The sequence below is a fragment of the Mus caroli genome, unplaced genomic scaffold (genome assembly GCF_978045245.1).
Source record: "Mus caroli unplaced genomic scaffold, Mus_caroli_1 scaffold_11, whole genome shotgun sequence".
In the NCBI taxonomy this organism is placed as follows: Eukaryota; Metazoa; Chordata; class Mammalia; order Rodentia; family Muridae; genus Mus; species Mus caroli.
Genome location: NW_028227266.1, coordinates 28959372 through 29103550, shown reverse-complemented (window position 1 = coordinate 29103550; position 144179 = coordinate 28959372). Strand labels below are relative to the sequence as shown.

The 144179-nt window shown below is 43.0% G+C and overlaps 1 protein-coding gene and 1 pseudogene across 1 annotated transcript; one reads left to right on the top strand and one right to left on the bottom strand.

Moving 5' to 3' along the window:
• Positions 1-3974: 3974 nt before the first annotated feature.
• Positions 3975-4606, bottom strand: LOC110302493 (triosephosphate isomerase-like; annotated as a pseudogene).
• Positions 4607-33412: 28806 nt separating this feature from the next.
• On the top strand, positions 33413-100348 carry Barx2 (BARX homeobox 2). Its single transcript, XM_021173165.2, has 4 exons — positions 33413-33996; positions 86755-87067; positions 91726-91810; positions 99646-100348. Exons 1-4 carry the CDS (start codon positions 33810-33812, stop codon positions 99910-99912), a joined length of 852 nt encoding a protein of 283 aa, XP_021028824.1. The 5' UTR covers positions 33413-33809; the 3' UTR covers positions 99913-100348.
• The last annotated feature ends 43831 nt before the right edge of the window (positions 100349-144179 follow it).

The window sequence follows — 144179 nt, the reverse complement described above, 5'->3', positions numbered from 1 at the left end:
CATATTGTCCAGTTGTGGATCTCTGAGTTACTTCCCATCTAATGTGAGAGAAACTTCTCTGGTGATGGCTGAGCCAGGCACTGATCTATGGGTATAGCGGTATGTGATTAGGAGTCATTTATTGGTGTGTTCCATTATTAATTATTGGTGTTAGTCCAGTTCAGAAAGTCCTTTCCTTTGCCACTGAGATCTTCAAGGCTATTCCCCACTTTTTCTTCTATCAGATTGAGTGTACCTAGTCTTATGTTGAGGTACTTAATCCACTCGGAGTTAAATTTTGAGCAGGATAATAGATATGATCAATCTTCATTCTCTTACATGCAGCCATTCAGTTTGACCACCCCCCTTTGGTGTCTTTTCTCCATTGTGTGTATTTTTGGCTTATTTGTCAAACATCTGGTTTCTGTGGTATGCTAAATTATGTCTGGGACTTCAATTCCTCTGTTCAGTGTGTCTGTACAGTGATATTTTTCTTATAGTTTGGCAGTACAACTTAAATCTGAGGTGGAGATACCTCCAGCAGTTATTCTATTATTCAGAATTGATTTATCAACTCTGGCGGTTTGTGTTTCTATATAAAACTTGAGGGGTTTTTTTTTTTTCAGTTTCTGTGAAGAACTATATGGGATTTTGTTGGAGATTGCATCTATAAATTGATTTGGCAGGATAGTATCTTCACAATATTAAGTCTACTGATCCTCCTGATCCATGAACACACACAAACACACACACACACACACACACACACACACACACACACACACACACGTATTGTTTGAGGCTATTGTGAAAGGTACTGTTTTCCTAGTTTCTCCCTGGGGGGAAAAGCTACTAAATTTTTCCCTTTTTTGGAGACAAGGTTTCTTCTGGCTGTCCTGAAACTCACTCTGTAGAACAGGCTAGCCTTTGAACTCAGAGATCTGCCTGTCTCTGCCTCCTGAGTGCTGAGATTAAAAGTGTGCTCCACCACCACTCTGTAGTACCTCCAGTAGCAAAAGCTACTGACGTTTAAGGGTTAACTACGTGTCTTTTTACTTTGCTGAGAGTGTTTATCAGCCATAGAAGTTTCTAGGAGGTGTTTTTAGGGCCACTTTGTATAGTGGAGATTAATAAAGATACTTTGATTTTTTTCTCTTCTATTTGTATCTACATGATTTCCTTTGATTATCTTATTGCTCTGGCTAAAACTTCAAGTACTAAATTAGATAGATATGGAGGAAGTGGACATTCTAGTGGAAATGCTTTGAGATTCTTCTATTTAGGTTGATGTTGGCTATGATCTTATTGTAAATTGTGTCTTTATAAGAGTGTGCCCTTGTATCCCTAATCTCTCCAGGAGTTTTATTATGAAGTCTGCTGGATTTTGTCAAAGGCCTTTTCTGAATCTAATGAGATAATCATGTGATTATTTTCTCTCTGCTTATGTGGTGATTCATGTATACACACACACACACACACACACACATATATATATATATATATATATATATATATATATTGAACAATTCTTTCTTCTTTGGGATAAAGTTAATTTGATGATGGCAGATAATTTTTTTGATGTGTTTTTGGATTTTATTTTCAAGTATTTTATTGGGAATATTTATATCTATACTTATTATTATATATTGTATCTATGATTATATATAGAACAATAAGGGATATTGTTCTATAATTTCCTTTTTGGGAGAAGCTCTTTGTGTGATTTTGGTGTCAGGATAATAGTGGTCTCATAAAAAGACTAGGAAATGGTCTTTTGTGGAATAATTTGAAGAATATTAATGTTAATTTGAAGGTCTAATAGAATTCTGCACTAACTACATCTGGCCCTGGGCATTTTTTTTCTTTTGGTTGAAAGAGTTTTAATTACTGTTTCTATTTCACTGATGGCTATAGGTCTGTTTAAATTTCTTATTTCATTTTAATCCAACTTTAGTGGTTTAATATATGTATACATATATATGTATGTATATACATGTGTGTATATATATATGAAATTCATCCATTTTTCTAATTTGGTAAAATCCAGAATTTTAAGTATGTTTTCCTGATCCTTTGAATATCTCAGCATTGATTGTAATGTCCCTCTTTTCATTTCTGATATATTAATTTAGATCATCTCTCTCTGCTTCTCATTTCAGAAAATGAGACTTAGTTTTCAGTGTGCTTCTGTAAGAATCCAGGGCATTGAAGCTACCTATCAGCCTTTCAGAACTCCATTAAAGAACCACGGGTGGTTGGAATGAGAAATGTCCCTGTCTTAGGCTTTTATTGCTGTGAAGAGACACCATGACCAAGGCAACTCTTATAAAAGACAAACGTTTCATTGGAGCTGGCTTACACCTTCAGAGGTTTAGTCCATTATCAACATGATGGAAAGCACAGCAGCGTGCTGCAGAGCTCTGCATCTATCCCAAGACCAGCAGGAGGAGACTGGCTTTTCTGGCAGCCAGGAGGAAGCTCTCTCTTTTGCACTGGGAGGAGCTTGAGCACTAGGAACTCTCAAAGCCCACCTCCTCAGTGACGAACTTCATCCAACAAGGCCACGCCTCCTCATAGTGCCACTCCCCATGGGCCAAGCATATTCAAACTACCACAGTCCCCCATAGGTTCACAGGTTCAAATATTGAGTGTGTGGAGCACTGTTTGGGGAGAATGTGGAACCTTTCGGGGGTATAACCTGACTAGGGGTGAGTTTTAGAGTTCATACACATTCCATGTTCCGTTCATTCTCTCTGCTTCCTTTACATAGATGGAAATGTGCTTTCTCAGTGCTGGCTCTTACAGTCACATCTGATCTTAGCTCTTTGCTTCTGTACTCCCCTACACAACGGACTCATCTTTCTCAACTACAAGCCAAAATATACCTTTTCTTTCATAAATAACTTTAGATTGTGCTATTTTATCACAGCAACTAAAGTAACTACAACAATAGTCTAGATAAGTTGATTCATAAAACTAGCCATCAGCGGTTGTCTGAAGTCAATGTGCTACCCCTGTACATCTATTTAAATCAATAAAATATAACAAACATTAAAAAGACATATGTTCCCTTAATATGATACATTTCTCCTTCACACAACCAAAATTCACTAAAAATCAAAATCTTCACAACGTGTTTACTCCTCTTAATATCCTTGAACACAGATACTGTCACCTTAAGTCATTTATCACTTATACATCTTGCATTATATTGTGGGAGAAGGTACATGGGAACAAAATGAAAGTAGCCAGGAAAGGAGATTTTTTCGCTTTGCAACAGGTGCACAGCAACCCAAACTGGACAAGAAGGCTAAGTGGGGCAGGAAGTTCACTTGGCTTTTAATCCTAATACAGCGATTTTATTTGCTTTGCATCCTGATTGCAGCCCTCTTCTCCTTCCAGTCTCCCCCCCCCCACCCCCTTTTAATGCCCAGGTGTTTATTTCCCTTACCTGTAGGATGGTTCACAAACACAATACATGGGCTTCGGCACTGTGGGGGAGGGGACCATCCCAGGCCTCTTAGAGTAAGAGGGTCTCAGACTTCATGTATACTGAATTCAGACCCAGAGGCTCTGAATTTCTGCATCAGACATCCAGTAGGGCTTGAGAGTGAAGCTAGAGAGCCAAGGCTATGTAAGTGACAGGCCAAAGTGACACGAAGCCCACTTCCTGTGCTCCAACCATGAGTTTCCATCCCAAACCAACAGATGGCGATTTCACTTGTTAAGGTCCAAAGTACAGTCAGTTCTACTCCTTCCCCTCCTCAGGAAGTCACTTTGTGACATACTTGAGTCTACCCATTGTAAGTGGTAAAGGAATTGGCCTGGTTTCAACCGTTATGAGGAGTGTAAATGGCTCAGGAGGCTACAGTGTGGATTAAGCCACAAGACGGGACAGATGATGTCATCAGAAGCATGTGACTGGTGGGAGCAGTTACTAAACTTCTGGGCAACCTAGTCCATGCTATGCAGGCAGGGAGAGGGTTGGACAGTGCTCATCGTTTGGCATTGATGATGTCCACAAAAAGGCTTGAGAGACGCGAGGAAGTCATCCACGTCAGGCTGGCTTGCTCCAGTCACAGATCCTCCATAAACGATCCGGGTGCACTGAGCCACCCCATCATCCCCGGAGCCTGTACTTCCTGGGCCTGTTGAGGGGTTGCAGTCCCAATGGCCCACACAGGTTCATAGGCAGGGCCACCTTGCTCCAGTTCTTCACGTTATCTGCGATGACCTTGGTTGGCTCGAAAGCAACCTTCTCAGTGATGTCAGTTTCCCTTTCGTCTAGCTTCTCCCGATGCAGGCCATCACCGCGAGTCCCCAGAGACGAGACTTCTTTCGGAGTGCCCCAGCACGACCCAGGTGGCTCCTAACTCTTTGATAATGCCAGGGCTGATTTCCCCAGTGAAGGCCCCATTGGTCACTTTGTAGCAGTTTTGTGCAGCCACAGTGCTTTTGGGGACCCAACTTCTGACTGGCGAAGTCGCTGTAAGTGGTTGGCCGTGCACAACTTCCGTGTCTGCCAGCAGGTTGGCTGCGTCCAGGGTGCAAACGATTCTCCCAGGCACTGCTTCCTCCTGTTCGTTTTCCAGTTGCCCCCAACGAAGAACTTCCTGGAAGACGCCATTGTACTAATCTCAAGTCTCTGAAGGTCAGTACCTCCAGTCCCACCCTTACAAATCTCTCCCCCATTACCCTCTCCCTTTCCCTCAAAGAAGAGGCCCACTTTGGGTGCCACTGCCCTGGGGCATCCAGACCCAGAAGGACTTAAGAACACCCTCTCCCACTGGGGCCCAACCAGGGGAAGGGATCCAACGGCAGGCAACAGAGTCAGAGACAGCCCCTCACTCTCCACTCCAGTTGTTAGGGGACCAACATGAAGACCAAGCTGCACATCTGCTCCAATGTGTAGGGGGCCCAGATCCAGCCTCTGTGTTCTCTTTGGTTGGTAGGTCAGTCTCTGTGAGCCCATGTGGGTTCAGGTTAGTTGATTCTGTAACCGTGTCAAGACAGTATGATTGATAAAATAAAATTTTTATCAAATGCTACTTGGACACCCGGTGTCCACAGGAAGGAGGACCCTCTCCTCATACCATGTGGGAACATTTAAGAGATAAAAAGATAAGACTCTTTTTTTTATTTGGTTTTTCGAGACAGGGTTTCTCTGTATAGCCCTGGCTGTCCTGGAACTCACTTTGTAGACCAGGCTGGCCTCGAACTCAGAAATCCGCCTGCCTCTGCCTCCCAAGTGTTGGGATTAAAGGCGTGAGCCACCACGCCCGGCTAAGATAAGACTCTTAAGACATTTTAGGAGTTAGTCCTTCTGATTTTGTGTTTGGCAAAGCCTTGCTAAACTCCACAGTAAAGGCATAATTCACAAAAGAAAACGAAAAGAATAAAAAGACAGCAACAAGATGTAAACATCTGGGCTTCAAAGAACTTTTAACAAGTGTAAAAACAAAAAACAAAAAAACCAAAACCCAAACAACATAACCCACAAAATGTGAGAAAATATTTATAAAAGGTGTCCAGTAAGAAGTTGGGGTTGGGCTTGGAATGGTGGATCGCTGGTTAAGCGCGCACTTGCTGCTTTTCCAGAGAACCTGGGTTCCTCTCTAGCACCAATAAGGCAGTTCACAAGCTTCTGTAATTCCAGTCCCAGGGGCTCCAACACCAGGGAATCCAACACCCTTTTCTGCCCTCTGCGTGGGCCCTGCACGCATGTGGTGCAGACACTTGCACCTGCACACACAAACTAGTAAAGTAAGTTTTAAAAAGAGAAGAAAAAGAAACTGTGGTTGGACGTACTCTGGGAAGTGACATGGGATGACAGCTGACCTGTTAACTCATGGACCTGCCCATGACAGCATAGCCCGGGCAAGCCGAGAACACGGGACTGGGGAACTGTGATGAGACGGTGGATTCTTCACACATGAACTGGTTTAATCCGAAACTTGGGGGAACTCCAGAAGTGGACGCCAAGAAACACAATGGAAGGCGAGTATTTCAAGCTCTAAACGTGACCAACAGAGGGGCGTGGAACATCAGAACCCGATTTAGAAACCCAACACCTGCGCAGCAATAACTGGTGGCGAAGCAACAGTTCCTGCCGAGGGCTTGGGAAGAACAAGGGCAGACTGACACCTACTGGTGACCGAGCAGAAGAAGCTCAACTCAAAAGACACGAACTTCACTGGGACTCAGCGAACCGCACACCAATAAGTGTTTTTTACAGGTTTGATCTGGAGCTATAAACAGCACTTTCTGTTTCTGCATAATTTGCGATCACAAGGAAGAAAACAATTCAAAATCCACTGCACAAAGGAAGCAACTAAAAGACCAGTATCTTAAAAGTCTATTTATTATTACTGTGACATAAGTTTATCTGTGTGTATGTGTGAGTGTGTTTGTGTCTCTGTGTGTCTGTATATGTGTGTATGTGAGTAAGTGTCTGTGTGTTTGTGTGTATGTATGTGTGTGGGTGTGTGTCTGTAGGTTTGTGTGTGGGTGAGTGTGTCTGTGTGTGTCTCTGTGTGTGGGTGTGAGTGTGTGTTTGTGTCTGTGTGCATATGTGCAGCTTTGGGGAATCTGTTCTCTCTTCCCACTTTTATGTGGGTTCCAGGCTTAGCGAGCTCTTTTACCCAATTAGCCATCATACCTACCCATTATATTTTTCAAAATCTGTATTACTTTATTTAAAAATTATATTCCTCTTCATGGTTCTGCATTGGTCTTTATGTTGTTCATTAAGGCTTATGCTTATTCTGTGTGTTTCCTTACCTGTTCTATCACCTACTCTCCCCGCACAGCAGCTGTGCACTTTTCCCTTAGCATCACCTAATTTTAATTTTCTCTGTCTTTGCCATCCCTCCCCTTTTTTGCTCTTTAACTTTGTGTGGCTTAAATTACATTTTTTTGTTTTGTTTGTTTTTGTTGCTGTTGTTTTGGGACAGGGGTTTCTCTGTGTATCTCTGGCTGTCCTGGAACTCACTATGTAGACCAGGTTGGCCTCTATACCTCAGAGGCCTGCCTGCCTCTGCCTCCGGAGTGCTGGGATTAAAGGCAGGAGCCACCACTGCCTGGCTGGCTTTAATCATCTTTAAATTTGAGTGTCTTAACTCGATCCCAGTTTCCTATCTCCATCTACTCTTCCTCGTGGATTTTTTTTTTCTCCTCAGTTGGTCTAATAGTAACTCCTGACCTGGATGTGTATGTCTGTAATTCTAGCACTTAGGAGGCAGGGAAAAGGGGGAATCCTAAGTTCAAGATGAGGTATCAAATATGTTTGAAGAGAGTCTGGGCTGAGATACTGGGGCAGGTGTGGGGGCGGGGGCAGGGGAGGGTACTGGGGGACTGTGCTCAGTCTACCTCCCTGCCTTTCCTAGCCTTGGACACTAATGTCCTCAGCACATGCAGTGCTGTCCTTGTCATTTTATTCAGAGTCACGACTGTGGTTGCATTTGCAGCTGACACTGGAATCTCAGAGAGGACCTGGGGTTCTCACATGCCAGAGGGCTTAACAGCAGAACACATTCTCCTTCCCTCAGGGTGACAGAACACCTCAACCTAGTTTCATCTGAGCTTCATAAGTACTTCAATTGGATCAGGCTATATTGTCTAAAAACATTATTTTGAACCAAAACAGCAAAACGAAAATACTGAATGAACACAGCTGAAATACATAAGACCCAGCTACTGAGGCTACACAAGATGAACAAGTCCCCATGTAGAAATACAAGAAACACAAGAAAAACCAAGGCAGCATGGTCCCTCTGAATAGTGCTAATTCCTTGATACGAGATTCTAAAGAGAGTGATTAAATCCCAAAGAATTCAAAAGAATAATTCTAAGAATGTTTAATGGAATCAAAGGGGATTCAAAAAGTTCCTAAACAAATTAAAAAAGAATGCAAATAATGAGCTGCATGAAGTTAGGGAGTCAATACAGGATATAAAACATAAATTTAATAAAGAGAAAGAAATAAAGTGTCCATTAACTCAATAAGAAATTAGTATAAGGTTCCAGCAATAGACTAGATCAAAGGCAGAATATCAGTGGTGGAAGACAAGATGGGTAAATTATTGCATTCCGACACTAGCAAGAATATTCGGATAGAGAATGAACAGAGCATATGTCTTAGTTAGGATTACCATTGCTGTGATGGGACACCATGACCAACACAACATGCCTAGGAAAGAGCTTTAGGACTACGGTTCCTCATCACTGTTTGTCAGTCAAGGAAGTCAGGGCATGAACTCAAACAACACAGGGCCCTGGAGGCGAGAGGCGATGCAGAAGCTGTGGAGGGTGCTGCTTACTGACTTGCTCCCCGTGGTTTGCCCGCCCCCCCCCCCCCCCCCCGCTTTCCTATGGAAGAACCCAGGACCACCAGCCCAGGGATGACCCAATGGGCTGGGTCCTCCCCCATCAATCACTAATTAAGAAAATGCCCTCCAGGCTTGCCTAAAGATAAATCTTATAAAGGCATTTACTTTATTGAGGTTCCCTCTTCCCAGATGACATTGTCTTGTGTCAAGCTGACATCGAACTAGCCATCTCAGCATATGAGCTTTACAGGACACCATTAAAGAAAAAAATTTATGAATCATGGGGCTAGAAAATGAACTTTCAGATAAAGGCATTTTATATCATAATAGCAGCAGCAACAGCAGCAGCTGCAACAACAACAACAACAATAGCAAAAACAACACCACCCTCTCAAATCTAGATACAGAAATGCCTTACCAACTCAGGGAGCATTTAGAACACTAAGAAGACAGGACACAGAAAGAGCCTTTCCTATATCATGTAGTAACCGTGCTAAGTATAAAGAACAAAAGAAAAATCCTGAGAGCTGTAAGAATGACTCATCCAGTTGCGTATAAAGGTAAATCTATCAGAATTCCAGCAGAATTCTCATCTAAAAGCTTGGAAAGAATGGGACAATTTAAGCCAAGTTCTGAGAGTCAATTACTGCCAACCCAGATTACTGTATCCTGAATAATTATTTGTCATAGTTTATGGAGGAACAAAAATTGTCCAGAGTAAACATAAGCTAGATAAAACAAAGAAATGCATGGCCACCAACACTGCAGAAGATACTTGAAGGGATTTTTTTGCCCTTCAGAGAAAGAGGAACACATCTATAAGGACAGAGGAAAGATAAAGCTGGTAAGATGGCAGTTAGTAAACGACGGTTAGGAAAACAGCAAACACTATGAAATATAAATATGGCCGAAATTAATAAATATTTTTCAGTAACAATTAAATGCTAGAGGTTTCAATTCCTCAACCGTAAGACAGACTATCGGGTTGAACAAACAAACAAACAAACAAACAAACAAATAAAAACAAGATCTAGCTATTCCTGTAAATCTAAGTACTTAAGAGGCAGGAGGATGCTGTCTTTATTACTTTTCTATTGCTGTGATAAAACACCATGACCAAGGCAACGTATAAAAGAATGTGTTTAATTAGTCTTACAGTCTCAGAGGCATACAGTCCATGATGGCCCAGCAAAGGTATTGTGTCAAGAGCAGCTGAAAGCTCATATCTTGATCCCTAAGCAGCCCCTCATGCACACCTCTTCCAAGAAGTCCACTCCTTCTAATCCTCCCCAAACTGTTCTTCTAACAGGGCTCTGACTATTAAAGCACATGAGCATATGGGGGCCACTCTCACTCAGACCACCGTAGACGCCTGAGTTTCAGACAAGCCTGTGTTATAGAGTAAGACTGTTTCTCAAAACAAAGCACAGTAAAACTGCAACATGAACAACCAGCACCACATAACATCACTTATTTGCTGTCTATGAGAAACACACCTCATTGTTAAAGACAAGCAAGCTTGGAGCAAGAAGATAGAAAAGGACATTCCAAACAAATAAACTAAAGAGCATCCAGGCACCGCCATTATAATATCTGATAAAATATGACAAAATGACTTCAAACCAAAGGTGGCCAAAGGAGATATTTTTTTAAAAAGGTAATTTACTACTGATTAAAGGAAGAATTCATCAAGATGATGTAACATTTCCAAACATAAACATTGAACATTGGCACACCCAATTTCATAAAACAAACACTATTGAATGTCAAGATACAGATTTACCCCAACACAATAATAGTGGGTAACTTCAATAACCCACTTGCATTCAGAGACGGGTCATCACAACGCGTAACAAAACAGAAAAATCGGAAACAGAGAAACACAGCAAACAACAAAACAGAGGTGAAAGCAAAACAAAAGGGCAGAGATGACATTATAGGTTAAGTGTGTATAATATACATTTACAGATAATTCCATTCAAATAGTATGGAACATACATTATCCTAAGCAGTCATGTAGTGTATGTAAAAAATAGATCTTACAATAGGACACAAGGAAAACCTTAACAAATATAGAAAAGTGGAAATAATTTCTTGTATTCTATCTTGTCACAGTGGATTAAAACTGGAAGAGAAATGACAGAAACTACATAAATGTGAATATGACACTATTGAGTGATAAGTGGGTCGTAAATGATATCAAGAAGAAAATTGAAAAGGTTATAGGATTTAATGAAAAGAAAAACATAATATACCCAAGACATAATGATAGCAGTACTAAGAAAGACATTCATAGTTACAAATGCTTACATTAAAAAGTAGAAGAGAGGGCTGGTGAGATGGCTCAGCGGGTAAGAGCAATGACTTCTTCCTGAGTTCAATTCCCAACAACCACATGGTGGCTCACAATCATCTGTAATGGGATAGTATGCACTCTTCTAGTGTGTGTTTGAAGGCAGCTGCAGTATACTCATATAAATAAAAGTAGAAGAAAGCCAGAGGTGATGGCTCATGTCTTTAGTCCCAGCACTCAAGGCCAGTCTAGTCTACAGAGAGAGTTCCAGGATAGCCAGGGCTACACAGAGAAACCCTGTCTCAAAAACAAAAATCCAAAAACCAAAACAGAAAACCCAAAGACATCATCATCATCATCATCATCATCATCATCAACAACAACAACAACAACAAAAATCATCCAAACAGACAAACAGAAACCACAAACAAACCAAAGAAGGAAAGAAAACAGGCTGGAGAGATGACTCAGTGATTAAGAACACTGGCTGATCTTCCAGAGATGCTGAGTTTAATTCACAGTATCCACACACGGTGGCTCACAACCATCTATAAAGGGATCTGATGCCCTCTTCTGGCATGCAGGTGTACATGAAGACAGAGTACTCTCATACATTTAAAATAAAACAAGCGGCCTGGCGGTGGTGGCTCATGCCTTTAATCCCAGCACTTGGGAGGCAGAGGCAGGCAGATTACTGAGTTCGAGGCCAGCCTGGTCTACAGAGTGAGTTCCAGGACAGCCAGGGCTACACAGAGAAACCCTGTCTCCTGACCAAAAAAAAGAAACTTTTCAAATAAAATAAAATAAAATAAAATAAAATAAAATAAAATAAAATAAAACAAGCAACAACGAATACACCCATTTAAAAAATAGTTGAGATCTCAAATAAATTATGAGTTTTAGAGGCTCGGCAAACCATAACCAAACACCAAATCATAACATTGAATGAAATAAGGAGACCAGGGAGAAATTCACACAATGGAGACAAACTAATACTACACAGTATCAATGAAACAACTATTCTCATATTTGGAAAAACAAACAGGATTGACAAACCTTTAGCTAAACTAAGCAAAGAAGGAGAGTAGACTCAAGTTAATAAAACAGGAATGAAAAAGGAGGCACTAAAACGGATACCAGCGAAATTCACAACGAAGTTTAGGAAATGGTCATAGCATACATTCAAAACTTACAGTCTAATAAATTGGAAAATCTATTACAAATGGGAAAATTTCTAGGCACATATGACCCACTGAAACTTAACAAAGGTAAAGTAAGTAATTAAAACAATGTATAAAGAGCACTAGGATGCTGGGCAGTGGTGGCACAAGGCTGAAGTCCCAGCACTGAAAGCAAAGGTCAGTGGATCTCTGGGAGTTTGAAACCAGCCTGGTCTACAGGGCAAGTACCAGGACAGCCAGGGTGACACAGAAAAACACTGTCTTGAAAAATAGGCAAACAGGTAAAAAAATTCCCCCAAATCTCAAGACTGAAGCAGTAATGACAATTTTTCCCCCACTAATGGTGTCCAGGCCCAGAGGCATTCACTGATGAATTCTACTGAATTTTAAAGAACTAATACCTAGGACATTCAAAGTACTGGAAGCAACAGAAAGGGAAAGAATACTACCAAACGCCTTTCACAAAGCCAGTATTACTTTGATTCTAAAACTAGAAAAAGACATACATTATGTATGTATGTATGTATGTATGTATGTATGTATGCATGCATGCATGCATGCATGCATATATGTATGTATGTATCCTGATGAACACAGATACAATTATTCTCAGAAAAGAACTAGCAAGCAGATTGAAGAATATATCAGAAAGATCATCACCACGATCAAGTTGACTTCACTCCAGGAAATCAGAGATGGTTTAGTATACTGAAATTATTAAATATAATAAACCACATAAATGGACTAAAGGCTTATAATCATATGATATTCTGAATAAATCTAAAAATTATTTTTAGTAAAATCCAAAATTGCTCCCAGTAAGAGTAAGAAACTTAAAAATAAATGGAACGTATAAAAGGAGGCAGAGGCAGGTGGATTTCTGAGTTCGAGGCCAGCCTGGTCTACAAAGTGAGTGCCAGGACAGCCAGGGCTACACAGAGAAACCCTGTCTCGAAAAACAAAACAAAAACAAAAACAAAAAAAAAGAAAGACTATTCATTATCAATATAAAGCCAACGTTGTACTTAATGGGGAAAAGCATTTCCACTAAGATAAAAAACAAGATAAGGATGTCCACTTTCTTCACTATAGTAGTCCAAGTCTTAGCTAGAGCAGTAAGACAAGAAATAGGAGGAACAACAATATGAACTAACCAGTACCCCCAGAGCTTTTGTCTCTAGTTGAATATGCAGCAGAGTATGGCCTAGTCGGCCATCAATGGGAAGAGAGGCTCTTGGTCTCGTGAAGATTATATGCCCAGTACTGGGGAATGCCAGGGTCAGGAAGTGGGAATGGGTGGGTTGGGGAGCAGGGCAGGGGGAGGGCATAGGGGACTTTCGGAGAGGAAACTAGGAAAGGGGATAGCATTTGAAATGTAAATGAAAAAGATCTAATAAAAGAATAGAATAGAAAAAAAAAAGGAAAGGAAGAAGTAAACTGCCTCGGTAAATTTAACTAATTGCTTTGCTCCTGGTGGGCCGTGTGCACTCTCTGCACCTGCCCAAGAGGTATCTGGATTCGTGAATACATGCACACGCACACACACACACACACACACACACACGCCAGTTAATTTTAAATATGCTTGGACTAGCTCAAAGACCGAGCAGTTCTATTTCTCCCCATGGCTAGCACACGTTTCCTCCAGTACTCCTGGCTTAACACCCTCTAATTCTATATTGTCTTTGTTGTCCTGGCTCCTTCTGGGTGGCTCCCTAGTCTTCGCTGCATAAGATGCTCTGGGCAGCTCTTCTGGAGTTCACACTCTTTCTCACCTACATTTCGGATGATTGTCCTTCTGTAGCTCCAAATCTGATCTGTCTGCCTCCGAATCATAGCGATTCTTTCTCCCAGTTCCTAGCCCACACAAATTTAAAGGTCCCGCCTCAGTCTATCTGCTCAGCCACTGGCCGTTGGTTCTTTATTGCTTGATCAAAAACCAATTGGGGACAAGGACCTTCAGTGCTCACACAGATTCCCAATTTTGAGGGCTGGATTAATTCAAAGCATTAAAACCAATCCTCAACACAAACTACTCTTATTAATACATGATATGATCTATATTTAAGGATAGTCTTCAGAAGAACACCCAGAGTATCGGGGGAAGCATGCTTAGAACTCTGAGTGGCAGCCCAAGCATAGATAGAAAGAGGAAGAGAAAAGGTTACGTCCTTGAGTTGGAGCTCAGAAAACTTGACAGTTTTGGGAGTGACGGTCTGTAAGCATTACCATGGAAGTGGCTCCTGGCATGCATCATATCTCATTAAGGCAATAACTATCCTAAAGAAGTTTAAGAGACATTTATTTTTATTTGCTTGACATAATAGGGCTGTTATATACAAGAATTCATAGCAGTTGTAACTGAACACATGTAGCCAGTACAAAATTAAGCCAGCAAAACTCCCAGCATAGATGAGGGAGGGGCTCATGAATTCCCACACCTAGCCAAGAAACTATTAGCAGCTCATGGCTGCTTGGGAAGAAAGAATAAGTTTCCCGGAGGGGTGTGGCCTCTGATCAGCTCCCATGCTATAGCAGATATTCCTGCATCTCTGTACATGCAGGCAACACTAAGTGAAGCCAGTGAGTTTTTTTTTTTAAAAGGAAAAAACAGTCCCTAAAGCTGCGAAGGAGAGTGGTGGGGAAACAGTGGAGGAACTGGAAGGTAGGGGTCAGGGAGTGGCTTTAATCAAAGCATTATATGAAAATGAATGAACATTCTCAGTTTAAAAAGGCCAAAGGACAGAACACTCCTACAGACAAAAAGGCACGGAGAACCTTATCCACGGGAAGGGGTAAAGTAGACTTCAAACAAGATTTCCCCTTGTGTCCAAGAAACATCGATTAAGCCTGGGCTGGTCAGTGTTTTGTTAACTTGACACAAACTACTGTCTCTAGGAAGAGGGAACTTCAGCTGAAGAATTGCCTCCACAAACCGGCCTGTGTGTCTGAGGGAAGTCCTTGATTAATGACTGATGTGGGAGGGCCCAGCCCACTGTGGGTGGAGCCATCTCTTGGCAGGTGGACTTGGGCTATATAAGAAAAGTAACTGGGCAGGTCAGAGAAAGCAAGTCAGCAAGAAGCATTCCTGTTAGTGGCTTTTAAATATAAGTGTGTTTACAGTTTTCCTCTTAACTCAGATAACTCCGGAATTATTGAGACTGGACCGCCTCATTTATTTAACATGCTTTAAAGACACAACAACTGATCAGTATTACTCTATTTTAATCCTCTATGCTAATCTGTCTGCCTTCCAGGAAAAAATCCCCAAGATACTTGCATTTTATGGCTTTCTCTGTTCCAGGTGGTTTTCTAACGGTGTCTTCTGGACTCTGTCCCTGTGGCTAATTCCCATTTCCTCTCTCTCTGTCCCACTCCCCTGGCTGGGACAGAGTCCCACTCCCTTTTCTGTCCTGTTCAGTCATTAGCTGAATTGCTAGCTTTATTGACCAGTTAGGGAATATTGGGGAGCTATGTTTACACAATATCGAGGCAGGAGATTATTTTTGTTGTTGTTGTTGTTTGGTTTTTCTCTGTAGCCCTGGAACTCACTCTGTACACCAGGCTGGCTTCGAACTCAGAAATCTGCCTGTGTCTGCCACCCAAGTGCTGGGATTAAAGGCATAAGCCACCACTGCCCGACTGAGGCAGGAGCTTCTTAGAATAAAGATTGCAATTAGATATGGGGGGCACAGAAATCAGCATTTGAATAATACAAGGATAATCTTTACATAGTGCACAATAACATTATTTTTAGACCTCCCCTTGTGGTTTTTTTTTTTTCCTGCTTCCGGGTTCCCTGGATGATGGACCATAACCTGTAAGGCAAAAGAAACTGCTCAGAAAATTGCTTTTGATCATGGTATTTATCACAGCAACAGAAAGCAAATTAGGACAGGCCTAAGTAAAGGAGATTGAGCAGAGAGCTGGTAATTTAGTTACTTTGTTGGTTGCTGTGGTAAAATACCTAACAAAAGCAACTTCAGGGGGAAAGGATTTATTTTGCTACATGATTCAAAGGCACAGTCTATCACGTGGGTGGGGAAGCTGTGGTAGCAGAAGCTTGGGGTAGCTGGTCACACCACATCTGCAGGTAGGATTCAGAGACCAATGAATACTTGTGTTCGGTGAGATTTCTTCTTTTTAGATAGCCGTGTTTTGGTGCTCCCATCTTTATTGTGGGGGGGGGTGTCTTCCCCCTGGAATTAACCTAACCAAGATAATCCACCACAGGTTTGCACAGAGGCATACAATCTAATCCCTCACAGGGATGCCTTGGAACCACGTCTTCAAGGTGATTCTAGATCCTGTGAAACTGACAAATCAATATTAACATCAGATGCACACACGGGAACATGTTACCTCCTCTCTGCCCCACAATGTCTGGACCCTCACGAACTCTGCAAGCCTCAGAGGAGACTCTTCTGCTAAGAAGCTGCCTGTTAGCTTCAATGTCCCTCAGTCCTCACCTACGCAGGGTGGACTTTTCAGTAATGTGGATACCTTTGAATTGTTCCTGTCCCTGTGTACCTGTAAGTAATTCTAATAAACTCATTGGCTCAACAAGATACACTTGAATAGAATAATTTCTTTTATCTGTGGTTGGTACACTAACTAGAGTTAATAGAAATTTGTTCACATTTCTCCAGGAAAGCCTTATTAACTGTGATTCTATTTTTTTGTCCCTATGAATTTACTATTCCAGTATTTGGTATAAAATTATTTTTTTCTCCCTTCCTCCTCCTCCTCCTCCTTCTTCCTTCTTCTCTCTCTCTCCCTTTTCCTTTTCTTTCTTTGAAACTGAGTCACAATATTAGTTCAGGCTGGCCTCAAATTCATGTACTCTCAATCAGCTTCCAAAGTGCTAGGATTATAGGCACGTGCCTCTCTGGCCGAGAGGGCTATACATTTGGTTAAATAGTACTTACATACTTCTGACTGACTTATTTCAATTAGTGTAATACTTAGAAGACTCATTCACATGTAGAATATATCACAAGTTTATGCCTTTGTATAGCCAAGTAACATTTCACTGTGTGTCTGTAACATTTGTTGCTTATCTAATTTCCTATTGATATATTTGTGTTCTTTCTATTTTCTTTTTAGCCACAATAGATAATGTAGTGAGCATCTGAATATACTTTTGTGTTTCCTCTTTAGGATCATTTTGAGTACATTTTTAGGGCTATATATCTGGGTGATGTGTGTGCGCTAGTTTGAATGAGAAAGCCCTCCCCCTCCAGCCCCCGTATGTTTGAATATTTAGTTCTCAGTTGGTGGACCTGGGAACGATTAGGATGAGGACTTGTTGGGAGAGGTGTGTTACTAGGGGTGGGCTCGGGAAGTTTCAAAAACCCATAATATTCCCAGTTAGCTCTTTCTGCCTTGTGCTTATAGATCAGGATGTAAGTTCTTAGCTACTTTTCTAACACCATGTCTGCAACATGCTCTGTTACAATGGCCACGGACACACTTTCTGAAACTGTAAGGCCAATAAGCTCTCTCCTCTTTTAAGTTGCCATGGTCATGGTGTCTCAGCCTAGCAAATAGAAATAACGAAGACAGTGTGGTGATTTTATGTTTAGATTTCTGAGGAACTGCTAAGCTACTTTTATAACAGTTGTGCTGTTTAACTTTCCCACCAACCACATCAAGGCAAGGGCTCTAATTTCTCTACATTCTTACCAACACTGTTTTTTATGGTAACATGTGTGAAGGATTATATACTTAAGGTTTTGATTTATTCATTCTATTTTCTCAATGATGAATAATACTGAACATCTTTTCTGGTCTGGGTTTGGCATTTCTATAATAGCTTTGGAGAAAAATTTATTTAAGCCTTTTTTTTTTCCAGACAGGTTAATTTGGACTGAATTTACTGTCTATTATAGGCTAGGCTCAAATTTCTGGCCTTCTTCCTGATTTAGCATCCCAAGTCTTGGGATTATAGGTATGAATCACTATACCTGGATATTAAATTGTATCATTTTTCTTTGTTTCTTTCTTTCTTTGTTTGTTTTTTGAGGCAGAGTCTCTTTGTGTAGCCTTGGCTGGCCTGGAAGTCCCTGGGTTGTACACTCTGCTGGTTTCCAACTCAGAGAGATCTGCCTGGCTCTGACGTGCTAGGATTAAAGTCATGTACCATCACGCCCTGATCTTATTTTTTTTAAGGCAATACCTTTCTATCTAGTGGTCTAGGCTTGCTTGAAGTCGCTTTGTAGTCTAAGCTAGACTTAAACTCATGCTCTTCCTGCCCCAGGCCCCCGATGGCTGGGATTATAGGAATGAACACCATGCATGGTTAAACGCAGGCATTCCTGCCGTTGACTTGTTTGCTTTTCTCACATCAGAATCACCCTCAAGGGGGATGGAGAGATGGCTCAGTGGTTAAGAGCACTGACTGCTCTTCCAAAGGTTCTAAGTTCAGATCCCAGCAAGCACATGGTGGCTCACAACCATCTGTAATAAGATCTGACACCCTCTTCTGGTGTGTCTGATGACAGCTACAGTCTTACCTATAATAATAAATAAATCTTTGGTAAGGAGTGAGCAGAGGTTCTGAGTTCAATTCCCAGCAACCACATGATGGCTCACAACCATCTGTATAGCTACAGTGTACTCACATACATAATGTAATAAAAAAAGAATCATCCTCAAGTCTTGCAGATTCAAATTTCTGAAAACTACTCCGATCTCTCCTGTCACTTCATCTCCATTCCTTTAGAAAGTAGCCATCACTCACTGGCCTTGCTGTGGGTGCTCCTTAACTGGTCCCCTATCCCTCTCTGCTCCTCTCACATGTACACTTGTGCGAGTGCTTACGTCACTCCCTCTCTGGGGAGTTTTCAGGGTAAGGGTAAATTGATGCTAGTGTAGAGGGTGCTTTATGCTATGGTCCTGCTGGCCGGTCTTCTCTCCTCGCCTTCTCCTGGCCTTGCCATCAATAACTACGCTCTCTCTAGAACTACACATGTCACCTGCAGACCACCCAACAGTTTGCTTCACTTGCCTCTAGACTTGGGATGTTTCTCTTGCTACCCCCCCCCCCCTTGAACAATGTTCACATTTCATTCACTTCATGCTAACTCACTTCAGCGTGAGACCAAATCCAAGCTGCATGTATGGACCTCAACAGACACTGAAAGCCCACTGACCTGAAGTAATTAGCCTTAGAAACTCCATTAGTACCCTCGGCAGACCTCTAATATGACCTACACTGTGACCTTACAGTGTATTTTAGTGTACACGTGCCTACTACAGGCCTCATTTTAACACATCTAGCCTTTCAGGCCTTAGCTCGGATGCAAACGTGTGGGTTTTTTCATCCCTGTTTCTTCGATTCTTCCATGATCTTCTCTAAGACTGAGCTATAACTGGACTAGTTTCGAACATACCACCTTGGGTATAGGTAGCAGCTTGCTGATTCAGTTGCCTGCTATTCTGAGGAAGGAGTGTCCATTTTTTACCCATGTTTATCCATACCTCCAACCCCACCATTCCTGAGACAGGAATGATTCTCAAAAAATAATTAAGTAAATTACCTCTTTATTAGAGTTTTGTCCATTTTCTCTAGCACAGCCATGCTTGTGAGAAGGCAGTGTAAAAGGAAAATGCTGTATTGAACAATGTGCTATTAAATATCAAGAAACAACAATGTCCTGTTCCCAAACCCGGTTATCTGATTGGCTAAGTGGCCACTAGGAATGCAGGACCCAAGCCAGCTTCTTAATGATTATCCACAGTGCTTTGTAGTTTGCGCTGGTTTCAGCCAGCCACATGAACTGGAGCTCAGCTCTGAAATGTTCGGCAGGGCTGGATGGTTGTAGTGACATACAAACTTGCTTTTCATGCCTGGCCAGACTGGTTAGCTTGGTATGTCCTATTGCAGGGCAGGGGAGAATAAGGAAATAGGCATTTCATGTGAAAAAGTCTTGTCCCTGCTGCCAAGTCAACAGTGTCTTAGTCATTTCTAAGGCCAGGGCTTTTTTCTTCAGGTTAGAAAAGCTGAGATCTTTTTAGTCTGCCTTGTTCTATGGACATCCTATTATTAATATATTTTTGACCTTACGTTTTCCAATTTCAGCCACACTCTCCGTTCCTTTTCTCAGAAGGTTTACTGCCGTAGTTAAACGAGAGCAGATGTATTTGTAAGTCTAGGGTAATATGAAATGCATCCAAACTACAGAAGCTAGATGTGTTAAAATATGGCCTGTAGTAGGCACGTGTACACTAAAATACACTGTAAGGTCACAGTGTAGGTCATATTAGAGGTCTGCCGAGGGTACTAATGGAGTCTCTAAGGCTAATTACCTCAGGTCAGTGGGCTTTCAGTGTCGGTTGAGGTCCATACATGCAGCTTGGATTTGGTCTCGCGCTGTAGCATCAGGGCACAGCCAGGGTTGTCGAGTAGGGGACTGTAAACATTCTTCCTGTATCATGGTCTGCTCCCATATCGTTTGTCAAATACACGTTACAAAGTAGCGTTAAGTCACTTATATGATTTTAGATGACTATTCAAGTCCTTGATGAATTTAAGATCAGCAAACAGCATTCCCGACCACATCTAAAGCTGGTTCCGGATATGGGAAGTGCAGTGGTTAGTGACGCTACTGACACGGTGCTATAAAGTCTGCTCCACCACAAGCCTCAAGGGTCGCTGGAGAACAGAACAACAGAAGTTAGCGCTGACGTCAGCGCTTCAGTGGCTGTCTTTCGGGCGCATTCCCGTGTCCTGCCAATAGAGGGAGCCATGATTCCACCGCAAGGCGCGAACGTCCTTGTCCTTTGCCAGAGGGCAGTAACTGCTGCTCTGAGGTCTTGCTGCTGCCTCAGGCTCCCGTGGGTTCCAAGCAGAGTCAACAGCTAAATTTGCTTGCTGATTAATCTTTGTCAGGGTCATGCTCAGGGCTGGACGGCTGGCCCGAGAGCGCTTAGAGGAGTTCACAGCAATCCAATTGGCAACCCTTACTCCACATACACGTCAGCTACCTTTCCTTGCTCATGAAATTTCTGTTGATTTTAAAAGGCAATGGGGACTATTCATATTTACACTACTTCATAACCGAAGCTCGCTGGCCCATGAGATGATTATGATCTATCTCTATCTATCTATCTATCTATCTATCTATCTATCTATCTATCTACCTACCTACCTACCTATCTATCTACCTATCTATCTATGTATTCCTGTCAGTCTTCTTAATAGTCAAGTAAATCTCAATGTTATCAGTGGCTTAGTGTAAAAAAGACAACAAAACTACTGGGCAGACAAGTGAACAGTAGAAATTAGATTTCTTTTTTAAAAACGTAACTGGCACTGATCAGAAAATACTGTCCAATGGAGGGATAGAGGGCATTCTGAACTTGGACAAAAACAAAAACAACAACCAACCAAACAAACAACAACAACAAACCCCCAACAACTAGATTTGGGGCTCCACTCTAAAAATTGAGCTGTCTGTAGACAGCCTAAGGGAAGCAGGTGAGTTCATTTTCCTCAATGTAAAACAGGAGTAGTACACACATTGGTTTAAATCCATAGGACTGCTCCAGGCTCCCAGGGAGCAAAGCATGCAAAACACTTCTGTAAATGTGTTATGCAAATATATAAGATAGTATTAAAGCACACTTCATATTAAGTATACAACTTTTGCTTCCTCCTCCTCCTCCTCCTCCTCCTGCTCTTCTTCTTCTTCTTCTTCTTCTTCTTCTTCTTCTTCTTCTTCTTCTTCTTCTTCTTCTTCTTCTTCTTCTTCTTCTTCTTCTTCTTCTTCTTCTTCTTCAGACAAAGCCTCATTGTGGCCTAGAACTGCTGTGTGGACTACGGTGGCCTCAATTTTACATTGATCTGCTAACCTCTGACTCCAGAGTGCTGGGATTAAAGGTGTGTGCCACTATGTCCAGCTGTTAAGTATACAGTTAAAAAATATTTATTTATTTATTATATGTATGTATACTTTAGCTGTCTTCAGACACTTTTTCTTTTCTCTCCAGCCCTGCTCACTCTGGTCCAAAGATTTATTTATTTATTATATATAAGTACACTGTGGCTGTCTTCAGACACACCAGAAGAGAGCGTTAGATCTCATTACGGATGGTTGTGAGCCACCATGTGGCTCTTAATCACTGATCCATCTCTCCAGCCCATTATACAATTTTTAACTTAAATACTTTAAACATTTTAATATTAAAACGTTCAGTAGTCTAAATATTTTAGATATTTTAAAATTTAAATAGTTTTGGGGGAAATTACACTTTTAATACATATAGTACATATTGTATATATATATTTACTTTAAATACACAATATAAAATAAAATAGTAGAAATATTGTTTAAAACTTTAGAAAGGCTAGACAAATCTTGTAAAATTTTCCTAGTAAAAATTACTAATTGATATTTGAATATGTTTTGGGACCAGTCTTCATGGACATGCATGTCCATGAACACTATTTCAAAAACTGAATTGTGTATTTTAGACTACATTATTTAAATAGACTTTTTCATTCAGTATTAATAATTGACAGTTGTTTATCTTTATGTTGGGCATTGTTTAAATGTTTAAATCCCACAAGGGATTTAAAAGATACACATTTAAACAATGGATTTTACCTGTGTGTAAACATGAGAAAACTGAGGCTCAGAAGTGTGAAATAAGTGTTGATTTTCCGCAATTTAAATGAGTCTCATAATTAACATATGCCTTTCTGCTCATGGCCTTCCCATTTTTATTGTGTTGTTTAAAAATGCCAATTCTTACCTGGCAAGGCAGTGCTTGCACTTAATGCCAGGACCTGGAGGCAGAAGCAGGCAGATCTCAGGAAGTTCAAGGCCAGGCTGATCTACAAAGTGACTTCTAGGACAGCCAAGGCTACCTAGAGAGACCCTGTCTCAAACAACAAACAAAAGAAAAAGGAAACAACCCAAATAACAAGCCAACCCCCACAAACAAACAAACAAACAAACAAACAACAAAACGAACCAAACAAAACACCTCAAAAACCAAAGAAAGGTCAACTCTCACACCCTAGGTGTTGACAGTTTTCAGGCAAGTTCTCCTAGACCAGTGGTTCTCAACTTCTTAATGCTGTGACTCTTTAATATAGCTCCTCATGTTGTGGTGACCCCCAACCATAAGTGTAATTGTTTTACTGTGACGTAAACGTCTGGTATGCAGGACATCTGATATGCAAGATATCTGGTATGCATATTTGATCCCCAAAGGGGTCGGGACCCACAGGTTGAGAACCATGGTCCTAGAGCCTTGTGCTTGGCATTATCACACTTGAGAACCACAGCTTTGGCTTCAGTTGGTAGACTGAGATTGCCGCATCGTTCTTTGACTTTGACATGATGCCAAGCTGCCCTCCAGAACTGTCATACCAGACCACATGCCCACACACAGAGTGTGATTCACTTAGGCTCTTTTATGTGTGCCTCTGTGCTCCAGAATGCGACCTTGTAAATGGCTTCTCTCTCAGTTTGTCATTAGGACAGTAGCTCATTTATAGGCTGCTGGCCTCCATGTGTCTGCAGGCAGGTAGGCTATGCTCAAGTTTGGACTGGAGGCCTGGCATTTTCTTTTCTTTTCTTTTCTTTTCTTTTCTTTTCTTTTCTTTTCTTTTCTTTTCTTTTCTTTTCTTTTCTTTCCTTTCCTTTCCTTTCCTTTCCTTTCCTTTCCTTTCCTTTCCTTTCCTTTTCCTTTCCTTTCCTTTCCTTTTTTTTTTTGACTTTTTTTTTTTTTTTTGAGACAGGGCTTCTCTGTATAGCCCTGGCTGACCTGGAACTCACTCTATAGACCAGGCTGGCCTCGAACTCAGAAATCTGCCTGCCTCTGCCTCCCGAGTGCTGGGATTAAAGGCGTATGCCACCACACCTGACTGAGGCCTGGCATTTTCATTTTGCTTGTCAGTAATTCTGAGCTTTTTAGGAGATGGTTTTTGTAGCCTGTTCAAGAATAGATTCTCAGGCTAGGCATGGTAGTGTATGCCTTTAATCCCAGCAACTGGGAGGCAGATACAGGCAGATCTCTGTGACTTTGAACCCAGCCTGGTCTACAAAGTGAGTACCAGGACACAGCACAGCCAGAACTATACAGAGAAAATATTATACATAAAAATATATATACATATCATCACACACACACAGACACACACACAGACACACACACACAGACACACACACACACACACACACACACACATTACAGATGGTTGTGAGCCATCATGTGGGTGCTGGGAATCGAACCCAGGTCCTCTGGAGGAGCAGCCAGTAGTATTGATACCCGAGCCATCTTTCCAGCCCTTATTTATTTTTAAAATGGAGCAAGAGTCTATCACACTGAGACTCTAAATAAAGTATCTCCCCATCTCCTGAAAAAAAAAAAAACCCAAAAAACAAAAAACCCCTTCCTTCTACTAAGAAAATTGGTTTCTTTGAATTTCATTGTCCCTGGAGCAAAGAACTATTTTTCCTCCTTAGGAGATAGAAATCCATTAGACAAAACAAAACAGAAAACTAGTTCATTAACAATTAACTCTGAACAATTAAGCTACAGATGTCCAGCGAGTTCTACACAGACATCAGCGTGAGTGATTGTGTGCTCTAGAATATTCATTCAGTAGGAAAGACAGTCACCTCTGACCTCCATACAAAGTTTATGTTGAACGGTATATCAATACTCGTTTCTAATCATCTCTGGCTTTTCCTTTTAGCTTAAAACTATATGCAGATAAGAAAGCTATAAAAATCAGATACAGCCAGGTAATCTGTCCTTAACGTTACAAATCAATATGAAAATGCTTTCTTTTTCTACTGTGTATTTTCAAGGGAGACTCTGTATGCTCTTGCAGATTTCTCACACAGATCTTCAATAGAGTGCTACAAATCACAGGGCATTTCTTCCTCAAGTAACTTACAGAAAGGGCAAATCAAGACAGTGTCCTCAGAATGGCAGGGTCTCGGGACTCTCTCTCTCTCCTTCTCCTTCTCTGGGGGCTGTAGCCACATGATTTATAAAGATAGTGATTTGAAATTCCAGGTATCTGTTGAAGATGTCATATGAGAGGGCTGAAGAAATCAAAATTCTCTGTTGGTCCCAGATTATACCAGATCCTATAGAGAAGCATTCTGTGCTCGAAGGTTCCAGTGAAGAGCCCTGGATAGATATGCTTTAGTTGATGAAAATCAAGTTCGGGATTTTGTTACACCGTGGGCACTGTTCTGTGATTGCTGGCACAGCTACTTTTATTTTATTTTATTTCAGCATTCAGGGAATATCAAACAGCATCAGTCCATTGGCTTGGTTCCAACTTCCAGAACACAGAATTCAAATGAGCACAGAATTGTCTCACAGACATGAATAAGACAGCTTCACACCCATTACATTTTGGACCGAAGATCTGTCAGAAAACTTTGCAAGCATTAACTGATAAAAATTGCAGCCTCTTTCAGGAATTATGGGCTGTATTCTGGCTTCCGAAGAGAAAACCAAAACCTATGGAGCTATATCCACTTACTGTCTACTGGAAGAAAACAACCCCTTGTTCTGCCTATACAAATGAGTAACCAGGCTAATTCCCATTCCCCCCACCCCCTGCGACTTGGCACAATTTCTTTTTGACCTGATTGAAACCACCAGATGTTTTGGCAGCTTCTGGAGACATATCTAAGTAACTCAATAATTGATTTAAGCAAACGTATCAGAATGTGGACTGGCAGTGGAATCAGAGGTTCTCTGTTCTGTAATAACTTTGAATTCCATTTAAAAAAAGGCAGTCAGCTTCCATAATTGAAATGAATAGAGAGATTGGCACCATATTGTTCATTTACTCTGGTAATTTGCAGCCTGTTTAGGTCTTCACATTCCTATAAATGTTGAAAGAAATGAAGGAAAATCCATAACATCAGAGAAATGGAAAAATTGTCCTGAGGCTGTCTGTTGGAAGTTAAGTAAAATGTTTGTCTGCAGAAACATTGCTTGATTAGAAAAGGAGGAGGAGGAGAAGGAGGAGGAAGAGGAGAGGGAGAGGAGGAGGAGGAAGGGAAGAAGGAGAAGGGGAAGAAGAAGAGGAAGAAGAGGAAGAAGAAGAGGAAGAAGAGGAAGAAGAGGAAGAAGAAGAAGAAGAAGAAGAAGAAGAAGAAGAAGAAGAAGAAGAAGAAGAAGAAGAAGAAGAAGAAGAAGAAGAAGAAGAAGGGGAAGGGGAAGGGGAAGGGGAAGGGGAAGGGGAAGGGAAGGGGAAGAAGGGGAGGAAGGGGAAGAAGGGGAAGAAGGGGAAGAAGGGGGAGAAGGGGGAGAAGGGGGAGAAGGGGGAGAAGGGGGAGAAGGAAGGGGAAGAAGAGGAGGAGGAGGAGGAGGAGAAAACAATATAACAATCCCGGGATTCTCTGACTGATTTTCTAGGGTAGGATACTTTAGCATTTCTGGTTTTGGATTATTTCACATGATGCTGTTTCATGCCAGAAAAATCATACTTTTTCCTTCTTGTTTTTTTTCTCTGGGCATATTTGCTACATGATCATCTCTACAGATGATAAAGAATGTTACTTATGAATAGATCTTAGAAATGGAAGCGGTTTACATTGATTTACAGTCAGCAGAGACTGGTTGAGAATCCCACAGAATGATGCTTCAAATGTGAAACTTCTAGTTACTGAGCATGCTCAGCTTTTTTGTTTGCTTGCTTTTGCTTTCCATTTCCTCTAATATACAGGCGAGTTCTCTTGAATTTGCTTGACAATCTTGAAATGTTTAATAAATACAATTTAAAATGTCCTTCCCCCCACCCCCCCGGTCTCCCTCTCTTCATGAAAAACCAAACCAAACCATAAGAATGATGAGAGGGGGGGAGAGAGATAGAGATAGAGAGATGGAGAGAGGGAGGGGAGAGAGGGGATAGACAGACAACAATCTAATGAAACAAGACCATATGTGGACATCCAGAAAGAAACACTCACACACAGCCTCCCTCCCTCTCTCACACACCCTCTGCACTTAGACCTAAGGAGGTGATTAGCACCTGTGCCCAGGACTCTGTACAAACTTCCTCTTTCTTAAGGGCCTGGAGTGCAGAGACCATTACAGTCTTTGATTGGCATATTGCAGTCAGTGTTCTTGGTAAATACTGTTCTGTATTAGCACACTAATAATCCTGCCAGCAGATTTCCTTAATCACCCAATGCTCTCTGTGAGTGTTGTTTTTCTTCATGCGCTCAGAAGGCAGACTGGCTCCACCAGTCTTTCCCTGTGCTGGCTGACACAGGAGCTTTCTGTATTTGATAACAACCAATGCTAATGGTCCACTAGCTCTCTTTGAAACCCATCTTTCTTGGTTGGCTACTTGCCCCGGATTGAGGAAGCTTACAGAGAATACACACAAGATCTAATTCAAAACTACTTGGAAGCAAGAAGAGAAAAACATATTTTATGAAATGATTTGGATGAAATGTTTCCTAGTGTCAGCATGATGGAACATAAGAATCCTAAGTGGCGAGGTCTTGTGTAAAGTGTTGGGTAAACTGGTTAATACTGGCAGGTGTGCTGAGTCTGTTGTTGTAGGGCCAGATGGTTTTATAGGGGCTCTAGGCAGCCAAGGCTATTTCTTTACTTTAATTCTGTCCTCTATTCCTCGTTTCTATTTCATTAAAAAAGAAAGAGAAAGCCTGGCAGTGGTGGCACACCCCTTTCATCCTAGCACTTGGGAGGCAGAGGCAGGTGGATTTCTACGTTGGAGGCCAGCATGGTCTACAGAGTGAGTTCCAGGATAGCCAGGGCTGTGCAGAGAAAACCCTGTCTCAAGAACAAGAAAGAAAGAAAAAGAAAGAAAGAAAGGAAGGAAGGAAGGAAGGAAGGAAGGAAGAAAGAAAGAAAGAAAGAAAGAAAGAAAGGAAGGAAGGAAGGAAGGAAGGAAGGAGGGAAGGAAGGAAGGAAGGGAGAAAAAGAAAAAAATTGAAATAGGGTTATGTATTCCAAGCTGACTGTAAACTTGCTTTGTAACCAAGGATAAACTTGAACCCCTGACCCTCCTGTCTCTATCACCCCAGAGCTGGCATTGCAGGCATGTGGTATCAGATCTGGTTTAATGTGGCACTGAGAATTGAACCCAGGCAAGTGTTCTACAAGTGGTGCCACATTCCCTTTCTGTCCCCCTCTCTCAATGTCTTGGTTGGTTCTAGGCTTAGAACATTGAGACAATATAAGGCTAGCCCCATGAATAGGACAGGCAGCCTTTATGCCTTTTAAGTTTTGTTTGGTGAAACTCGTATTTTTATTAAAAAGGCGAAGGTGGCAGAGGGACTAGCGATTCTTGAGTAAGTGTTGGGTACAAGGAGTCCCACAGATCATCCCTGACACCTGCACTGGCTCTCCTTATACACAGGGGGTTGAAGACCAGAGGTCAGAGAATTACTTAGTGTCTGAGCTAGGGATGGAACCTACGTTGGCCTGATATAAGGGTTTAAGTCTTCTTACCACTGGGTGTCTGAAACTGCTGCTGCCGCCTTCTTGAGGGTCTGTCCTTGGTGAAGGGACAGCAGGTGGAAAAGGGGCATCCTTAGTGAGTCTCCAGGCTTCTAGGGTGTTGGTGTAGTATTCTGATAAACTTCATAAAGCCAATTTCTTGTTTCCTGGCTACACCAGTTGGGATAAGTGAGACTCATAAGCCATGTCCAGAAACATGTCTAAATATCTGCACAGTACACTTAAAAAGGAGAAACTCAGCCAGGTATTTCTATAATCTTAGCATTTGGGAGCTGGATGTATGAGGATCTGGAGTTCAAGGCCAGCCTTGGCAACATAGTAATTACAAGAGAATCCTAGATACATGAAACATCATCACACACATACACACACACACACACATACACACACACACACACACACAATGTAAAATCTTTTAATTTTAATCGATATACTTAACTCCTCCAATTTGGAACTACCTGGATGATTGACTAACTTTCTTTCCTTCCTTCCTTCCTTCCTTCCTTCCTTCCTTCCTTCCTTCCTTCCTTCCTTCCTTTCTTTCTTTCTTTCTTTCTTTCTTTCTTTCTTTCTTTCTTTCTTTCTTTCTTTCTTTCTTTCTTTCTTTCTTTCTTTCTTTCTTCCTTTCTTCCTTTCTTCCTTTCTTCCTTTCTTCCTTTCTTCCTTTCTTCCTTTCTTCCTTCCTTCCTTTCTCTCTCTCTCTCCCTTCCTTCCTTCCTTTCCTTCCTTTCCTTCCTCCTTTCTTTTAAAAAAGATTGATTTATTTATATATGAGTGGTCCATTTGCATGTATGCCTGCATGACAGAAGAGGGCATCAGATCCCATTACAGATGGTTGTGAGCCACCATGTGGTTGCTGGGAATTGAACTCAGGACCTCTGGGAGAGCAGCCAGTGCTCTTAACTGCTGAGCAGTATCTCCAGTCCTCTTTCTTAAAAAAAATAAAATAAAATAAAAAATCACTGCTGTTTTATACTCTGACCACAGTCTCCCCTCTCTCCTTTCCTCTCAGTTCTCCCTACATCCCTGCTTCCCCATCCACTCTTTCTCTAACTTACTGAACTTTTTCATCTTGGCATTAATGCTTAGTGCTTTATAGATACAGCTATTGCCTTTTTTTTTTTCCAGTTTGAACTTGGCTTTTAGGAATTGCATGATGGCTCTACTCCATTCTTTGTAAGCTCATTGGTCAAGTGGATTGCATTTGTGGCCTCTCTTTAAAAGGTGCCTTGCAGTGTATGAGCACAATTTTGTAAATTAATATCATCATTAGAAAATAAGCTGACCTCCTTGTATACTCCCTTTAGCTTGTTATTCGAGGCTGCCTGGTCGGGCTGCACAGACAGCAAGAGGTTTTGGCATGAATCTGGGGCCCAGGGGAGTATTAACTTACAAGGCTTTCCCTATTTTGCTTTTACATATCTGAAAGTATTTCAGAACTTATTGGCTGAAATACAAGTTATTAAATACACGTGGCCAGACTATAAGAAATTCTTTTCTGCCCTCTAGGTCCCCTATGAAGAAATGGTAGCTGAGAAATGAACTGGTGTCTTTGTCATAATTACACCTGAATGCAGTATAATCAAGATTATAAAAGGATCATTAGCTAAGAGTCAAGGTGGGTCCTAAACGGAATTTAAGTGTCATATTTGGGGTTAGAAAAATCCTTTCATGAAACTTCAAGAGTTCTTGGTGAATGGAAGATAAAAATCAGAAGGAAACCTTTGGTTTTCAGGTCACCCAGCCCAGTTTTTATTCCAATCCCCTTCTCTTGTGCTGAGCTGTCTTAGGAATCAGAGGCCAAATTGGGGAGTGGGTGTGTGATCCTCGGAAACCAGTCCTTCAGAGTGTGAATTTTTCTCACCTTGTATGCTCACTGCTCAGTGTAAACAGTCTGTCTCTCTCCATGTGTGTTCCTCTGCGGTCGGTCGGGGTCGGTCGCAAGGGCAGACACTGACCTGGTATGATGCCTGGACACTGAAGAGTGTCTGCCAGTCTCCAGCAGCTGGAGAAGGTTTGAGCCCCTCTGGCAGATGTTTCATGTTCCAGCCACTTCATTAACTTTGGAAACAAAACCCCCAACTCTTCCGACCAAGGTTCCACTTTGTGATTGACAGCTGGGGTGTGCTTCCTCCCGGTAGGGATGCTTTGCAGTCTAAGAGTGGCACAGAGAGGGTGAAAAAAGGGAAGCTTGAAGGGGGAAAAAAAGAAAATAAAAGAAATTGGGCTACATGCCATTGCTCAAAGCTCAAAATTAACAAGGAAAGGGGAGAGACTCATTTAAAGAGAAAGACAAATTTAGTACAACTAATTAAGAGTTGATGTTCCATCAAACACATTATAGAATTTTGTTTCCAGAGCTTCCATACAATCATGTGTTGTTCATGGCACATTTACTGAGAAGTGACCATGTGCCAGGCACTATATGATGGTAGGGGGTGAATAATGTTCAATAAGGCATCGGCCACCAGGAATTCACTGTCCATCGGGTGAAATAAACAAAGAGCATGCTGACAGAACTGCTGGGATAGGGGCAGGAACAGTAAAGGACAAGCTTAGGGAAGAGAGGCTGCTCGAGAGGAGGTTGTATTTGGATGTGTCTCTAGTTTTTCTGGGCAAAGAAGAGAGGGGAGGGGTGGCAGAGCATTCCAATTAAAGGCAAGGCTTGTAAAAGGCCAACCCTGTGAAGTAGAAATTAGGATTACCGTTTGGAAATGAAAAGCCAAGGTCAGTTTAGGGAACGAATACCAGACAGCCAAAGACTCTAGGCTCCAAGATTCAGGGCTGCTTATTCCTTCCTTCAGCGCTAATTTGTTCTTCCAGTCCCCTTCCTTACTAGTAGAAAGTGGGGGGCGGGGTGTAAAAAAGAGAGAGAAAGTTTGTAAGGCACCGATGGGGGATGCTCTACTTCTTTGGCTATCAAAATTCACTAGCTTTCAAGCCAAATCGACAGGAGAGTTTAAGTGAATTTTGTGCCTGAGGCTCTATGGGAAGAAGGGAACAGTAAGACGACAGAAAGAGGCCCCTCTTGGAAAGACTTGTCACGGGGCCAGTCCATTCCTGCAGGCTGGGCTAGGAGTTCAAGCACTGGGTCTGTCTACGAGCTTCCCTGGGTACAGGTTCACAAATGCCACTCTCTTTGGAGAGAGAAAAGGTGAAGAGGGAGAAAAGAAAGGAAAGAAGAAAAAGAAACAAGCACGCGTTATGGGGTGGGGGTCGGGGGGGAAGAACGGAACGAAGGGCAGAAGTAAGGAAAGAGAAAAAGGAGTGCAAACTTAGAAGCCCCAAAGGCGAGTATCAACGAGGGAAAGGGAGAAATGAGAGGGGTAAAAAAGAGGGAAGAGCCAAGAGAAAGAAAGAAAAAAGGTTGAAGGACAGGAGTGCAGGACAGAGACAGGGTTCCCGACAGTGAGACCCAGAGCGCAAGCCTTCCGCGCGACCACTGCGGAACCTGCTAGCCTAAGCCAGCGGCACTCTCAAGCTCCGGCCCTGAGGCCATTCGGATGCCGGGCTCCGAGCGCTTCAAGCCGGTCTCCCTGTCGCCTCGGTCAGACTCAATTCCCGCCAAGCACTTAGTTTCTTCGTGGCTGCCTACGGTGCGGCATGGCACTGTACGGGTGGCTCAAGAGAGCAGCGCCTCAGGATTGCCTCGACAGCGAGTGTTGCGCTGGGTCCCTGGCTCGTCGCGCAGCGGGTCAAGGCGACCGGTGGCAGCGCCCCGACAGGTCCTAGGCCCTCCGTCCTCCACAGCAGATAGTCCACAGAGTCCAGGGATAAAGGCAAGGAACACAGCCTCTGGGGTACCTAGTTGCAGTGCTGGTCACCTATGTCTGGTACAGCAGAAATAAAAGCAATCTCAAGAGTTAAGAAGGAAAGAGAAATCAGGCAGAGGCAGACACACGAGAAATAACGATCATTAACACGAGCTGATGCCCACAGCAAACGCTCGACTATGATTCAGTCTATTAATGCCTATTTTCTTTAAGTGTTTAATCATTAGTTCAGCAAGTTTGTTCCTTAGCGAGTTTAACCACCGGCCCAGGTGCGCGTCCCGACTTGCTTCCGTGGCTAACCATGCTCGGAGCGCGTAGCCACGCACAACACTCCCGAGACCCAGGATCAGCCGCACTGTGCGAGCATCAGGCAAACACCATCGGCTGTTTTGTCCCAGATTCTGTGAACCTGGTGTCCGTTTCTTTTCCAGCTTGCGCACACAACTTCAGGGGCACAGTCTTGGGGGCTGGGAGTGCACCCGGAGGTCGTTTCCCACGGCCGGCCGGCCGTAAGAGTCACTGACAGCAGGAGCTGTCCTAGGCGCTTAGGCGCGGGCCGGACGCTCTACGCAAGGATTGTGGTTAGGAACAAAGTTCGTACAGACGTTGGTAGGAACAGATTCTGAGATTAGGACGCTAGGAAGAAAGAGGCAAACCCAATACCAGAAGTGTGTTATGCCCCGGAATGGAAACCGGGATTGGGCGCTAGGAAAAGCCAGAATTTGGTCTAACTTTGGAAGGGCCACGGGCACGTCGCGATCCCGCTGTTTTGGCCCTTTCTGGCAAAGAAAACCGTTGTATGAACAGAATTTAAACACACACTCACACACACCACATTACTACCCTAGTTTATAATTGGGGTAACGGAGTGTGCTAAATTCATTTGTAGTTTGGGGTTGCAATCAAGTTTGCAACCTTGGAGCAAATGCCCCACCTCGGGAGCGCACGGTTGCAGCGCGGGCTTGGGAGCTGTGGGCTGGGTTGAGAGAGGACACTGTGGTTTAGGGAAATGGTCCAGCGGGGACAAGTGAGGCTCGGTGGTCGTCGGGAAGCGCGGGCTCTGGAGCCCGGAGCTTCGCGATTCTGGATGAAGATGCCCTGCTTTGTGGCAAGAGGTGTGGACATAGCTGCCTATAGGGTTGCAGGGGCGGAGGGGCGGGAGCGGTGCCCCCTTTAGCAGGACTGGCGCTAAGGGAGGACAGAGGGGCGACGCGACTCGAAAAGTGGCGGCTAGACTCCTGAGTCCCTGGAGAAGGAGGCGCGCGCCGGCAGTCCTGCGCGTGCACACACACACGGGCGCGCGCACACACCCGTACACACACCTGGAGCTGGGGGAGGGGGAGAGGAGAACCGGAGCGAGTGTCTTAAAATAGAGCCAGCCTGGGGAGCGCTCGACTCTCGGATCGGCGGGAGGCAGCGGGCAAGAGCGGTCGGACCCGGGGTGCGCAGGTCAGCACCCCAGCCGCACGGGCGCGCAGGGGCGGGGTAGCGGCCGACGCCCCTCGGCTCGCGCTCCGCACCTGGCCCTGCAGGAAGTGCGCGCTGATTGACAGCTGCGGTGTCCCAAAAAGGCAGTAGTCAAAGATGCTGCTCTGCGGGTGGGTGTAGACGCAGCAGGCGCGCCCGTGCCCTCTCTGCTTTGCGCGCCTCCCCGGGCCCCGCCGCCCCTCTGGCTGCCGAGGAGCGGGGCTCAGGCCCCAGCCTGCGAGCCACCTCCTGCGGTCCCGGACGGCCAGGCGCTCGCCGCGCTCAGGTCGCCAGGCTCTGGTCCCGGCTCACCATGCACTGCCACGCGGAACTGAGGCTGAGCTCACCCGGCCAGCTCAAAGCAGCCAGGCGGCGCTACAAGACTTTCATGATCGATGAGATCCTCTCCAAGGAGACCTGCGACTACTTTGAGAAACTTTCCCTCTACTCTGTGTGCCCATCGCTGGTGGTGCGACCCAAGCCCCTGCACTCTTGTACCGGTAAGACAACCGCTGGGCGATATAGTGGGCTGCTGTACCGTGTGCGGTCTCCTCTGCTTTCCAACCTGAGAGCCAGAGGGATCAAGGGATTCTTTTCCTGCTTCCTTGCGAGAACAGACTCGCCCGCCAGTGGTGGACATTCAAAAGCGTTTGCAACCGGGCCTGGGCAGGTACTGCTCCCTGGATGGGAGATGAGTTAAGACCAAGTGGTCCTTGGAGTGAGGCGCCAATGTAGCATAACTGTCCTGGCTTCTTGGAGAAAGCTTCTCTCTCCCTGGCACTACCGGGGGTTTTAGTGAGAAACTTCAAACACTCGAACAGATTCCGTGCCTAGGTGGTTTCACGCAGTGAGCTTGTCAGTTTCAACTTTAATTTGGTGGTCTTATCTTTCACCTAGAGTTAGATTGCCCGCCCGGCCTCTTTTGTAATTTTACAGGTAAATCGGTTTCATGGGATTCAAAATAAACTTGTGACTACATCAAACTTTACTTAAATGATTGCCCTCAGGAAAGTAGTTTTGGGCTGTGCTGAGTTTTGACACAAGCAGAGAGGGTAAACCCCTTGTTTATTTTAAGTGACTAAAACCAACACTAGTAACAGTAAAAAAAAAAAAAAAATCCCTCAAACCTGGTTTCCTCTGTCCACAAAAACTAGACCAATAGGAAGGAAACAGAGAATTTAGTAATTACATTGAAAAAGTAGATACATAGAAAATCAACCCAAAGACATTTAAAACAGGGTGTGTGTACATTTAGAGAAGCTCTGGGTTTCAAAGTTCCCTGGCAGATGGGGATCAGGCTACAGAAAAGTTAGGTGTAGCTTAATATTTTCAAGGGAGTTCTTGACTGTGCTTTCCGCTGAGAGCAAACAAGTGCTTTGGGCCTTTGGTTCTGTGCTTGCTGCATGACTGCCATGAAACAAGCTCACGAAATTATACTTTGAAAAATGGAAGTGTGTGCTCACTGCAGTGGTTCTCAAAGACTTCTTTTCTGAACTTCGGGGATAAAAAGCTGCTAAATGTCATACTTGGAATCCCACGGTCCAGCCAAGCTAGTCACTAAATCTAAATAATAAATATGGGAGAGGTTTTTCCTCCTACATATGGCCAAACTCCTACATTTGGCCATAAAATGAATATTACACTTCTTTCAGCAAGGTAGTTTTAGACTTGATATCCCACAACAAGCCTTGTAATACTGAATTTTATGAACAAGAAAATAATCAAGATATACATTAAAGAGATTTGAAAAACAAGATAGATGCTCACCCTGCTGGCATTCTGTCTGCTCTATATGTAGAGTCTCCAATGAGTCATCTGTGAATGTTTGGGGCTGGAGAAGTAGGCTAAATCTTCTCTTTGAGAACATTTATTTGCCACAACAATACAAATCCCAATGGGGACATTTCCCCCCTGTGACAATTCTCATCGTTGAGTCGCTACCCAGAAGAAAGGTTCAGTTCCTGAGGGACCCAGGGTCCTGTGTGGTACCTGCTGACTTTCAGGGGCTTTGTTGTAATTCTAAGGCCACTTTCCATGGCTTGTGGCAGTCACAGAGTTGGGTCATGCAAGAAAACACGCTGGAAAAAGAGAGGGAGAAAAAGGCCCAGAAAGTTTTCACATAGTCAGTCCAGGCTAGTTCCGTGATTTATGGAACCTTGGGTGGGAAATCAAACAGGCACACTGCAATGATTCAAAGGCAGTTTTGTGAGTAATAAAGGTGAGTTGACATGGTCGCAGGCTTGTCCTGTGTTCCTAGAAGTTCTTGGTTTGTGGCAGGAGAGGTTATTTGCGGTGGTTTTCTTGCCTTCTTTTTCCATTCTTCCCCTGGATCGTTTCTTTCAAAATGTGCTTGATTTGCTGTAGTTGAGACTTAAAATATAGAAAGTAGGATTTGCTAGTGGAATTAAACTCATAAAAACTGGCTACAATAGTTGATACTTCCAGATCGTAAGCCTTCAGTGGGTTTACGGTTACAGAGAAAGCCTTGCGTGTATGAGCTCATAGGAAGCCCATTAGAGACTTCTCTGGGGTTTTAGGCTTTCAAAGCTGTCTTGTACTTTTTAACTGTCCAAAGCAGGGTCAAAAAAAAAAAAAAAACCAAACCCTTAGCTAAGATAGCTACAATCTTTTAAAAATTAATTAAAAAATATTAAAACTGGAGTTGCTGATATCTAAAGCAAAACAGTAATGCATTTTTCTGGATAGGGACAGATGTGCAGCCTAGGTGGCCGAAACACTGTCGGAGAAATTCAAAACAAGTGGAAACTTACACTGGAATTAAAGTGACCAATTTTCTCATTTTTAAAGTTTGCACACCTCACCAACTTAAGTAACTGTGACAGAAGTGAACTTGGTCAGGCAGAATGCTGAAAACGGAGACTAAAAATTTCTCCACAGTCTGCTCTACTGTTGACCAGTGTGTTCAATAAGCACGAAGGATAGGGTGGAACAAAAGCCACATTTAGAAGACTTCCACCTAATTAAGCAGTCCGTGCTGCTAGATTTAGTAATCCAAGTGGCAATGCATGATATCAAATCTCCCCAGGCAGTAGAGTGTGTATTTAAGTAAACAGAGGAATGGAAATCTTTCTCATTAGTCAGATAATCACCTGGCAGTAATTCATTACTAAACATTCTCCCCTTGGTGGAACACTCATCATTAGAAAAGTAGTGTTCATCTTAACAGGCCTTTATTGAAAACACAGCAGTTTTACTCTTACAGAGTGACTTCTAAATGTTTTTTTTTCCCCAGTAGTTTCTCCTAAATCAGAGAAAGAGAATTGATACTGAGAAAGAGAATCCTTTTTAAGTCAAACTAAAGGAAAGTTTATCATTAAATTAAAAAAAAATATACCCAACAAACTAAAGTAAGCCTCCATTTAAACAAAGTTTACCACTCACGTCCTCAGTGAGGTATAAATATTTTTTTTAACTTAGATGAGTATGTGACTCGTACGTCTTATCTTTAAATCTGATAACAGTAATCCCCAGACAAAATGAAAACAGATTGCCAGTTGGAAGTCAGAAATCGTGTCTTGAATATTAGAATGGTGTCAGCGACTCAAAGTTTACCCAAACGATGTACACGTTACTATTTTATAAACACAGCACGGCTTTTGGGGTATGCTGATGTTGTCTGTTTTGGGTCATCAGTAACCCCAAAGTCATTGAGTAAACCTGGCTCCTCCCACTGGGCTAGATTGCAAAGCCACGGGCACTTCAGTTTTTGGAAGCTTTGACTTCTGTTTAAATCTTTCAGAAGTAGTTAGAATTTCTACATTCGAGGAGTGTTCAGAGGAAGCAGGTAACTTGTTTCACAAACACAAGCATGCAACAGTTTACCCCAAGGGTTTTCCTGTGAGATTATTGATAAACAAACCTACACTATTATAATTAATTTTTGTTCTTAGAGTGATCTTATAGTTCTTCATGCTTGTCTGTGGGAAGAGAATACAGATATTTGGACACTTTTACAACATGCAACTTTTCATTATTCCAGTAGAATCTGTATAGTCTGGCTCTTTTTTCCCTCTTGGGCAGGATGGTCTACTGAATCTGTCTGTGATTTTTTTTAGTGTCAATCCTTTAGGTCTGCCCACAGTGTTGGAGCTGGCAGGGGCCGGGAGGTTAATCTTCCAATCTTCCCAAGTGGAAAATCTATCTATCTATCTATCTATCTATCTATCTATCTATCTATCTATCTGTTGCAAAGTCACAGCGCCACATTACTGTTTTGACATAGTTCAATTTACTTTTTATATCACTGTTCTTGTCAGGATTCTCAGAAATCAGGAAGACTGTTGTATCTTGGTTACACACCCTGGATAAACTCCCTGGGTGCAGTCACACCCAGGGGACAGTCAACCAATTAAAAGGGGCATTTTGGACAGGATGATTATCTTAGGAGGTGGCATTGAGAACATTTTATCCTCTGGTGGGTCTATGAGAAACGAGTTCTTTGGGGTGGTGTCCTTGGGCACATTTATCAAAAAGACTGGATGTCATAGCAGTGAAAAGCTAAAGAAGGCCCAGACATGTGTTGTAGATCGCAAGTGCTTCATGAAGCAGCCTGTACCGATTCCCCCAAATTTCAGCTCTTTTATTTGGAGACCAAATCCTGTAGCATATTGGGAACTTGAGAATCAGGCCCTGGAATGTTAATGGAGAACCATAAATCAGGGTCTGGGAAAACGGTGGTCATTATCAATGCTGCCAGAGGCAAGCAGGCTTTTCTTAGCGGTTACTTCCACGGCTCTCTCCTGCTCCCATTTGAAGGGTGAACACACTGAGGGACACCCAGCTCCACAAGGAACTTGCTCACAGTCAGAGTGTATCCCAAGAGGAGCTGGTGACTTACCACCTCTTAAGTTTTACAATTCTCTTTTTACATTGTGGTGTGAGGGGTTCCTCGGGAATTGGCTTTAAGAGCTTATGAATCATTTACGAGCCCAGTCTCTGCTGCTGCCGATTTTCCTAATCACAGATGGAAAAAGGATTAGAAATTTTGCTCAGAGTTAAAATTCCTCCACCAATGTCTGCAGTCCTTGACATCATTGAATTTGATAATTTAATTAAACAAATATTTATATTTGCTTGGAATATATATGCTCATTTATAAGGCCAACGCCTTACAAGTATGCAAGCTATTTATTTCTTTGGGCTGGTAGACTGAATTAGTAATTAAAGCATAGACAGTGTAAAGTTAATTTTAGCATATTGCAGGTTTCCCAGCTGTCTATATGAGAAGCAGTGAGAACTTAAAATAGTTGTTTAAAGCAAGATTAGAAAGAAAAGAGGAGAAAGTAAGAGAAAAGAGAAAGAGTGGATTTCTGTTAAGTCTTGAGGTTATTCAGCCTCAGCCCTGTACCACAGGGTATCTTAGAGCATGTTGTTGTACAGAAATAAACAGACAATAAACAGCTAACATCAATTCTACCCAGATTCATGCTAGGCACCTTAAATCCCCTGGAGCCTGGTACTGCCCATCCTTAACATTCATGGCAGAGTAAGGGGTTGAGGGAATGTCATAGCCAAGGCATTTTGAGTGTCTATCTCATTCAATGCTCAGACACCTGCAGGAGCAAGAACAGATGAAAATTTAGGCAGCTCAGACAGCCCAAGCTTCGCTCATCTCTACTCGGCCTGCGGCCTTAGGAGGGAGTGGTGGAGCCAGCTCTCCCACTATTGCCCTTTGTCCTGTCCTGGAGTAAAATTTTGTAGTTTCATGGGTGAGCCAGTTTACCAACTCTTGCCTGGAATATGGTTGAAGGGCTGCAAGGATTTGGATGATAGGAGATGCATGCATCTTAGGAAGTACGTGCTTGCCACTTCACTTGGGTGGAGCAGCTGTTTCTAGAGTGTCTCTTGAGATGAGCTCACAGCTGGATTAGCCAGCATCCTTCTCTCTATCCATGAAGTTGCTAAAACCACAGGTGTTTTACTGAACTCTCACAAGGCATCCTGCTACAAGCGCACGTCTCCTGGAAGCAACAGGACAGGAGAAAAAGGGGACTAAGGGCTGAAGGAATTTCCAGGCGACTGACCCATCAGCGCCTAGTGTTTTAGCTGTTGGAGACCTGCAAATGGTGTCTCTTCACAGTAAGTGTGGCAGATTCAGAATCAGCATTCGGATTCAGTAGGACTCTGACGAGGACCTTGCACCAACTTAATGGCATTGCAAAATAAATACTCTCCAGGAGAGTGTTCGTTTATTATTATAATTATAATTATTATTATTTTTCAAAACAGAATGTCTTTGTAAACTCTCGGGATTTAATTTATTTTTATTGCAATTTAATAATAGTTAGAAAGAAACCTCTTGTTAAAATAAGTGCTCTAAATAAAAACACAGTTACTTTTCCATTACAGTGTCTACTTACTCATCCTTGCCAGAGCATTTTATATGGCCGTTTAAGTTCTTGAACGTGGAAACTTGGCACTGGTGCGAGGAGGAAAGTCTTGCACCTAGATGGTCTCAGAAGGCTGTCTAATTATATTTGGGCTGCAGCTGAGTCTCAAGTCAACCCTGGAGAGGAGAGTGTAGTTACTGAGGAGTTTCTGGTGTCCGAGTCCGGTTGAAACTGATGACCTGGAATAGTAATCACCAGCCGTAGCTGATATGAAAGCACATCTGAGAAGGTCCCTGCCAGTCCCCAGAAGGTGCTGAAGTCAGGATGACTCGATAGGTCTGGCAAGCGGCTCTGAACGTTTCCTAACTCCACCAGCTCAGGGCGCAAAGGCAAGCACGGCCATCCACCTAGGAAAGATCAGATGCAAGTGGTGAAAATCTGGAGGGAATTGATCATAGCACATTAAATATGTACGAGTCTAGACAGATCATACATCTTTGGTTTTTTTTTTTTTTTTTAGGACTAGGCCTCACTATGAATTCTATATTAGATTGGATCTATAGATGTGTACTTCGAGCCCACATCAAATTTGAAATGCTATTATCTCAGCTCTCTGTGTTGGGGGAAGGTAGATGTGCCCCATAATGTCTGCTCAATGTACTTTGTTTCTTTGAGACAGGGTTTTGCTGTGTAACCCTGGTTCAATTGAAACTCTGTTTGTAGACCAGTCTGACCTTACACTCACAGGGACCTGCCTGCCTCTGCCTGCAGAGTATTGGGATTAAATGTGTGTGCCACCACTCCCAGATTCAATATTCCTTTGATTACTACTTTTTATAACACAGGACTTAGTCCTTTGATAAATGCTATGACTGCCTTTCCATTTGCATATTCAAGATCGTATAGCCCTTCAGAGAAATGGAATCATCTCGGGACTAGGGAAACTTACGAAGGCCTGGCTGGATGTCCATTCCAGGAAATACTTGAGCACACACGTCCCTGTCAGCCTCCACCACCCTGTTCTTCAGGGTTTCCTTCATTCTGTGACGTAACAATCACTGGGATACAAGGTAATGATCCTGTCACAAGCAAGGTGGCAGTCCCCTGTGGACTGAGGTTTAGTTACGTAATACCTTGGATTGCTGACTGCACTTTTCCTGAATGGATACCAGAAACAGTATGGCTTCTTATCTTGGGGCACTAGCTTGATTACGCAAGAGGGGTTGCAAAGAGTCCTTTCTCTGAGTCTTGCAGTCATCATCCAGAGAAGCCTATAAACTTGGGAGAAATGACAGAACCACTTTATGTCCCACCTCCTTATTCACAGACATAAACACAATGATGCTAGTATGTGCCAGTTCTCCCCTCCCACTGTATGGATCCAAGTGATGAAACTTGTCAGGTTTGGTGGCAAGCATCTTTACTTACTAAGTCATCCAGCTGGCCCAGTAATAGTTAGTACATGTGTGTGTGATTGATGTTATAGCACTGGAATAATGGCTCTTAAAAATCGGCTCTAGACCATCTTCAAGAGGGGCTGCTATTGTCTCCATTTGCTAGTGTGGAACTTGAGAACTTAAGTCACATTACCAGCGGTGCAGTCAGACCATGCACGGAAGGGAAGGATTTGGTGGCCAGTGAAATGCAGGGATTCTCAGCCTCACCGTGGTGTCTCACAGTCACTGGGTAGGCAAAGCAGAGGATCTGGCCATCTCAGTTGAGAATGGAGTTGTAGAGAAATAGACCTTCTCAAACTCCAGGTGCCAATCGTTAGGGAGTTGTTTAGTCTGATGACTTTGGGAGGATTTTCAGATTTTATTTTATTTTTTTTTTTTGATGTTGGGATCAAACCTGGGGCTTTGTGCAGGCTGAGCTGGGACTCCTGTTTGGGTTAGATCACCGTGGAGAAGAGCTGGCAAAGCCTGGCAGTGCTGCGGATGTGTGCAGTCTGCAATGCAGTGCCTCGGGAAGCCGTGCCTTGAGGAGCCAGAGGAGGTGTGCAACGGGACACAGATAAGAATGTTGCTCATTTCTGTGTCTTTTAGATTAGGGAAAATTAAAAGCAAACAAACAACCTAACCTGTCATTCAGGGAATAAAATAACACATGCTGTAATTGTGCAATAAACTGTATGTAGTAATTAAAAATAAATAAACTAAATGTGCTTGTGTCAACACGGATCATTTTCAGAAATAAAAAGGCCGGGGATGAACAAACTGTAGACTGATGTGTACAGTCTGATGCTATTTACAGAGGGAACGAAAGCACTCAGGCTGGTACAGGATGCTAGCAGGCAGGAGGACGGAAGTGGGGAGAGTTACCGCTATAGTTTTATTTTCCTATGTCATTATTTATCATTCAAAAGGGCCTATGGCGACTCAGTCTAAGCATTACGAATCTGTCACTTGCTTGTGGGCTCACAGATGTTCATAGTATTACTCTTTGCACTCGTCTGTCTAGTTGAAACTTTTCATAACGTAAACATTGAAAAACGATCGGATAAGGGACTGCACATGTCCATGAAACTCTTAATCTCGTGGAACTTTTGATGGCGTTCTCAATAGCTTTTCCATCCTGAGACAAAAGCTTGTCGGCAGTTTTGCAGTGGGGACACAAGGTCACTTAACAGCCACTGTGGCTTCTGAAGTTGGGTTTGGGGTCCTCCCCACCTCCCCAGCCTGGCTGACAGCATTACTTCTCTCTACAGTAACTGCCCTACCCCTATCAAGGCTTTGGCATTCAATTAAAGAAACTCTGAGCTCCCAAAGGAATTATTACAATTCTTACTCTTAATTGTTGTTTCTTGCTAATATGTATCAATAATTATATAAGACTGAATTATTAGAATTTCTTATTCCTAACAATGCTTAAAGTCATAACAAACTGCCTTTGTTTTGCATCTTAATTTTATAAAATTTGCTGATAAATTTGCTTGGCTTTTGGGCAGTGGCTCATTGGTATTGATAGTTTACTTTTCAAAAGTTGTCCAGGATAGTTGAGATTAAATATCAAACAATGTAGTGTTAAATTGTAGTTTCTTCACCAAGGGGGATAATACTATTGGCCCATTGTATAAGTTTTCTTTATATTTTGTAACCATTTAAATTTTTAATTTAAAAATCTGTTCAGTGCGTGGTGTCAGGGAATGTTGGAAAGGATGAAGGTAACCATGGTGATCTCTAGAGAGATGTTTGTTACTAGTAATAAGCGGACATCGTGTTGTTTAGAGGTGCTAATCTCAACGACATTATTCTGTAATGACAAGTGTCCTGGCAGCTGCTTTACTCTGCTATCTTAGCAGTCCAGACATTTTAATTACCATTGCATGCTAGATCTAATTTAGAAATACTGCTTTTAGACATTTTGGCAAAAATAAAGCCCTTTGTGAGCTCTGCCCTCCTTTTAGTGAAGTAGTTGGTAATTGGCCAAAGCATACGCCACCCTCCATTCCCCGGATTACTCCTTTATGCCCAAGCAAATATATGAGCAAAGATTCATCTAATACTTCACAACACTGCAAGAAGGGTGAGAAGAGTTCAATAAGATGTTGGCAGGGGGCATTGCTCTTGTATAAATATAATATGTTGTTACAATTGTTCTATTTATTATTATTAGTCACCTACTGTAGTTAATTAATAAATTAAGCTCTGTGATAAATATGCACGAATGGAAAGAAGCCAGTGTGGCATACAGGGATTGGTTCTAGAACACTTTCATCTATCCTTGGCAGATGCCAAGGATACAAAGGATCCAAAGACACATCTTTGGATAAGGGTAAGGAGGATGACTGAGTTCCAAAGAGCTTCCAGGCAGCCATGTACATGTCTATGAGAGAAGGGTATAGGACATCATTCTGCAGGTTGTCAAGGTCTGCACACTGGCATCACATCGCATAGATCTGCTTTTGAATCTTCATGTTGAAACTGCCTGGGACAGGGGCCGGGGGCGGGGGGTATGCCTCTGTGGTTAAGAGGACTCATTCTTTCATAGGACCAGAATTCAGTTCAATACTCACACCCAGCTCCAGAGGATCTGACGCCCTCTTCCTTCCCCCTTAGGCCCCCTACACCCCACAGATATACATTGTAAATGGGAAAGAAAAACAAATCTTTAAACTACTAAGCTGGGTGTGGTGGTGAATTCCCTCAACCTCAGCATAGGCACATATATTTTTGTGAATTTCAGGCCAGACTGGTCTACACAGCAAAACTTAGTCAAGACTGCCTTGTCTCAAAAACCAAATCACCAAACAAACAAAAAAGTTAAGATGTAGAATATTCAGGATTTCACTGAGCAGGAGAAAAGGAATTTTATCTAAGTTACTTCCTTTCCATGATTAAAATATTTTATTGAAAAACTTGGTATGTCACCTCTGAGGTGATTTTATTTGGAGTGTTGTTAATTTTGTTTCTCCTGGATATCATGGTAACTCATGAACACTCTTAGCTCATTAGGCAGCCGGGGCTACTACAAGTTCATTTTCCAAGTTGTCTGTTCAGATCATAGCATGACCCTGTTAGAGGACTAGCTATGCTTTTTTCTTTTCTTTTAAACTGGAATATTCTGCCTTTGATGCTTGGAACAATTAGCCTAAACAGAATGCGTTTTGCTGTTTAGGCTGTTGGAAAAATAAAAGGCAGCTGTGTGCCAGGCTCGGGCTAAGAACTTGTAGGACATAAAGGTAATTAAACTAAATGGAGACTCTGTATGAAGTAGTTCCCATTGCCACTGTTTAAGGAAAATTACAGGTAAGTGCCAGAGTTGAGATTGGACCATTCGTCTGTCTCTTTCAATGTAAAGTTACATTCATGTGATTATTAGGCATGTAAACTAGAATTCAAATCTGTCCCCTTTCATGCAGGCTTCATAATATACATATTTTGTGTGTGTGTGTGTGTGTGTGTGTGTGTGTGTAACACATACAGCAAAGTCCAGTTTTTATTGTGATTGATGTTTTCAATGATTCCAGAAAACTTTAGTGAGGCACTGGGATTTGAGGTGGGAAGTGGCATATCTCCACATCAGAGGTTTCAGATCTGTTGTCATCTGCTTCTGTGACTCACTTGTTGCTGGGTGACAGTGGCTGAGTCTCTCCTAGGCATCACTGAGCTGTGATTCACTGAGTAAAGCTGTTCACGGAATATTCAAGGGTGGAATCTACATTCCCTCATTGCTATGGATTGGATAGAAAATGCTTACCATGGGTCCAGTCTCCACTTATCCCCATTTTAATTGACACACGCTTGTGGGGTATGGTGTGATATGTCACGGTACCATGCAGTGTCTGATGATCCAAAGCTGTAGTTACCATTTCCATGTCTTTGCACATGTCTCACTTGTCTGTGCTTTGAGCTCCAGCTACCTGCCTACAGCATATGTCATGTATTGTTGTGAACAGCAGCTCCCCACTGCGCTATAGGGTAAAAGTGCTTAACCTTCCATCTAACCAGGTTTTTTTTTGATACCTATTGTTCATTCCTATTTATTTATTTATTTATTTTCAATCATCTCACATGATTTGTCTTTCTTTGCCTGGCTTATTTTTACTTCATATACTGGTCTTTGGCCCCATTCATTTTGCTATAAATGACAAGATTTGATTAGAGAATGGTCATAATCTCTGTTTTTAATTAATTAATTAACTCATTAATTAGTTAATTAATTAATCAATTCACTTTCTATCCCAATATTGGCACCCCTTCTCCTTCCAATACCCCCTCACATAGATTCTCTCCCCCCCCCGTTTTTAAACTTTATGTTATGTTATGTTATGTTATGTTATGTTATGTTATGAGAGTGTAGTGTTTTAGTACGAGGGTATCAGATTCTCTGGAACTGGAATTACAGATGGTTGAAAGCTGCCATGTGGGTACTGGGAATTGAACTCAGGTCCTCTGGAGGAGCAGCAAGTGCTCTTAACCACTATGCCATCTCTCCATCCTAACAATCTTTGTTTTTAAAAGACTTCTTGGACACCAAAGCATAGGAATCACTGGATTGGGGCTATCGGCTTAAAGATAAGATAGGTGTAACTTGGGTCTCATGCTTACAGGTACGTGAAATCATTTAGTGGAGGCACTCTGTGTACATGTTTTAAGTTAGACAGTCCTGGGTTTGTCTGTATTTTATTGTCTGTGTGACCTTAGGCAAACCACTTTAACCTCTCTGACACTCAATTTTCTCATCTATAAAATGGAGATAATAATGGCTGCACAATAAGGTGAGCCGTTTAGGTTAAATAAGACAGTGTTTATAAAGCTATTAAGCCTAGTTCCTGGAAACACAGCAACTAGTAATTGATAGCTCCTGTTAAAAATAATTATCTTATAAAATGAATGTCGTTTCAGTCGATTGAGACACAGCCCTTTAGGGAAAGATTACAATTATTTGTGAATTAAACTCAAGCAAAAGTCTCTCTCTCTCTCTCTCTCTCTCTCTCTCTCTCTCTCTCTAAAACACCCCACTTTCCTCTAGGCATTCTCTGGGTCACATCACGGTGCTGGATGCCCTTTAAGGCAATGTGGGTGGTCTGGGAGTTGTCTGAGTTCAGGTCCTCTGTCTGGGTCTGCTTCACTCCTCCCACCATTGTGTTCTACAATGGGAACTGGAGCTTTATACATTTAAATGAGTGGTACAAGCAGGTCAACTCCACAGCCTCACAAAATGATCTTTGTTGCTTTCTTTTCCATAGGAGTTTTGTGGGATTAACTATCCATAGGGAACTTTCTTCACACACGTGTTAGGAACTCCAGAACTGAATTAGAAAAATACAAGGACATCTCAAGGGGTTTCGTTTCTTTTCTCCCATCAAAGTAGGGTTTAGTCACCGACTTTTAGAGGAGGGTAAGAGTGTGTGTTCTTTTATTTCAGAGTACCAAGGAGGGACTAAATGGACAGAGACCTATTTTTGGTAACTAGATAACGTGGAAGATAGTAGCAGTTTGAGGGTGAATTGCTTTCCTGATTTACTTCCGAGTCTGTTATTTGGGGTGCAATCTATATGAAGCCCCATGTTATAACTTTGAATTGTTGGAGAATGCTTTGGGAGGACTGCCTAAATAAGAGTTGTGCCTGGGTCTCTCTTGAATTGTAACACAGAGGGTTGCTAGTATCTTGAAATGTCTTTCACATCTGCTGGTGGTACTTTATTTCGTGATTCCCTGTGGTGTGAGAAGAGTCCCCCAACAATCGGTTCTAACTCCCATGGCACAAAGGGAAAGCTGTGCACAGGGCATCGCATCTGTCCAGCTGCTCAAATGTTGAGTCCTATGAGCTGCCTTCTTCCACATTCATGGTGGCAGGGGCCGAGCAGGAGGAAGCAAGAGGATAGTGTGACATGGTGTGCCATCATGGCAAGTTTGGATGGAGTCTGTGAGGAGAGAGAGGAGAGGAGAGTCTCTGAAGGTTTTTTTAGGCACAGTCTGTGTTTTGACTAGCGGAGACGACAAGATTCAGTTGAACTTGTGGATCCTCAGCAGCCGATTGTCCTCGGGAGGAAAACAAATGTTAAAAAGAAGACTGCCATCCTGTGTGTTTGGAGACAGCCCTGTGAATACGTGCTCCTTTCAGAGGCGTTCCTGCTACCTACCTCACAGCAGCCACTGATTTATGATGGGGCAATAGCCTGCCCAGCCACACAGGTAGCCTAATTACTGCACACATTAATGATGCGTGAAAAAGTATCATCATCCTGGATCCTTATGCCTGGATTCTAAGATGGCCGTGGTGTTCCTGCAGTGCCACACAGGAAACTCTGTACCTGACAGAGACAGGGTGCAAGCAAAGATCTAGGTGGAAATCCTGCTCAAACCACCTTTCTTCGTGGGTTGGGGACAAAGCTAAGTGACAGACTGCATGCCTAGCATTTGTGAAGCCCTGGGTTTGTCTGTAGCACTGCATACAAACCAAAACAAAATATTCTCTCTGCCCCATGCCCCGGGCCTGTTTTCTCTGAACCTTCCCTGACTATATTGTTTGAACACTTTACATTCTATTATTGATAGATAAGCCCTACCTTCCCATTGTGTTAGGAAGGAATGATTGATTAAGGAATATTAGCTCTGAAAGGATAAAAACATAATAAGCATATGGGAAGCTAGAAGCTCCTTGGGATGCTATTCATTGCTGTGTTCTGTAGGCAAGTGGGTGTAAGGGTTGGACAAATCTGGTCCACCGCTGATTTTTTGATGCTGTGAGCTAAGAATAGTTTTTACATTTATAAATAGTCATAGAGATAGCAATAGAATATTTCACGGCCTGTGAAAATTATATGAAATTCAACTAGTGCCCAAGCATAAAAAAGTCACTGGAGCTTAACCGTGCACCGTGCACTCTGCTTTCCATCTCGTGTGTGACATATCTCATGATAATCAGCAGAGGCAGATAGATATAATAAAGATAGTGTGTCTCACAAAAGCCATACATATTTATTTTTCAGAAAGTTTTGCCAACCCTTGACACAGGCTATTAGAAGAGGAGTTCCTAGTTGTGAAATAAGGTTGTTACTGATACAAACATCTGATGTCATTCCAAGCCACACAAATACCTCTTGTGATCCATCACGGGCCCTGGTCCTGCTGTCATACATTAACACGTGAGGGTCTGAAGGTAACAGTTTACGGGGATCTTTGCAAGGACTCTTAAAATAGAGATCAGGCTTGGACTCTTAGAAGGACTTCCCTAAATATTCTAGAACAGTTTGAGAGAGAGAGAGAGAGAGAGAGAGAGAGAGAGAGAGAGAGAGAGAGAGAGAGAGAGAGAGAGAGAGAGAATACAAGCCGGGCAAAGGTGGTGCACACCTTTAATCCCAGTACTCAGGAGGCAGAGGCAGGGGGATCTCTGTGAGTTTGAGGGCAGCCTGGTTTTCAGAGCTAGTTCCAGGACAGCCAGGGCTACACAGAAAAACTCCAGTCTTGAATTCTCCACCCCCCAATACTTACAATAAAGTGGTTGAGTGTCAACCACAATAAAGTAGTTGGAATTCAATAAATTATTTTTAGGCCTCTCCCTTTGCTGTTTCAACTCCGCACTATTTTTCCTAGAGGAATCTGAGGGTGACAAGTGAGGACAGGCTGGAGTATCAAGGTGACTGATGGCTTCAGTGAGATTTGGTGATGGTTCATATACTTCTTAATTGCTTTTAACTTGTCATCTATCCCTAGAAATAATATTAAATACAAACAAACATTATGTAGCCATTTACCACAGCCCTGGCTGGAGAGAGAATTCAGAACAGAGGCAGCTGACTGTGGCCGTCCAACTTGCTGTGGAATGGATGTCTCTGTCTCTCTCTGCCTGTGGGATCCCAAATGCCTGGAACAGGAGCCCCTAATTTTTTTCAGGAAGGACACAGTGTGATCCTGTAGCTCTTCTGGGTCTTCCTTGCTTCTCCTCAGAATGCTTGCTCATGCTGAGGCAGCCTTTGAGCAAAGCCCTTTAGAGAACAGGATGTGTGAATGTAAGCTGGTTTTCTATATGTGCCGTTGCCTTACAGGGCTAACCTAGTTGCTGTATTTACTCCTTACCACTAAGCAGGAGTTGGGGAGTCATAAGGCCAATTAATTTCCCAGGACTAAATTATAGATTTTGATGGGTAAAATTCTCTTAAGTACAGTTTTCTTAGTACTTCCAAGTTGAAGTTTATAAAATAATAATACTGACAAGCATACATCACAACAGACACTTGTATATGCTCACCTGAATGTTTTATATGAGCTTATGCACTTCTTCCAGTCTGAAAGGAATAGGGTGGAAGAGAAGGCGAGGTAACCCTCTAGGCTGGACAGGGATACCTGCATTGTGGGCAGTCTCAGGTTTCCGCCACGCTAAGGCAGGAAAGCAAACGAGACCCTGAACAGTATAGGTAAAGAGACAGAAGACAGATTCAAACCTTAACACAAAGAGGGGTTACTCTTGCCCAATTTAGATCTTGGTCATCTGAAAAATTTATTTTTAAGAGTATAATGCTGTGTAAAAAATAGTGGATCCCCAGCAATACATATATTTTGACATTTTTCTGTGTTTGAAAGGCATATTTTATTTATTTGTGCATGTGTGAGTGTGAATGTAAGTGTGAGTGTATGGGTGTGTGCACAAGTGTGTGCTCTCCTGAGTGCTATAGTGAAGGTGTGGAGGTCAGAGAATAGCTTGTTCTCTCTTTCTATTGTGTAGGTACTGGGGACTGAGTTCAGGCCACCGGGCACCTTTCCCTGCTGAGATATCTTGGAGGCCCTTCTGCTCTTAATTAAATTGTTACTGATTTGATTTGTATTAGCTGGTTTTAAGATTCTAGGACATACCAAACTATCCCTAAAAAGATTTCCTCTGGTTCTCCTTCTCGAGCCATCCAGATCTCATACAGCTCAAGTCCAAGGAAAGTATTTTATGCCAAAATTGCAAAGCAAGTTAGTGACAGGATGCTGTTCCATTTTATCTGTCACGCTTTGCTAGTTAGGTACTGTTCTAGGATGCAGATGACTAAATATATTTCAAATCACTGCTGCTTTGCTTTAAGGTTGGGTTGGGGGTGGGGTTCAGTGGTAGAGTGTGTGCCTACCATATAAAGGCCTTGGGTTCAATCCCAAGTGTGAGCACACAAACACACCAAAGCAGGTAAAATTACCGATAAAATACAGGTAGAAGGTCAAGAATGAGAACACTCAGATGAGCAGCAATATGCCTGTCAAATGTCTTTGGAACAGAGCATTCCTGCCCGATGCTTGTCCCCGTTAGAGGTTACCTGTGTCTTAGCGCTCTGTCACGGCTGCTTTTCTTCGTAGTTTGTCATGTTTGTGCCAGTGTCCTGTATGGTCTCGCTTTGTTCACTTTGGGTGTCATACGAGGTCATTGGACATGTTTTATGGGACTCACCTTTTACGCAGTGTTGCACTCCTAAGCTTCCTCCTTGCTGTTGTGTGCGACAGAAGCTCACACATTTCCATTACCGTGTACAGGGCATGAATACACCACACCATACTTTATTTCCTCATCTCATTGAGGACCTTTGAAGTGTTCCCTGTTCTTATTTTTGTAGATATTGTTTCTTGAAACTTCTTGTTAAAAATTCCCCCCATCACATGGTCTTGAAGAGTCACTTAAATAGTTTTTTCCTAAAGTTCATAATTGCTACTGTCAATTCTATTTTGTTGCTTATACATAAAGACGTGGTTTTAATTTGGAGCACAGATTACTTATTAACCAAGTTTATTTTTAGTTGGTTTATGGATTAATTTTTCCAGACTTGAATAATGATTTGTTTCATTTTCTAAAGTAAATCAAAGCACTTATGATTAAAAAAGAAACACCAGGAGGTGTGTATCCAATGGTTAAGGTGTTTATATTTCATAAGATGAATAAACTTAAAATATTAAGTCATGGTAGAATGCAATGTACTCTCTTCTGAAATCTAAACATTTAGTAAGCTTTTTTTTCCATATAGGCAACAGACAACAATATTGCTGTCTTTTGAGAAGATGAATCTCTGCCCTACTCATTTACACTGGAAAAAATTTTTTTTTCCACATTTTGTTTCAGTTTTTATAAGTGGACCCTAAAGCCATTCTGGAATAATCTACAGAGTTATGCAGACGTGCTGAGTTGGGGCAGACATCCTATCCACCTGTTGGTCTGCTTTTATAGGAGAAGAGAGCACTGCCCAGGGGAATGGAGTCACTTAAGAGCCCAGGAGTCCTGCTGGATGTCTTTTAAACGAGGCACCTCTAAAACAGTTCTGTGAATCTGTCATTTTTAATTTTCGAAGCCACAAGCTTCTTCATATACATGTATTTACCTCTCTGCAACTCCATTTAAATACTTAACATTATTTCAGAACATCAAAAATCTACTGCAATCTCTGACAGCTGGCGGTATGTATTAGACCAAATCTTCTCAGTACTGCTGAGCCTGCAGGGGTCTCGCCTGTCTCTGCTTCCTGGTGGTGACAATATTTCCATTGTCTTACAACTTGCCTGCCACCAATGGTATTCCAGGCTAGCGCTGAGCATGAAGGAGCCTGTTGTGTCAACAAAGGCACAGGCCTCTTTAGGCAGTTTGTCCACCCGCTGCGCAGGTGCTTTCCCACTTAAGGAAGCGGCAGCTTTGCAAGCGAGACCTTCAGGAGGCCATTTGGATTAGCCTGGGTTAGTGGGAAGTGAGGGCCTCCATTTAGGGCTGGGTGTGAAGCTTTTCATGCTCTTGACATCCCCTGGCCCTCCCTGTCACACCCAGGGGGCCACCTCCCACCCTCTGCCTGTGCCCCCCATCCTGAAATAGCTATGGTTCAGCATGGAAGAAATGTACTCCGTTAATCCCCCTGGAGCTGGTGCAGTCTACATTTGCTGGGGGTGGGCTTGGCTTTCCTTCTCCTTGAGAAATCTCCACTTGCTTCAAATCTGTTTAATGACAACATCAGAGGAATGCCACTGGGCTTGGACTAGGCTCCCTGGACTCAGCTTCCATCTCTGCCTCTCACTGGGTACACTTAGCCACGATGCTTGATGTTCTGAGATTAGCAGCATTTTTATTCTTCAGCATCGCTTCTGGCCTCCATGGGCACCAAGCATGCCTAGGCTGCACAGCCATATGTGCGGGCAAGACACTTTTGCACGTTAAAAAAAAAAAAAAAGATGCAACACCACCTTTCCTTTCTACAGGCATTGAATGAGTGAATACCCCAAATCTGCTGAGAACAAAACATTTCACCTCTGAAATAACTTTTTAAAAAGTCAGCATGTACTTCCTTAGATTTCCCACACGAGAATGCCAGAGAACGGAATGGGCAAGAGACGAGGGGTCCTACTGGCAAGGGATCCTACTGATGAGGGGTCCTACTGACTGCCAGACCCACCCCCTCCCCACACACACAGCTTGAGCTCGGGTGGCCCCAGCTTCTTCAGTTCACTATGTCGTGTGGCTTTCATGGGCTCCTCTCTGCTAGGAAAGCTAAACTTTCTTTGGGCAAAGGCCTGTCTTCTTCATTCCTTGTCTCTAGTGAGGCAGTTCTCAACCTTCCTAATGCTGCGACTCTTTAATATAAATCCTCATGTTGTGATGGTCCCCCAACCATAAAATTATTTCCTTTGCTACTTCATAACTGTGATTTTTGCTGCCTTTATGAATCAGAATGTAAATATCTGACACACAGGCTGATAGCAACTCTCAGGGGGTCGCGACCCACAGGTTGAGAACTGCTGTTGTAGGGCGTTGGCTGTACTTTGGCACCTAGACATGAAAATCTCTGTTTTCCTTGAAGCTATTTGTTTTGTAGTACTGGGGATCAAAGGAAGAGCTGGCGGTGCCTAGGCAAACGCTCTCTCTCAGGCCTCTTGAGCCTTGATAAATTTGCCTGATGGTCTGCAGGCTTCTCTTTGTTACTATGAACAAGGTCCATGGCCTTCTCGTTCTTACTATGAACAATTTGTAATTTCTCTCCCTACCTTCCTCTGCTTCTTTTGTCCCTGTGAAATGTTCCCAGGCCTGTACTCCTCTGACCCTACGTGTGCAGTTTTCATACGCTGCTCCCATCTTTTAAAATTTCCTTTTGGACCAAATACTGATAATATGCAGCTGGAGTCATTGCCTGGAATGTTTTGCATCAACTTCAGGATCCGTAATATTTAAGGCCTTATTTATAGACATTAAAGTGTCTGCTGGCTGTGTGTGTGTGTATTTAAATTCTCTAAGTTCATTTTGATTGTATTTCATCCTGAGGGATAATAGTTCATTTCAAGTTAATCTACAAGACTAAAGTGTAACCTATTTGGGTGTGTGGTGGGGAACAGGAACGAAGCGGCAGCTGTTAAGTGGCTCATAGCCACTCTTCACAATAGCTTAAACATGAAAAAGAAATCGGAGTAATAGAATATGCTGGAATTTGATGAGGGCACCAAGAGCTGCAGGATGTGGGATTTGAACTTACATACTATGTCTCAGATGAGAACTCTTGAACCTTTACCCCAGGGTGCCCTAGAGCAAGGCGGGTAGAGGTGTCAGCAAGGGTAGTTACTCATGGAACTTTATATACCGTCTCTATACCTAGTCTATTCCTGTCTTCTTAATTTAAACTTCCATGGGAAGAGTAGCATAGCTGGTATCACCTTAATGCCCATTAAAGAATGACAGAGCCCTCTAAAGCCTTTAGAGACAAGATACTTCAAGAAACAGAGAAAAAGAAAACCCTCCTCGTCTAATGTGCGTAACTTCAATTAAGCATGGTTTTGTGAGAGAGTCTGGCCTTTGCTGGCAGATAGTGGAAAATTCCCTGGGAAACTCATGGCATTATTTAAGAGTGCTAACCCACTTGGAAATAAAATTAGTAGTGAGCTCATCTGCCTCTTTTAACTCATAGGCAATTGTCTGAGTGTTGCAGGGTTTTAGAAAACATTTATTTGCCGGGCATGGTGGCACACACCTTTAATCCCAGCACTTGGGAGGCAGAGGCAGGCGGATTTCTGAGTTCGAGGCCAGAATGGTCTACAAAGTGAGTTCCAGGACAGCCAGAGCTATAAAGAGAAACCCTGTCTCGAAAAACCAAAAAAAAAAAACAAAAAAACAAAAAACAAAAAACAAAAAAAACAAAAAAACCTTTGTTCAAAAATCAAAATTCAAATAAGTTAATAAAGAACTTATGGTGCAGGCTTCTCTACCCAGAAAACCTCAAGTCCAAAAGGCACAAAACCTCAAAGTTTTAAGAAGTGACGTGACACCCAAGTGCTTGAAGACTGTGGAATAGCTTATGGGGCTGGAGAAATAGCGCTGAGGTCACGAGCATTTGTTTTTCTGGAAGACCTGAGTTTAGTTCCAAACACTCACATCAGGTGCCTTTAGCTGATAGCAATGCCAGCTGTACCAGCTCCATGCCCCCCTCTAGCCTCCAAGGCATCCACACTTACATAATACGCAGGCAGATAGACCACAAATATATACATAAGTAATAAGTACAACAATAATAATGGGTGTTAGGGTACTTTAGATTTTGGATTTGGGGGGTAGGGATGCTCAACTGGTAAATTCTATGAAAATATTAAATTTTCATTTAGTACCTCTGGTACCAATCATTCTGGATACGGGACACTTAACCCAGGGCTACATTAAAAGACCTTAGTGAACTGAATCTACCTCCAAACATGATGGAGCAGCCAGACTCCTAATTAAAACAATAAAAAGCTAATGACCTTTATTATTTCCACTAAAACTTAAAACAACAACAACCAAGGACTTACCCCCAGGCGTAATGTACGAGGAGTAGAGATGGAACATTAGCATCAAAGTCCTGCCACTACTCTCATGGGAGATGCAGGCAAATGGGTCTGAGGAGACCATGTCAGTGCTACCCGACAGATCCTGTGTTGGGAGGTGGGTGTGCTGAGGGCACTGGGACTCAGAGCAGTTAGAGATGCAGCCTTGAAGCTGAGCCTGTGGGATGGATAGGATGGTTAAAAGAAGTGCTCCAGGAGAGGCACGAGTTTTCTAAACCCAGACTCTCTTTTTCTGAATGAGATAACTAATATAAAGGAACATTTGCCACGGTTGAAGATCTTGATGCCTTTAGGGTAGTACATTTTTATTTTTTACCACTAGTCTTTATACAGTGCCATAAATGTCACATATTAAAAAAACATGAGTAGACTTTTAGTGATAACACAGTTGCAAATGTGTATTTCCAAAATATGTTTGTGAACTGTGTTAGTACTTGTGGGACAATGTGACCCAGTGGGTTAGTCATGTGTATACTTGAATCCTTACTTACTGCTGCTTTATGAATTCAAATACTTTTTCCCTTTTTGACATGGATACCTTGGAGGGCCATGATATTATCTATATATTTTGATGAAACTACAGCTTTGTAGTTTACCAAGAGCAGAGAGGCTCACTGGATATATATATATATATATATATATATATATATATATATATATATATATATGTATGTATTCAAAGCCACCCAAGTCTATAAAGTGAGTTCCAGAACAGCCAGGACTACACAGAGAAACCCTATTTCAAGCAAAGCAAAGCAAAGCAAAGCAAAGCAAAGCAAAGCAAAGCAAAGCAAAGCAAAGCAAAGCAAAGCAAAGCAAAATCCTAGTTGCGGTTGATGAATAAAAAATTCTGTATCATTGCTATTTCCATTGGAATTTGAGTAGTTTTGATATTGAGTCACATATCATTTGAATATGTGTAGAGTGCAGTTTAGAGCCATTGGTAAAAGCTGAGTGTGGGTTCCATTCCCATAGGACTGACTCTATATACTGCTGAGTTTCCTAGCTGTATTGTAGCTGTCTTTGTAGGAAACTACCTGAGTGTGATAAGAGCAGGGGGTCTGTTTATCTGCAAACTTGTTTTTTAATAATACAGTGGCTCGGAGAAAACTGTGTGTGCTACTTCATCTCCCTAAGCTATCATATAGGATTGTAATTCAATTCCAGAGATCCTGTCAAAGAGAGACACATGGCCAGATGAATTACTCTGTAGTTTTAAAGAATATCACCATAGGTGGCTATATGATGACCTTGTCCATCAACCCATGCTCATCCACATTAACCCCACAGTGTTGTATTGTACCTTTCCCATTAGCCCATGCCTGTCCACATTAGCCCAGCAGTGTAACATTGTTTCTTTCCCATCAACCCATGTACATTAGCCCAGCAGTATAACATTGTATCTTTCCCATCAGCCCATGCACATTAGTCCAGCATTGTTACATTATATCTTTCCCATCAGTCCATGCCTATCCTTGTTAGCCCAGTTGTGTTACATTGTATCTTTCCCCAGCTCTGTAGACTCTCTAGAGATGTAGCTCATGACTTGTTATTATTTGGCCCAGAGTGCGCAAAAGGGAGGAGGAAAAGGCTTTAGAATGTTTTCTGGATGAGAAAACCAGAGCTGAATAACAAAGAATGAGTAAGAATTAGCCAAGGGAATGGGATTATGAGGCAGAGCAGGAAGCATTTTGAGAAAAGAAAATGTCACTAAAGGTGAAGGGACTTGAAGCAGCACATGAATTTGGGACTCTGGACAAGTCCATGGAACTCAAAGTATAAGGAGAAAATGTTGAGGGGCGTGATTGGAGTGGAGGGACCCAGCCATTTCCTTGTGTAGACTCTGGAGAATCATGAAACATAAAATATATGACTGGATCTGTATTTAAGAAAATCTTTTTTGGAAGATGACTTTGACAAGGACAAATGTGAAGATGGGAGACCCTCTTTTGGAGGCATTTGCAGGCTCTTCCCAACATTCTGACAAGAAATGAGGAGTCACAGTGGCAGCCAAACTCTAGCTCTTAACAAGAAGGAGAGATTGGGAGCCCAGGCAAAGCCAGCTAGAGAGATAAAAAAGTCAGTAAAGTGTCAGGGTCCAGCTGCTAAAGGCAGATGTTACCACTCACCCTGTAGTTCAGGATTCAGCAGCACCAGTGGCTTAGAAAGATCGCAAACCCATGCTCCATACTTGAAGATGTTACTTGAACCTAGAAATGGTTGCTGATGACCCTGACATACCATTTCATTGGAATGGTTGGGAACGAAGGCAGTGTTACTGAAAATTTAGGGAAAACTTGGGATAAGAAAGTAGAGATAATATAGTCTTAAGAAACCTGGTTAGCACAGGAAAAAGAGACATTTGTTAGGAACGGATATCAGTTAAGGAAACACATTTTAGCATGACAGTTGAGCACCCTGCTTTTAGTTGATAGGAAAACAGAGAATCTGAGGCTTTTGAAGAACGTGGATGCTGGCTGTCACAGGGATCGAGATGAAGATGATAGTAAAAGTGACTTCACTTATATTAAAAGTATTCCAGCCTTCAATAGTTTGATCTTGGCCCTTCTGTAGTTCAGAAGTAGTCTTATTGACTATAGACTGCATACTGCAGGTAGAGACAAAACAAGAAACAGCAACTAACTCTAACCAGAAGTTTATAAATAGTAGCTAATGCAAGCTTGATGTATTTAACCCAAACTGTCCAGGACACCTTTTATGTAAAGGTCTGTAATTATAATAATCACTTAAGGAGATAATAGATAATTTCTAGCACGTGGGATTGGCAGGATTTTTGTTTATTGATTAAAACAGCAAACATGCAGAAGGGCCATGCCTTCACATAGAAGTGTGTGAACAAGTATGAATCATTGCTGTGTGGGATGATATGAAGCAAGTGCTGCTGTACAGGGCTGAGGCTTGGCTTTGAGGCCTGCTTCTGGGTTGTGTCACATCAGGAGACATCAGCGTACAGTAATAACAGCTTGTAGTTCTAGAGGGACAGGCCTCGTTTGGCCCTCAATGTGATAAAGTGGGCAAATGCCTTAGACACTCTGAGCATTTGTCTCTTCATATCTAAAAAAAGGCATTAATACCCACCCCACGGGATTGCCATGGTGATCAAATGAGCAAGTGTGCATGCAGACTGTCAGGTGTGCCACATTAGTACCCACAAACACGATGCCCGGCAGCTGCTTGAGTGGTGTGTGAGTGAATGCAAAAATTGCAGGAAGAAGAGGCAGCCACTTACACTGGAATGTCACAACCTCCCCAGCTCCACAAAAGGGGCTCATGGTAGCATTCTTTAATCGATCCACTTTATAATGAAGAAAATGAGCTATGTATTAAAAGCACTTTTATGAAATAAAATGTTTTGGAAGCTGAAGGAATACATGCACTAATTTTGTAGACACCAAGATGTTGGTGGTGGGAGGGGCATCTGGATGCGTAACTCCTTTTCTCAGGTTCCTATATGACTTGTCTCTAGAGTGCGTTCTCTATAAGACTTGTAGGACAACAGCTTGCTAATTCAATGCCTGTCATATACAAGTCACCATAGTTCGCGAGGAAGAACCGAAATAAACAGCAAATACAGGAAGCCATGCTTCAAGTCCTTGTCCTCAAGGAGGGGAAGGTTTGCCAAAATGGATCCTAGGAAGGAGGATTGGGCTAAAGGGGAGCCAAACAGTATTGTGAGGGAGCTTCCCAGTGAAGAAGGCACGGCTGCAAGGCACCCTCTGAGCACAGGCATCTGTGGAGAAACCGATTTGCGGGAAAAAAAAAATCCATGGAAGGAGGTGAAGCATGCCAGTCTGGCGTTGAACCTTCCTGCTGATCGGCTGCCATGCAGAGCTCGTGGTACAAATGGTTTGCTCAACCCCCCTAGCTGCCTAGTTGCAGTTACTGTCAGTTATTTACTGAGAAGTCTCTTGTACTTCTTCCCTGTGTACTAAGTGGTGGGTGGGAATGCCAGCAGGTGCAGGAGGGGGGCAGTGTGGCAAGCTTTCTTCTTATTGTGGAAACTGGGGGTTCCCGAGCTGATGCGTGGGCCACATTGAAAGGTTCATGTGGATCTGCCTTGGATGTCACCAAAAGCTTTCTCACAAGGAAGCTCTGTTTTCTCAGCCTTTGCTCTTGGACCATCTCAATATGTCCTACCATCTTTGGCCACAGTCCCTACTAAGCACTCTGGGAGAATTTCCCTGCTGTGTTTGGATTGTGCCAGGTGTGCCAGGCTCTGCTTCCACATTGCATGGCGTTTTATGGTGACCATGTCACCAGCAGGCATTTCTTGCTGTGGATTGCAGGTGGACTTCTTGGAACCTAGTTAAGAAAGCAGTAACCTAGTGGTCACCCTGCTTCTTTGTTGATACAGACCTTGGTCACTTCCATGACAATGGGGTTTGTGTCAAATGGCAACTTGTCCTTTCCTACATGGAAATTTCCCAAGGGAGAAGAACTACTAAGACCCAAAATCATGCCTGCCGCTATTCAGGCGTTTTTGTTATGGTGTTGATTGCTTTGACGATTACAACAACTCCAAGCAAACTCTGGGCAGCTGGGAGAGGACTGTCGGGATGTCGTAGGGAGGTGAGATGAACAATGTACCATTCATTCATAGCGCACAAGGGCATGCTTGTCTCCAGAGCCAACCAAAATGGTGATGGATATAAATGTCACCCTACAGTCTTGCTTTAGGTGATTATAGCCAATTAAGAGGGTGACATAGGAGAGAGAGAGAGAGAGAGAGAGAGAGAGAGAGAGAGAGAGAGAGAGAGAGAGAGAGGAAAAACACAGAAGGTGCCAGAGTTTTCCTTTTGGCCCAAGAGAGAAAGCAAGTGTTTGCCACCTTCACAAGTCCACCTACAAATAAATGCCTGGATAACCTTTAGTTTGGCAATTGACCTTTGCACACCCCCCTTCTTTTAAAACCCCACCCCTTTTGCTTCACAAGGCACTGTGGTGCTATGTGCTCTGAGATAGTAATGTGGCCTCAATAAACCCGGTGTGAAATGCTTTTTCTTTTGAGAGTTCTGCTGTTATTCCATGGCTTACTCCCAGGAGAAGCAGAAACATGTCCATCTGGTGTGAGCAGTGAGAGGAAGGTCCCAACAGGTGCCGCCACAAGCTTTCTGCTGGGGAGCCAGGCCAGGGCCGCTGCCTTGTTTTGATCTTTGCTTAGATGGAAGGCTGGAGTGGAACTCTCTCCCAGGCTGGTTGGGGCCTCTTTGATCTGCCTGTGCCTAATAGGCAGATCTCTATTCTCTGTTTCCTCTAAGGACGAAAATAAACAGACAAGCTGAGTTTGGGGACAGCTGCATAAACAGTGCAGTTTGGAAGTATGCAAAGAGTGTGGGGGTTGTATATACATTTGCGCATAGATGCTCTCGATCTGTCTTCTACATCCTTGGGATCATCGCTTGATCAGAGGGAGATTTCTGTCTAATGCAGGGAAATCCAGGCTCTTTTATGATCTGAGCGGTTCAAGGTCTCAGAACACTGGGGTAGCAGTGCTCCACCTGGACATGGGTCATTTCCCCCTCTCTCTCTCTCCCTCCCTCCCTCCCTCCCTCTCTCCCTCCCTCCCTCTTTCCCTCCCTCCCTCCCTCCTTCTCTCCCTCAAGGAGATCTTTCTTTTGACTTAATGGGATTACCATTTTCTTCCTTATACAGACAACAAGTCCTAGCCTAGAGAAGGCACCCTCTTCTATCTTACCTTCTTTCTCTCCCCAGTCTCCATAAACTCTGCTCTCTCTCTCTCTCTCTCTCTCTCTCTCTCTCTCTCTCTCTCTCTCTCGCTCTCGCTCTTGCTCTCGCTCTGCTTCTTCTCTAATAGTTTTAGACCAGGCCATTATCACCAGGTCTGGCACTCTAATGGATAATCTGTCCTCACACTGATTGATGATAGACAGAATTGAATTTGGGGATAACACATGTGATAGAAGAGAAAGCTCAGGCATGCCTTTTAGGGCCTCAGGAGATTATAGAAGCAGCTCTCCTATTTTGAAAACTTAGAGATAAGATATGTATCTTGACACAACTCTTCACTTATCTTTCATGACTTTCCCTCCCTAATCTATTATGGATTTTTTTCTTTTTTCTTTTCTTTCCTTTTAGTGTCCACTGTGAGGTCCCTCTGCCTGGACTACTTTCATGCCTTGTCTGCTGGTCCAAATCTTTGTAGAGTCCAGCTCATTTGCCATCTTCTACCCAGACACTCCGGGCACATGGTTTCACTGCTTCTGCTGACTATCTAGAGCATTTACCACTCCTGATTCAGCTTGCTTGACTGTCACTTAATCCCAGAATGCAGGAGCCTCATCATGACTTTAAGGCCAGCCTGTGCTACATAGTTCCAGTCAATCCTGGGCTACAGAGTGACTCACTGTCTCAGACAACCAAACAACAACAACAAAAAACTGAAATGGATGGTTTTAACTTATGATAACCACATATTCATCTAATATTATTTGTGACCATAATGCTAAGCAAAGATGTAAACACAGCCTTATTAAGGAGAGTCATATAAATGCCATTTATTCCTCACGATAATCCTACGTCATAGTTCTGTTTTGTTACTTTCCCCTCTCATTTCATTTTAGAAGAACAAGTCTCAAAGACATCAGTTCCTTCAGAGCTATCTAACTTGTTTGTGTTCGAGTCTGAACTCAAATTCAGATCTGTCTAACTCCAAACAAAGTTTGGATTGGTGAACAGTACTTTCTTCAGGTGAGCCATCTAGAGACACAGGAGGTAAAGCATTTAAGCTGATGGAGATGGACCTGCAAATTGCACTGTAGTGACAGCCTCTGTAAGAGAGGCATCTGCTGGGGATAAGGACAATGTGAGGCACTTCATCAGTGAGCTGAGTAGGGACCGTGTAGGATGGACACATAGCCCTTCTCTGTGCTGTGCTTGCCGTCTGTCATCAACACTAATCCACCTGGAACCATCCCTCTTTATGGTCTTTGCAGAGTGGAACCCCGTGCGTTTCATGTCACCTGCGACAATGACCTTCAGTTTTGTCATTCATATAAAATAGGGGGTGTTAGTGATGACAGAGATGAACTGATGATGGTCTGAGAGGCCATAGGAAAGACTAAGGAAGTATGTCTATAAATTTTGTAAGTTAAAAAAAATAGGTCAAGGGGCTGGAGAGATGGTTAAGTGCATTTGTTGATTTTGCAAAAGGCCTGGGTTTGGTTCTCATCTCAACATGGAGACTCACAAATGTCTGTAATTTCAGTTCCAGGGGTTCTGACACCCAACACAGGTTCTGTAGGCACTGGGCACACATGTAGTGTCCACATGCACATGCAGGCAACACACGGGTATCAGGTATTAATTGCCAAAGAACAAATCGAATATAATCTGTTGAAGATTGGGTTGACAAATGTAACCATGAGTTTTCCCCGCCATTAGAGAAGCCTCAGCTTTTTGTGGCTCTCTTGAACTATAGTCAAAGCCTACCCCCCACTCATCTCCACTCCACTGGCAGCTGTTAAGGGATTTTCCATGTTATGTTTATTATAAAAAGCACTGAAGGAAACCAAAGAAGCACTGAGAGGGCATTGGAAGAGGAAGCTGACAGTGTCTACAGGAAGCGTGCTCTGGGATTTGCTCTGCAGACCTGTGTTCTTTCACATGTCCTCAGTGGAGAACTCTGGGTTCTAGAGCCTGTAGCATGGGCCCCCGAGAAGTCACTTGGTTTAATGTTCCGTATACTGGAGGATCATGCCGGATCATGCCTCTGCTTGTGTGCAGCTGGCGTGGAGACTGTTCTAGCTTATCTCCCTGTTTAGCTCCCCAAGCCCCTTCACAGAACACATTTGATAAAGCTAATCTGCATCTGTTTTGTGGCTTTCTTGAACTCTAATCATCCCAAATCTTACCTTTCACCCATTCCAACTTCACAGGCAGCTGCTAAGGCATTTTCCCAATTGCATTTATTTATTAGGTATACTTATCCAGTAAGCCAAGGGCATCTGTGAACTATTAAGCTTTCTACTATGCACTGTTATTCTAAATTATATCCCTGAACTAATGTATGCTTTTAGATTCAAGTTGAGGCCAATAGGAGAGACAAACAGAAATTATCAAAATATCACGTTGAATGCGACCATGAAAATGCATGCAAGATGCTCTCTGAGTGCAAAGGAAACCCCTTGCTTCCCACTTGCACTGGCCAGGGAAACATTTCTCAGTCTGGCGTCTTGGTTAGAACTCGGAACACAAAAGCCTCCACTAGTTCCCCATTTCCTCAAGATTCCATTACATCTCAATAGTGCCACAAGCTGGTTCCCAGGCCTCCAACGCACGGACAGGCAGCATGGTTACAAAGGAAACGGAATGTTTAGATGGTGCCCGGCGCTGCCGCTGAGATTTTCCCGCATGCACTTTTTGCTTTACTTATCTTAGTGTATTTGATATCTACAAGCTTTAAATTTGTATTATTCAGATGCAGTCTGGCTACATAGTATAGGCTGGTCCTGAACTCATGATCCTCCTTCCTCCTTCTCCTGAGTGCTGGGATTACAAGCATGGCCACGCATGCCCAGTTTATTTCTCAACTCTATTGTCTAACTCATTGTTGTTTGTTGGAAATCATATTTAAATGCCATTCATCCGCCCATCATCTATCTGTCTGTCTGTCTGTCTATCTATCATGTATGTGGAGACATGCTTATGCCATGGCACATATGAAGAAGCCAGAGGTTAACCGGTGGGACCTGGTTCTCTCCTTTTGTTGTCCCAGTTTGGAGCGTGAACTCGGGGAGTTAGGCTTGGCAGCAAGTGCTTTTCCCTGCTGAGGCATCTCTCTGCCTCCCCCCACCCCACCCCCGCCTGTGTTCTAAAAGTTTGTTCTTGTCTTCTAATAGTTCCTTCTATAAATAAAATTGCATCCTATTTCATGAATATGAAAATTTTCTCATTTCTCTGAGGATGTTAATGAGTTGTCTTTTAACTTTTTTCTTTTACTTCCCTGAATTGTCTTTAATTGCACCAATTTCCCTTTTTCTCCCTATTTTATTTTTGACTTTCAGTTTTCAAGGCTTTCGTCAAATGTTTAATGACTTGGGCTGTGTCTTTATATACCAGAATGGAACTCTAAACCACTGAGTGGGAAGAGTGCGTGTACAAGACTGGCTGTGTGCACACCCCCTCAACAGGTGTGCTTCTCTGTGGGGTGTCCAGGCAGGGAGGAGGCAGTCCAACTGGGGGACACTCAGAATTATCAGTGAGGATAGATCTTTGACCAAGGCTACTTTTTTCCTCACTGGAGGAGGGTCCCTGTAATTTCTGTTAGAAGATGGTCTGACATGCGTCTAACTTTTAGGGTTAGAAGAGCTGAGCCCCAGAAGGGCTCATTAGTAAGGCTCTGCACACAGATCCCAGCAAACCTGTCTGCTTTCACTTCACCTTCCTCTGTGGAGTCCAGAGCCCTTATGGATCCTGGAATGTTGAGAGCATGTTCTCTTCACAGTCTAAGCAGTGGGGCTGCATTATAGATGTGTCCAAACCATATCCAAGTACATTCTCGGACAGGCTTGAGGTCAGTTTGTGCTATACTGATCCTATAGTCTCAGTGCATGCCATATCAAGAGGGGTATCAAAGACACGTACAGGGGGTGTAACTGAGGGTAATATGGACGTGAAGTGGTGGCCAGCATTCGGCACTGAAGCCTTTGGGGAGTGTGCTTGCGTAACAAGTCTGTAATTGAGTTGTGGGTTCGTGTGTTCGATGGAACAAGGGAGAAAGCAGAGGGGGTGAGATGAAGTCCATTCAAGGGTATGTTTACAAGAGGCAGGAAGGACAGGTTTCACTGCCATCCGCAAGCTTGCCACCAGTTTCTCAACAAGAAAGGTATGATTTGTGCTTGATGATACATTACTGCTCAGCTCCGGTTACACAATAAAATCAGCAGGACCCACCACGGGCCAGTTCATCAGAACGCCTGGGTGTGAGGCCTGGGCATTACTATTTGTTAAAAGTTCTTAAGGTCATTTTGACTTGGAAATAGAATGAAACTCATAAGAGTCTAATGAAAAAAAAACAAATCAGATTAGGAGATAGACACTGCTTTTAAGGAGATCTGTTGGAACTCGTAACTTAAATCAGAATCTATGTTACAGTATGAGATCTCTATTAATCACACTAAGTAGCTTGTGAAATGTAGTATGGGAGTTCTCAAGGTGGCCCAGCTGGTAAAGGCTCTTGCTCATAAAACCTGATGACCTGAGTTCAATCCCTGGAAGCCATGTGGTGGCAGGGGAGAACTAACTTCAGCAGGTTATCATCTGGCCTCCATACACACACTGTGCCAATACTTCATACTCACAAATCAATAAATGTTATGAAAAATATCCATGTGGATGAGCTTAAAAGAGGGAGCAGTTTTTATTTTAATTTTTTTGTATTTTTTATTGGATATTTTATTTATTTACATTTCAAATGTTATCCCCTTTCCTGGTTTCCCCTCCAAAAACCTCCTTCCCACTCCCCCCACCCGTGCTCACCAACCCACGCACTCCTGCCTCCTTGCCCTGGCATTCCCCTATACTGGGGCATCGAGCCTTCACAGGAACTAGGGCCTCTTCTCCCATTGATGTCTGACTAGGCCATCCTCTCCTCATCCTCATGCAACTGGAGCCATGAGTCCCACCATGTGTACTCTTTGGCTGGTGGTTTAGTCCCTGGGAGCTCTGGGGTTACTGGTTGGTTCATATTGTTCCTCCTGTGGTACTGCAAGCCCATTCAACTCCTTGGGTCCTTTCTCTAGCTCCTTCATTGGGGACCCTGTGCTCAGTCCCATAGATAGCATCTACTTCGGTATTTGTCAGGCACTGGCAGAGCCTCTCAGGAGACAGCTTTATCAGGCTCCTGCCAGCAAGCGTTGGCATCCACAATAATGTCTGGGTTTGGTGATTGTTTATGGGATGGATCCTCAGGTGGGACAGTCTCTGGATGGCCCTTCCTTCAGTCTCTGCTCCACACTTTGTCTCTGTAACTCCTTCCATGAGTGTTTTGTTCCCACTTCTAAGAAGGATCAAAGTATCCATACTTTGGTCTTCCTTCTTCTTGAGTTTTGTGTGGTTTGTGAATTGTATCTTGGGTATTCTGAGCTTCTGGGCTAATACCCACTTATCAGTGAGTGCATATCATGTGTATTCTTCTGTGATTGGGTTACCTCACTCAGGATGATATCCTCCAGATCCATCCATTTGCCTAAGAATTTCATGAAGTCATTGTTTTTAAAAGCTGCGTAGTAGGGAGCAGATTTTATAGTTGGGATGGTTGGACAGTGCCTCTTAACTGAGGGCTTGTTTTGTGTCTGGTCTGAAATATGTTCTGAAGTGGATACAACAGTCCATATTCTGAAGAAATTATTATTTCAGATTGAGGACAGTAAGAATGACAAGCTTTTCGACAAGACAATGACAAGATATTTGATGCCAACTTAAGTTGGAAAATTTAAGTGCAATAAGAATTTGAAGATGATTTGGGCATGTCCTGGAAAAGCTTCCAGTTGCTCATCTAATTTGATTTTCTCATAAAGAACTCTAGAGAATAACTTAATGACTTAAGCAGGGGCCAGGGAGCATTGCTCTTTCCCAGGGAGCATGCTAAGAATTTACAAAGGATACCTCTTACCTCCATGCTGTTCTTAGGAGGCACGCGTTATTATCTCGGCTTTTCAGGAGGAACAGCCAAGGCTGGTAAGCTGTCACATGGGATGTTCAGTGCTGGAGTCTACTCTGAAGTAGAGCTGTGTGGCTCTCATGCAGGATTTGTCAGCATCATTGTAGGATCAGAGTTCAGCGTGGAGCATCAGCTTTTTGAACCATGGTCAGTTCGAGTCAGAAGGTGCCCCCACTTTACTTTCTGAGATAGGTCTCTCAAGGAACGTGGATTTGTCCAGGCTGTCTATGCCCTCAGCTCCTTGCTCCGGGGCTGCAGTTACAGATCCACACCACACCTGGCATTTTCCATAGGTGCTGGGAATCTGAACTCCATATTCTCATGTTTATATATGGCATGCACTTTACATGCCGAAACGTTTCCCAAGCTGACAGTTTGTCAAGGGCTTCCACCACCATTTTCCGGAACTCAGTTTTATGTTTTGAATATTGTGGAGTTCTTGAAGGGTTTTGAGAGGTGGAAAGTATTATTTTAAGAGACAAAAAGAAAAAAAGTAAATCCTGGGGACACAGAAGGTCATGGAAGATTAAAAAGATGTCCCAGGAGTCAAAGCATGACGGTGGCGAGCTGAACAGGTGGGGAATGAAAGGGCAGGATGGGAGGGAACAGGAAAAGTTCACAGCAGGCGTGAGGTTGGCATAGTGTGAACTTCTCTGTGTTGCAGGAAGAAGGGAGGCTTTAGAATAGAGAAGTTCTGTCTTAGTTCTAGGCTTATCAGGAATATACGACCTTTGATTCAGCTTCGTGTTGTATATAATTGAATTTTGGCCTTAGTGACTAAGCTATTTTGTATGCCTTAGATAGGAAGTTCCAAGATAAAGGGATTACATTAATTAAATACAATCAACTTCTGATGGCGGACTCTGACAGTGTTTCCCAGTAAATTGTTTTCTTATTTCTTTTCTATTAAATATAGGTATCAAGTTAAATATTCCTCTTTGTTTAAAAGTCCAAACTGTTTTCTACCAAATATCATCTCCTCTGAGTCTTGGAAGACCCAGAAAGAGCAATGTTCCCTGGTCTCTGTTTAAATTATTAAGCTATTCACTGGAATTCTTTGTGATAAAACTCAAATTAGATGAGCAACTAGAAGCTTTTACCACATGTGGACAAACCACCTTCAAATTCTTATTACCCTTGCAGGGAGCATCCCTGAGCTGACAGGGTGCTGTGTCTCCTTATCTCTCCTATGCCTTTACATCATGTTAGCATGGCATGCAGCTGGCCTCAGTGGGGAGAAGCCGGCAGTGAATCAGAGTGTGTTTATACCTCTGCTGTGACTCTAGTCATGTGTTAGCTTGAGAAAGACCCTGGGCCTTGATTACTCCTATCCAAGCTATGTGGATAGGCTACCTGGGCTAGGTGTGAGAAATTCAAATGCATTCTTACTAATGATTTTCATAAGGGCTAAAGAGTTTAGGCCAAAAATAATTAAAGTGAACAATAGCACTGTCAACAACACTCCCAAATAATGAGATAGCAATTACTGTATGAATGAGCTCATTGTCCTTTTTGGCTCCAGGCGTTAAGCATCTCATGATAACTGGTACTCATACCGTCACTTAATACTGCTGTTTTCAATTTTGATCTAACTTTCGTTTGTTTTTATTTAGTTGTCTGTCGTTTAAACAGAAGATGGCCCCCTAAGTCCCCCTTCCCATTATAAGCTTTGTGAGTAACTGTGGCTTCGATACTGTGGAACTTCCTCAGTTCACTCCCAGTGATAGGCCCCATAATTAGGTTCTTAATAGACGGTTTGATGGTGCTATTGATGATAATGATGAGTTTTAAGCCTATGCCTATTGCCTAATAGGACAGCCTCTTTGATGTCTTCTCTGACCGTGTTATGTGGGCTCTGCCTGGCCAGCTGTTCTCTTCTGGGCGATTTACCCCCCCCCCCCAAGCTCAAAAGCATCAGGAAAGGCTTTCTCCTGCCTCTACAGCAAAGCCTGCAGGGACTCATGGGAAGGATCCTTCTGAACTCTCTCAGGCAGCAAGCTTGCTCTCCTGTAGCTGGTTAGAGACTCAGAGAAGCAAGGATCTCTGTTCTGTTAGCCCGTTTGAACCTCTTCTTTGTTCCCAGGAAAATCAGGTGCTTGTTCACTGTTTCCAAAGCACTGAGGTCTAGAAACCTGTGGCTTCTTTTCAGGCCTAAAGCGTTAAAAGAATTACTCGCTGAGAGGAGAGCACATCCTTTAGTGCACACGAAGTGTTTAGACAAGACTCTTACCAAATAAGTTTATATCTGTGTTGTTGCAAATGATAGGATTTTATTCATTGTTTTCTCTTGTGGCGCTGGGGAGCAAACCCAGATCCGTGCACATGCCGGGCAACACTTTACCATTGTGCTACCCACTAGTTACCCTCTCTTCTTATGGCTGAATGACATTCTACTATATACACATTCCACATTTTTTCATCCATTTACCAGTCAGTTGATGGATATTTTCTATTTTCCAGCTATTGTGAAGCACATTACAATGAATACAAGAGTACACATGTTCCCCCTATTTTTTTTTTGTATTTTGAGACAGGGTCTCTGTGTAGTCCCAGATGTCCCTGAAGTCTCTGTGTAGATCAGGCTGGCTTTGAACTCACAGACTCCTACCTGCTTTTGCCACAAAAGCCTCTCCAACAAATGGACTTCAATTTTGTTTTCTTCTGTTTTGTTTGTTTCTGTGTGGAGAACAGCATGGTATTTGGCAGAGGCTGGGAGAATAGGGGGCGAGGTGAGGAGAAGTTGATTATGCGTAGCACTAAGACAGGCGAAAAACTGCTGTACCATTACATGGAAGGCACACAATAGATAGTGATAGGGTAGATATATATTTCAAAAAGCTAAAAGAAGAATCTCCAATATTTTTACCATAAGGAAACAATAAATGTTTGAGGAGATAAGACAGGTTTACTCTGATCTGAGTATTACACAATGTATGTGTAATATATTTATACACGCAGGGAATCATAAAATGGTATGTACATAAATATGGATGGTTTTATGTGTCTGTTAAATTAATTTTAAAAGAGCTTCCTTTTCAGAATGATCTCTTCCCCTCCACTTTTTCTTTGAGCCTCTTCACCAGAAGAAAAAAAATAGTGTTACAATTCTATGCTGAGTCTTCTCCTGAAGTCCTGGATGTCCCTGGGTATTTGCAAAGTTAGTTGTGACTTCAGCCTCAGGAATGGTGCTATTTCTATGTCTTTTTGTTGGGTCTGACATGGGCTGGGTTTTATGTTCCATCTTAGGCTCCTCATGTCCATCCCAGAAAGACTCACCTAGTTTCAGAGGTGGGGATTATAAATCTGCTCCACTGTCTACCTTTGTCTCTCACAGGAAAGATTCGTTGGGTGAGTGGGTTCTTTCCACATAAGCTCTGGAAATACTGGGCCTTCACACCTAATCTTCAGATAGTTGCATAGCTGGGACTGGATCTTAGGATACGTCTGAATGGAACTTTTTCAGCCTCTGTATTCTGACCCTTGAGACCCATGATTGCATCTTACAGCATTTGGTATTTCTGAACCTGGGTCTTTTTCACCCACAGGTGACATTTGGGGTGGATATCAAGAGAGTAGGGTATGGTTTGGGATGGAAGTGGGATAGTTAAGAAAGAGGAGCGATACTCCCATGGTGAGGAGGAGGAGGAGGAGGAGGAGGAGGAGGAGGAGGAGGAGGAGGAGGAGGATCAGGACCTGAGTATGGAGACATTAACAAGGCGACTGGCTCTTCCGATAGAAACTTTCTCAGCAGTTCTTGGCAGTGACTTAGCTTCGCATCTCTGGCGGATTCCCTTTGTCTGTGATGCCCCAAGGATGTTCAAACCAAGAATTGCATAGCGCCTCATCGGTTCAGAATGTTAAGAAATCGTGTGGTCTCTCAACACTTGGGGCTGCTTGTTTCCCTTTTGAACTCTGACCAGATCTAAGTCCAAACCAGTGAGTGGGTGGGCCAACAAGTTGACAGTGGCAGTTTCTGTTTAATTACCATGTTGGCAAGTCCAACCTTTACTAACTTCATTATAGGCATAAAAATGTAAGAGACCAACTGGTTCTTCCTCTCCTCAGGGATGGGCAGTATCTACCTGGATTTCGGTGCGATATACTCCATCTGCTATTTGAGATCATTTGTTGGAGACCTTTGGAATACCCTCAGAGAGCATCTATCCTGTTTGCTTTCATCTTAGGGGGTGCTGTGGTACGCTTGCCTCTGCCAGCCCTTCAGCGAGTCATGGGATGTAAAATATGGGCAAAGTTCAATGAAAGGGAAATCCCGCTCTGCCCCAACTCCCTCTCATCTCTGCTTCCCAGGACAGAGAAGGACACCCCTTGGGATAACTTTCCATTCCTGCTCTTAGATGTGCAATGACAGAAGGCAGGCTCTGTCCTCAAAGGCCCAGTGAGTGTGGATGAAAAACCTGAAAATGGTGGCTTGGTTTAAGGGTGTACAACCTGTAGTGCCTGCACTTAAACTCTCTCCTGTTGGGGCTCAGGAAAGAGGTTTTTTTTCCCTTTAAAAATCCTCTTCTCTATGCTCATTGCAATTGCAGAAATGAGTGTATTCTTGTCGGGATGAGTCTATGTATTCGTTATGTTTGGTAGGAATCAGGTTCTCTGATGCCAACAGCAGGAAGGGTGGTTCTTGGGGAGAACTGTGCTTATACACAGGTCCCTGACGGATGATAGCAATGATTTACATTGGTGGTGCTCTTTCCTGTGTGGATTTTTCTTAATCAAATTTACCCCCTTAACTGTAACACAGATACAATAGTACCTCTGAAGTAAATTTACCAAATTATCATCTGAATAGTGTTCTTTTTATGACAGAATTCAGAACTTTATTCTAACACACATTTTTACTAAGAAGACAGAAGACATCCAAAATTTTATATATATATATATATATATATATATATATATATATATATATAATGTAGAATAATTATATAATATATTTATTTATATTATATCCATATATTTAAATCAAAACAGTCTCTTGTTTAGACAGGCTGGGCTTAAATTTGTGATACTCTGCCTCAGATTCCTGAGTGCTGGATTGTGGGTATATATTATGTATGTCTAGCTAAAACACATGCTCTGAAATTGTCGTGGCAAAATTTTTCACTGTGATTTATTTATTTCTTTTTAAAGATTTGTTTTTAATTGTATGTGTATGGGTGTTTTGTCTGTGCATGTTTGTGCATCATGTGTATGCCTGGGGCCCATAGACTCCTGAAGAGGGTATCAGATCCCCTGGAACTGATACAGATGGTTGTAACTACCACGTGGGTGCTTGGAATCCAACCCAGGTCCTTTGGGAGAACAGCCAGTGCTCTTAACTGCTGAGGCATCTCTCCAGCCCCACTGTTTATTAATCTTACTCCTTTTCTGTTGGGAAAACAATTTTTGAGCCTACAATCCCAAGTCAGGCTTGGAGATTACACTCTTTTTGGCTCTAGTCTGTGAACTAGCCTTTCTGAAGCCCTTAGTGGATCATTACTGGTTTAAGAAGTAGATCTGACTTATTAAAGGAAACCTCAAGCAACACACATTCTCACATGGTCAGCGGGCAAATACCTCAGCGGAAATGAGAACGTATCAGAGTATTTGGCTGCAAATCTGAGTTTATCACCCATATGTGTGTCTCTGGATTTGGAAGTGTGGTGGGGGGGTCATTATTTCTGTGTTAGCTGGATTTCAGAATGTCATATTACTCCAACCCAAGCTGTTTCATCAGAAACACAGCTATCTGTCCTATTTTTACCCGAATTGGAACCTGAGTGCCATAGCTCTCCTGAACAGGGAAGAACTTCTCTACTTTGGGCCCCTTTATCTTTTAGAAACCCATACATGTTTGTTAGCTATGACACCCTAGCACACAAGCTTCTGATAAATAGACTACCTGAAGCAGAATAAGGGGCTGCAGTACTTAGTGCTTGGTGGCCCTTGTCTGCAAAAGCAATCTGGTGAGAAGACCAGAGGTCTGAGCTCTGGTCCCCACGTTCAGACATGGGCTGTCTATAAGGCTCTGTTCAGGGCTTGCTGCCTTATCCATCAAAGGATGGTTTAGGAAACAATAACCTCATGCTTTGTTTCCAGTGTGTCATTAGGTATAAATCACAGAGTCCCAAAGTCTTAATTGTGCAAGTCGAGAATTATGCAGATAGAGTCATTTGCCTCTAGTAGCTAATCAGGATCACCTATGGGGATATCAGATAAGTAAATAGCTTATCACCTACTTCCTGTGAACCAAGTAGATCTGGAAAAGTTGATTTGCGTGTATTAATATTCATGCTCTTTGGTTGTCTAACAGCTAGTGTTTGTTTGGTTGATATTCTATGAGAAGTCTAACATAAAAGCAGATACATTTATAAAGCAAAGACTTCAAATCAGACTGAGAAATATAGAAAGACTATTGTTTCTCAGCATGGCCTACTGATAAAACTATCACATTTTGGTACGAAAAAGGCCAAAAAATTATCTACCTCCCTATTTACAGATGAAGACAATTCAGAGAAAGATAAAATTCAGAGAAAGAGAAGGCTGAAAAAACTGAATAGAGTTGCTACAGGCAGAGATGAATCTTAACATACAAAATTTGGTTCAGTGTAGGGTAAACCCAAAGCCATTTTGTGGAAGGGAGTGGCTGTATTTGGTCTTGTTTGGATACCATGCTCTGCACAACTGCTGTTCATGCTGATGTAACAATATATTGTTATTGTCTTAGCATGATGTACACTGTCAAGAGTAGGCCTCAAACATGAGGAAGTATTGCTATGTGACACACATTTCTCACAGTTGGGGTGCCCCTTGCTTAAGTAAGAGAGAAAGGGAGAGGACAATTTCATGCTCTTTAATAAGATCCTGTCAGATGGGTCTGGAGAGATGGCTCCATGGTTAAGAGTGCTGTGGTTCACACAGAGGATCCAAGTTCAGTTCCCAGCATGCACACTGGACAGCTAACAAGTTCCCATAACTCTAGCTGCAGGGGATCCTATACCCTCTACTGAGTGCTGTGGTCGCCCACATATGTGTGCATACATGTAAATAAAAGTTAAAATAAATTTTAAAAAGATACTGCCATTACACAGGACTCCCTTTTCTTCCTCCTCTCACACTTGAGGTGTTTTGCAACTTTTTTTTTTTTTTTTTTTGGTCTTGACCACAGTATCTGCTTAACTTTTAACATGGCACATGAGAGGAACCCTACCCACAGAAATCATAGGACTGGGTGTAGGACATCAAAATATCCAGATGGAAATGTCATAGTGCCACTTGTCACAACCAAGGGGACTGTTATGACCTTAACTATCTTTTTGGACTCTTACCAAACAAGAGAGCAACCTGGCTTAGTGACTTTGCCTTCATGACCCAAAGTACTTCCCCTTGCCCTCGCTCTGAGGAACCAATTTCAGCATGAGACATCCTTTGGACCATGCTTCAGTAAGACATAAACACCCTTTCTCTTGTTTTCTCTATGTGCATTTATTTTCCCTTTGAAGTTTCTTAATGGCATTTGGCAAAGTTTTATGTTTTTATGTGAGCATAACTTAAATTTCTACTTGTTCCTTCTTAGCTATTTGCTATTTGTGATGACATCTCAGACAGCTGTACCTTTCAAACCTCAATTAGATCTGTTCTTGAGGGAGAATCTGCCCCCTGTCCTCCTGTGTTTGCGTGGGTCGTTCTCCAGCATGCTTTGATGCTGACGAACTATAGGCTTTCTTCTAGAAACCGTACAGGTGCTGCCCCCGCAGACCCCAGACCCTAACTAGAAACCAGGGAACAGGAGACATGGAAGAGGGACTAGAGTACAAAAAAGCAGGATTACTTCCTAGTGAATACAGGCATCTGGGCAATAGGAACTTCATCTGGGCCTGCCTGCTAATGGGTGTTTGAAAAAAAATGAGAACCTTTTTGGAATAATTCTTCATTGAATTTTATTTATCAATTATTCATTGATGCTTATTATCCAATGTCCTATGGCATACTTGCAGAAAAGTGTTATCGCCATTTAAAACAGAGAAAATAGAAGCTGTGAAGTTGGATTTGACTAAAGCCACAGAACTTAGTGGGTTAGAATGATTTTCTCTGGTCTAAATCTCTTGATTCTGGTAAAATATGTTCAGTGGAGGTCCAGGTTCTACGAAGATAGTCTTTTTGATCTTGTCTTCTGATAAAAAATTGGCAAGTTGCTGAGAAGCAGATGGGTAAATAAATTACCTTGTAATTTAAGGTTTGAATTAAGTAAGGGTGAATAAGGACGTGAACAAAAGGTGTGAGTACATGAAGGGAGGAGCGGTTAACTCTGTCTTTGTAATAAACAACAGCTGTTCTGGGCAGCGCTCTGTCAATGCTGGCTTGTGAGGAGAGGATGGGAGCAGGTGTGGCTGGCTGTATGGAAGACTGTAGGACGGCTGGGAGGGAGAAGAAAGACCAGGCTGTTTCCAGGGTGTTCTTGGCAGAGGGAGCTGAGGACTGTTGAAGGTGGGGTGGGACAATCTGCATTTTAGCAGCCTAGAAAGGTCCAGAAATCTATCCTCTTGGCTATCTTGATTGATCTCAGCTCAGCCCGATATTCTGTGGGTATCTACAGATCTGGTAATATTGCAGGTCGAATTGACAAGACTGAGCTTGTGTGCATAACGAATCTGGTGGTGATGCAACCAGCCTCCCGGGGTTGCTCTGTGTCTGTGCTCACCTCCCTGGCTTCCTTCAGTTTCCCACATCTCCTTGACATCTCCTCCCCACCCCACCTCCTGCCTTTTGTTGGGAACCTTTATGAACCTTCTTCAGTTCGCTTGTTTGCCCACTTGCTTTACGTCCACATAGATGATTATTCTAGAGTCTACGTCATGGCTGTTTCATGTGGATCTTTTAAAATAAATGTCTTCCGTGTTTCAAACTCATCTACACTCACCTCACTAAATGCCAGCACCACCCCCCCTTTTAATGAGGGAGTCAACAGGTAAGACATTTTGTTGGCTTTTGAGTTGACTTCTCAACAAAGCTTCTCTTCTTTAGCCACATAAAGTTGTGACCTGGGAAATGACCTATTTCATTCACTGTGCCCTGCAGGAAAATCCAATCCTGTTGGAGCCTTAAAGGGCCAACCAGAGCCTCCTCAGGTTCTTTTTCCTCCTTATGTCACTTCATTCAAAGTTGACAGCCGCTGGACTTTACATCCAGTCCTTGCTTATCCTTAGTTCACTCTGCACAAAGTAATTTAAACCACCCTGTAACTGTTTTCCTGAACTTCATAAAAATTGACTTTGGTTTTGTCTGTTGTGCCCTGAAATTTATCTTTCCTTTTCCATTGTCCTGACAAGGGCTATGTGTTGAGATGTTCAAGCTGATTGATGAAGTGTGTGTGTGTATATATGCATGCATGCATGCTGTGTGTGTGTGCACTCTCTGTGTGTACCTGTGCTGTGTGTGTGCAAATATGTACGAGAGTGGATGTGTGTACATGTGAGTGTGTGTATGTATGTGTATGCATGTGAGGTGTGTGCACATATGCTCTGTGTGTGTGTGAGATATGCAGGGGATGAAATCCAGGACTTCTTGCACACTAAGCAGGTATTTTTGCTGTTGAGTTACATCGCTAGATTTGTTTTTTTTTCCCTTACAGATTAGTAAAATCATATGTTCCTGGATTCTGGAGGGTTTAAGAGAATTTCTGGCCAGTTTACATTGATTTTTTTTCCTCTGTGGTTGTAGTCAGTCCCACAACATGGCTGCAAGGGCCTTTGAAGTCTTTTGTGATGCAAAGAGAAACTGGCTGTCTCTGGGTTGCTGATTTTTGCATTGTATATGACTGCACAGAGGTCATGGGGATGTGCATGTTGTTTGCATGTAGGTTTGCTTTTTCGTTTCTTGTTTTTGATAACTGGAGGTTTGAACCCAGGACCTCATGTGTACTAAGCAAGTGCTCTACCACTGAGCTATCTCCACATCTCTCCATGACAGTTAACAGCTATGTTTCAATACTTCCCAGAATAGTCAGGCCTTAAACCTGCAATCCTTCTGTCTCAGTCTCCTGACTAGCTGGGACTACAGGCCTATAACACCAAGCCAAATTTAAGCCTGCTCGCTCAATAAATACATACATACATACATACATACATACATACATACAAAACAAAAAACCAACCAAACAAAAAAACCCCAACCCCTCTCCCCTTCAGTGTGGCTCAATCACAAGTATCTAAGTAGAGGGATGAAACAAAGTGGGCTAAGAGCAACTCAGTACCCATGAGTGCTTCTGGTACTTGTGGGTGCTTCTTATACCCATGGGTGCTTCCCATATTTTAATTCATTTAACTCTTACAGTCACACAGGGGAAGAACTATTATTTATTTGACTTTATAGATGATGATATTACAAAAGGCATATTTAGCATCTATCTGTTACAGATCACTCTGAGTCAGAGGGGGAGCCCCAACCCCCATCTCCCTTTGCCTCCAAATTTACTGGCTAGTTGAGAGAAATGAAAGCCGCTTGTAATTATTTGTTGTGAGTGATTATATGAACTCCCTTCCCTTTCAGGGAACTCAGAAGGGGAACTCAGCTATTGCTTCCCACATGTTCCACCAAGTCACTTTCAGGCTGCCTGAATACATCTGTCTCCTTGTGTTTGTGTGTGCTACTTGGGTCGCTCTGAAGCATTCTACACATATATAGGTCACACATTCCTGGACCATAAATGAGTCAATCAGCAACTTAGAGATTCTTACTCATTCTGACCTTTGGCCCTTGCTTGTGTCAGCCAGAAATGTGGGTGTGGAGAGGCAGTTTGGGAACTGGTACGCTGAAGAAATGAAGAAAAGCCCACAGGAGATTTGTAGAAGCAGGTACTGTTGTCTGAGGTTTCTGCCCTGGAGTTCAAGTACAGCCATGGCTGCAGGTAAGATGTGACAGCAATTGGCAGCACTGGATGGTGTCCATGCTTGACCCTGGCATGTGAGCTCATGTACAGTGTGGAATCTTAGAGTACTGACGTCTTTCAGTAATCAAGGGCATAGGTTCTAGGTCACCCTGCTCTGGTGGATATGCAAACACATGGATGAACAGATTCTCCATATAAAATGGCATACTTTCTCCTTGATAGTTGAAGCCAACATCAACTCAATCTATGAACTGCTGGAGCATGTAAAGGTGCTGTTCCTACAGATCCAAAGTTGTAGGATCTCCATGACACAGGAAAACAGCAGGATATCTGAGAGGAGCCCCATAAGGATCCAGCATTGACATCGTGGCAGAAGTCAGAGGCCTCGAAGCAGACCAATGAGCGATTGCAATGAGTATTTGCAAGGAAAGCTGTTTGGAGACTAGGGGACATACTGTGTGACACACTGTGACATGTGTAGCGTCCATAGTGAGATTTTTGTTTATTTGTTCCTTTTTTATTTTAGTTTTTTGTTTTCTTTTGGGGAGGGGAGGTGACAAGGGCAGGGGCAGATATGAAGGCACAGGGAGATGAATGGGGTTGGGGTGAATTCACAAAGAATCAATAAAATGTAAAAAAAAATATTTCCAACTCCATATTGAACCCAAGAATCCATGAATCTAGAGTTCTGACTCCTCTTTTTAACTCATCCCCTCAAACTCTGGGGACATTTTGTGGTGGGAGTCAACCACTCAAGTTTTAGAATCCAAGGGCAGAGTCTCTGAAAGACCAAACATTTGTCAAGGGAAGCCTTTCTAGATATAGGATACACAGTCAATGTGCTATTCATCCTATGCGAAACCCGTATAAGCTGAAGAAAAACAACCATTAGAAAACGCACCCAGTGTAGTCACGCTTACACTCCATTTGTCAACTAAAAACGTGTTTGTTTAATTAGGGTGACTGGTTTATTACAGTGGCCACTCCCTCCTGGGCAGATAACTGCCTGAGTTTTACAAGTACAAGTGAATGATCCAGGCTGGGTCAGCAGCTGCCTTTAGTCAACATTCTTAGTGATAATTTCTAAGAATTATGCATTAATTTGTAAATACCCCCGATTTTTAAATAACTTGTAGGCATATGACTAATCCATTTCGGTGCTTTGATGGGAATATGAAATGTTTACGCAACTGGTTGGTGAAAGTAAAGCTCTGAGCAGAGCTATTTTGATGAAAATCAGGGCGTATAAGAAAAGACAGAAGCAGCTGACTTGAGCATATTTTGTCTCAGTTTTCTGTGCGTGTTGGGAGACTCAGGGTTTCGCTGCACATATATTACCTCTTAGCCCAGCCATGTTTCTAACCTTAAAGATACACATCAAATACCCAGGTCTCTAAGTCTCACTGCAACTGTATTTACCTTGGTGGTCGTCTTCCATTTGTGTATGTCCCCAACGTAGACGTGCTCTCAGGTGGTACCCGGATGTAATTTTTGTCACTGAATTTGCATTAGAATATTCAGTTAAGATTCATCATACGGTAGACTGTGGTGGTTCTGATGTGCCATAAAAATGTCCCACCAGAGGGTTGGAGGGAAGGAGGAATGAAGAGAGAGAGAGAGAGTTGGGGAGGGAAGGGTAGATAGATATATAGATAGATAGACAGAGCATTTAAAATGTTTCACTGGGTTTAGTCTTCATTAAGCAAAGTGCACAAATCTCCGTAAACCATTGGGTAAGATCATCAGAAGAGTTCTTTTTCCCTAGATTAATCTATGAGGTTAGCACAATTTTTACCAAGGTATCAGTTGTATTTACTTCTTCATTTTTGTTTGTATGGTGGGGTGTGTTGTTTCTTAAAACAGGCCAACAAATTGATTATAAAGTTCAATTAGACAAATGTCAGGAAATTTTGTGAAAAGAAAAGGCGGGTCTTGTTCTATTTGATAACAACAGGTCTTAAAGGATCCATAGTTGTTAAAGTAGATTTATTGTCTCTTTCTATAGTCTTCACTGGCCCAGGACTTGATATGTAGAAGAGACTGGCCTTGAACCCATAGAGATCAATCTGCCTCTGTTTCTGGAATGCTGGGAGTGTGCCACCACATCTAGAAATAGTTAAAGTGAAATGAACCTAGTAGAGCAGACTTCAGAAGCAGGCAGGCATACATGAACTATTAACCAACCACCTCCAGGGCCCTTTGTAGCCCACTGTATGTGTAGAATTACAGTCAAAGACAATAGAAATCTTTTTTGTTTTGTTTTGTTTCGTTTCGTTTTGTTTTGGCTTGTCATTGAGCCAGACATAGTGTAGTCTCAGTGCTTGGAAGGTTAAAGCAGGAGGACCTTAGGTTTGTAGCTAACGTAGGCTACATAGCAAGAGACCTTGTCTTAAAAAAAATGTCTTGGATGGGAAGATCTTATCCAAACTTTCCATGGAGTAATGTAATATAATATAATATAATATAATATAATATAATATAATATAATATAATATACCTTTTAGTCAACATCCTTCCAGAATTACTCTTTTTATAGCTTCTATTCTCATCAAAGTTACAGACTCCCAACCCTCTAAAGCACGTCCCCCAGTCTTATCCCATCATAGCCTTCCCTTCTTTCCTCTCTCATCTTGTATTCTGTGTGTGACCCCTCTGTAGAGGTCACCTTGGGAAGGGTAATTTCTTTCCCAGTCTGCCCGCTTTTCTAGGAAGTAAGTCTCAGGCTGCTGGGGGTGGGAATTCCCTTGTAGGCTCCCAGAATTCTGATGAACAAAGGTTCCCCACTTCTCTCTTTGGCGATTTACTAAATCTTAAACCTGGCATTTAAAACTATCATCGAATAGCCCATATGATGGAGTTAGAATTGTTGGTTATGCACTTAGACAAAAAAATAAACTGACACCTCTCTGAAAAGCCTGGCTTTTCAGAGTGACTAGACTTGGTGCACATTGTGTTTGCATGTGCACAAGAGCACTTCTGCATTTATCTTAGGGACTTGGTGTTAAAAAACAGTGAAGAGGTGTCTCCTGCCTCATATACTCCTGAATCGCTTTGCATTTCTTTTTAAAAATATGTGTGCTCATTTGGTAATAAAAACAAAATGCTTAAGATACTTATAACAGCCAGGTAGGGTGGTTCACTCCCATAATCCCAAGCCTTGGGAGGTGGAGGCGGGGGGGGGGGGGGGGTGAGAAGTTCAAGGTCATCTTCAGCTACACAGAGAGTCTGACACTTGCCTGGGAGATAAGAGGCCCTATCTTCAAACAAACAAACAAACAAACCAGAAACCCAACTCTACAACAACCAAATAAACAAACGTTTATATTTTTGGTTTTGAGACTAGCCTTTAACAGCTGAGCCATCTCTCCAGCCCAAATGAAAACTTATTATGAGATAGGCCTGTAAGTTAGTGACAGAGTGCTTGCCTCGTACATTAGGCCCCTGACTCAATTTCCCAGAGCCTGGGGTAGGAAGAACCTATGTACAGGTCTGTGATACTTGAGAATATAAAAATATGGAAGTGAAAGTGGCCTAAAAGAAAACCAAAACAAAAACTCAACCTGTTTTCCATTTCTTTTAATTTTTTTTCTTTACATTCAGTAAAATTTCATTTGTTATATATAAGGGTGTGAGTCTTTTGTTTGTTTGTTTGTTTTGGTTTTTCGAGACAGGGTTTCTCTGTAGCCCTGACTGTCCTGGAACTCACTCTGTAGACCAGGCTGGCTTCGAACTCAGAATCCGCCTGCCTCTGTCTCTCAAGTGCTAGGATTAAAGGTGTACGCCACCATGGACTGGCTAAGGATGTGAGTCTTAATAAAAATGAAAAGCTGCATAATGACTGTTGGATTTGGGGTACAGAACAGTCTCAGTCCCCTTCAGTTCCCTGGAGCTGTGTTCTCTCCATAGTCAGCTTCACCCAGTGCCCACTCTCTGGCAGTGTCTTCTCCACCTGTAGTTATGTCTCCTCTAGGATGTCAGGAAAGTGACGTCACCAGGCAGCATTCCGTTTGACTAAGAACAATGCACTTGAGGTTTCCCTGTGCTGTGTGCATCAGAACTCTTCTCTTTTGATTTCTGAGAGTGTGGAGTATTCACCGTAAACACTACGTCCTTTGTCCCTCTGTAGCTAAGGGATGCGTGGATTGTTTCCAGTTACTAAGAAGCTACCCTAAGCATTGGCTTGTAGGTTTGTGTGCTCTTCTCTCTTGGATCAACACCTAGGAACTTGCTTTGCTGGGTCATACAGTGTCTATATATTTAACTTTATGAGAAACTGCCAGTCTTATTCCAATGAAGACAAGCGTAAGAATTCCAGCCCCTCCTCTTCCCTGCCAGCTTACAAAGCACTGTGGATATTCCTATCCCTGTATGGTGGAATCCCAGGTCTTATTTTTTTAATCTTCACAGGGACTAATCCATTATTTTAATCATCTTTGATGATGTCTTGATGAAGTTTTTTTATATAAAATTTCAATTCTTCGTCTTTAAAAAATGTATGAGAAGATGTCACTATCTAGCCCAGACTGGCCTCCAAGTAGCCACCCTCTGGCCTCGACCTCCCCAGTGTTGGGATTACAGATATGTACCACACTCCTTGCCTACTTTTGATCATTTTTATAAATTTTAAAGTTGAAATCTTTAGTATTCTCTACATACAAATCATTTATCCATTGTTAGATGTGAATCCCCCTCCCAGTCTATAGCATGGCCTTTCCCACAACAGTGTGGAATGTTTATACATCATTATACTTCCTAGTCTGCTCACTCCTCCATTGCCCTCCCCCTGACCCCATTGTCTCCCCTTCCCATCCCCTTTGCCTCCCCTCCCCCTCCCTTTTGCCTCCCCTCCCCCATTCCTTTTGTACCCCATGCCCCATTCCCTTTGCCTCCCTTTTCCCATCTCCTCCCCATCCCCCTTGCCTCCCCCAACCCCCTTGTCTTCCCTCCCTCAACCCACTTGCCTCCCCTCCCCCTCCCCTTTGCCTCCCCTCCCCCATTCCTCTTGCCTTCCCTTCCTCAACCCCCTTGCCTCCCCTCCCCCATTTCATTTGTACCATCCCTTGGTATATGTCCCACTCACCATCTCCCAATCCCTTAAGATCTCTTGTGTCACTTTTTTCCTCTCTCTCCTTCCATCTCCTCCGTGCACAGGAGCACACACTTGAGCATGCTCACAGGCACATGCACACAGGTGTATGTACACAAATATAAATCTAGATTCCACATATGAAAAGACATGCTCTATATGAAAGATTTAAGCTTGACAAGGATCATCTTTTCTTTCTTTTTTCTTTTTTCCATTTTAAAACTGCATTGTATTTTTGGTGCTGCTACTAAGAATTCTCAGCCTAAACAAAGCCACGAGACTCTATGAGTTTACATTGGGATCTATGATCTATTTCAAGAAAACTTTTAAGTAAGCATAGTTCTTTTAAAAAAATTAACCTAAGACTTTCCAGTTTTCTCTTTCACTTGTATAAAGCCCTCTCATTTCTCCACATTTAGTGACATTTATTCTGAAGGAAAGAATGTGTCTTAACCTAGAATATAAACTCAAATATCTTCCAGCATAAAGAGAAGGAGTTCTGCAGACCCTGGCTGTGATGAAAAGAGTCCCCTTTACCTAAGAGAGCACCCACAGTTTGCTTTCCAACAATATCTCAAAACTAAACATAGTTTACCCATCAGTTTCCTTTGCCCGGCTTTTTAGAAGCTCAAAAAAGACTGAAAAAAAATCAGAACTTTGGAATGAGAATGGAACTTAAGGCTCATTTAGCTAAATTCTTCCTTTTCCAACTTACAAAAATAACACAAGCATGTGGCAGACTGCACAGAGCACAGAAGTATTGTCTTAGGTACTGGAGCTCCAGGGGATGCTGACTTCTATTTCTTTGTCCTTTCCTTGCTGTCTGGGGCTGGCATCTCTCCCTCCTCATGACCTCACATGTTGGTATGCCCCAGGCTCAGTCCTTCCATCTTTTCTCTCTTCCACTCACTCGCTGGGTGACCTCATTCAGCTCATAGCTTAAAATGCCACATACACTGGATGAGTCAAAGCTCCTCCAGTCTCTTGCTCCCCTGAACCTCAGTCTAGGTTACTGAGCTGCCACCTCAACACATCAGAGATGTCTAACAGCTATTTGTCTACCACAGCAGTCTTGGTTTTTCCCACTCACCCTTGCTCTGGAACTGTCTATCAGTCCTTTTCGCCTTATCAATGAAATATACCCAGAATATGATAGCACCGAGGTCACAGATGTTGTCTCTAGGGCCTGGAGTTTGGCCTCTACTCCTCACTGGCTTTGTACTCTCCCCACCTGATTCTGAGGCTGTTCTCCACCGTGGCCATAAAAATAATAGAAGACAAAGCATTTTACATGCCCACCATCAACATGTGCCAAGTCGCTGACAGAAATTCCAAGATGAGTTCGACCGTCGATGTGCACAGAAATTTGTGCGTCACCACACCCACTGCGGTCTTGTTCACAGTAGTGGAAAGGGGACACAATCTACATACTTATTAACACGGCAATGAGCTGGGTTATATCTGCAGTGTGGTCATTAATAACTAGATCTTGCCCCTGACCAGCAGAATCTCATAGATGGCTTTTCATCATTTGAATGACATCTCTTTACGACCTGACCCCAGCAGGTCTCTCTGAACATTTCTGCCCTTCTCACCTCAGGCATTTACTAGTCTTTGAGTCAAAGCTTGTTGCCCTGAAAGGGATTGCACATGCTGGCTCTGGGCCTCCAGTTGCTCAGCAGCCCTGCGTTTTTTTGAGACTAGCACACTGAGATTCACTTATCCTCTGAAAGACCACCTTTCCTCAGAGGTCTCCCCACACCTGCTCTACCTTCTCTCTTTGCCCTAGCTTTCTCTGGAGAGCTCACCACTGCCTGTCACTATATGACTTACCTCCTCTACTGAAACATGAGCGTCAATGAAGGTCGAACTTGCTTGTAACCCAAGCTTCCAGAGCACGTGGCCCGTAGTCCGTGCTCAGAGATCAACACCAGTAGATCCATTTCTATTCTGTTTTACTTCTGCCTTTCCCTAGAGGTTGTTATTTTTCTTCGTGAAGTAAATAGTGTTTTGGATTTCTAAAAAAAAAAAAAAAAGCATTTGTAAACATGGTCACACAGCTTTTCTGACTACACAAGTCTCATACTGTGTTTTTCTCACTATATATTTGGATAGTTAGTTGATCCATTCATCTGTGTATTTATCAGATTATATCGCTAGACCACACTGCAGATATAGCTCATTGCTGTGTTAATAAGTATGTAGATTGTGTCCCCTTTCCACTACTGTGAACAAGACCGCAGTGGGTGTCGTGACACACAAATCTCTCTGCACATGGACGGTAGAACTCATCTTGGAATTTCTGTCAGCGACTTGGCACGTGTTGACGATGGGCATGTAAAATGCTTTTTCTTCTATTTTTTAAAAATCTTTTTATATTGCCAGCAACAGTAGATGAGTTCCTATCTCCCCCCACATCTTTGCCAGAACAACATATACAGGAGGATGTGACAGGCGCTGGGAACCAAACTCAGGCCCCCCAAAAGAGCAGAAGTGCGCTTAACCCCTGAGCCATTGGACCAGTCCAGATTATTATTTTTTTTCTTAAAATGAATACACAACACAAACCCTCAAGTGTTAGAGTTGGCTTTAGGTTTCCTAGAAGTTGTTGCACTCGGTGACTTATTATTTCTTAACAACTTTGTGGTTTCTACTGGGCCTCGCTAGAGTGTTCTCAAAGAACAGGAACAGTTATCTGTTTTAATGACTCGGCCTGGCATCCAGAACACAGGCACAGGAATGAATACAAAGAGCAATGCCAAGCCAGATGAGAGTTGGGTTCACAAGCAGCACCTGGGGGCTTCTATGATGTAGTTGGTTTCAGCCCAGGACGAGTGTGAATGTTGGTTGGCTCTTGCTTGCTCTGCCTTTGTGGCTGCTGGCAGGCCATGCAATGAGGTTCAAAGGGCAGCCCCCAGCGTTCTCTGGTTTCATCAGCTGTCGAATGTGGGCCGAGAGGTACTTTGCTGTAGCATCAGTATGTCAGAATTTGAAGAGTTCTGAGAAGTTAGCTAGTCTTATTATCTAGATGAAAAAACTGAGACCAGAGAGACAGAGACACTTTAAACCTCAACCTATAAACAGTAACAGACAGTGGTCTTTTAAAATGTGCACTTATAGACTTGGATTGTTAGCTGCAAAAGCACTTTTGCTTTAACACTCCTAAGAAGCAGAGTAAAAACCATTTATATGTTCCTGAACCCGGTGCACCCTACAAACTGCCCATGGCAGACATTATTAATCAACCTCAGAAAGCTCCAACCCAGCCTGAGAACCCTCTTTAAACAGTGCTTCTGGCAGGTAACTAGTCATAATTGAGCCAGGTTTTTATGTGAATTAAACATCTGTTTGTCCTTCCCTCGTAAACGTGTGACTCATGACCCAGTGCTAAGAGCCCTGGACGTTAAGCCAGAAGATTGTGGTTTTGACCCCTCAATTTGCTTTTCCTGGTTATGTTGTATTAGGCAAGTCATTTAACTTTCCTGGGACTAGCTTCTCTGAAATGAGGGAGTCAACTGGGATAATCATTAAGCATCCTCCTTCTCTGAACATCCTGATGAGTTAAGGCATAGAGATGTTGAGTCTGTGATTTTCATAGTTATAAGAAGGAAATTTGCATGTTACAGATCTGTTATTGGAATTCAGATGTTCATGGTTCTAGCCTTTCTTGACTGCTGTTCACTGAATCCAGAATTTAGGCATTCACAGTGGTAAGGGGAGTTACTTAAATGGGGAGACTTACAAGAAGCCATTTCGGCTAAGTGGGGTACAAATGGCCTCATGCCCAAGCTGGAGCTAGGCTTCGTGTAACCAGCTCACCCTGCAGTTCAGGATCCTGAGTCACTTTTTCTGGATTTTGTTTGCTCCTTCTGATGTGCAAGAGGCCCTGCATTCATTCCCGTCTTAGCAAGGGGTTCTCTTTGGGCTCCTGTCCCTGGTCTCTCCGGACCGTGCAGTGACTTGACTCTTGTTTGCTTCCCAGGCTCCCCTTCCCTACGGGCATATCCTCTCCTGTCTGTGATCACCCGGCAGCCCACGGTCATCTCCCACCTGGTTCCCACTGGCTCGGGACTCACCCCAGTGTTAACTCGCCATCCAGTCGCCGCCGCGGAGGCTGCAGCTGCTGCTGCTGAGACTCCTGGTGGTGAGGCATTAGCCAGCAGCGAGTCAGAGACAGAACAACCCACGCCCAGGCAGAAGAAACCACGCAGAAGTCGCACCATCTTCACCGAGCTGCAGCTCATGGGCCTAGAGAAGAAATTCCAGAAGCAGAAGTATTTGTCTACCCCAGACAGGTGAGCACCGTAGCGCTCTCTGTAGGCACCACCGTGAGAAGAGTTCTGTGCTCTATGGGCTGTGGATTCGCAAAGAGCACGTGCAGTGCTGGGTTACACTCTGGTCCAGATTTTATTCCTTTGCTGAAGTCCTGTCAACTTTGTGTTAGAAGAGGAAGCCCACCTGAATCTATCCCATCAGTCCATAGTGCCTGAATGGATGCTCTCTCCTCCATCTCGTCTGTGTTTCTGATAAACCTCTTCCGGAATACCAAGCAAAGGCAACTCACATTCTCTGTCTGGAAGCAGGCTTGGTTCTTAAAGCCCCAGTCATTTAGCATAGCACGCAGTGGGTCTAGACCTGTGGTTTTAGCCTTTCCTTGTCCTGTTGAATACCTGGCTGACTTGTATGGTGGCCTGGCTCTGGCCAGAAAGGCCTGGATTGATCTAGGTCAGGAGGTTTCTGAGACCTTAGTGAATTTGACCAGGATTAAAGCAGAGCCACTTGGCAGAGATCACTTAAAAACTGGAGGGAAGTCTCCTCTTTAACCCTTTGTAATTCATGGTTGGAGTGATTGTTTCTCTAGAGGTCCTCTGTCTTTAATTTAGTGTCTTAATTACAAAATAGGTCTGTTCCTTTATCTTACCCTGAGGGTGGCTGAGCCCAGAGATGAGCCTACTTATTGGAAAACTTTTCCAGATCTTTACAATTATTATTGTTATTATTATTGCTAAGTGCTTTGTCCTGATTAGGTTGACCCCAGTCCTATGAAAGGGAACAGTAAACACCTGCAATTGAATGGCTGAAGCTATTTAGTAGTCGCTTAGGAAACAAACAGGAAGTGAAAGCACAATCTCCACGGTTCCTCTTCCTCCTCTCAGGGAGAACTTGTCTAGCTGCTCCACAAGTCAGCTGCTTGCTGAGGACCTCTCGGGTGCTCCAAAGTGACAGGGTGACAGAGAATACTCTGTAGTAAAACAGAGCCCTGCTTTAAAGGACATCATGGGTGTGGGGGTAGGGAGAGTGAGCCAGCAGTGGTGCCATCATGTTGCCATAGAAACGGAAAGACATTGCTGAGCATGGCAGGAAAGCCTTTAAGAAGACTTTTGCTTCCGGAAGAGAGAGCATACTACATAGAGGGGACATCCCTGAAAGGCACAGACTCTTGTCTCACTTGTTGATGGAACTACACGTATGGCTATTTCTACTTAGGGTGTGGATGGGGGTGGGAAGAACCTTACATGCCTGACTGAGGACCAGGGTCTTGCTGCCGAGGCAGTCACTGGTCCATAAGATCCATTTTGGAATCACAGCTTCAGTAGCACTGCAACTGATGGATTATAGGCAAGTGAAGCCAGCCATGGAAGAATCTAGGGTTGGCTGTGGGGAATAGAGAGGCGAGCAGGGATGTTCTAAAATGGAAATGGAATAGGAAGAACCGACCCTGGATGAGGAAGAAGGGCAAGAGTTGAGTGTCCGGAGGTTCCTGAATGAGTCAGGCCCTTAGGGAACAAGGATGCTCTTCATGGAAGCTGAACGGCTGGAGACAGGCTGGGATGGACGAGGCAGAGTGAGCGTTGCTTCAAACATTCACACTGTGGTTCCATTTGGGCAGATGGGTCTGTGAGTTGGGAATTAATACATGTGATCCACAGGTTGCAGGTAACTAAGTTTCATGGACTTGTGTAGCCAGATGGAGCAGCCATCATTCTTAGTCATACTTTTGTGTATCTAAGAGGTTTCAGAATGTATGGTTAAAAGTTAGGCTTATTTCTGAGAGAGAGAGAGAGAGAGAGAGAGAGAGAGAGAGAGAGAGAGAGAGATTAGTTCTTAATAAATCTATTGGGGCTTCCTGATACTTGCCCAGGCATCTCTCAGGTGACCCACACATAACTGATTCACTTGCGCAGGGAGGAGGACTCCATCTGGCTGGCATTGAAGCTGACGCCCCAGTCCACCCTCTCCCATGTTCCCTACCTCCCTACGTGACCAAAGCCATGAGCACTCCCTCCTCCCACAGCTCCTGCCCTCCTCCTCCTCTGTGTTTGTTTCCCCGGTTTCCTAGGCGACTCAGTTCCAAGTGAATATGCAGGGAAGTGAGAATTTGTAACGGTGGCAGGTAATGAGAGAGAGCTGATGACAGTGAGATTTTTCGGCAGCCGGAGTGAGTCAAGGATGCATTTTTCCCAAGTGAGCTAACAGCATTTGCTAATGCTGTGGTAGAACTGTGAACCTTCTACTGACTAATGCACCTGATGGCCTCGGGTGAACCAGGCTCAGGAAAACCCTGCAGGAGTCTGAAGGGACCCTTAGCACCACCAGAACCCAGAACTCACAGACCCATCTGCCCAAATGGAACCACAGTGTGAATGTTTGAAGCAACGCTCACTCTGCCTCGTCCATCCCAGCTCTGGGACCAGAATTGTAGGATCACACTGGATCGCTCGGTTCATAATGAATGACTCCCTAGGGCATAGTGCTTCATTAAAGAGAAGAGCTAAGTGCTGTTGGCATTGGGTGTTTATTGCTTCTGTCAGTTAATCACTTCCAATAAAATGTTTAGCCGCCAGTAGCCCCTCGACAGGGATGACCACGAATACGTGAATGTAGCTTTAAGACAGGCTCAACAGTCCTTTCAAGGCAGATTCTAGAGGCTTCATTAATGTACCCCAATGAGAGCGGGAGTCATGGGCAGCTGGGTACGTAAACACCAAGAGTTGGCTGACACCAGGGTCAATGGCAGTGTTTGTGCCAATGCTAGCTCTCCTTAGGTGGAGAAGGCTGCAGCCGAGGCATCGCACCTGGACTGCCTGCCACACCTGGACTGCCTGTGGCTTAGGGTTGAGCCTGTGCAGGCTTGCAAGAAATAGTGGGCCCTAGATCTGCAAGCGGCAGCTCTCAGAAACCTGGTGACCTTCAAGCACTGGTGGCCATGGCTCAAGCTGATGTACAAGTCTGAACTGCTTCACTGAGCAGGGTTGGAGCTCAAGGGAGGTTGCAGGCAGGCAGCTCATGTTTTCTCGGATCTCATTCCCCCCCAGGCGGTACCCAGGTAACCATATATGTCCCTGGCTGCAGCCTCGAGAACTAAGGGTAGAGACCTGACTAACTTCCCCTTACTATTCTGTGTCCCACTTGGGGTGTTGGGTCCTCACTCAGGCTGTAGTATCTCTGTTTCCCCTCCACGATTCAGCTTTGTGGAGAAGTGTCGTGAGGTGGGACCTCACACAGAAGGTGGCATACAAGTCAGTCAAGGGCGGATTTTGTTCTTGCTCCAGGATCCAGGAGTCAGCAAAAATAGAGCCAGAAGAGTGTTTATTTCAGGCTCTTTGCACCGCATAGTCTTTCCCCATCTACTCACGTCTGCTGATGTAGCACAGAGGTAGCCACGAGCAATGAAAGCAAATAAACTTGTCTGCGTTCCAAGAGACTTTATTTAATAGAAAAGCAAGTGTTAGGAAGAGTTTGGCCATATCCTTGAGAAATTCTAATCTCTCTCTAAGCCTTCAATCTTATATCTGTAAAATGGGAATAATTCTACCAAGTTTGGTATGGTGGAAAGATACCACTGGGTAGGGTCTTAGTGTGTGCCTGGGATGCTGGCATGCTCTGCAAATGGTTGCTGTGTTGCTAGAATTACTTCTCCCTGTACGAATGGTTCCGACCTCAGTGCTTTTCAGACGGCTATAGAGAAAAAGTAGAAATACAGTGAGCATAGAAAGAAGGAAGGACTATGGATTTAACACTTCATCAGACTCTTTATGGCTGCACATTCCAATCACTGTACAAACTTAGGGCAGCTACAGTAGATTTCTGGGGTTGGAGGGATGTCTAAGCACGAGTCACTTGCTTCAAGAGTGTGAGGTCTGAAGTTCAGATTCCCAGAACCCTCATGAAAATTGGGCAGGCATGGCTGCTGCCTGTAATCCCAGCACTTAGCAGGCAAAAACGGGGGATACCCAGGACTATGGTGGAACTCTGGGTTCACCAGGATACCCTCTCTCAATAAATAATGTAGGATGTAACAGATGATAACACTTGTTATCAACCTTGGTTTTCTCCACACAGAACACACACAAACATGCATGCAGCTAACCATATACACATGCCTATGCAAAAATCTTTCTGAGCCCTGCTTGGGGATTTAGTAATGGAGTAGGTAGGTTTGTGACCATTAAGTGAAAGACTAGGTCTTGAGCAGGGGTGGCAGAAGTAACATGTTTTCCGGAGACAGATGACAACATGGTCCATTGGGGGTGACTGCTGAGCCCAAGGAATGATGGGATCTGGGAGGCTCAGCTACCAGAGTGAATCTGGAGTGATGAGTGGAATTCCCATAGAAGTGTAGCTTTACTTATTTCTGGTTTTTGAGATTGGAACATACATTTTATAGAGTACAAGGGTGAAGATCAAAGGCTTGGATGTTCAGGTTCATTTCAGAGAGAGAATGAATCTGGGATGAGGACTCTCTCCATGTTCTCACGTGTGGCCACTATTTCTGTTTTCCAGTCCTACACAGAAGGTTCTCAGAAGGGAGACATGCTTCCTCTTGGCGATGGTCTGGGTGAATGGCGGCAGCCTGAGATTTAGTAGCAAGTGCCAGGTGCGAGCCAGCATGTCCCCACCTCTCACTCACTCCCCTCTTCCTCACCCTTCTTTTGTGTCTCATGCCTTTCAGGTTGGACTTGGCCCAGTCTCTGGGACTCACTCAGCTGCAAGTGAAGACTTGGTATCAGAATCGCAGGATGAAATGGAAGAAGATGGTAAGAAAGGGCAAGGAGTGTAATTCTGGGCCCATTCTAAAGGGAAGAATCTCCAGTCTGTGGCTGTTGGGAGGCAGGAAGGATCTCTGGTAGTTTGGGCTTCAAGACAGGAAGGTCTTCTGAGGTGCTGGCTGGGGAGGGAGGCTGTTTAAACTTGACCTCATTTAATACACACACACACACACACACATACACACACACACATACATATATATGTATATGTATGTATATATGTATATATATATTTATTTATTTATAGTCTTTTCTCATATATTACAACCAGACCAAAATTTCCCCTCCTTCTCCTCCCCCAACCACTTTCCCCCTTGCCTGTACATTTCCCCTCTCCCCCAGATCCACTCCCCATCCCGACCTGCTCTTCAGAGAAGAGCAGCTCTCCCAGGGACATCAACCAAACAAACTACAGTAAGACCAGGTATATATACCGTCACGTCAAGGCAAAAGGGCAAACCAGTAGGAGGAAAACAGTTCCACAAGTAGGCAAAAGAGTCAGGTGCAGTCTTCGCTCCCATTGTTAGGGTCCCCTCAAGAGCACCAAGCTATGCATCTTTAATATGTATGTTGAGGACCTAGGTCAAACCCCTACAGGCTCTCTGCAAATTCCGGGTCAGTTGATTCTATGGGCCCTGTTTTTGTGGTGTCCCTGACCCCTCTGGTTCCTCTCATCTTTCTTCCTCCTCTGCAGGACTCCCTAAGCTCTGCCTAATGTTTGGCTGTGGTACTTTGCATCTGCCCCCATCAGTAGCTGGATGAAGTCTCTCTGGTCTTTTTGATGAGGATTGTGCCGGACTCCCAGTCCCGGCACACTCTTTAGGCAGGACAACCTGCAGGTTTTGTGAACAGGTTGGTGTCTTAATCCCTCCACTTGAAGCCTTGCCTAGTTATAGAAGATGACCAGAGTAGGTCCTGTATCCCCACTACTAGGAGCCTCTGCTAAGGTTACTGTCATAGATGCCATAGAATTTCCATTGCACTAGATTTCCACTTCACTCCTGAAATGTCCCTCAATTCCAGCCATTTCTCCTGGTGTTTTCTCCTTCCTTCCCCCATCTGATCCTGCCTGTTCCCAACCCTACCCATTTGTAGTTAACCTGTGAAATCTATTTTACTTGCCCTTCCCTGGGGGAGATCCTTACATCTTCCACTGAAGTCTTCCTTGTTGCTTAGGCTCTCTGGTTGACCTCATTTCTTAACCAGTTTCTTTAGAAATCAAAGAGGAAAACATACAAGCCTTCTCAACACCACCTCTGGCCCATCCAAAGAACTCTGTTCTCCTCCTAGCAATAGCTAAGTACCCACTGGCAATAGTCATAAAAAAGACAGATGTTTCTGTGCCTGAGTCCTTGAATGCAGGAGTCTTTAAACTTGGTGAGCACCAGGAAAAGCTCCCCTCCCAGGAAGTCTGATCTCAGGGACCCATGGCAGGGCTGGGGACAGGCCAGGTCATTTCGAAGCATGCTGCCTTCCACTGGTTCCCATCTCCCAGTGGCCTCTCTGTTGTGACACCAGAGCTCTCATAGTGTAGTCACGTTCTTGAAGTGCCACCTCTGAATGGTTTATATTAGGGAGGATGCCATAGACACACTTCACATCCAAACCAAACATCGCTGTTCCTCCGCTAGCCACCCTAGCCTGTCCTGGGCAATGCAGGGATGAAAATAAAACGTAACTTCTGCTTCTAGTGGGATTTGTTCTGTAAGTGGAGAGAGATGGGCCCAGGAAGTAGCAAGGGTATGCAGAATGATTCGGTTATTTAGTTTGAGATAAGTCCCCCCCCCCAAAAAAAAAAAGTTCAGAGGTGAGTGTAGTGAAGACGGCTGCAGACAGAAGTTAAAACTGAAGGAGAGTGAAAGTCAAATAAATAGAGTAATTCTAAACTTTCTGTAAGGCTCTACACACATGAAACTAATGGTGAAAATTGGGGGTGGGTGGGTGCTGTTCTCTAAAGGAACCGAGTTTGGGAGTGAGAGATGCTGGGCCACATTCCCCTGGGTGCCCCTCCCTGCCCATCTGGGGCACGTCCCTTGGGTTCTTTTTCTTTTAAGTTCCACCACCTTCCTCTTTCCTCACCAATCACCATTGTGGAAATCAATGTCTCCTGAGCAGCAGAGTATTGTTTAAATTGGTTATCAGCAATCTTTGCATGAGTCATACGAATAACGAACTGACAACCTGTCCTCTCGGCCAGCACCACCCAGTCCCCGCCCCCCGTGGGACAACGTGTGCACCCTGGGCTCTGACATCACCTGTTTTTCATCAGGCAATCTACTGCAGGCACAGTTGCAGAGTACCTGATGATAGTAATCAGCCATACACTTCAAAATGGAAGTAACTCAGTAGATTTAACATCACAGAACCTTCTAGGCAAGCCAAATTCAGGTCCCTTCCAGAGAGAAGAGAGCCAAGCTTTTAGTTTTGTTCATGTTAGCAACAGCAAATGGACCAGTTAATTCATATCAGGTTGAAGTGACAAGCTGAGCTACTTGCATGTCCATGTGGTGGCTGTGAGGTGGGTGTAAGTAATGAAACCTAAAAGGCCTATGAGAGGAGGCAGGGATGTTGAAGGGGCAGGAAGGATGAGGTGAGGAGTGCAAGGGAAGGCAGAGATGGAGGAAGGGAGGAAAGCCATCACAAACAATTGATGTTTGAAAATACTTAGTGAAGTTAACACTTTATATGCTAATTAAAAATATCAATTAAAACACAGGGAACATAAAAATACTTTTAGTTGAGTCATTGAGACAGACCTGAAAGCCAAGTTATACAGAATAGTCAGGGAAACCGAGGAAGGGTGGACACACTGCCTCCGGAGCAGAGAAGAGGAGGTAGGGCTGTGTGGAAGAGGTGCCTGTAAGCTGGTTTCAGTGGATGGATGGCAATGTGTCTAGAAATGGTGGGGAATGAGCTTTGGGCAGAAAGAAGGGGCAGAAGGAACTTTAGAATGGCGGGAGCCACACACAAGGCATGGCGTGCAGTTGAGTGTTGAGTTCAGACTCCCTCAGAACAGCAGGGCATTGTTGAGCTCTGGATTGCCTCATATATTTCCCTGCTAAAAACTCTTTCAAGGCTATCTCTTCAGGTACTGAGAAGGAAAGAAAAAGATAATTGGGTAATAAAGATGTCTCAAGGCTAGTAACCTAATTGGAACTGGAAAAAGATTAGCATTTGATTCTCAGACTTACTCTCGAGGCTGCCAAGGACAAAGCTGCCAAAAGCCAGATAGGATCTCTAACTAGTTTTGACTGGTCAGCATGTGTAACCTATAGCGGGTTGAGTAAATTTAATTTTGCACATTAGATGGGATGCTTATCCCATATTCTGTTTCTGGAGATCCACGGCATTTGTATCAGGCCAATAATGTCTCATTTTTCAGTGGTCTGCAGTATTAACGCTCAGTTCTCTTCTGAAAGCGGACCCAACCACACTCCAGAATGTGGAAAGACTATAGTGTCACACGTGGTTGCCACTTGATTTTGCATTGTTTCCAGAGAGCGAACAGTTCAGTGAAACTGTTACCAGTTATGACCCTGGACAGGTTACTGTATGTCTCTTTGGTAAAGTCTCACATCTACTTTACAGAGTTGTGCTATCTGAAATGACACCTACAAATACCTAGGCTAGTGCTTGCCACATGGGATGCTGACAAGGGAATTTTAGCCATTGTGAATTTTAGTGTTTATTGTCAACAAAATCCATGTTTTCAAAGAATCTAAACTTTTGGAGGCCATGGTAGGAAGGTGAAAGTGAATTCTACAGGCTTCTAGGACCCCTCAAGTTCTCTTTCAGTTGAGAGGAGTCCTGAGTACACGGAACATGGGGTCATGAGGCTGGGACAAACAGCTAATGTGATTGGCAATGCTATGGGAGAGATTCATGCCAGAGAGCCTAGCCTTTTTTTCTCAGCATCATCGATTCAGTGGTCCCAACTGTGCCGGAGGGGAGAGGGGAGTGAGAAACAAACGGTCCCCAAGTTCACAAGCCTGGCTTCTGATGGGAGAGTGTGGACAAATAGGGAAAAGAATGGTCAGTGGTGAGTTTTATGAGCTCCTATACATTAAGCTGGTAAGAATGGTAGATTGGAGAAGTTTGGAGTCTTACATTTAAATCCAGCACCCCCCTTGGCTCGCCTTGATCCCTGCAAACACTTTCTGTCTGGAAGGGGGAAGGAAAGAAGATGCACTCTTCTATACTGTCATCCGATTCTCTCAGAGGCAACTGCCTGACCCCCATCTCAGTACCTCAGGAAGAAAGCAAGAGGATCCATCTTGACATCTTCATCCATATTCAAATGCCTAGATGTAGGGTCCGGAGGAGGACTGCTGATCAATGTGGCTAATGAAGTACCACACCCTAGGTGTTTTTGTGAGAGACAGAGAGAAGCACATGACCTCATGCCCAGTGGGTTGCCTGGCCTCTCTGGACTAAGGAACAACCTGTGTCTAGGAATCGGTGGGGAAGCAAGCCCCTGGAGAGGGCTGCTGGGTGCTTGTGAGTGTGCAGGCCTGGTGCAGGGCGGGTTCCGGATAATTGCACGTCTCAGGTGCGCTGGGAGGCAGGGGGCCAGAGGTCGATGCGGAAAGCAGCCAGGAGGGTAGTTATCTCCTAATTATTGCTTGCACTGGAATGTTTTATTCCATTTAGAAAATGGTCTGATTGTTTTGACTTTTTTTTTTTTTTCATGCTGTAGGAAAACAGCCAGGTGGGGTAGATCCAAGCTGTGTGGGTGGTGTTCTGTAATTGCTGGGCTGGACTTTCTTTTGCCAATTAGATGGCTTCCTTAGACCTGCCCTTTTCTAACTTGATTACTGCATGGAGCAACTGCTTTTTGTATAACCTCTTTCATACCCAGTGGAACTGCTTTCAACAGGAAGATTCTGTCTTGGCACAGTCAGGCGCTTTCAAAAGCACTGACATCAAGATCAGATACTGACATACCCAAGAAGGAACACGGGTGTCTTCTCTCCAGAGGCGATTTCTGTTAGTGTCTATACCTTGTTGGATGTCACTTCATACCTCCCTTTGAGCTGTCTGAGGGTTCTTATAAGTCAAGAAGAATTGCAGGTGGAAAGAGGTGTTGGTTGACACTATACAGTTTTCCTGGCTCTTGTACGCCAAAAATTAACTCAAAACAAATCACAGATCTACATAAGAACTAAAACCATAAAAGCCTTAGAAGAGAACATAAGTAAATATTCTTGGCTTAGGATTAAACAATGCCTTTCTATATACAACACCAAAATCGCTAGCGACAGAAAAATTAAGTTGGATCTTATGAGAATTAAAAACTATTCTGCTGTGAAGGATACCATCACCCAGTGAAAAGACAAGAGAGAGAGAGAGAGAGAGAGAGAGAGAGAGAGAGAGAGAGAGAGAGGGAGAGAGAGAGAGAGGGAGAGAGGAAAAGAGAACCCTCAGCATGGTAAGAGATATTTTTAAATGTTCTATCTGATAAGGGACATGAATTAGATTATTTTTAAGAATCTCGCATACTCTATTCTAAGGAGACAATTCAAATAGACAAATTGATGTGTGCATGGTCTGCCCTGAGATCATATGCACAAAAGAAGCAGTATACAGATTGAGCAGGCTGTACTTGCATACTTATGTAAAATGTATATCAACAATTAAGAAAGAGAAGAAGGCCATGAATCTGAAAGAGAGACCAACATGGGGTGGGGGTAGACGGGAGCAGTTGGAGGAAGGGAAGGAGGAAGTGATATCATTATCTCTAATTAAAATTTATTTTTAAAAAGATCACATGAAAAGCTGCTCAACGTTGTTAGCCATTAGGGAACTGCAAATGAAAACCACACTGAGACCCTCCTTTGCCCTAGCTAGGATGGCCATAATCAGGAAGGATTGATTGCAAGCATTGGTGAGGAAGTGGAGAGCTGGAATCCACATGCATGGTTGGTTGGAATGTCCAGTGGTGCCGCTACGTTAGCAAGAGTCCCCAGAATGTTAATCATAGAGTTGGCACACTCCATTTCCGGTACAGACCGGAAAGAGGCTCGAGCAGAAACTTGAAGCAGTGTCTGTTCACTCATGCTCATGACAGCATTATTCACGGAGGAGCCTAAAGGTGGGTGTGATCTGAGTGTCTGTCAGCTGATAAGGGAGGGAGTCAACAAACTGATGCAGACATACGGTGAATATTACTTTCTGAATGTGCTACAACGTAGACGGACTTTAAGGACACTGGGCCGAGTGAAGCAAAGCAAAGGCCACACGTTATGGTTCTGCCTATGTGGAAAGACGGCTGATCACCGAGGTGCAGGGTGATGATTTGGTGCTAATGGGTAGAAGGTTTCCACGGGTGATGAGGAAACATGATCCAAAATTGCACTGAGTGATAGCTGCTCAAGTTAGCAATTATGCTAAACATTGTTAAATTGGGCAGTTTAAATATATGAAGCATGAGTGCAAATTATATCTCAAAGCTGTTTTAATAAGAACTTAAGGTTTGATGAGTTAGTTAATGCACTCATTCTTGAAGTTCAGCCCAAGGAGGTCCTCTTCTGGTTTTGAAGAAGGAAACAGAGTCAATAAATACCCAGTGACTACATAGAAAGGTCTTGGTCAGGAGAGATTTGTCCTTACGGAGCTTCTGTGCAAACGGAGGAGGGGAACAGTGAGTTAGAGATGTTCTCTAGTCTGGATCTAGAGTGGCCTCAAAGGTCCATGTGCAGGAAGAGGGCTCCATCCCTGGCCTGTAATGCTGTCAACGGTGGAGGAAAGTTGGAGGCTTTAAGAAGTAGAGCCCAGCGGAAGGAAGTTAGGTCACTGGGAAGTGTCCTCGAGTGGACACTGAGACCCCAGCTCCTCCTTTGTTTCTTTCTCTTTGCTTCCTGATCCCACGAAATCAGCAACTCGTTCCGTTCTCCCACGTGATAATCTGACTTCACCGTATGTCCAAAAGTAGTGGGCCAACCATGAAGTAAAATCACCAACCCGTGAGGGAAAATAAACTGTTCCTTCAGATAGGTGTATTCATCTCAGATAGGACACCCCAGAGATATGAATACAATTAATGCAGAAAGTAGCAAAAAAAAAATTCTATCCCTTCTCTATTTAATTCAAACCTTCCCAAAGCTCTTCACACTAGCTGCCTGGAACGTTGACGACACAGAACCAGGGACTGGAGTCGGTAAAGGAAGGACTGTATACTACTTTACGAAGTAAACTATGGATATTAAAAACAATAATTTCTACCTGCCTCATGGGGATTCTTGGGTAGATCACAAAATGGGGAGAACTATATAATTATTTTATACTGACATAAGCCATTTGGTGTGTGATTGAATATGTTTTGCAGATCAACTTATTTTTTTTTTTAAGTGTGAGTGCTAAGAATTTACTGTAAGGCACTTCTCTTTTTAAAGGGTCTGCATTGAAAAGCTTTTAACTTGAATTGTCAGATTGCCTTGGAAAGACGATCCAGGCTCCATTTCACACGTGTGTGTTTATTTTCCTGTTTGCTAGAGATCCTGTTCTTTTAATCTGTCAGTCCATAGTTAGCTCCTTAGCATCTGAACTTTAATTTCTTTCCTTACCAAAGGAGGTGACATTTTCCTGTGTTCATGATCAGGGTATTTAATGCCAAAGTATGCGATGCTGACTAAAATCCATTGAGCATGGAAGAAGCTGGCTACAGCTGGGCGGGGCGGGGGGGTATAGCCTAAAAATACATGTGGCCAAACCTTGTGGTTTTGCTCTCGAGAGGGAAACTATACATTGCTGTGTAAGGGTGGACCAGGAGCCGGGTGGAGGGATTTCATGGATTCAATAACTTTTCTTTTTTTTTCCCCACATAGGTCCTTAAAGGTGGACAGGAAGCACCCACAAAACCTAAGGGGCGCCCTAAGAAGAACTCCATTCCCACATCAGAGGAGATTGAAGCTGAAGAGAAGATGAACAGCCAGGCCCAGAGCCAGGAGCTGCTGGAATCCTCGGAGAGACAGGAGGAGCCCTGTGATACCCAGGAGCCCAAAGCGTGCCTTGTCCCCTTGGAGGTGGCAGAACCGATTCACCAGCCCCAGGAGTTATCAGAAGCTTCCTCTGAACCCCCACCATTAAGCTAAAATAAAGTTCTTTGAGGGGAAGGGGGAGCTGGGAAGAAGGGAAGAGAGAGGCAAGGAGAATGAGGGAGAGAAGACCTCTAAAGACTAGAAACGTGGGTAGAGGAGCACTTCTGGTCTCCCACGTCCCAGCGTCATTTTCATCGGAAGCATTTGATGAAGACTCGCTTGTGTGGGACTTAACCTTCTTGCAAGGCTGTGTTAGGCACAGATACCCTTCTGTAAGGGAGATAGCGCCTTGGATCTGATTGCCCAGGCTTGGGTGATAGCTGCAGGGCTGGCTACAGCAGCTCCACTGGCCTGCAGCAAGAGCTGCTCTTCTCCCTCCTTGCTCTCCTCTGGGCAACAGGTCAGCAAAGCAGAGAGAGGTAGGTGGAAGTGCTCGGGAGACCTGCCCAGACTCCTTGCTGACTTGGCGCTTATTTCTGTAGTTTTAAGAGAATTGAATTTTTTTTTGAGGGTGGGGTCGGGTGGGGAAAGCTGTTAAAGGCAGACAAAAAAAGAAGAAAAAAAGAAAAGAAAAGAAAAGAAAAAAAAAGGAGTTGGAGGGAGTTGTGAGTTACAAGGGACATCTCAGAGCCCTGCTTGTCTGTTTGAAGACACGTGTGCCTTTGCGCCTTTATGAGACGGTCAGGTGCCAACAGACCTGATGGTCTTTGGCTTCCCTGCTTCGTGAAGTTGCCTCCTGGAAGCTGCAAATGCAGATATGTTAAGATAACTTTTATTTTTTAATTAAAAATACATCTTTCAGGAGGATTGTCTTGTTTGCTTGTTCATTTGTTGGTTTGTTTAGAGAAGTGTCTGATGGAGAGAGAGGTAGTCAGTCTCTCTGGATCTTTCTTTTCCCATCTACAAAGCAAAAGGCTGGGCCACACCACGAGTGCCGAAGTACAGGAGTCACAGAAGTGCTGCGGTGGTCACGAGCAGCTGGGCTGCCCCCACCAAGCTACTCCATGGCCAGCAGCTGCCCAGATGGGGGCTTCAATTTTAAACGTTGTGTATTTTTAAAAAATATACTTATTTATTTTATTTCTATGTGTGTGCAGATGTGTGTGTGTGTTGCATGTTCATGCCACTGTGTGTGGAGGCCAGAGGACAAATTATGGAAGTCAGCTCTACCTTCCTACCATGTAGATCCTGGTAATTCAACACAAGCCATCAGGCGTGGATGCAGGTGCCTTTACCCAATCACCTGTCTTGCAGGCTGGCCCTTTCAAATAGTTAAATGAGTGAAAAGCTTTTTGAGGTCAAAACTATAAAGATGAGCCTTGCTTCTATCCAAACCTTTAAGCCCAACCCCCGGTATTGGTTTCTCATTTGTTCCCCAGCTTTTCTTTGTTAAGTATCCAACTTGTGAGAAAAGAAGACTTAAAAATGGACTACCCAGCTGTGCCAAGGCCCTGGGGCTGGTGCCCAGTGGAAGTTCTTTCTTACATGCAAGGGGCCTGGGCTCCACAATCTCAGCATCAGAGGAAGACAAACAAAAGGTAGTATCCATCCCTCACTTTCAGCAAGACCAGGAAGCCCTAGGCACCAAATATCACAAGGGAGGGTTCGTTTGGCTTTCATACACTCTGGTGGTGAGGCCTGATTTTTCAGGGTCACCTATAAGGTTGTTTCCCTGTGATGCCCTTCAGGACCTACTTAGTGGCTGGCCAGTTATCCATTATTGTCACCTCTACCAATATGTAGGCTTGGAAGCTAGCAGACAGCTACTAACAGAGTCCCAGCTACTGTCTCCGTGAAACAGTCATACAACACACTTCAGAGCCAAGCAGACAAAAATCTGCCCCTGTGCAGCCATCTGGCTCCTTGTATCTCTCCGTTGACAAGCAGTCAGGGCAAACATACAGCTTTGATGCCACCAAGGCCCACCTCACATCTTTGCTGCTGAGAAAAGCAGAGGAAGAGGTCTTTCTTTTTACTCCCGGGAACAGACAAAGGGGTTAAGGATTGGCCTCGGAGAACCAGTTTGTGTAGACCACACCCACTGCCTGTGTGAGGTGGCTTGTAGCAAGTGTGCAGAAAGCTGTCTTCCTCACCTCTGCCCACTCCACAGTACGGATTTTACCAGGTGGTGTCACAACAAACCAAAGGAGGCGTACAATGGCCAGAGTCAGCATGTGACTGGGGCTAGGCAGACTCTGAGAGCCGTTCTATTCTCACTGTAGGAGACATCTGCCTCTGAGATGCCGCTGTGTGTGTGTGTGTGTGTGTGTGTGTGTGTGTGTGTGTGTGATCTCTGTGAGGGTCTTTTGCCCTAGAAACCCATGATATTCTTTATTGTCTGACAGCAGATGTGACCCTATGGACCTGTGTGTGCACACAAATGCTGGTTCTCCCACATGCTGGGCTCCAGGTGCTTCTGACTCCAGTTTACTCCTTGGCCCGCCCTCTGGTTTGTTTCTTGCCTGGAGGGATTGAAGACATTTCATTGGTCGATTTAAGACCTGGGATTATCTTCGCTTATGTTTGGTAAGGCCCAGCCCAAGGGTACCTCCACCTACAAGCTCATGGCTTATCCTCCAGCCTAAGATGTGCGTGTTTCTTTTTTCTTTTTCTTTATTTTCTGGTGAATCAAAGATGGGCCAGCCTGAGCATTCATTATTATTTTTTAACTGACAAATACAGATTATTCAAATTTAAGGTATACCTGATATTTTAAAATCTGCACAGCATGTAGAACGGCTCCATTAGGCAAATTGGCCTTTGTGTTATCTCATTTACCATTTATTTTGTGGTCAGAATATGAAAACCTACTTTCAGCAATTTTTCATCACATAATACTCTGAAACCTATAATCACCGTGTTGTACAATAGATCTCTTTTGAACTTATTCATCATAACCCAAAACATTTTTTTATTGGATATCTTCTTTATTTACATTTCAAGTGTTATTCCCTTTCCTGGTTCCCCCTCTGAAAAACAACATCCCCTATGCTCTTCCCCCTCCCCCTGCTCACCAATCCACCCACTCCTGCTTTCTGGCCCTGGCATTTCCCGCCACTGGGGCATATAGCCTTCATAGGACAAAGGGCCTCTCCTCCCATTGATGTCCCACTAGGCCATCCTCTGCTGCATATGCAGCTGGGGCCGTGAGTCCCACCATATGTGCTCTTTGGTTGGTGGTTTAGTCCTGGGAGTTCTGGGGGTCCTGGCTAGTTCATCTTGTTGTTCCTCCTATGGGGCTGCAAACCCCTTCAGCTCCATGGGTACTTTCTCTAACTCCTCCAATGGGGACGCTATGCTCAGTACAATGGATGGCTGTGAGCATCCACCTCTGTATTTATGAGGCAGAAATTTTTATTTAATAAAATATTAATTTTTATTTTATGTGCATTGGCATTTGACCTGCATGTATGTCTGTATGAGGGTGTGGGATCCTCTGGAGTTGCAGACGGTTGTAAGGTACCATGTGGGTATTGGGAATTGAACCTGTGTCCTCTGGAAGAGCAGTCAGTACTCTTAACCACAGAGCCATCTCTCCAACCCTATGAATCTTTACCCAGCATCTCTCCATTCCATCCTGAACATGTAATTAGCATGGTTACACTCTACTTCCATCATAGCCTCAACTTCCTTAGCATCTACGTACCATGTAAGTACATGCTGTGGTTGTCTTCTGTAGCTGTCCCCCCTTTCCCACGTAAGATGATGACCTTCAGGTCCATTTATTTCCTCTCAAGTGATAAGATTTTCTTCACTTTTGTGCCAAATAGTACTGTGGCCATGTACCAGTTTCTTTATCCACCTGCCAGTTGGATCCTTTGGTTGACACCCATCTCTGCTATTGAGAGGAGTGCTGACATGAACAGGAGCTTGCGGTCGTCTCTTTCTCCAGCAGTGGAAAGCAAAGGGATAGGCCTTTTGCTTCTGCTTTTTCTGGAAGCCCAGCTCTGCTCTTCCTCTGGCTTTCTCTTTCTCTTTTCACACAGTTCCCAGGGACTGTGATGTACATTCAGGTACCAGCTTCAGAAGTCTCCTCAGGAATGTCGCAGTAGGTAGGTTGTTGTAAGCAATTCTGAAACAAATTACTGAGCAACTCCCCCTGGCATTGGCTTGCCCCACGCTGCGTTTCTTGGTGACTCTTTTATTCCATGGTTTTCCATCTGCAGGCCTTGCTAAGTGAGTGCATTGTCCTTCTCTGGAATACACAGCAATGGCCACCGAGGGTTCAGATTTTAATGTGAGTGATGGTCATTGCTCAATTTTTGAAGTTTTTCGGAGGAAGAAAAAGAACTTAGGCAAGTCTTTGAGAATCTGGAGCAGCTGACCATAGAGACTTTTCTCTATAAGAGTGACTCTGCTCTGGCAAGCTTGGAGAGAGCCTGTTTACACACATTTCTTTTTTCCGACTTCCTGCTGTCCAGTTAGATTGTAAAGTGGGTGGAGTCTTTCAGTTTTATATAAACCCATTAACCAGAGAAAGATCAAGGTCGTTTTCTGGATCTTGCATGTCTCAGGGGCTAAGCTGAGGACCAAGCACCCCTGCAGAGTCTTCCTCACAAGCATGGCTCCACTTTCCCAGATGAGGGCCTGTGGAGGGCAAGCTGTTGGCTTCAGTGAGGGTTTTTTACAGGCTCTCCCTGGCTCTCTCCTACCCTGTGCATTTTTTCTTCTGGTAGAAAACAGACTCCTGCTGTAGAACCCACTGTCGGCTGTCAGTAATGTTCACTTAACGACGTGACTGTGCTCTGGGTCACTGTGTGTGCCAGATGGCGTCCATGCTATCTTTAAAGATTTGCTAAGATATACCCAACCACACAGAATTCAGTAATGCATTGACTCTCACAGCATGAGCGATCATCCCTCAAACTCATCTAAATAGGTTTATCAGAAGCATGTCTTAAGTAGACCAGTTTGGACTTTTCTCTCCTGCCTCTGTCTATGGCTAGGTCAAGACCAAACCCTCTCAAAATTGTCTGTAGGTCCTTCCTTACTCTCATCCCTCCATCTGTCTGAAAGGAAGCAGAGAGGGGACAGAATCTGTTGGGGGCAGAGCTGAAACGCACTGTTTGCAGAAACTCTCCTTTTGGGGTTTCTGCACACTTTGTTGCCTGCACTGGCTAATGCCTGGAGGAGCTGGTGGCTTTGACCCCCTTCCGAGATCCCCACTGCTCTCTCCTTGGTTCTGCTTGATGCTTGCTGTGTCCCTCTCAGGCACAGAGGCATCCCTCTTCCTTGGATCAGGTAACTCTGTCTCTGAGACCCTGGATGTCAATGGGCTCTGTGCCCAAGAGACAGTCTCCTTTCTGTTCTCTCTCATACCGCAGCAGGGCAGGGAGAAACCACCTCCTCTTCAGAGTGCTCCTAAGTAACCCTGCCTTCTCTCCGGTCCAACCTGTTCACTCTTCCCTCCACTCTTCTTAATGCATCTTTTGTGACTGCCGCGCTTCGTCCTGCCATTTTCCCAAGAAGGACACGGATTCTTTTTTGTTCCCCTATTAGAGCATAAATCCCTCAAGGCTGTTTTTCAGTGGCTAGAGACTGACACTTCCTCTTTCTCTGCTGAGGTCTCCAAAGGTTTGCAGCTGCTCAGTTAGAGGGTCTGTGTTCTCCTGGCTTCCTGCTTAGTTAATGTTGTTGTTGTTGTTGTTATTGGATCTAAGAAATTTGCACTGCTTACTTCCATGAAACCCAAAGCCCCGCATCACAAAAACCTCTCCTGGACCCCGGCCATCCTCAGTGCAGCAGGTCTGTCCGTGGGTTGTGGGTTGTGTACCTTTCTCAGAGACAAGAAGACAAAGAAAAGAGCTTCATTGTCTACTGAAATTCTCCCAGAACCCAAGAAAAAATGCTGGGTCACTTTCCCCTGGGGAAGCTATTCATAAAGAAGGGTGACAGAGACTCCACATTTGAAGGCCCCGGGGAGCAAGGGCAAAGGCTATGGATAGTGCTATCTCCTTCTGGAAAAAGAGTGGGCCGGGCTTTGAAGATATCCCCAAAGTGCTTTCCATCAAGAGTCCTGGGCAATGTGTGGCCTGGGGAAAGGCAACGCCTACTGAGTATTTATCTAAAACCAAAATTAGAATCATTCTAGGACAAACTGATACTGGGTAGCAGGTGGAGAGTCATGAGGCTGCGTGGCCTGTGATACCAAGGACTGGAGTGGGAAGATGAATCCCAGAATGGGATAGCATGGCTAGAGGCAAAGGCAAAAGGGTCTGAGCCATCCCTGTGGGCTTGGCTTTCAGATGGAGCCGAGCTCCAAAGCGCGGAATGAACAACAGCTAGGGGCATTCTTTCCATTTTGCAGTGGAAGGTGCTAGAGACAGCAGTGATCCAAAAGAGGTCTCAGCACCCGGAGAAACAGAAGCAAAGCCATTTGGGGCTTTGGAGGGCCAGGAGCAGCCAGCCATGGGCCATAGCCACAATCCAGCAAGCATTTTTAAACTTTTTTTTTTGTTGTTTAGTTCTAAAATAGCACTAAGTAGAGGCTAAGGGTGGACAATGAGAAAAAGAAAGGTTGGCTCTACCCTCAAACCTATTCAAATATTAAAGGAATTTCTATTTCCCTGTGTGACGGCATTCTTTCTGGACAAGGAAGGTGATTCATGGCAGATACGCCCCAAAGCATGTCCTTAGCGTGCTAGGCTGGCTCAGAAAGGGTCAAGGTAGGCAGGCCCCTTGTGCCCCTGGAATGGCGATTAGCCCTAGAGCAAGAGGTGTTTGTCAAGTTCACCTGAATATGTCTCTAATCCCAGTTTGTTCTCAGATCCTGGGTGGAGGGTGATTTGGAGTGGGCAGCAAGAGCCTGGTAATGCCATTTTTAATCTGGGTGTGGACCACACCATGGTTCAGCACCAGTCTGGTTTTGTCTCCTTGCATTTATTTGGCTCTTGCCTCTCTGATGGGCAGTGGACAGCACGACCCTTCCGGCTCCGTTTCCCACCCACCATTCACAGTCCGTCCAGGTGTGCTTTGACATTGGCCTCTACCTGGCTGCTTTGGACTGGCCCTCGGGTCAGCCAGGCCTGGGAGGAGGGGGGGTAAGGGTGGGGACACCCTGCTTTCTAAGGGGCTGTGTAAATCAGTGTGACAGGCTCCGTTCATGCCTGCCAGTCTGCCTGACTCCTTTCTTTCCCAAACCCTCTTCCCGTGTGTTTATTTTGGTTTCGGATTTATTAGACACACAGTTAAAGTGCCCGTTTAACTCTGCAAACTGTCATGTCTACCTCATGAATAAGATCATTCACGGACAAAACCCTTTAAACACTTTTTTTTTGAAAGAAGGTGGGGGAGGTACAGGGGAGAGGAAATAGTGCCCCAGGTCAGTGAGGAGGCCAAGAACAGCCGAAACCCAAGCAGAGGCCCCTCCTACCGCTCAAGAATGTAACAAGGGCCCTCAGAGGTGCCTGGATTTACCCTGTTCATCAAGACGTGTGTCATCTCTCCCTCACATGCTGGGGTCTAGAGTTCATTCCTTTGTCTCGCCTGCTAGAGAACACACAGTTTGAGACAGGCTGAGGGGTGGCTGTGCACCTGCTCAAAAATGCCTGCCAAGATCCTCAAGACGTGTCGGGGTTGAATCCTCAACCCTTTGGGAGCAGAAACCAACTCTCTTGATCCAAACTCCCAGTGTTCTTTGAGGCTTTCCCTCCTTCGCGTAGTCTTTCTTCCCCGGGCACCTGGATTCTCATTCATACAAATTGCTTGACTGAAAGAAACAACGTCCAGGTCTGCTGACTTTTTAATGCACCCCGACAGTGTGCCAGGGATTAGGTAGCTTGCACAGCTACCTCACATAGCTGGAGCTCCGCTCGTTCACCACACTTGCTGTTGGCACCTTGCTCATAGGGAGGCTGATCTCAGGACAAAGTTGAGCTAGGCTGATCCCAGGACAAAGCATAGAGGCTGCCAGACTCTGTGAACCCTGGCCCTTCCTACAAACACAGCTGATATACATTCTTTGTAGATTGGGGTACAATTTGCCCCCCGCAAATGGCATGTCCAGGTTTCTTCTCATCTCTTCTGTTGCATGTCCAGAGGCTTAAAAGTGTTAAGGGGCACTGAAGTGGGTCGTCATTTTCAGGAACCTTGGAAGCAGGTGTTAATATCTGGATGAACGTGGAGGAGGGAGTCATATCTGAGGCTCTGTAAGAGGCTTGCTTACTCTGAGTGTTCAAGGATGTGGCCACTTACACCAGGTTGGGAGGAAATGTGTGCGGAAGATTTGGGACTTGGATGTTGTCCTGGGGACCACTAAAATACAGAGTCCCTTGTTACAGAGACCATTCTTCTCCAGATGTCCTTGGAATGACCTGTGAAGTCCGTGAAGCCTTGTTGTCCTGGTCCCACTCGCAAGATCACCTTGTTCCTGTCCCTCAGTCACCCCAGGGCTCTTTGACTGTCCACTGCCTCTGTCCACTGTCTTTTTGGGTTTGATTTCAGCCACTGCTTTCGTTTCGTACGCACTTGCTTTTCAGTTTGTGTTCAAGGCAAACACAGTACATAGTATGAACCATTCGCTCTACAGTGGCCAATGAAAGCAGCTGTCCCCAGTGCAAAAAGGAAGACTGCTCAGGGACTCAGCAGCCTGAGATGTGTGGGAGCTGGCTGGTCGGGTTTCTAGGATGGCAAACACTGGCTTTTGTTATTGGGGCAGCTGTGTCTGTCTGCACCCTGGGACACTGCTATGTGGTCACAGGAACCAAAGGCTTCAGCGAGAAAGTGTTTCTTTAAAAAAGGCTTCTTCACACAAAGGAAGCCGGGGAAACTGAACCTTCCAGAATCAGGTTGGTTTTAGGCTTAGTACCAAGCACCATGTGACATACCAGCCCAGGACCCCTAAGGCAGCCTACTTCTTGTGTTATAAGGACTAAAATGTATAAAGTAGTCACAGAAATGAGGTAGTGAAGGATCGGTGAGCTGACTTCAGGTGAGTTTTCCTTAAAAAAAAAATTAGTCATCTTTATTAATGGATATTAGTGGTATAATCTGAGGATTTTATTATGACAGCTTCATATATGTGCACAGTGCAGGCAGAGAATATTTGCTCTCCATCATCCTTCCCTGTCCCTTTCCCCTCTATCTCTGCCCCCTGTCTCTTCCTAAACACCTCTCTTTCTATTTCCATGCTTTTACTTTAAAAATTTAGATTCTACACTTTAGAGAAAACACATAATATTCCCTTTCTGAGTTTGGCTTATTCAGTTCACTCTTCGAATTTCCAGCTCCTTCTATTTTTTTCTGTCAAGGACAGAATTTTATTCTCTACGGCTGAATAATATTTAACTGATTATGTATATATCACATTTTATCTACTCCTTTACCTGTTGATGGACACGTAGCTCTGGCATTGTCAATATTGCCACACTCGGCAGGTTTCCTATGAGGTTATTCCACTTGTACGCTGACTGATTCACTTGGGTGAATAACAAGGATTACAGCAGGTGACATTACAGTACTATCTTTATCTTTAAAGATTTATTTCTAAAATGGATGTATTTATGTATAAGTATGCATATATGCATGCATCTCTGCTTTAGTTTTGTGCACCTTGTTCATGTAGGTGCTCTCTGAAGCCAGAGAGCATCAGATCCCTCAGAACTGGAGCTAAGGGTGGTTGTGAGCTAGACACCCTACCTGGTTGTCTGTGAGAGCAGGGTGTTGGCTAGCTTTTGGTCAGCTTGACACAAACTGATGTCAGTTGGAAGGGAATCTCAATTAGGGAACTGCACGATGAGCGTATTTGTGATGGCATTTTCTTGATTAGTAACAGATGTGGGAGGATCCAGCCCACTGTGGGCAGTGCTAACCCTGGGTTCTGCATTGTGGAAGAAGGCAAACTGAGCAAGCCAAAAAGAGCAAGCTAGTAAGCAGCCTTCCTCCATGGTTCCTGTTTGAATTCATACCTTGACTTCCTTAACAATGGACTGTGATCAGGATGTATAAGCCAAATTAACACTTTCCTCTCTAAGTCACTATGGTCTTGGTGTTTATCATAGTAATAGATAGCAACCTAGGTCAAACAATAAACTCTCTTAACCACCGAGCGAGCCATCTCTTTAGCTCCTCTGTTTAGCTTTGCGGAAATGCCATCCTCATTTTCACAGTGGCTGTATCAGTTTACAGTTATCAGCAGTGAGAAGGGTCCCTCCATCCAAACCAGTTTCGATTTGTTGTCTTTTCTTCTTTAAACCTTTTTTGTTTGTTTGTTTTAGATTTCTTGATTTTGTGTGTATGAGTTTTGATTGCATGTATGTCTGTGTACCATGTGTGTGGCTAGTGTCTGAAGAGGTCAGAAGAGAGCATCAGCTCCCCTGGAATGTGAGTTATGGATGGCTGAGAGCCACCATGTGGGTACTGGGAATCAAAGCCTGGTCCTTTGCAAGAGCAAATATTCCTAACCTGTAAACCATGTCCCTGGCCTTGTCTGCATTCCCAATGCTGTTTTCAGTTGGGGTCTCATGCATTCCAAAGAGGCCTAGAATTTATTATGTAGCTGAAAATTGCTTGATCTTCTTGTTGCCCTTTCCCAAGTTCTGGGCATACAGACATGGACCAGCATGCCCAGTTTGTATGATGCTGAGAATTGAGCTCAGCTCTCTGTTCCTCCTTCATAAGCATGCCACCAACTGAGCTACATATTCAGCTTTTTTTTCAGTGTTTATTATTTGATATTTTATTTGAAATAAAGCACAAGGCCGTGATATATGATTGAAGATGAAAAGTAATTTACTTTCCTGGTGTATGTATGTCTTGCTTTGCCATCTAAGTTGTGGATTTCACTCAAAAGCTACGTAAGTCTGGCTTATACATGTAGTTCTGATGCCCATCTCAATAAATTCGTTTCTGTACTGTACTTTGGATTCACTGTACTTTATAATCCCTAATCTACAGGAGTGAAGAAAATACATTTATGTATCCAATGCAGTGAAAGTTGAGACTCCTTTTTTTTATTACATATTTTCCTCTATTACATTTCCAATGCTATCCCAAAAGTCCCCCATACCCTCCCCCCCCACTCCCCTACCCATCCATTCCCACTTTTTGGCCCTGGCATTCCCCTATATTGAGGCATATAAAGTTTGCAAGACCAATGGGCCTCTCTTTCCACTGATGGCCGACTAGGCCATCTTTTGATACATATGCAGCTAGAGTCAAGAGCTCCGGGGTTCTGGTTAGTACATCATGTTGTTCCACCTACAGGGTTGCAGATCTCTTTAGCTCCTTGGATACTTTCTCTAGCTCCTCCATTGGGGGTTCTTGTGATCCATCCAATAGCTGACTGTGAGCATCCACTTATGTGTTTGCTAGGCCCCGGCATAGTCTCACAAGAGACAGCTATATCAGGGTCCTTTCAGCATACTCTTGCTAGTGTATGCAATGGTGATATTCAGCTTTTTTAAAACATAAAAAATTTAAATTCTGTATCCATTCTTCTGTTAAAGGACATCTGGGTTCTTTCCAGCTTCTGACTATTATAAATAAGGCTGCTATGAACATAGTGGAGCATGTGTCCTTATTACATGTTGGAGCATCTTCTCGGTATATGCCCAGGAGTGGTATTGCTGGGTCCTCAGGTATTACTATGTCCAATTTTCTGAGGAATTGCCAAACTGATTTCCATCTTGAAGTCCCACCAACAGCCTGATATAGCTGTCTCCTGAGAGGCTCTGTCAGTGTCTGACAAATACAGAGGTGGATGCTCTCAGCCAACCATTGGACTGAGCACAAGGTTCCCCCAATGGAGGAGCTAGAGAGAGGACTGAAGGAGCTGAAGGAGTTTTCAGCCCCATAGGAGGAACAACAGTATGAACTAACCAGTACCCCCAGAGCTCCCTGGGACTAAACCACCAACCAAAGAGCACACATAGTGGGACTCATGGCTCCAGCCGCATATATAGCAGAGGATGGCCTTGTTGGGCATCAATTGGAGGAGAGGCCATTGGTCCTGTGAAGGTACTATGCCCCAGTATAGGGGAAGTGGGAGTGGGTGGGTTAGTGAGCAGAGGGAGGAGGGATGGGACAGAGGGGTTCTCAGAGGGGAAACAAGAAAAGGGGATAACGTTTGAAATGTAAATAAAGGAAATATCTAATAAAAAAGAACATTCAACAAATATAGGGAAAAATTAAATTCTTTTGGAATTTCATACATGAGTACTGTAGTTACATAATTTCCATCTCCACCCCATAACTTTCCTTGTGTCTTCTGCAAACAACCTCCTGTTAAGTTCTCGACCTCCTCTGTAATTATTGATTTTATAAACACACATACACATACTCACACACACACACACACACACACACACACCACACTCACAACACAAACACACACTTGCAAACACACTCATACACACACTGTTAATGATTCACCCACACTTACACACTTATACAAACACATTCACACACTCATACTGACTCACTCACACATATGCACTGACACACTCACACACAGACTCACACACACACTCACAGTACACACTCTTTCTCACACACACACACATCCAACTGACTCTATTTATCACTGCTCTTATGTATCTTTGTTTAGGGGTTGGCCATTTTAGGTTGCATACTATGCCAGGGTACTCATCCCTATAGAAGATTGGTTCCTCCTTTCTCAGCAGCCATGGATTGCCTGCAGGCCTTCATCCGGGCCTGTGTGTGCACTGACATGTCACCTGGTGTCCCGTTATGCTGGTCTTGTTTAGGCAGTGCTATCATTATCCTGTCTAGAGGATACTATTGAGCAGCCCTCACCTGGTCCTCTGGCTCTTACAATCTCTGCCCCTTCCTTCATGTTGTACTCTGAGCTTTCCGTGTGGGAGGTATGTTATAGATGTGCCAGTTGGATATAGGCTCCCCATGGCCACTTATTCTCTTCATTGTAACCAGTTGTAGATCTCCATAGTAGCCTCTGTTTGCTGGGGGAAAACATCTGCTTTGAGTAGGGGTAAGAGCTACAATTATTTGTAGGTTTAAGGATAGACATGTAGATGATGATTAGAAAGCATATTGGCTTAGGATAATGTCAGTAGTAGGTCCTCCTCTGGGGTCTGTGACTTCTCCAGCAATAGGTTGTTGTATAGGTTTACCATATCAGGCATGAATTCCCTCCTAGTGAGCAGGCTTTAAATCTAATTATACAGTACCAATAATCTCTGAGATAGTAGTACCACAACAGTGCCTTTGACGCTATACTGTTGGGCCAGTCATTGGCTTGTAGGCTTTACAGCTGGTCAGGTCTATTGATTGATTTCTTTCTTGGTTGCTTGCACAGGCCTTCTTATACTGTCAGAGCTAGTCTTGAGGGAGGCGGCTCCAAGGTCATTTCTAGCTCAAGTACTCCAAGACCTGTGTTTGAAGTATGTGGTGTCTTCAATAGGGTCTTACCTTCAAATTCTGAAAGGTGACCAAGGACAATGGTAATAAATAGGATACATTGTTTTGAGAGTCCCTCATTTCCCCTGACAACAACTCAAAGGGATACTTCCATGCCTGGCACTGTGGTTTTTGTTTCATTAGCTAGTCTACAACTCTCCTGGGGTGGGAAGCAGTGTTACCTGACGTGGTATAACTTGATTCAAGCTCGTTCTCTCTCTCTCTCTCTCTCTCTCTGCCTCTCTCTCTCTCTCTCTCTCCATTTAAGTAACCTTATAAAGTACGTATCCTTAGTGTTATTTATTCCTCCTTCCTCCCTCTCTCTGCCTCTGTATTACCCACCCCCTCCCACTACATTCCCTTTTGTCTTATTAGATCCTGAGACCTACCACTCTCCTCTCTTCTTCTTGGATTCTGCAGTTATCACAGGTCATATAATTCAAAGCTAAGAACCACAGTTAAATCCAGCATTTTTCTCCCATTGATGCCTGACAAGGCCATCCTCTGCTACATATGCGGCTGGAGCCATGGGTCTCTCCATGTGTACTTCCTGGCTGGTGGTTTAGTCCCTAGGAGCTCTGGGAGATCTGGTTGGTTGATATTGTTGTTCTTCCTATGGGGTTGCAAACACCTTCAGCTCCTTCAGTCCTTTCTCTAACTCCTCTATTGGCGACCCCGTGCTCAGTTCAATGGTTGGTGGGCATCAATGGGAGGAGAGGCCCTTGGTCCTGTGAAGGCTCGATGCCCCAGTGTAGGGGAATGCAAGGGCAAGGAGGCAGGAGTGGATGGGTGGGTGGGGGAATACCGTCATAGAACCAGAGGGAGGGTGGATGGGATAGGAGTTTCTGGGGGGCAAATGAGGAAAGAGGACAACATTTGAAATGTAAATAAAGAAAATATCCAATAAAAATGAATAAAAGATACATAAGAATAAGAAAACAGCATTTTGTTTTCTTAATAATGATGATTCTGACTGGATGAGGTGGAATTTTGGTGTAGTCATGATTTGTGTTTCCCAGCAGGATAACAGTGGTGAACCTTTTGGGGATGGTGGTATGTTTATTGGCCACTTGTGCTTCTTTTAAAGACTCTTAAGTTCATTTATCCATTTATTGATTAGATTGGTTTTTTTTTAGTGTTTTGCACTCTGTGCTCTTTATATAGTCTAGATGTTACTCTACCATAGGATAATTGCTGTCAGAGTTTCCCCTTTTTGGTAGACTGTCTTTTCCCTTTGATAATTGTGTCTTTTGCTGGGAAGAAGCATTTATTTGCAATCATTAGTCAATTCTGTTATTTCAGAGCTTTTGGAGTTCTACCAAAACTATGGAATATGCTAATAGTGTTTTTGCTAAGGTTTTCTTTAGTAGTTTCAAGTCTTATTAATGTCTTTGATCCACTTAAAATAGATTACTGAACACTGAGAGACAGGGATACGGTTTCCGTTATTACACGTGGATATCGGTATTCTCAGGGTCATTCGTTAAGGTTGTTTTTTCTCCAGCGTGTGCTTCTAACACCATTGTTAGAATCGGATGGTTGCGTTAATTCCGGCTGTTTCTGGAGTTACTTTTCTGTTCTGCTGGTCTGACCTACTTTTATAGTAGCATGCAATTTTTGTTTCTATGGCTCTATAGTATAATTTGAAATCAAATATCATAATACCTTCAGCATTACTTTTGCTCAGGATTATTTTGGCCACTTGGGATCAGTTATGCCTCCATGTGATTTTTAGCATTGAGTTTCCCTTTCTGTGAAGTATGCATCTCAGATTTTGGTGGGATTACATTGAACCCACAGATTGCTTTCAGTTATTTTGCAGTCTTGATTCTTCTGAGCCCTAATGATGAGTAGTCTTTCCGTCTTCCAATGCCTTCTTCTTTCCTCACACTTTGCCTCTAAATAATAATTTGGATCAGTTGAGTTTATTGATTTCATTTATTTTTTCAAAAATCCAGTTCCTTGATTTATTGATTTTTCTATCCTTTTATTTAATTACTTTCTGACATGATCCTTATTGTATTTTTACATCTACTAATTTTGAATTTGGCTTGTTTTATTTTTTGTTTTTCCTAAGTCTTAGAGTTGCATCATTAAGTTATTTACTTGAGATTTGACATGTTAATTTTGACACTCACAGCTATGAACTTCCCTCTTACAACACTTTTTTTGGAAGTGGTGTTTCTATTTATAGTTGATCCTAAAGATTAAAAAAATAATTTTACTTTTGTTTATGTAAATTATGAATGTATATGCACATGTTTGTAATGAGGGTGCAAGCATGCCATAATATGTACATGTAGAAGCCTTGGGTATTAGGCCATCTTTGCCTTGTTTGAAGCAGATTTCTCTCTGGTTTGATATAGCTCTCTATATTCCAGGATAGCTTTGTGGGGTTCTCCTGTCTCCACCTTCAACTCACAGCAGGAGTGCTGGGATTGTGAGCACATGACAGCACATCTGGGATTATGAGCACATGACAGCACATCTGGGATTATGAGCACATGACAGCACATTTGGCTTTTACATGGGTTCTGTGGATCTGACGTTGGGTTATAAGGTTTGTATGACAAGTGCATTTACTTCTGAGTTAGGTCTCCATCCTGATTCTAAAAGAAATTTAAATCCCTCTCCTGCCTTCTTTAATGAAATTTCCTTAAAAGTATATTGTTCAACTTTCTTGTGTTTATGTTGTTTCTCTTGCTAGTTCTATTCTATTACAATTTGTTAAGAAATTATTTCATTTTTAAAAAGAATTTCAGTATCATATGAAAAGCTATTTATTTTGCACAAAGAATAATGGGTATTGAAAAAACATATTCATCAAAGTTGGGGAGAATAATATGTAGATATTTGTTATGCTCTGTGGAACAAGTTTAACTCTGAAGTTCCTTGTTGAATTTTTTATCTGAATGATCTATCTATTAATGATGCAGCTTTGTTTTTTTATATCAGGACCTATTTGTCCATCATGCTCAATAGTGTTTGTTTTCTGAAGTTAGTGTATCAACATCCATTAGTATATTTATTTTGTCTTTCAATATTCATCGGATATATTTGTTTGTTCATTTGTTTGTTTTGAGACAGGGTTTTTCTGTGAGGCCCTGGCTGTCTTGGAACTCACTCCTTATACTAGGCTGGCCTGGAATTCAGAGCTCTACCTGCCTCTGCCTCCTGAATACTGAAATTAAAGGCTTGGGCTACCATATCCTTCTCTACATTGTATATAGTTATAATACTTAACACCTTCCCTACTAATATGTGATGTCCTTTATGTCCTGCAATTAGTTTTGGCTCTTCTTGATCAGATATGATCATGACTTTTTTGCTTGCCCCTTGCAGTGGTTTGAAAATGCTTGGCCTAGAGAGTGGCACTATTAGGGGCGAGACTACATTGTGGGGGGTCAGCCTTGAGACCCTTGTCCTAGCTGCATGGGAGCCAGTCTTCTCCTGTTTGCTTTTGGAAGAAGATGTAGAACTCTCAGCTTCTTCAGAGCCATGCCTGCTTGGATGCTGCCATGCTTCCTGCCTTGATGATAATGGACCAAACCTCAGACCCATTTAGCCAGCCCCAATTAAATGTGTTTTTTTTTTTTTAAATAAGAGTTGCCTTGGTCATGGTGTTTCTTCACAGAAATGGAAACTCTAACTAAGACACCTCTGGATTCCATTTGTTTGGAATATTATCTGTCCTTCCACTGTTTATCCTTCATTGTCAGTAGGATGAGTTTCATGAGGACAATAAACATTTGGATCTTGTTTTTCAATCTCTCCACCCATTCTGCATATTCAAATTAGATAGTTAAGATCACTTGAATTTGTTTATTCTTTTAAAAAGCATGCATTACTTTCTCTGCTCTTCTTCAAAGTTTATAGATTATTAAAAAATAATAAGTTTTGATATAAAACTATTTCTACTTTGACTTTGAAGAACAGTTTTTCTGAATATAGTAATCTGGATTGTCAAACGCTTGAAATATATCAATTTTTCAGCTTAAAAAACTTCATGTCATGGCCTCTTGGCCTTTGGGGTTTCTGCCAAGAAGTCTGCTGTTATCCATAAGCTCGATTTGTGAGTAACTTGGCCTTTCTCTCTTGCAGTTTTTATTGCTGTGTCCTAGCAACATTTATTTTTTTTTAGATTGTACTTATTTATTATTTTTTCTTTATTTTTGAGATTGTAATTTAATTAACAATCTCCCTTCTCTTTCCTCCCTCTAAAATTTAGAGCTCAAACCCTCCCATATACCTGTCTCTTCTCACTCCCCTTCAGATTCATAACCTCTTTTTTCATTAATTGTTATTATAGGCATATATTGTATATTGTCTTAGTTAAGGTTGCTATTGATATGGTGACAAGCTATCACCAAAAGCAAGTTATGGAGGAAAGGGCTGTTTGGCTTACATTTCCATACTACTGCTCATCATTGAAGAAAGTAAGGACAATAAATCAAACAGAGCAGGAACCTGGATGCAGAAACTGATGCAGAGGCCATGGAGGGATGCTGCTTACTGGCTTGCTCCTCATGCCTTGCTTATCCTGTCTTCTTATAGAACCCAGGATCACTATTCCAGGATTAGCACCACTCACAATGGGCTGGGCCCTTCCCCATCAATCACTAATTAAGAAGATATCCAGCCAGCTTACCTACAGCCTGATCTTATGGAGCTATTTTCTTAATTGAGGTTCCTTCCTCTCAAATAACTTTGGCTTGCCCCAAGTTGATATAAAACTGTCATATAAAGTGTGTGCGCACGTGCACACACACCCACACACATCTTACCCAAAGTAGCATGCTGAGTCCATATAATTTTCCTTATGTGTATGTTCTCAGTGCTGACTGTTCAACACTGGACAACCAATTGTATTCTTCCCTGGGGAGGACCTCCTCTTCCGTTGCCACCTCTACTCAGTTGCCTGTGGTTCTTCCGGTAGTATTGAGGCCTCCTGGGCTTTTCCTTGTTCAGTTTGGCATGTGCTTGGTGTCATCTTTGTTGAGTTCATGCTTGGATGGTCACTTAAACCATAAAATCACATGATCATTTCTATTTAGAATACTAAATGTTTTCTGTACTTAAAAGTCCAATCTCCACAAAGACTTGCAAACATTTCTGCTATAATTTCTGTGCCTTTATTCTATGTTCTGACTCTCTTTGCTAAGCCACAGATTAAAATTTTTAATATTCTTTCTTCTACCTGGCTGAGTCTGTTGGTGATCTAATCACTTAGTTTTTGAAATTTGTTTTGTTGAACTTTTTATTTTTAGGATTCTATTTCACCTGTCTCTTTGCTGAATTTTTCTCTGTCTTCCAGTCTCTGTACCTTCAGATCCCACCAACCAGACTGGGAAAATCTACTGATCCCTTACACCTGGCCTGAGAGCTCCAAGTCCTGCCCAGAAGCAAACCACAAAAGACAAAGAGGCAGCTCTGAGGCCAGCCTGTCAGTCAAGAGCTCCTAGCTCTCAATCTCCAAGGAATCTACAGACAATAGCCTCACCGAGCATCCCTGAGAGTGGGGCTACTGGTCTCCATAGCACAAGCTTTCTGCTACCTACAGTTCTCAGCGCTTCCAGGCTCAACTCTTTTCCCACTCTGTAACTGCATCTCTTAGGATTTCTCACCCATATACTGTGACAAGTTGTCTCCATGCTCTTTGATTTCCAATTGTTCCATGTTTGTAAATCCTCAGAAAGCTTCATCTCAAACAATGAGCTCTTTCTCAAGATGATACCTCATTACACGCTCTGAAATACCAGGACCAGCGCAAGGACAGCTTTGTCTAATACCAGCCTGCCATGCAAAAGAAGTCACCTTTATGTCAACTATTACTACTAAATTTAAGACTTCTCTTGTGGCCAGACCTGTTGGTGTGCTGCTGGACAGACTGGCTTACTCTGTGGTTCTGGCTTTGGGTTCTCTCCTCAGCCTACACAGAGGCGTGTCTGGCTGTTGCGCACTTTTCTCTGCCTCACGTTTCATATTTGAGTCATTCTTATATTGATAACAGTAATGAGTAAAAGCTAAATCTGACAAAGACCTTCTTCTTTAATTTTACTATTCTTAGCTTTCAGAAGAAGCCAGATCAATTTTTGCAAGGTGGAATAGGAAAATAGCTAGTGTTGACCTGGGATAAAGAATTGGTCTGAGCTTAAGAGCAAGTATGTTTCCTGTGTTTCCTTTTATCTATGAATGTCACCATGTTGTCTCTTCAGTCCTTTTCTAATTGATTTGTGAATCAGATGCATTGTTTCCATGGATGTATGAACTTTAACCATTGATTGTTGGTGGCAGTGTGAATCCATTTGTCTCTAAAAACAATTGTTTCTTAGCTTCACCTTTTGAAAAATTCAAGTAATAATGGTCAAGCTAGTAGCACTTTGATGGTCCTCCCTAAAATCTCTCCCCTTCAAATAATAACTAGGAGTCTTAGAGAAGTGACCCATCCCAGATCTAGGATGAGACTTTTGTAAGTGTGACTTGGAATGTCTTGTTAGGTCAGAAAGCAGTGGGGTTGTAAAACACCATTAGGTCATGCCAAAGGAATGGGGTGCACAGGAGCTGGATTCAAGAGGCTGTCATTGAGTAAAGCGGACGATGTGAATTGAAACCAGTAATAATTATAACCATAAGTTGAAGTACACTGGATATGCACAAATCTGTGTGTTCAGAATTTAAAATGTAAAATGAACTCATCCCCTGTAAAGCAATGAATGATAAGAGACTAACTCGTGCTTTTGAGAACCAAGAAAGAGAAAACAGAAGGTGTTTGTTTATCTTCTATGAAGATGCCTCTCCATAGCTAAATAGCTGGTTGCAGAGAGCTGTCCCTGATGAAGCTAAGTGAATGAGAAATGATCTGAGGAGTAACCACCAATCGCTATCACAGCCACAGGGAGATAATCAGGCATTAACTCTGTCCCAGCAAAAGTGTACCACACTACTTACGGAGAACTCCTGCACAATAGAAATCAAACTAGAAATCTGGTCAAACTTCTAGATGGAAATGTTAATGTGAATAATACAAAAGGATGGGGAATGTGTTAGAAACAGGCTCCAGAGACACAGCCAGCAGTATCCCGACATTCCTGCTAATGACACATTGTATGTGAACTTTCTTAACTTCTTTTTCTCAGAGCAAATCATTCCTGATGTCTGGCCTGGTTTCTTTTCTGTTACTGTAACAGAATACTGCATGGGCTTTTTTATGGATAAATAAAATTTAGTTTACAGGGTTGGGAGCTGAAATATAAATATCAAGCTCATTTGAGGGCCTCTCCTGCCTCTGTTACCTCCTGGAGGATGGCAGGGAGTAAAAGACCACCAGATGAGAAGCCAGAGGGTAATCAGAGACCCAAATCCATTGGCCTGAGATCAGTTATCATAAGAGTCTAGTAGTGGGCTCTACTTCTTAAAGTTTTATTTACCACTTCCATACCAATACACTTCCAATGGAGTTTGGAACTAGAACCGTGGACTGAATTTCCAACTGGAAGTCATAGCAGACATACAGAGGCCCTGGTGCAGATCTGGGCAGGCCCTGAGGATGCTGCCCAGTCTCTGAGTTCAATGAGCTATGATCATGCTGACTTAGAAAGCCATGTCTTCTCAGTGTCTTCCATCTCCTCTGGCTCTTCCGTGCTCTCTGGCTACTCCGCCATGGAGGAGTCCCTGAGCCCTGAAGGGAGGGTTTGATGACGATTTCCCATTTAGGGCTGAGTGCTCCAAGGTCTTTCAACCTCTGCATACTGTCTGACCACGTGTCTCTGTATGTGTTCCTAGCTGCTGCAGGAGGAAACTTCCCTGATGATGGCTGAACAAGACACTGATCCATTGAGTATAGAAGACTGTCATTAGGAGACATTCTATTACCACCTCTCTCTCTCTCTCTCTCTCTCTCTCTCTCTCTCTCTCTCTCTCTCCCTCCCCCCTTTCTAACAGTAGGTTTTAATTTTACCTTAGGTTTCTGGGCTATCTAGTATCAGCTTTTGGGTCACCCACTCTGTGTCAGGTATGGTTCCAATCAGCTTGGTGCCATATTGTGCAGGGAGGACACGGTTGTAATGATAGAAGGGTTGTGCCTGGGTTGGTGTTTCTTCTTTGGCAGTGTGCTAAGTCCCTTCCTGTTACAACGATGCTAGGATGTAGGGGTGAAGGCTCTTTGTAGGCCCAAGCTTGACTTTGCCATGTTAAAGGAGTGTTGTAGATGTTGTCTTCAGCCAAATGCAGCCTTGCTGTCGGTTTGTAGAGAGCAACCTACTGTCTTGGCAACAGCCTGGGATGTTTGGGGAGTCACATAGATCCCTTTGGCCAAAATTCAATTAGATGTAACTCAATTCTGGTATTGAAAACTTCATTAGGTGACAAGAGAAGGTTATCCAGGACACTGTCTCCCCATTATTTGGGGACTTCATTAAGATCACCTGAATATATGTATATATTTTAGAAAGATTCTACTGTATTAGGGCTCCATACTATCCTCCAAATGACCCTTAATTTCAGATGTCTCTCCCCTGTATTCCCTCCATCATTCCCCTCTCTTCCCCCACTGCTCCATCAATCTTCTTGTTTTAGCACCCCCCATCCATCCTTACCTCTCCCATTTCTCTTTCCTAGCAAGGTCTATCTAGTCCCTTGCTCCGTGCCTACCCTCTGGCTGTGCAGATTGTAGCTTGGTGGTCATTGGCTTAACAGCTCTATTCACGTCTAAGTGAATATAAACCCTATTTGTCTTTCTAGGTCTGCAGTACCTCACTCAGGGTGATTTTTTTCTAGTTTCATCCATTCACCCACAAATTTCATGATGCCATTTTCTTAAAATGGTGGAGTAAATACTCCACTGTGTAAATGTACCACATTTCTTTATCTATTTTTCTGTTGAAGGATATCAAGGTTGTTTCTAGTTTCTGGATATTGTGAGTAGAGCAACAGTGAATTTTCAAAACAGCTTTTAACTCTTTCCATTTTAAAATTCTCTCATCCTATAGCCATTCTCAGATATCATCAGAGCCTCCACCCCACCCAGAGGTGAATTTCCTCAGACAATTAGTTTTGTCCCCTTTGCTCCAAAATTCATCTTAGATTCTACATTCTGCTGCTATCCAATCTGCCATTCCCTTTTATATTTTACCATCACTGTGTGCAGAGGGAGTCTGGTGGCTCTGGAGAAAATCACATGAAGAGTAGACACAGTTACCTATTATGACGAGCCTCTCTGTCACACCCTAACACTTCTTGGAAACTGTTTTTTCTGCTTAAGAAAACTTTGCCTTCTGTCTGCAGTGACGAGTTCACGCTCCACCTCATGTTCAGCAGAGTGTTTGCTTCCAACTCGTCATTAAAAAAATATATATATAGATGGAACTCCTTCAATTTTCTGTTTCAAAACCTACACAGCATTATCTCTGCTAGCCTGCTTTCTTTTCCCCTCCCGTTGCTAAAAGGAGGTTCTTCCTCTTCGTCAAACTATCTCTTTCACCTGTGTGTTGGATGCCCCTTTTTCGACTTTTGGAAACTTACCATAGAGATTGTAACTTTTAATTCACTCCTCTTTAATCTCCATGCCTACTTCAGAAGTATTATTTTTAAATAGTTTTACGGAGGGATAATTGACATACAATAGACTGTAAATATTGCAGGTGTATAATTTGACAGGCTTTGACATATACACATAAAAGCCAACACCACAATCAAGATAGTGAATGCATCCAACATCCCAAAAGGTTTCTTCATGCCCCTTTTTAATCCCTTTCTCTAGCTCCGCCCTGCCTGTCATCCCCAAACAACCACTGATCTGTCTTCTGTCACTATAGATTAGTTTGCTTTCTAAAGATTTATAGCAGTGAATCATTCTTTATGTACCTTTTGTCTGGCTTCTTTAAGTCAGTGTAATTATTTTGAGGTTCATGTTGTTTATAATAAATCACTTTTATTGCTAAGTAACATTCTAAAGTATATAGAAACAAAATTAATTTATCCATTTACCAGTTGATGGACACTGGAGGTGTTCCCATTTCCATGCCATTATGGATAAAGCTTGTATGGATATTAATTTACTGCCTGCATTCTTTTCTCATAGGTAAGCACCTAAAAACGGCTGGCCATTGTGTAATGTCTTGTTTAACTCCTTACAAATCTGTCAAACTCTTTTCCAAAGTGGTTGTACTAGTTTTCATTCCTATCAACAGTGTGAGAGTTCCTGCCCTCCATATTCTCACTAACATACGGTAGTCACTCTTTCTACCTGTAGTTTTTCTACCCATAGGTCTGTACTACTTTTTTAATCATGGTTTTTAATCTTATTTTATTTTTGAGGCAGGGTCTCACTTTGCAGCCATGACTAGTCTGGAAGTCACGATGTAGTCCTGACAAGCCTCATAGTAACAGCCACATACATGCCTGCTCTACTTCTAGAGTGCTGGGATTAAAGGCATATTGCCACCATAACTGGTCCACTTATGGGGTGCTTGTTTCTAGACATGCTTTGATTATTTTTAATTGAATTTTTCATACATTTTGATCATTTTCCTTTCCCCAACTCCCTTCAGATACAGTCTACCTCTCTACTAATGCAACTTTATCAGTCTTATCTCTGTCTCTCTTTCAAAGAACTAAAAATGCCCACAAAAGTAGAAATCAAAACAAGAAAAACATCAGTAAAGACAAGAAATGCACAAAAAACAAAACAAAACAAAACAAAACACAAAACAAAACAAAACAAAACAGAACAAAACAGAACGTCCATCCCCCAAAATACATGAAGGTAACCTTGCCTTGAGCAACGTGACTCCTGGGCATAGTTCCTACCCTAGAGCGTGCTTGATATACCTAGTGACACGCCATTGGAGAAAACCGATTTTGAAATTTACCAGCAAGTGCCAGTTGCAAATAGCTTGTACTTACTGTTTTCAGTGCTAAACCCCATCTGATTGAATCCATACATGGGTCCCTATTTACCTGAGGTCATATGTGTGACAGTCCTGCTGTGTATGGAAGACACTGTTCCTTTGGGTTTTCTTTTTCTTTGTTTTAATGTAATATTTATTTATTTATTTATTTATTTATTTACACTCCAGATTTTATTCCCCTCCTGGTCCACCCTCCGACGGTTTCACATCCCATACCCCCTCCATATCCCCCTGTCTCCATGAGGATGTCCCCACCCATGCCCCACCAGACCTCTAAACTCCCTGGTGTCTCCAGCTCTTGAGGGTTAGGTGCATCTTCACTGACTGAACCCAGACGTGGCAGTCCTCTGATGTATTTGTGTTGGGGGTCTCATATCAACTGGTGTATGCTGCCTGGTTGGTGGTCCAGTTTTTGAGAGATCTAGGGGGCCCAGGTTAATTGAGACTGTTGGTCCTCTTACAGGTCCACCCTCCTCAGCTTCTTTCCCCATTCCCTAATTCAACCACAGGGGTCAGCAGCTTCTTTCCAATGGTTGGGTGCAAATATCTGCATTTGACTCAGCTGCTTGTTGGGTCTTTCAGAGGGCAGTCATGATAGGTCCCTTTTTGTGAGCACTCCATAGCCTCAGTAATAGTCTCAGGCCTTGGGACCTCCCCTTGAGCTAGACCCCACTTTGGACCTGTCGCTGGACCTTCTTTTCCTCAGGCTCCTCACCATTTCCATCCCTGCAATTCTTTCAGACAGAAACAATTATGGGTCAAAGTTTTGACTGTGGGATGGCAACCACATCTCTCACTTGATGCCCTGTCTTCCTGCTGGAGGTGGGCACTGCAAGTTCCCTCTCCCACTGTCCGGCATTTCATCTAAGGTCCTGAGAGTCTCTCATCTCCCAGGTCTCTGGTGCATTCTGGAGGGTCCCCTCAACTTCCTACCTCCTGAGGTTGCCTGTTTCCATTCTTTCTGCTGGTCCTAAGGGCTTCAGTCCTTTTCCCTCACCCAATACCTGATCAGTTTCCCCTCCCCCCTCCGCTGACTTTCCCTCTCAGGTACCCCCTCCCTCTTTATGATTGCTTTCTTCTCCCTCCCAAGTGGAACTGAGGCATCCTCACTTGGGCCCTTCAGCTTATTGACCCTTCTGAGTTTTGTGGATTGTTTCTGGTGTATTCTGTACTTTCTTTGTGGTGTGTGTGTGTGTGTGTGTGTGTGTGTGTGTGTGTGTGTGCTAATATCCACTTATTAGTAAGTACGTACCATGCATGTTCTTTTAGATCTGAGTTACCACACTCAGGATGATATATTCTAGTTCCATCCATTTACCTGTAAAAAGTAAGAATGCCCTCGATCTTAATAGCTGCGTAGGATTCCATTGTGTAAATGAACTACATTTTCTGTACCCATTCTTCTGTCGTAGGACATCTGGGCTGTTTCTAGCTTCTGGCTATCTCAAATAAGGTCGCTATGAACATAGTGGAACACGTGCCCCTGTGGCATGGTGGGGCATCTGTTGGGTATATTCCCAAGAGTGGTATTGCGAGTCTTCAGGTAGATCTATTTCCAATTTTCTGAGGAATCTCCAGATTGATTTCCAGAGTGGTTTTACCAGTTTGCAATCCTGCCAGCAATGCAGGAGTGTTCCTCTTTCTCCACATCCTCGCCAACATATGTCGTCACCTGAGGTTTTGATCTTAGCCATTCTGATTGGTGTAAGGTAGAATCTCAGGGTCATTTTGATTTGCATTTCTTTGATCACTAAGTACTTTGAACATTTCTTTAAGTGCTTCTCGGTTATTCGAGATCACTCAGTTGTGAATTCTTGGTTTAGTTCTATACCCCATTTTTTGATTTGGTTGTTTGGTTTTTTGGTGGTTAGCTTCTTGAGTTCTTTATATATTTTGGGTATTATTCCTCTATCAGATGTGGGGTTAGTGAAGACTTTTTCCCAATCTGTATGTAGGTTGTCGCTTTGTCTTGTTGACTATATATGTCCTTTGCCTTACAGAAGCTTTCCAATTTCATGAGGTCCCATTTATGAATTCTTGATCTTAGAGCATGAGCCATTGGGGTTCTGTTTAGGAAACTTCTCCCTGTGCCAATGAGTTCAAGGCTCTTTCCCACTTTCTCTTCTATTAGATTCAGTGTATCTAGTTTTATGTGGAGGTCCTTGATCCACTTGGACTTGAGCTTTGTGCAAGGTGACAAATATGGGTCTATTTTCATTCTTCTATATACAGACATCCAGTTAGACCAGAACCATTTATTGAAGATGACTTCTTTTTTCCATTGTATATTTTTGGCTTTTTTGTCAAAGATCAAGTGTCCGTACGTGTGTGGTTTTATTTCTGGGTCTTCAATAATATTCCATTGATCAACATGCCTGTTTCTGTACCAATACCATGCAGTTTTGTTTTTTTTTTTTTCCAATTTATTTTTTTTAATTAGGTATTTTCTTCATTTACATTTCAAATGCTATCCCCAAAGTCCCCCAGACCCCCCTCCCACTCCCCTACCCACCCACTCCCACTTCTTGGTCCTGGCATTCCCCTGGTTCTTTTTTTTTTTTTTTTTAATATTTTTATTACATATTTTCCTCAATTACGTTTCCAATGCTATCCCAAAAGTCCCCCATAGCGCCCCCCCACTTCCCTATCCACCCATTCCCATTCTTTTGGCCCTGGCATTCCCCTATATTGGGGCATATAAAGTTTGCAAGTCCAATGGGCCTCTCTTTCCATTGATGGCTGACTAGGCCATCTTTCGATACATATGCAGCTAGAGACAAGAGCTCCGGGGTTCTAGTTAGTACATCATGTTGTTCCAACAATAGGGTTGCAGATCCCTTTAGCTCCTTGGGTACTTACTCTAGCTTCTCCATTGGGAGCCCTGTGATACATCCAATAGCTGACTGTGAACATCCACTCCTGTGTTTGCTAGGCCCCAGCATCGTCTCACAAGAGACAGCTATATTTGGGTCCTTTCAGCAAAATCTTGCTAGTGTATGCAATGGTGTCAGCGTTTAGAAGTTGATTATGGGATGGATCCCTGGGTACGGCAGTCTCTAAATGGTCCATTCTTTCATCACCGCTACGAACTTTGTCTCTGTAACTCCTTCCCTGGGTGTTTTGTTCCCAATTCTGAGAAGGTGCACAGTGTCCACACTTTGGTCTTCATTCTTCTTGAGTTTCATGCGTTTAGCAAATTGTATCTTAAATCTTGGGTATCCTAAGTTTTGGGCTAATATCCACTTATCAGTGAATACATATTGTGTGAGTTCTTTTGTGATTGTGTTACTTCACTCAAGATGATGCCCTCCAGGTCCATCCATTTGGCTAGGAATTTCATAAATTCATTCTTTTTAATAGCTGAGTAGTACTCCATTGTGTAAATGTACCATAATTTCTGTATCCATTCCTCTGTTGAGGGACATCTGGGTTCTTTCCAGCTTCTGGCTATTATAAATAGGGCTGCTATGAACATAGTGGAACATGTGTCCTTTTTACCGGTTGGGACATCTTCTGGATATATGCCCAGGAGAGGTATTGCTGGATCCTCCGGTAGTACTATGTCCAATTTTCTGAGGAACCGCCAGACTGATTTCCAGAGTGGTTGTACAAGCTTGCAATCCCACCAACAATGGAGGAGTGTTCCTCTTTCTCCACATCCTCGCCAGCATCTGCTGTCACCTGAATTTTTGATCTTAGCCATTCTGACTGGTGTGAGGTGGAATCTCAGGGTTGTTTTGATTTGCATTTCCCTGATGATTAAGGATGTTGAACATTTTTTCAGGTGTTTCTCTGCCATTCGGTATTCCTCAGGCGAGAATTCTTTGTTCAGTTCTGAGCCCCATTTTTTAATGGGGTTATTTGACTTTCTGGAGTCCACCTTCTTGAGTTCTTTATATATATTGGATATTAGTCCCTTATCTGATTTAGGATAGGTGAAGATCCTTTCCCAATCTGTTGGTGGTTTTTTTGTCTTATTGATGGTGTCTTTAGCCTTGCAGAAGCTTTGTAGTTTCATGAGGTCCCACTTGTCAATTCTCGATCTTACAGCACAAGCCATTACTGTTCTATTCAGGAATTTTTCCCCTGTGCCCATATCTTCAAGGCTTTTCCCCACTTTCTCCTCTATAAGTTTCAGTGTCTCTGGTTTTATGTGAAGTTCCTTGATCCACTTAGACTTGACCTTAGTACAAGGAGATAGGAATGGATCGATTCGCATTCTTCTACATGTTAACAACCAGTTGTGCCAGCACCATTTGTTGAAAATGCTGTCTTTCTTCCACTGGATGTTTTTAGCTCCCTTGTCGAAGATCAAGTGACCGTAGGTGTGTGGGTTCATTTCTGGGTCTTCAATTCTATTCCATTGGTCTATTTGTCTGTCACTATACCAGTACCATGCAGTTTTTATCACAATTGCTCTGTAGTCGAGCTTTAGGTCCGGCATGGTGATTCCACCAGAGGTTCTTTTATCCTTGAGAAGAGTTTTTGCTATCCTAGGTTTTTTGTTATTCCAGATGAATTTGCAGATTACACTTTCTAATTCGTTGAAGAATTGAGTTGGAATTTTGATGGGGATTGCATTGAATCTGTAGATTGCTTTTGGCAAGATAGCCATTTTTACAATGTTGATCCTGCCAATCCATGAGCATGGGAGATCTTTCCATCTTCTGAGATCTTCTATAATTTCTTTCTTCAGAGACTTGAAGTTTTTATTATACAGATCTTTCACTTCCTTAGTTAGAGTCACGCCAAGGTATTTTATATTATTTGTGACTATTGAGAAGGGTGTTGTTTCCCTAATTTCTTTCTCAGCCTGTTTATTCTTTGTGTAGAGAAAGGCCATTGATTTGTTTGAGTTAATTTTATATCCAGCTACTTCACCGAAGCTGTTTATCAGGCTTAGGAGTTCTCTGGTGGAATTTTTAGGGTCACTTATATATACTATCATATCATCTGCAAAAAGTGATATTTTGACTTCATCTTTTCCAATTTGTATCCCTTTGATCTCCTTTTGTTGTCGAATTGCTCTGGCTAGGACTTCAAGTACAATGTTGAATAGGTATGGAGAAAGTGGACAGCCTTGTCTAGTCCCTGATTTTAGAGGGATTGCTTCAAGCTTCTCACCATTTACTTTGATGTTGGCTACTGGTTTGCTGTAGATTGCTTTTATCATGTTTAGGTATGGGCCTTGAATTCCTGATCTTTCCAAGACTTTTATCATGAATGGGTGTTGGATCTTGTCAAATGCTTTTTCCGCATCTAACGAGATGACCATGTGGTTTATGTCTTTGAGTTTGTTTATATACTGGATTACGTTGATGGATTTCCGTATATTGAACCATCCCTGCATCCCTGGGATGAAACCTACTTGGTCAGGATGGATGATTGTTTTGATGTGTTCTTGGATTCGGTTAGCAAGAATTTTATTGAGGATTTTTGCATCAATATTCATAAGGGATATTGGTCTGAAGTTTTCTATCTTTGTTGGGTCTTTTTGTGGTTTAGGTATCAGAGTAATTGTGGCTTCATAGAATGAGTTGGGTAGGGTACCTTCTGTTTCTATTTTGTGGAATAGTTTGTGAAGAACTGGGATTAGATCTTCTTTGAAGGTCTGATAGAACTCTGCACTAAACCCATCTGGTCCTGGGCTTTTTTTGGTTGGGAGACTATTAATGACTGCTTCTATTTCTTTGGGGGATATAGGGCTGTTTAGATCATTAACCTGATCTTGATTCAACTTTGGTACCTGGTATCTGTCTAGGAACTTGTCCATTTCATCCAGGTTCTCCAGTTTTGTTGAGTATAGCCTTTGGTAGAAGGATCTGATGGTGTTTTGGATGTCTTCAGGATCTGTTGTTATGTCTCCTTTTTCATTTCTGATTTTGTTAATTAGGATGCTTTCCCTGTGCCCTCTAGTGAGTCTGGCTAAGGGTTTATCTATCTTGTTGATTTTCTCAAAGAACCAGCTCCTTGATTGGTTGATTCTTTGAATAGTTTTTCTTGTTTCCACTTGGTTGATTTCACCCCTGAGTTTGATTATTTCCTGCCGTCTACTCCTCTTGGGTGAATTTGCTTCCTTTTGTTCTAGTGCTTTTAGGTGTGTTGTCAAGCTGCTAATGTGTGCTCTTTCTAGTTTCCTTTTGGAGGCACTCAGAGCTATGAGTTTTCCTCTTAGAAATGCTTTCATTGCGTCCCATAAGTTTGGGTATGTTGTGGCTTCATTTTCATTGAACTCTAAAAAGTCCTTAATTTCTTTCTTTATTCCTTCCTTGACCAAGGTATCATTGAGAAGAGTGTTGTTCAGTTTCCACGTGAAGGTTGGCTTTCTATTATTTATTTTGTTATTGAAGATCAGCCTTAGTCCATGGTGATCTGATAGGATGCATGGGACAATTTCAATGTTTTTGTATCTGTTGAGTCCTGTTTTGTGCCCAATTACGTGGTCAATTTTGGAGAAGGTACCATGAGGTGCTGAGAAGAAGGTGTATCCTTTTGTTTTAGGGTAAAATGTTCTGTAGATATCTGCCAGATCCATTTGATCCATAACTTCTGTTAGTTTCACTGTGTCCCTGTTTAGTTTCTGTTTCCATGATCTGTCCATTGGTGAAAGTGGTGTGTTGAAGTCTCCCACTATTATTGTATGAGGTGCAATGTGTGCTTTGAGATTTACTAAAGTTTCTTTAATGAATGAGGCTGCCTTTGTATTTGGAGCATAGATATTCAGGATTGATAGTTCCTCTTGGAGGATTTTACCTTTGATGAGTATGAAGTGCCCCTCCCTGTCTTTTTTGATGACTTTGGGTTGGAAGTCAATCTTATCTGATATTAGAATGGCTACTCCAGCTTGTTTCTTCAGACCATTTGCTTGGAAAATTGTTTTCCAGCCTTTCATTCTGAGGTAGTGTCTATCTTTTTCTCTGAGATGAGTTTCTTGTAAGCAGCAAAATGTTGGGTCTTGTTTGTGTAGCCAGTTTGTTAGTCTATGTCTTTTTATCGGGGAGTTGAGTCCATTGATATTAAGAGATATTAAGGAAAAGTAATTGTTGTTTCCTGTTATTTTTGTTGTTAAAGTTGGCATTCTGTTCTTGTGGCTGTCTTCTTTTAGGTTTGTTGAGGGATTACCTTCTTGTTGTTTCTAGGGCGTGGTTCCTGTACTTGTATTGGTTTTTTTCTGTTATTATCCTTTGAAGGGCTGGATTCGTGGAGAGATAATGTGTGAATTTGGCTTTGTCGTGGAATACTTTGGTTTCTCCATCTATGTTAATTGAGAGTTTGGCTGGGTATAGTAGCTTGGGCTGGAATTTGTGTTCTTTTAGTGTCTGTATAACATCTGTCCAGGATCTTCTAGCTTTCATAGTCTCTGGTGAAAAATCTGGTGTAATTCTGATAGGCTTGCCTTTATATGTTACTTGGCCTTTTTCTCTTACTGCTTTTAGTATTCTATCTTTATTTAGTGCATTTGTTGTTCTGATTATTATGTGTCGGGAGGTATTTCTTTTCTGGTCCAGCCTATTTGGAGTTCTGTAGGCTTCTTGTATGTTCATGGGCATCTCTTTCTTTAGATTTGGGAAGTTTTCTTCTATAATTTTGTTGAAGATGTTTGCTGGTCCTTTGAGTTGAAAATCTTCATTCTCATCCACTCCTATTATCCGTAGGTTTGGTCTTCTCATTGTGTCCTGTATTTCCTGGATGTTTTGAGTTAGGATCTTTTTGCATTTTCCATTTTCCTTGATTGTTGTGCCCATGTTCTCTATGGAATCTTCTGCACCTGAGATTCTCTCTTCCATCTCTTGTATTCTGTTGCTGATGCTTGCATCTATGGTTCCAGATTTCTTTCCTAGGGTTTCTATCTCCAGTGTTGCCTCATTTTGGGTTTTCTTTATTGTGTCTACTTCCCTTTTTAGGTCTAGTATGGTTTTGTTCATTTCCATCATCTGATTGGATGTGTTTTCCTGTTTCTCTTTAAGGACTTCTACCAGTTTGGTTGTGTTTTCCTGTTTTTCTTTAAGGACTTGTAACTCTTTAGCCATGTTCTCCTGTAGTTCTTTAAAGTCCTTCTTGATGTCCTCTACCATCATCATGAGATATGCTTTTAAATCCAGTTCTAGTTTTTCAGGTGTGTTGGGGTGCCCTGGACTGGGCGAAGTGGGAGTGCTGGGTCCTGATGATGGTGAGTGGTCTTGGTTTCTGTTAGTAAGATTCTTACCTTTACCTCTCGCCATCTGGTAATCTCTGGAGTTGTTATAGTTGTCTCTGTTCAGAGGTTGTTCTTCTGGGGATTCTGAGTATCCTCTGTCAGCAGACCTGTACAGACTAAGTTCGGCGGAGTCCCGGAGCCAAGATGGCGCTCCCTGCAGGGCAGGTCACTGTTCTCCGGCTGGGAGGGTGTCGGATGTCTGCGGCCCCAAAAGGGTGCTGCCTCAGCGGTTCTGTGGCTCCCGCCTGTCCCAGAAGCTGCCTGCCTCTGTGGTCCTCACTCTGACCTGTACAGACTAAGTTCGGCGGAGTCCCGGAGCCAAGATGGCGCTCCCTGCAGGGCAGGTCACTGTCCTCCGACTGGGAGGGTGCCGGATGTCTGCGGCCCCTAAAGGGTGCTGCCTCAGCAGCTCTGTGGCTCCCGCCTGTCCCAGAAGCCGTCTGCCCCCGTGGTCCCCACTCTGACCTGTAGAGACTAAGCTCGGCGGAGTCCCGGAGCCAAGATGGCGTTCCCTGCAGGGCAGGTCACTGTCCTCCGACTGGGAGGGTGCCGGATGTCTGCGGCCCCAAAAGGGTGCTGCCTCAGCGGCTCTGTGGCTCCCGCCTGTCCCAGAAGCTGTCTGCCTCTGTGGTCCTCACTCTAACCTGTAGACTAAGTTCGGCGGAGTCCCGGAGCCAAGATGGCACTCTCTGCAGGGCAGGTCTCTGTCCTCCGGCTGGGAGGGTGCCGGAAGTCTGCGGCCCCAAAAGGGTGCTGCCTCAGCGGCTCTGTGGCTCCTGCCTGTCCCAGAAGCCGTCTGCCCCCGTGGTCCCCACTCTGACCTGTAGAGACTAAGCTTGGCGGAGTCCCGGAGCCAAGATGGCGCTCCCTGCAGGGCAGGTCACTGTCCTCCGACTGGGAGGGTGCCGGATGTCTGCGGCCCCCAAAGGGTGCTGCCTCAGCGGCTCTGTGGCTCCCGCCTGTCCCAGAAGCTGCCTGCCTCTGTGGTCCTCACTCTGACCTGTACAGACTAAGTTCGGCGGAGTCCCGGAGCCAAGATGGCGCTCCCTGCAGGGCAGGTCACTGTCCTCCGACTGCTGTTTTGTTTTTTTTATCACTATTGCTCTGTATTAAAGTTTGAGGTCAGGAATGGTGATTACCCCAGCCATTCTTTTATTGTTAAGACTTGTTTTTGTTATTCTGTTTTTTGTTTTTGTTTTTTGCCTTTCCAGATGAATTTGAGAATTGCTATTTCCGTGTCTTTGAAGAATTGTGTTGGGATTTTGATGGGGATTGCATTGAATCTGTAGACTGCCTTGGTAGGATGGCCATTTTTACTATATTAATTCTGCTAATCCATGAGCATGGGAGATCTCTCCATTTTCCGAGATCTTCTTTGATTTCTTTCTTGAGAGAATTGAAGTTATTGTCATACATGTCTTTCACTTGTTTGGTTACAGTTACCCCAAGATATTTTATATTATTTGTGGCTACTGTGAAAGAAGTTGTTTCCCTAATTTTTTCTTAGCCTGCTTATCATTTGTATAAAGGAAGACTACAGATTTATTTGAGCTATTTTTTAATATCTGGTCACTTTATTGAAGTTATTTATCAGCTGGAGAAGTTCTCTGGTAGAATTTTTGGGGTCACTTATGTATACTATCATATCATTTGCAAATAGTGATACCTTTATTTCTTTTTTGCCAGTTTGTATCTCCTTGATCTATTTTTGTTGTCTTATTGTTCTAGCTAGCAGTATCGAATAGATATGGGAGAATTGGCATCCTTGTCTTGTCCTCGATTTTAGTGGGACTGCTTCAAGTATGTCCCCATTTAATTTGATATTGGCTGTTAGTTTGCAGTAAACTGCTTTTATTATGCTTAGGTACTGGCCTTGAAGTCCTGATCACTCCAATACTTTTAACACGAAGGGGTGTCACATTTTGTAAAATGCTTTTTCTGCATCTAAGAAGATGATTATGTGTTTTTTCTTTGAGTTTGTTTATATAGTGGATTACGCTAATGGGTTTTCGTATATTGAACCAACCTTTCATCCCTGGGATGAAGCTTACTTGATCATGGTGAATGATGGTTTTGATGTGTTCTTGGATTTGGTTTGCAAGAATTTTTATTGAGTATTTTTGCATCGATATTCATAAGTGAGATTGGTCTGAAGTTCTCTTTTATGGTTGGGTCCTTGTGTGGTTTAAGCATCAGAGTAATTGTGGCATCATAGAATGAATTAGGTAGTGTTCCTTCTGTTTCTACTTTATGGAATATTTTGATGAATATTGATATTAGGTCTTCTTTGAAGGTCTGGTAGAATTCTGCACTAAATCTATTTGGCCCTGGGCTTTTTTTTTTTGGTTAGGAGGTCATTAGACGTCTTCTATTTCCTTATGGGATTTGGGCCTGTTAGTTTATCTGCTCTTGATTTAACTTTGGTATGTGGCATTTGTCTAGAAAACCGCCCATTTCATCTAGATTTTCCAGTTTTGTAGATTATAGGCTTTGGTTGTAGGATCTGATGTGTTTGTTAATTTCCTCTGTTTCTGTTGTCATGTCTCCCTTTTCATTTCCGATTTTGTTAATTTGAATATTGCCTCTGGGCCCTTTAGTTATATCTGTTTTGTTGATTCAAAAAAAAAAAACAGCTTTTGGTTTTGCTGATTCTTTATATTGTTCTCTTTGTTTCTATTTGGTTGATTTCTGCCTTGAGTTTGACTATTTTCTGTTCTTTGCTCCTCTTGGGTCTGTTTGCTTCTTTTTGTTCTAGAGCTCTCAGGTTTGCTGTTAAGTTGCTATTGTAAGATCTCTCTAGTTTTTTTTTTTTTTTAACCAGGGCACTTAGTGCTAGGAATTTTCCTCTTAGGACTGCTTTCATTGTGTCCCATCAGTTTGGGAATGATTTATCAACATTTTCATTAAATTCCAGAAAGTCTTCAATTTCTTCCCTCAACAAGTTATCATTGAGTAGAGACTTGTTCAGTTTCCACATGTATGTGGGCTTTCTGTTGTTTTTGCTGTTGTTTAGCCCATGGTAATCTGATAAAATGCATGAGATTATTTCAATTTTCTTGTAGTGGTGGAGTGTTGTAGTAAATCTTCTCCTAGATATGCCCCAGCAATGAAAACACAACACAGTTATTATGATAACATGCTGTGCGCCTAGATAGGGCAGATCTACCACTACACTACCATCTCCCACAGCTTATGAGACCCCTTAGAACTTGCTGTTTCTTCAGGCCATGTGCTTCTGCTCTGTTTTTCTTCGTTTCCTCCTCCTCTGCGTCCTCTCCCTCTTCCATTTTGTCCTTCTTCTCCCTCTCCCTTCTGCTCCACCTTTCCTTTTATCTGCCCAATCAGCAGCTCTCCTTTATTTTACAAATTAAGGTGGGAAGCAGGTTTACAGTAAATCACCTGAGTGCTGACTCATTCCTTGTTCACAACCCCTCACAGGAGAAGAGATTTAACATCAAATATAATTAGCCCCAGGACTATCCACAACAGTGGAGGGTTGTTTTGTAACCAGTTCATGGTCGATTTTGGAGATGGAACCATGAAGTGCTGAGAAGAAGCTGTATTCTTTTGTTTTAAGATGGAATGTTCTGTAGATATCTGTTAAATCCATTTGGTTCATAATCTCTTTTAGTTTTACTGTGTCTCTGTTTAGACTCTGTTTCCATGACCTGTCCATTGGTGAGAGTGGGTGTTGAAGTCTCCCACTATTATTGTGTGGGGTTCAATATGTGTTTTGAGCTTTAATAAAGTGTCTTTTATGAATGTGGGTGCCCTTGCATTTGGGGCATACATTTTCAGAATTGAGACTTTCTCTTGGTGGATTTTCCCTTTGATGAATATAAAGTGTCCTTCTTTATCTTTTTTGATAACTTTTGATTGAAAGTCTATTTTATTGGATATTAGGATGGCAACTCTAGATTATTTCCTTGGACCATTTGCTTGGAAGACCTTTTCTATCCTTTTACTCTGATGTAGTGGCTGTCTTTATTATTGAGGTGTGTTTCTTGTATTCAGTGAAATGCTGGGTCCTGTTTATGTATCCAGTCTGCTAGCTTATGTCTTTTTATAGGAGGGTTGAGTCCATTAATATTGAGAGATATTAAAGAGAGATGACTGTTGGCTCCTGATATGTTTGTTTTTGTAGGTGGCTTTATGTGCTTGTGGTTCTCTCGTTTTGGTTTTGATGTGAGATGCTTAATTTGTCTTTTCTTTGGTACAGGTACCTTCCTTGTGTTGGAAGGTTCCTTCTAGGATCCTCTGTAGGGCTGGATTGGTATATAGACACTGTTTGAATTTGGTTTTGTCCTGGAATATTTTGGTTTCTCCATCTATATTTTGATTGAGAGTTTTGCTGAGTACAGTAGCCTGGGCTGGTATTTGTGTTCTCTTAGAGACTGCATGACCTATGACCAATCTCAGGGCTTGCTGTAGTGGGAGAACTGGGTTCTGATGATGCCCATGTATACTGGCTTCTGTTGCTTATGGTCTTGTGCTTACCTCTCACCATCTGTTTATCCCTGGTGTTTGCTGGTCTGGGTGACTTTGTGTCCCTGGGATACTTCAGGTCTCCCAGTAGGCCTGGGTCCCTGACTATAGCAGACCATCTGTGGCACCTTCCAATTGGGGGCCCTTCAGAGAGGCATAGAAGCTGCTGTTCTGTTGCCCCGGCTGAAGTAGATCTCCTGGGAGGCCTTCAGACTGTTGGGTCTTCAGAGGAGCAGTCAAGCTGTTGTCCTGTGAGAAGATGTTCTCCAGAGGGGCCTATTCACTGTCATTTCTGTTTTCCTGTGTGCAGCAGAACTCCAGGGAGGCTTTCAGTCTGTCCTGTCAATTGCCCTGCATGCCACAGAGCCCCTGGGAGGTCTTCAGAATGTGGTGTCTGTTGCCTAGTTGCCCTGTATACAGAGGAGCTCCTGGGATGCCTTCAAGCTGTGGTGTCTTCAGGGGAGCAGACAAGCTGGTGATCAGTTGCTCCATTGCCCTGTGTGCAGCAGATCTCCTGAGATGCCTCAGGCTGTGGTCTCAGTTGCCCGACTGCTCTGAGTGCAGTGGATCTCCTGGGATGGCTCAGGATATGGTGTTTTCAGGGGAGCAGACTAGCTGGCAGTCTGTCCCAGCAGAAAGAACTAGGCAGAAGGGCTCCTTTGGGGTTTTCAATCACCTCTGGCCCTTAGAATCTTTCTGTCTCCTCTACTTCATAGATTCCCTGAACCCCAAGGGATGAGAAACTGCCAAGATGTCCTTCAAATGATAAATGGATAATGAAAATGTGGTGCATTTACACAATGGAATATTATCCAGCTATTAAGAACAATGAAATTATGACACACGCAGGTAAATGAATGAAGCTATAAAAGAATCATCCTCAGTGACGTAACCCGGACCCCAAAAGACAAATATTGCATGTTTTATATGTAAATGTTAGCTTTTAAGCTTTTGAGTTGTATGCTACAATCTGAATAACCATGGGGGGTTAGGGATCTAGTACAGGAGTAGTGAAAAGAGGGGAGTCTCCCAAGGAAGGGGAAATAGAATACAGTGTTATGGAGACATGAAGGGGAAACTGAAATAAAAGGGTTAAATAGGGGAAGGGATGCGAAAGAAGGATAATGGAGGGAATATTGGGAGAAGCAACTCTTTTCATATACATATATATATGAAAGGAGTCACCAAAGAATAGGGGAAACAATGCCTCAACTAGACATCTTATAAAGCCAAAATGAAACCTCAAGTGCTAGGAATGGATTACATTTTACTGAGGCATTAGCCAAATGGGTCCCAGAAATACCCAAACATCACAGGCTATTGCCATGGATACTGGGTATTGTCTACAACATGATGGTAAGATCCTACTTCTTAGGACCACACTTACTCATATTGTTTAACAAGGAGAAGCCAAACTGGTGCCTAACTAGATGCTTCACTCTTACTAGCATGCATAGTGCTTGGGGGTACTCTGCATGCTACTGGAGGAGAAAGATACTTGTCAATATTACCCAGACACAAACCCTGATACCTGTAAGTGACCTGCCTGCAAAGTAATCCGATGTAACAGTGGCACACACATTATGAGAGTAGCTACCCACTTTAAAACATTGGATTTAAGGCCCACTTCATGAGATGGAACCCATCTTTGACACTGCTAAAGGGGCCAAGAACTGGGCCCTGTTAGATCACTGGCCTAAAAGAAAAAGTAATGCTAGTATTTGGCTACAGGAACACAGTTATAAAATGACTTCTAATGGCATACCCATAAATCAGAGCATTGCTTGACCATAATCAGAGAAACCTCTTCTTGAAGTAGATGAGAATGAACAGTCTTCCAGTTGAACAATATGTCTCTCTACATTTGGAGTCTTTAGAGGACTCCTAATGCAGTTTTAATATGCATTTCCTTGGAACAACAATATGAACTAACCAGTACCCCCAGAGATGCCAGGGACTAAATCACCAACCAAAGAGGACACATGGTGGGACTCATGGTTCAGATGTATTTGTAGCAGAGGATGGCCTAGTCTGTCATCAATGGGAGGAGAAGCCCTTGGCTCTGTGAAGGCTCTATGCCTCAGTGTAGGGGAATGCTGGGGAGAGGAAGAGGGTTTGGGTGGGTTGATGAGCAGGGGGAAGGGGGAGGGGATAGGGGGCTTTGGAGGGGAATCAGGAAAGGAGACAACATTTGAAATGTAAATAAAGTAAATATCTAATAAAAACATGCATTTCCTTAATGAATAGTTGTGTTGAATTTCTTTCAGATGGTTATCTGCTATCTGTATATCTTACTTTGTAGAATATTTGGTCCATTTTTTAACTGACTTGTTTTCTTATCATTAGGATTTTAGAGGTTTTCTCATATTCTGTGCTCAAGAGATCAGATTTGTAGGTTATAAATACTCTTATCTTTTTCATTTATTCACCAGTATCTTTTAATAAACAGATGCCTTATTATTTTGTGGATTGTACCTTTCATATAAAATCTAAAACAGTTTTGTCTTACTCAAGGTCACAAAGATATTTCTCCATGTTTTCTTCTAGGAATCTTAAGATCACATATCTTACATTTTGCCTTCTATCTGCTTATAGGTTGGGTTTTTATATAAGGTACAAAGAAGACAACAAAGTTCTTGGTTTCTAGTCTTTCTCTTTTTGAATATTGATATCCAATTGCTCAGCATCTGTTTGTTATAAGGTTTATCCTGTGACCACTAAGTGCTTTTAGATTTTTTTCAAAACTCAGCTGTCCATAATATGTCTAGAGTGTCTATTCTTTTTCCCATGGCTGTTTTCTATCATTGCAACATCACTCTGTACTAATTTCTCTAGTTTTATAATAATCATTGAACTAATGTAGCAGTACCTCTTTGTTTTGTTTTTTAAATTAATAACAGGAAGCGATTAGTTAAGATCTTTCAACATATAAACAAGGAGATGGCTTGTTTATGTACTTTCTGCACAAGTGTGAAGACCTGGGTTTAGACCACCACAACCCATGTAAATGCTAGGTCTATGTGGCAGCTTACCTGTAATCTCAGCCCTCAGGAGGCAGAGGCAGGGGTCCCTGAATCAATCTGACTAGCTCGACTAGTCATGTCTGTCAACTGTGGGTTCATTTACCTGCCTCAGAGAACAATGGAAGAAGAGACTGCAGAAGGTACCTAACATTGGCTTTAGGCCTCCACACGTGCATGCACATGTACCCATATGTATGCACAGTCACACACGTGTGCTCAGAGTTCCCTGAAGCATATCTGGTCTCTTGGATAAGCTTCATTTAATGCCTGTGGTTTTCCTACAGTGCCGGGAAGGATCTTGTTTGAACACTACCTATGAAAGTGATTTCTGGTTCATTCACATAGATATTCAGAGGCTGTTGCTGCCATGCTCCAAAGATGCCAGGCTACTTCTTAATCTGTGTGCAGAGCTAGGCATTACCCATGTAGTGCTGGCTTGGCAGGCACCGGATTTTAAGAGTTATAGGCTTATTGAGGGTTGTATCTAGACTCCTGAGAAAAAAATCCAAGGATATATATATATATATATATATATATATATATATGCATTAGAATATATGTGTATTGGTATTACTTTGTTGATTTATACAATGTTGGTAAGAGTTTAACTGCAATGACATTTAATATATAGATAAATTGAAGTAGTCATATGGTTTGATTGTGACATTTCCTCCCATAGACTGATGTCTGAAAACTTGGTCTCTGGCTGGTGGCATTGTTTTGGGAGGCCATAGAATCTTTGAGATTCTGGCATATATAGAAGAAGGATGCTCCTGGGGACAGAGTTTCAAGGCTTACAGTCTCCAGTTCTTTCCCAAGTGTTTGCTTCCTCATATGCCCAGGTACAACAATCCATGCAGCAAGCTCCCGCCACCATGGACAAAGCCACCTGAGCCCACATACCTTTTCCACCACAATGAAAGGATACATCCTAAAACTGCGATCCAAAAAACCTCATTTTCATTAAATTACTCTCTTGGGCATTTTCTTTGACTTTGTTTTGTGTTTGTCACAGTGGTACAAAACTTACTAAGGGATAAAATTGGTGCCCACAAGTGGGGCCATAGCTGCAATGCACAACAGCACGGGACTCCCAGGCCTCTAAGAACTGGTTAACAGGAGGGATGTGGAGCTGTGGCTAGAGCTTACTGAGCCTTTCTTGTAGGAGTCTGGAAGAATATAACGTCTTTAGAAATGAGGACAGTGAGGATTGTGCTAGTGTTCTGAGGCAGAAGCAGGGAGTTTAAAAGGAAATTCAGTGGAGGCTACTTATGTTACATTATGGTAAGATATCTTATATTCTGTAAGGGACCTGAAATTTTGAGATTAATTTTAAAATAATTAAATAATTAATTTGGCAGAGGGAACAATTAAATCAGCACAGATTTAGACTGTGGTAAGATCCTACTTGCTATTCCCAGTCAGATTTATCACGAGACTTCAAAGCAAAAAAAAAATGGAGCATAAAACTATAAAAGATGTGGAGTTTGGCAAGGAAAAGAACATGCAGGTGTTTAATAAAAGAGCAGACAAATTGGTTGTAGTAGTTAAAGAGTCACCTCAGACTTAACTAGGATAGCAGCTAAGGTGACTTTAGGGTAAGACCCCACCCAGTGATGTCTCCAAGGTATAAAAACAATGTGAATTAATTAGAAAGGGGAGTCTTTTGGACAAAGAGAGCCTCCAGGGCACCTTTTTGAACAGGGATACCAATGGAAGCGATTTTCCTGGTTTGTCCACATAGAAACTCATAGGCCATTGCCAATATGCATCAAAGAGAGTTGGCTACTTCTCAACCTATCAGCAGAACTAGACACTGTCTGTGTAGTGCTCCATTTGCAGGCACCAGAACACAACAGATACAGGGCCACTGAGGGCTGCATCAAGGTTCCAGAAAAGAAGGCAATGGTGACAGGCAATCCATGGTAGGGTAGGGTGAGATTCTCTGAAGAAAGATCCTACAGCGCAGATGTATAAAGCCATGAGAGTAAGCCTCAAGTTTCAACAGATAACCCAGACTGTTGGGAATATCAGGCATGTGGTACATTTCCCCATGAAAGCTGCAGGCATCAAGTGGAGCAGGCCAGAGAGGGAGAGAGACCTTGTGTAATGCAAGGAACAGAAATGGAGTTATCCAAGCCCATCATATCCTAGATGCTGCTGCATGAGCCTCAGACACTGGATATGACGTGCCTGGTTTGAGTTTGCTTTGGTCTTGCCTATCCTCATTCTCCCTCCATCCCTCCATTGGGGATGGAAGTATCTATCATGTGACATTATACATTGAAATCATGTGCTTTGTTTTGACTTTACAGGAATTCACAGGTAAGAGTTTACCTTAAATCTCAGAAAAATCTTTGAACTATTGAACAGTATTGAGCCTGTTAGGAGAAGTTCTTCTCAAGTTGTATTGAGTGCCGTTTGCATTATGAGACAGCCATGTGCCTGCAAGGTCCAAGGGTAGAATTTCAAGGTCTGAGTGTGAAATGTTGCCCATAAATTTGTCTGTTGGAACACCCATGTCCAAGCTGGTGGAGTGCTATCTGGTAGGTTGTAGACTTTGGGGGCTTTGGCCCAGCTAGCAAAAGTGGGCCACTAGGGGGCAGGTCTTAAAGGTTACACCTGCCTCCAGGCTTTTTCCTAACCTTTTTTCCTAAGCTCTTCTTCACCAGGATATAGCAAGTCAGTCTGCAAGCTCCTGCTACCATGGGCAGAGACATTCCAGCTGTTCTACCTTTCTCAACAAACCTTCTCTTTATTAACTTGCTTCTAAAAGGTATTTTGTCACAGCAATAGAAAGTTATTAACACTCATAGATAGTTTGGAATCATTTCTCTCCACTCAAGTGTACATAGACTGTCTTCAGTTTCTATCAATACTGTTTTCCAGTTTTAGCATACAGATCTTTCATATCATTAGTCTGATTTATCTATTAAGTATCTCATATTTGTGAAACTAATGTTCTTCGGCTATTCATCAGGGTATTCCAGTCTTCTGGGGGTCCCCTTCTAGGCAGTTTTGTCCTTATTGCTATCCTGTGCTGCAAACTTTGGCTCCATTGGTCTCTCTGGGTTCTTGGCTTTGTCTGTTCAACTTAGCCCACCATCCTGTCATGCACTGCAGCCTAGAAACACAGTCAAGGCCATAAATTGTGGCCGTCCGTGGTTCTGAAATTTGTTACTTTTGCTTTTCTGTCCAGTGTCTGAGAAAACCTTTTGCCTTTCATATACACATTAAGTACTCCTAACCTAAAAATCGAGAATCTGAGAATTCAAAAATTCCAAGCTTCAACACTTTGGAATTCTCATAGGATGCTACTAAGATCTAGAAATGGTACATTGGGCTTCATGTACCAAGTCAAACACAGTCAAAACACAGGTATATTGAAAATATTCTGTAATAGTACCTCCTGCTTATGACTATAAATTAATACAAACATAAATGATGTTAGCATTTAGACTTGTGCTTCACTCCCAATATATCTCATTATGTATATGTGAATATTCCAAAATCCCAAAATCTCTGCAATCTGAAGCTCTTTTGGTCCTGCACATATTATATAAGAGATAATTCAGCATATATTTATCTAGTGTTGATGCTGCCATATCAGCCAGGATGGTAAATCTGGTCTCTGTTACTCCATCACAGGTGGAAACAGAAATCTTTTTCATTAGTATTTAATGCAAGGAACAGAATACCCTCTTGAGCATGCTTTTATCTCTAGCAATAAATCTTGCCATTTTTCCCAGCCCCTACTTTCTGAGGAAAGTTGTCTGGATCTGAAATTGAGATTTCTTCACTTTCCTATCTTTTATCTTCACTTCCCTATCTTTTATGAGCTCCAACCTGGATCCTGGCTCATCATATCTCTGAAGGAGTTTATAAGTACAGAGCCGTCTATAAAGCTGGGAATAATTTTGGGCCTCATCTTGTTTACCTTCCCGCACATTTGAGCCATCTGTCACTCCTGGTCCTTCTCCGATGGCACTTACTTATCTTTTTTCCCATCTTTCCCTTGGGTCCCTTTGAAGGCTCGCCCTTGTCTATGAAGGTCACTCATGCTTGCCTGTCTCTAGATTCTCTGCATGTCCTCTGGTTTTCTCTATTATGCATATTTATTACTGTGCTTACATATTATGTGTATAGAAGCTATCTCCTATAACACATAGCTTCAAAGAGAACTCAGCTGTCTGCCAGTCATGTGTACTAAGTGGCTGGAAAATATACATCATAAGGTCAGCATGTCCTCAAATTAACTTACAATATTCTCCCAGGCTAGTTCTTCTTGGAAAACAAAATAACCAAGGAAGATTCTGCTGTGTCTGTGTGAGTAGC

What these genes read in the sequence shown, in the direction of transcription:
- Barx2 (XM_021173165.2), top strand. Translation starts at nt 33,810, where the DNA reads ATGCACTGCCACGCGGAACTGAGGCTGAGCTCACCCGGCCAGCTCAAA. An exon ending in GCCCCTGCACTCTTGTACCG is followed by an intron (nt 33,997 to 86,754) that starts GTAAGACAACCG and finishes TTTGCTTCCCAG; the next exon opens with GCTCCCCTTCCCTACGGGCA. An exon ending in GGATGAAATGGAAGAAGATG is followed by an intron (nt 91,811 to 99,645) that starts GTAAGAAAGGGC and finishes TTCCCCACATAG; the next exon opens with GTCCTTAAAGGTGGACAGGA.